Raw genomic sequence first — 144,179 nt, 5'->3', positions numbered from 1 at the left:
CTCTCATGCCCTTGATGGCTGCGAGGATGACATCTGTCCTTTCAGCGGGCTGGAGGTGTTTCCCAAACATCTATGGGAGAAAGGAGGGCAGCCAAGAGAAAGAGGTGACATCCAGTGTCCCAACAGCGGTGCATGGCTGAGCAGCATGTGGCCCTGCAGAGAGACGTGAGGCAGTGCCGGCACAGACAGTGACCCCCAGAGAGCCAGCAGCAGGGGCTTTGCTGGCCTCGGTGACAGTACTGGGCTGCAGCTGGAGGCTTGGGGTCAGGGTGCCCACGCACTGCTCCTGCAGGCAATCTGAGCTCGCTGCGGGCAGCACGGAAGCCTTTGGCTAGTCCCAGCCCACACACAGGGCGAGCCCTCTCCCCACGGACCTCAAGGCCCCATCTGTCCCATCCGGTAGCCTTCCCTCTCTTCCTCCAGGTGGCATGCTGACCCCATGGCTGGCAGTGCCCACCACGGACGTGCTGCTTACCCTGCTCACTTCGCTGGCATCCTGGCACCCGGAAAGCCACAAGGTGTTTGCAGCTTCCCAGTCCTCTTGGAGCTCTAGGTGCTCTGGCCTATCCTGCGGCAGCTCCCCGCCTGCACAGGAGGGGAAACGCAGGGCGGTCAGCTGGAAGGCTGTAGAAGTGGAGGCGGCCCACTGAAGGCATCAGGGAGAAATCTCCCCTGGCAGACAAAGAGGGCATGCCAGAAAAGTCCGGGCAGCAGGATGCCCACGCAGGGTCTGGGCCTCTTGCAAAGGCAGCAAGAGGAAATTCCTTGCAAGGCTACAGCAAGGCAGAGGGACTTGAGTCTGACTTTTGCGTCGGAGGTAAGACAGGAGGCCTGGGAGCAGCAGGTGCTGCTGAAGGTTTCCACTGCTAAGCAGGATAGGGATGAGTGCCTGCTGCCTGGCTGCCCGCGTCTGCAAGGAGCCAGCACTGTGCAGCATCTTACTCTCTTTCCGCAGGAGGCATTGGTACAGGTGCCAAAGAGCATCCGCTGCCGTGTGACTGCTCCCCGGGTCCTTGTAGGCGCAGCACAGGATGAGATGCCCCACCAGCTGCCCCAGGATTGGGACATGCTTCTGGTTGAGGCTGGCAGAGCTGGCACTGCTTCCTTGAAAGCAGCCACGGGCCTTGGAGAGGAAGGCAGCGCTGACACCAGGGCTGAGGGGCACCGCTCGGCCTCCAAGCCCTGAAGCCACGCTCCAGCCAGGGCTGGAGACCCATGGGAGCCAGAGCTTTGCTGGCCCCTCCCAAAGCACCTCCCAAAGCACCCAAAGGGCTCATGAGGTGCCTGCAGCTTGCCTGCGCCACAGCCTCCTTACCGGCACCAAGGAAGAGCTCGTCAGGAGATTGCTCAGTCTCGCAATGCGTCCCACGGCCCTCTCACGCACAGCTGCTCGCTGGCACTCGGTGAAGGGCAGCAGCACCTGGGAGGAGAAAAGCTGCTGCTCTGCCCTGTGCCCTGATGGCTGTTCCAAGGCCCGCAGCTCTGCTAAATGCCTGGTCACGTTTACGCTTTGGCACCTCGGAGCGCAAGCAAAGCCTGGAAGGGGGATCTTGCCTCTAGCGTCCCTTGCAGCCAGAGCACGACTGCCCCAGATTGGCGTGCCATGGCCACCCTGCCAACTAGAGCCTGTTCTCACTGCAGCCCCTGCTGCTTTCCAAACCTGGCCCTCTGGGCCCTCCTCGTGACCAGGAGGCTTTGGGGCAAGCGCCACTCGGGGCTCTGGCCCAGGAGGAAGCCTGGGGAGCCAAGCTTCCGGGCTGGCATGGGCAGGTGCTGGGGGCTGCTGCCCTGCCCTGCCCCAGGGAGGAAAGCAAAAGGGACATGGGGCCAAGGGGTGGCAGTGGCAGCTGCCAGCTGTGTGGGGCCTTGGAAGGAGGCTGCAACTCCTGCCCCTGCCTGGTGCCAGTGTTGGCCTGGAGCAGCATGGGCAGTGCTTTCTGTGACACCGCAGGAGCATGGGCTGGGGGGATGGGACGCTGACTGCAGCGCAGGAGGCGCTGGGCACTGTGGGGAACGCTGCTCCCACGAGGGAGCCGGTCCCCTCCCTGCAGCGTGCTCTCTGCAGCTGCTGCTGGGCACAGGGGGATTCCCCTGAGGGGGGAACTTCCCTCATAAAGCGGGAGAGACTGGCCCTGGGAACCCTGCTCCTGGCAAATGCCAGACCTGCAAAATCTTCTGCATCTCCAGGAGGCCGGAAGCAGGAGAGTCGAGCGCCAACACCTGCAGCATGCTGTCCATAGCACGCAGGGTCTGCAAGAGGGACAGAGGGTTGAGCTGCTTCTTCTTCATGGCCCCTTTCCCCCTGCAGAGGGCCTCGAATTCCTCCCACCCGTGGGGGACACCCATGCTCCTGCGGCGCCCAGGGCAGGGGAGCTGCAGCTGCACAGGGCATGCCTTGGAGCTCCCTCTCGACTTTCAGCACAGGGGAGCCAGGGACCAGCCCAGACAGCCTGGCAGCCCTCCGTAACCCAGCCAGCACATACCTCAGAGTAGAGGGTAGCATCCAAGCTCTGCAGGTCCTCCCTTGGAGGCAGGGAGAAGACGCTGAAGAAGCAGGCATGCAGCAGGCTCTTCCCCTCCAGAACCAGCCCGACTTTGCTGCAAGCACACAGAGAGAGGGGCCTTTCAGTCCCTGGCACTGGCAGCAGGACCTTTATGGCCTGGGAAGGGGGATGCAGATCGCGGGGTGGGAGATCCGCGGCTGATAGCCGCACCGGGGAGGGGGAGCCCTAGGGCGAGTCACCTCTTCCCCTCAGGAAGCTGGCCAGCAACGGAGCACAGGCCCGGCAGGCAGAGCGGATCAGGCCCCATATCTCCTGCCTCAGCCTTACGGGGAATGCCCAAGAGACACAGGGTAGCCCCAGGCCCCCCTCTGCCCTCCCATCTCCACCACTCTCAGGCCCAGCACAGGCTCAGCACATGGCCCTGGGAGGCTCCTCCAGCACAGGCAAAGCCTCCCAGCTAGCCCAGGGGCCACCGGGTCATCTGGTGTGGAGGCCCTGGCCAAGCCAGGGGCTGGGGCAGCTACCTCATTGCACTGATGGTGAGCATGATTTGCTGCCGCACTGCAGTGCCCAGGCGGTCGGTGGGCTCCTCTTGCAGCAGCACCTGAAGAGCACAACCACAATGGGCCACGGGAGCTGCCACGGGCCAGCGAGCAGCTGTGCCCACCAGCGCGGGGCCCACACCACCCCGTGCTCAGGCACTCCCAGCCGGCCCTCATCGCTGGGCCACGCCCCCTCCTCCCGGCCTGCTGGGGGTCGCCTCTCCTCTCACCTCCAGCGCCTCTGCCAGCTCCAATTTGCACAGCAAAAGCTCCTCCCATAACAAGGCATCAGAGCTGGCTGCTGTGCAGAGGCTGCAGACGCAGGCCAGAAACCACAGCTTCTCGGCCTCGTCGTGGTCCTACGAGCAGAAGGACAGAGAGTGGAACAGGGGCAGGGGCACGGCCAGCAGCACCACAGCATTGCTGGGACTGCAGCGACGGCTGGGGTGCCTGCAAGGGAGCAGCCCTCCGCAGCCAGCAGCCCTCGCGGGCTTCTGCCGGCGCAGCCCAAGGGACCCACCGGGAGACACGGGCATAGCCCAGGGCAGAAGGGCGATGCTTACCTTCCCTCGACGTCTGCAAAAGGCGTGCACGTACCCCAGGGCTTCTGCCTCCTCTCTGGGCAGAGCCAGGCCGGGAGCTGATTGAGAAAGAGAGCAGGCAGAGGTGCAGAGCTGGCCGAGAGCGCAGAGCAGGCAGCCGAGCCTCTGCCCCAGTGCCCGCCTGCTGCCATGCACACCATGCATGCCAGCCCTGGGACAGGCATCTACGTGGTGGGCACGGACACCCCGGCTCGTTGGGGCTCAGCAGGCCGGCACGGTGCCCAGCTGACGGGGCGCAGCGCTGCAGTGCAGCCCTTTCAGGCCCTGCAGCCCAAGTGCCCTCACGGCAGCTGCAAAGACAGGGCAGAGCAGGGGGCTCACAAGCCACGGCCCTGCCCAGCCCAGCCCAGCGGCACCCCCTCGCTCACTCACCCGTTGGCTGCACCTGGGGCACCAACTGATGGGGCTGCAGCTCGCCTCTGCTCCCTGCAAGGTCCCCATCAGCCTCTGCCTCCTCCTCCCAGGCCACCCTGGGGCGGCTGGGGGGTCTCTCCGCCATCCTGGGCGACAAAGCAGAGGCTCCACAGCACTGCCCGGGGATGGCAGGGAAAAGCTCGGGTGCACTCAGGGCCTCCTTTGCCAGCCCCACACGCTCCCGTCCTCTCCTGCCACCGTCCTCCCGGACACTGCGGGGCCGAGGCCGCGCCGGCGCCTGGCAACGCTGCTGCTGGTGTCACAGGAGCCCAGTCACAAGGGGCCCCACTGTCACCCTAGCGCCACCTGTCACCGCCCGAGAGGGGCAGGGTGTGTCCCCTCAGGGGGACGCAGGGTCCCCCTGCCGCCCCCCCCCGAACTCCCTCTCCCCATCCTCACCCATCCAAAGAGCGCCCCACAGGGACACACAGGAGAGCAGCGGTGAAGGGGTGGAGTCCCAAAGGACGCCTCTCCTCCACGCGGCACCCTGGGAGCTGCTTCCTCACTGCTGCCACCCACCCCTGCGAGCACAGCTAAACTCAAGGGTGCCCACCGCTGGCCTGCGCTCCCTGGGGCCCTCACACACCTCTGCAGCCTTCGAGCCCTCCGAAACCCGGACATCACTCAGGGCTCCAGCAGGGCCCCCCAATCTTCCCCACAACGTGGGACTGTGGGGCATTTGCCCTCTGGGTCCGTTGCCCCAACCCCTGACCTAATCTGTGACAGGGTCCAGGCATCTGGGCCCTCCTACCATGCGCGCCTCCCCCCACACACACCCCGAGTGAGCAGTCGGGCTGCTCTCTGCCTGCCTCCCCTTTCTTAGGGAACAGGGGCAGAGTCAGAGGCATCATGAGCAGCTCCCCTCCTTAGACCAGGAAAACACACCGCAAAACAGGGAAGGAAAGAAAGAGATTTAGAAAATAACAGAGGGAAGGAAGGGCATTCATCCTAGTGCTCCTTCAAGCAAAATATTCGCCTGGTTTCTATCCAGCAGTGCAGGGAACACCCTGGGCCACCGTCCTCCACCACAGGTACCCAGAGAGGCTATCTGGTCAAAAGGCGACAAATCAATTCACTGGAACCATGGCAGAGGGGCACACTCATGCAGGGCGCCAAACTTCCCACCCGGGACCATGGGTGGCTGCCGGCTGGCAACAGGAATCTCTGTGACAGGCTCATGGCAGTGGTGCCCACAGCTGAGCCGGGAGAGACTGCACACACCACAGCTCTGCTCCAGCCTTACAACCCACCTCCACCTTTAGAGCCTCTCTGTAAGTTTGGGTGGCCAACCCAGTGTTGCCATAAAATCAGGCTCAAAATAAAACCCTCTAAAACTTAATTTGACGTTTTAGAAAGCAGGCATTCTTTATTACAGCTCTGGATGCTCGGGGGATCGTTCCTCCTAACGTGCATGCCACACATCGCACCAAACAAAGCTTTTATAACTCTGTCTTATACATATCCATTAGATTTCCCGGAACCGCTTTACTTATTCTTAACATTTCCTGGAACTAGTTACAATAGTCATGTTGTGATTACGCATGTGCTTTGGGATCTCGGGGTCTTCCCTGGGGGTCTCTGGTGGTCTTTGGTGTCGCCAGAGGGTCGCGCAAAGGTGTCCTTTACTTGAACTTTTCGGTGAGCATGCATAGTTGCTGCAGTTTTGCTGTCTCGACACCGCCTGCGCGCCTCCAGACCAGAATGTTCCAGCACCTTCCAGACCAGAATGACTCCCGCCGCCACCTGCCCCACAGCCATCAGCTTTGTACTGTCTGCTAACTGCTCAGTTTCACAAAACACACTGTCACGTACAGTACACAAACATGATCCTAGAAGGGCAAAAAATGGAACTTTCAACAAAGATGGAACTTTCTCCAAGGCCTAGTGGATCACCATAGGTCTGCTCCATTCTTACAACTCACCTCCATCTTCATAACCTCCCCGTAAGTTTGGCTGGCAAACCCGGCACATGCATGACCCACTGCTACTGATACACTTTACCTACATACAAAACCTGTCTCAAGTGACCACTTCTGTGAGAACAATTTCTACGGACTCTTTACAAATGTCTGAATTGTGTCCAGTCGGGTCACTTCTGCAGCAAGACCTACCCACGGGAGTCTTCGGAACACTCCAGCCAGGATGGTAATGAACACACTTAAGCGCACCAGTGTCCCCTGAGGAACACTGTCAAGCATCACCCTGCTGCTGCAGGTAGCTCTTCAGCGCCTAGGGCTGGGAGACTTGGTGATGGCGGATCAGCGCCTTGGTCTGTGACAGGGTTGCAGTAAGGGCTCTGCTGCAAAGGGCTCACGCTGGTGCCTCCAGCTGTCCCTGCTTCTTTGCTTTCTGTAGCTCAGGCTCCTGGCTGCAGACTTTCCGCAAAGACCCCATCAAGCTCCTCTCCGTGCTCCTTGATGGCTCCGTCAGTGCTGCGCTCTTCCCTCAGCTCCTTCCTCTGGCAACTCAGTGCCTCAACCAGAGCGCGCTTCTCCCAGGAAAGGCTGCCTCAGCCCTGGCCCCCTCTGCCAAAAAGGCAACAAACACCCTTTGGCGGTGCCCGTGTGCGCTGTGCCCCGCGACCCCTCCCCGCCGCAGCCTCCCTCAGCCTTCCTCGGGAGCAGCCCCGCTCCAGCAGCAGCTCCTGACGCGGAGCTGCCATCAGCCGCACAACCTGCCGGCACCGACGGCCGACGCGCGACGCCCGCGTCAGCCCTGCGCCCCCTCAACGGCCGGGGTGCAACAGCGCTGCGTGCGCGGCCCCTCAAGGCCGGGGCATGGCCGCGCAGCCCCCGCCACGCTGGTGGGGCTGCCCCCGGGTCCTGCTTCTCGTGGGCACCCTTGCCGTCTCGTGTGCTCTTGCCAGGCTTTCCCTTGCAGGGCACATTTAAAAGTGGCTTTTAAATGTGAGCGTTTTTACTCCGTTTAAGCGCTTGGAGAAACGAATTCACCTCTGTGGTTTGCTTTTAATCTGTGTGTGGCGGCAGAAGTTGGGGGCGGGGTACAAGATGTTGAGCTTTTTTTCCTTACTGGAGGTGCTAATAAGTTTATTGTAGATGATTCGGCTTAGGTTATTTCCGGGTTTCTTGGGAGGGTGAAACACATCTTGAGATGTTCCATGTTCCAGCACAGGTGTGATTTGAATCTAAACACTTGGAAGAATTAGTGTGTTACCTCTCTTTGGTAAATAAGAGATGCACATTCTGAGAAGCTCTGCCGGTTTCCATAAACTCTACGAACAGGTCATTCCTATGTCAGGTCTTGGTGGATGTCACAGAGCTATTTCTCAGCTGCTCCCGAGCTGCTCCTTCTCAGCAGGGCTGTCCAGTGACATCCTCCTGTCGATGAGGAAAAACTAATTTCAATTACAAGATATCTAGGCCAACTGACAATGATTAATTCACTCCTGTGACTTTAACTAACCAGATCCAGACCTTCTCTTCCGCCTCTGCCCCCGACCCAGGTCTGTGCATCATATTTGATGGACACGAGCTTTTTCGCTAGGGGAGAAATATGAATTTCATACCAACAGGAAGGTGCTGAATGATTTCCTAGGCATTTTCCAACAATTCATTTAAGCTAGTGTTTGCCCAGGACATGTTCGCCTGCACCTGCAATAAGGTAACTCCGGACAATGTCTCTGGTAATATTTTTTATTCTTAGTGGCAGAGAGAGATTTCATACATGTGTAGCTTTTGCTATATTAATGTTCCTGGAGAGAACACCACAGTTTTCACAGACATCTCCAAATTAGTTTAAAAATAGCCTTAATATGTTATGAGAGAACTGTAATTTAAGCAGAAAAAAAAATGGAGGAGAAGGGGAGTGGCGTTGACTGTCTGCAGTAAAGCTGCAATCAGTGTGTTAGTTTCTGTGGAATGGATCCTTGTCTTGCTGGGACTCGAGTCAGAAAAATGGCTATATTGCCCAGTCTGCTCTGGGTTCCTAAAAGGAAACTGGAAAACCATTGCCAAAGCTGTCACTGAGCAGCAGTATCCTGTTGCTAGAGGGACATCACAGAGAAGACGAGGTGCTTTGGTTGTGCTTGAACACAATACTTAACTGGTTCCTCAAATAACATGGATATTTAAAGCTAAGCACGTGCATGGTGTTCATTCATGAATTGGGTCCAGGGTTCTAGCTGTACCCCACGGATCTGTGGTCATCACACTTCCAAACTCTGAGCTAACATGCAAGTCTACCTTGGAGCTTGAGGAGGCAAAGGATGCGGTCAGAGCCTGGGAGCTGCAGGAGCCAACACCTGATGAAATAAAAGTCTGTGTTTAAAGCAATGGTGCTTGCTACTTCTCAGTATGAGCAGTTCAATCATAAGTGCAGTCTAAAAGCATCTTAAACAAGCTCTTTGCTGAGCCTGTTTGTTGAGAATTAGATGGCAGAAATGAGTCGGGGCTTAGAATCAATGAGTACTGGTGATGTGGTGGCTTCCCCAGCAGTCACTGTCTCACCTCCTGTCTGCAACAGGACATGTCTACAGTGGAGGACAGATACTGGCATTTATAACTGCTGTCTAGATCAGAAACTTTCTTACTAAATTACTTTCCTTTGGTGTGCTAATGGGATCATTATGTGGTGTACGAACAATTAAAACTGCAGTCAAGAGGTTCCAGTTAGTGAAATAATTTAAGGAGTGGACTCTAATCTCAGAGAAGCAAAGGTAAGATCTGCCAGGGTTGCTGTTTATCTGGTTAAATCTTAAAGGTGTTGCTGCTGAGCGCTAAGATCTGAAATGTACCATGCTTGCCGAGCAGATGTAAAGCATGCAGAATTTGACTCCTGGCCTCCTTTGATAATAGTTCAAGGAGCCTTGCAGCTGCCATTAATTGCAGCAGACATAGGAGTAGGTTCAGAAATGCCTGCTTAGGTGAGCCTTGATGGCTGTTTGCAACTAATTGCTGTTCGAGATAGGTGTGTTTAAAATAATGAGCACAGTTGAACCATTTATTGTGAGTGTCACATGCAGTATGCAGTATTCACCCATATTCCTCTTGTGCTACTGAAGAAACCTCATTAGATGGGAGAGGTGTGAGATGAGAAGAGGGTAAGTTTGTTTTCCGCTCCGTGAGTTTGCCAAGACAGAGAGTTTAAGATCTCTCTGCTTTTTAAAAAGGATGGAGGAGCACAAATGTCTTGTTGAAATCCCTGGGAGCAAAGCTGTGTCTTGTGTCTTACAGAATACTTGGTGGGTTACATTTTGGTATCTGTTCCAACTGAGCTGTAGACCTGATTTGTAAGGTTTGCTGGAGCAATATTTGCTTTTAAATATACTGTTGCTCTTATGGTACTGGATGGCAAGAAGTTTAAGTAACTTGGAGATGGGCAAGGTGCTTGTGATGGAAGTAAATGCTGTTACATAGTTCCAGGAGGTGCAACTCCACTGAAGTCTGTGAGTAGATAGTGCTTAGCAGTCACATAGGGTGGATTCCCAGCTTTCTCATCTGGCTTTTCTTGTTCTCATTACTCTTGCAGACCAAAGAGCTGAGGCATACGTTAGCAGGAGGGTTCTTCATTTTACTGTCTACACATCATTTGTGCGTTAAGACCTGCCAGCTGGTTTCAGTATCTAATTCTGGAAGAAGCTTTGCTTGTAAGATCTCTGATGCAGGGTATTTTAGGATACCTTGGGTACCTGAAAAGGAGCTGTCTAAACAATGATAGTGGTGGTGCTTTTTGGCAACTCTGTTACTCATCCTTTCCAATGGGAGACTCCCTCAGATGATTTATCTTCTGGTCCCCGGAAGCTATTTGAGTTTTAAAATTGCAGCACTCATGCTGTTCTCTCTGGGAAAAATATTTTGTCTTTGACTCCCGTAACCAGGAGTCTCGGCATCTCAAGGTGCTCCTGGAGGAGAAAACCGTATAAACTGAGAGCCTATTACAGACGTGTATTCAGCATTTCAACTCCTTAATATGGCCCCAATGGTCAGTCATTTGGTGATATGCTTTGAATTGCAGAGGCTGTATACATGATCTTACCTTGTTGTTTTGAAAATGCTGATGCAAAAGCTGCTTAAGGGCCTGGCAGAAAGTCCATTCGAGTCAGTTGAGTTAATGGAGCTTGCTGTAGTGTTTTGCATTTTAAGTTTGCACTGAGCCCTAATCTTAATTTCAAAACTATTTTTCTCTCTGAGTAGGGAGTGCAGCACTATCTTTCCAGAGCTAGTCTTATCTTCCAGGTCTTTGACTAGTGTGACCTCTGAACTCAATCATGTCAAGAAGTGTAAGGGAAGCTACACCCAGTCATATCAAAATGACAAAATTAGGCATAAAACTGTCTCATATGTGTCCCCTGTGGTCAGAAGCAGCCCTCTTACAAGAAATATTTTAAAACCTCCTCTGTCTTCCTCCTCCTCAGATCTTTTGAAAAGATTAGAAGAGGCTGGCATCTTCTGGAGACTGGATACAAGTTATTAAGAAGTGCAGGGTCTCTGTTTCAAGGGTTGATCTGCTAAATGACCCTCAAAAAACTGATTGTGTGTGTGGTGTCAGGACGACTGAGTACAGGAGAAGTTTTTCAAGGAAGTGTAGAGCAGTTGTAATCACTGTGGAGAAGAGATGTCTTTGCTTTTGGTTTATTTTGTGCCTTTTTGAATAGCAAAGCTATTCAAAAACTTGATTCAAAGCATCTTCGATATGTGGTGTGTTTTGGATAGACTTTCCCAGCTTGATTGGGTCCATGTCCTTGGCATTAGCCAGGCTGTGGCTCTATTTAGTTCCTGATAATTAATTTTTTATGAGGCAAACTTCAACAAAGGACAGTGTTCCCACAGGGGAAGTATTTTCATTATAATGCTTCCCTGCTGGAACTGTATTATGTTTAAAATTTGCATAATGAATGTTTCTCATGTTCTTGCATTCACTGAAATTTGAAGAAGCTTTTATAGTTCTGAGTATAAAGCCAGTTGACTGAAAAAAAAATTACAGTTAGTTTACTGTTCAGCCATTCTGATGTTCCCTTAGAACAGTTCCCTAAACCTACTACTATACATATGTATGTATATATACACACACCCGCATGCATACACATAGACATGCACCACATTCAATGTGGATAAAGTGCATTTGTTTTACTGTCTGTGTTTTTAAGGGGTACTGCTCATGGGAGTGTTCCAGAGTTTGACAGATTTGGGAAGATCAGTCAACTGTCTTTAAAAGCAGGTAGGTTTGTGAGGATTTCCAAAACAAGACTTTCACAACACATGTTCAGTATATACATTGTTACTGCAATGCCTGAACCACTAAGGATTCAAGTAATGTTAAACAGAGCAGCATGTTTTCCTGCATGGTTGTTATTGGTATAGAAATCATTTGCTGAGTATCTATGCTCACAGCACGCTCTGTATAGGTTCAGTTCTTGTGGGACATCTGGCGGCAGAAAGGAGATTGCTATCTGGGAAATCAAAGTAGGATTTAGAAATTTGACTCCTCTCAAGAAAAGAAGGCTGAAACGTGTTCTTTTCTCTACATATTGGCTTATAAATTACAGAGAATTTTGTGGGTTTTGGTTGTTGGTATTTAAAAGCAGTTTTGTCTCTCAGTCCCTGAAGCAGTGTGTTTGTAAGCACCAAGGACAAATTGTAACTTGCTGTTTTTAATGCAGCTCTGTTAAAGAATATCCATCTCATTTCTTAGTTGGATAAACTGAACCCAGAAAAGACACTCATTTTTGGTTTGGAGTGCTCTTTCTGGGCAGCAATATGGAGTTTTCCCCTAGTGACTCTTGTACATTCAACTCATGACCGATTTATGTTCATTTGTCTTTAAAAGCAGATGAACTCCTATTTGATACCATGTTGCATCTCTTCACAGGAAGCTGCCTAGGCCTTGGATGGCAATAGAGGATTATTTTTGACTACCTGCCTCCAAAAGCTGCTTGAAAATAATTCAGCAAAGAGTTTATTATCTATATCAGTAAAATGGCCACTTGTATGTTTTCAGTTCAGAGGAATGGCCTGACTGTGAGACTCCATCATGACCACAGAATGAAATAAGCATAATGCACAGTTTAATGATTCCTTCCTTAGGTTCAATATTTTCCAATTGGTTATCAGCCTACCAGTTTCAGGGTGCTGAGGGCACTAATAAGTCTTGGTTGCTGTGTGCAGCCATACCTGGGACTCCCCAATCACATACCCTCTTCTCATGGGCCAGGAGCTCCATTTAAGCTCAGCCCAGGACACTGAGTTATGGTGAAAGTATGCCTGTTCCTAGCCTTTTCTGCTGGCTGTTCCTGACTGGACATCCCAAATAGACCCTGGACCTTACTGCTGAGCTCACCCTGTCTGGGGCTTTTGATGGACCCTGTCACTGGCACCAAGGCTGCCATGCTCAGGTGCTATACACTCCATTGAGGAGGGCTTCCCCTTTTGGGGTATGAGGTAGCTCTGCTCTTGCTGCTCCCTGCACCCTGTTGCTCGTTCCTGAAGCCATTTTATAGCCATGAGGCTATAAAAGTCTAGGAACTGATATGGGGCTTTTCAATGACTGACATACACTGACTTGTGGAATGTAGTGTAGCTATAAGTATTGGAGGAATGCAGGCAAGTAGCAAGGTGGGGTTCAGAAGAAGCTTTTTTTGTTCAACAAGTCTTACTGTACGTGCACGACCATTTGATATATGGCTGGGTAAGCTGTGCTGGAAAAAAGATGCTTTGTGGAGAGAAACTCAGTCTTTTAACACGCATGGCATGGGATGAACGAATTTGGGCTTACCATCATGCCTTCCTCTTTGCAGGCTTGAAACCCTGCGTCAAGATGTGAGTCAGTCCAAATAATGGATAGAAGAGTGCCTTCTAAAAGGTGGTAGCCCTGTATTCTACATGTCAACAGTCTTGCACAGCAACAAATTTCCTAGTTGTTATTCCAGCTCCACTTTGTTCCTGTAGCTCTGCAAGAAGAGGGTGAAAACAGTGGAATGTTCTCTGTCATTATTGTGATGTTCTTTTCCTTTTCTGTTCTTTTTTCCCCCCTCCCCTCACCAAAGCCAATACAAACCATCTCCTTTGATGGAGTTGGAAGGACCAATTTGAATTTCCAGTGCCATAGCAGCCTCAGGGATTTCAAAAACAGAATGAGATCTGTAAAATAGTGTGGCTATCTTTAAATCTCTGCTTTGGTGTTGTGGTTTCTGTCTCCTTTCTGGTATACAAACTGTTTGACCTTTTCTTTTCTTTTTTCCATTATGTTCTGTAGCCTTACGGTTGCAGAATCCATTTAGAAAGCAAGGTGATATTCCTGTGACCTTAAGGTTTAGGGGCTTATGTAACAGGGCTCTGTAATGGAGAGATCAGCTGCAAAATGTCTGAGCATTTCTGAGCTCTATTAGCAAGTTTCTTTGCTGGAAATTCTGAACAAAGTTATGGTTCTTCCCTTTGCAACCAGAGCATGCCACATGCTAACACTACCGAGCTTGGACTGATGTGCGCTTAGATGTTAGGCATAATCTTCAAAAGGGATGGAGGCCCTGGGAGCCCAGCGAAACGCTGAGGCTGTGGAGTAACGGCTCTTGCTGTAGTGAACAGAGCTACTATCCCTGGTTATTAACCTGTGCAGGAACAAGGTGGCAGGTGCTAGAGCCATGTAAGGCAGCATGACCATGTGTTAAGCTGTCTGTCTACAGGTTGCTATTCAAGGGTATTTGCTACCAAAGAGAAATTAGAACAATAAATATTTTTTTGATTCATTCTTTTTGCTCTTTCTCACAGTCCTAAGAGAGGGTACTTGGAGAAAGCAATTGCAGGATATTAGCAGAGGTTGTTTGAGGGGAAAAGGCTGGGGACTGCACATTACGTGGAAGTTTACCTGGAAGAGAGCAGGCTTGTAGGAGCAGGAGGCAGATGAGGTTATGAGGGAGCCATGCAAGGCAGTACTACATGACTAGAGTGTCTTCCTGGTACTCACACTGTGCAGTGGTCTGTACTCAGGGATGTTTATGGGTAATAGCAGCTATTTTTCATCCAGTGACAAAATATTGACTTACAGTTTTGTAATTGGTTGTGGTTGTGGGTAGGTCCTTTTTCTAGGTGACTTGGACCTGATGCAGCACAGCTGTTCTGCTCCATGGCTGGCTGGCATGCCTATCTTTGTCTTGTGAAAAGCAAGCTTCAAACTGTGTGGTTCTGGCATACCCTATGAATCACCTGCTGTTACTTCAGGATGATGTGAAGCCCTGCAGACCATGCTTGGGGGTCCAAGGAGTTCTTGTGTATGTTGTTCTGAACCTTTATGCTCCCATAACAAGACTCTCAGACCCGAATTCAGGTTTGTTACACAAAAATGGAGCCAAGATATCTTCCATGTCTACAGTGAATATCTGATTTAGCAGCTTTAGGTTTTCATGGTTCAGGAGGCAGTACTGAGAGAGGTGGGCTGTGCACTCCTACTTGATGCAATCCCAGCATAGAGCTCACAAGTGCATCTGGAGCTGGTGTACATATGCGCACATTTCCTGCTGTACATATGTGTGGCCCCTGAGGTGTTTTCTCACCTCTTGCTCTGTGCAATGGAGACAACAAGTCAGTTTCCATGTTTTATATATATGTTGTATCACTTACTACTTGTGTTTGGGCATCAGGGAGGAAGGCTGTCCTGGCTAAGGCTTCTGGAGAAATGACATTGCTCTCCGTGATGGAGCCTCAGGGCGTATGTGAGACTGCAGCTTCCAGAGCATGGAGGGGAGCAAATGCAGTACCTGCACATGAGAGTACGTCTGAAGGAGCAGAGACTGAGAGGCTTCAGAGAGGAGCCATGGTGGATGTAGAGCCAGGCTTTAAGGCCATGAGAAAGCAGACATTTTGTTATAACCCAGAAAACTGGAGTTGCTGGACAGGTTGCTAGACCCACTTTGCCAGTCAGGAAAAAGGTTGCTTTACAAACCCTGTTTCTATCCAACCCTGTTTCCTCTAGTTGATCAGGTAACAGTTCTAGCTTATACTTTAATAAAACCTATTTTTTCCCAATTTAAAAATTCTTTAGATTTTTTTGATGAAAGCAATATTAAAAACAAAGAATAATATAGGCAGTCCCACCACAGATCTCTGACTTCATCCTTTTGCATCCAAAGTTATGACGTATCTGACCAGTCCTAGATTCATCTACACTATCCTAGCTTTTACACAGCTAAGGTTTCTTGTACCTTCAGTCACCAGGGTTCCTTTAATATTACCAGCAAAGGGGGAAAGGAAGCATATGGGAGAAACTCCTGATCCTTCAAATTGGCCAGATCTCTGCTCTTATGGGAATAATGGCAGTACCGCTGTTTCCAGCAAGATGGTCAGCAGGCACCTTTCTCTGAACTAAGGGAGTACGAGACACTCAGAGTATAAGATTCTGTAGTTAGCACTGTAAATACATGTCCTTTCTCACTCTAGGAAATATAAGACTTTTTAAGTCATGAACAGCAAATTACAGTAATATAGTTTTAGGCATTTTTCAAACATTTCATTTTCTCTTGTTCACAGACATCCTCAGCTTTGGATACACTAGACAGTCTTTCCTGTAGCCAGTCTAGCTACTTCTCCATATTTTCCACATTGTATTCCCCCCACCCTGCACACCAGGCTTTGCACATACAATCTGAGAGGTTACTCTATGGTACTGCAGTGCCTTCTGATACTGTAAGGCATGAATGCTTTTCATAAAGACTCCTTTGGAGTAGGTATTTTGCCCCTTATAAGCCTATAGTAGACTTTTGCCCCTGTGTTACCAGTAGTAGAAGTAGTATAAAAGCTTTCTGCTTAGCCGAAGGGACTGTCTTATTCCTCAGTTGTCTTCTGCTTTGATGTTTCAGAGGCAATCTTGTCATGCAATTGCCTAAATAAAGCAACATCCCTCCTCTACCGCCCTCCATGGACTCCTCTGCAAAAGTATCTGCTAGAAGCTTCCTGTGGAGGTCCTTAATCATCAGCTCGCTCATATTTTAATGGTCTTCTACAGAGAAAATTCCCCCTCAATCTAATGGCAAATTGCTTTTTTTTCTTTTTTTCTTTCTCCTCCTCTCTCTGCTCTTTAAGCTTGCAGACCTGCTCCTTTCACTTTTCTTTGGCTGCTCCTTGTCTTTGAAAAGTCCCTTGAAAGCTTTCCTCAGGCTGCTGCTTTGCGCCTTTCAGATCGTTCTTGTAGCTGTCTCGCTGTTTGCTTATGAGACCTTGACCATTCTAGGTGGCTGAGTGTGAAAACATGTCATGGGGAAACTGTTTATCTTCAGTTGTCTGTTTCTCGCATTTTGATATGCCCTTCAACCAGTAGTTTATCAAATTTGAATGGATGCTCATGACTGCAGCTCTCAGTTATGACAGTGCACAAGAGTGGCAGAGGATGGCAGGTTCAGGATCTGCAGGTAGCACTAGTGTGGCACATCCCTGGAAGTTAAAAGGCCAAAACCTAAGACTTGAAGGAGTTTTAAGGTGTGTTACGCCTTTCTGAATATATTCCCAATTGTCTAGTGTGCGAGACTGGAACATCTGTGAGTTGATGAGCTGTATTCCCCAGACCGTGTACTGTTCTGTATTTTAAGATCATCCAAATTATAGTTATGAAGACTTGTTTGAAAATGAGCTCTAGTTGCATCAGTATTGCAGAAAGACTGTATAGGTGGTGTTTTAATAACTTGAACGCTACTTTTTAAGAGGGGATTTTCTGAAATCTCAAAATGCCAGTAGCTTACCACTACTAGTCATGCCTATTTCTGTTGGCAGCATCTGCTCCTTACCACTAGACAATGTTCAGACAGAATTTGCCTTTTAAAGTGTAGCAACTCTGGTCTACTGAATCTTTTTTAAAAGTGAAGTCTAGTCTCCTGAAACTTAAAAGCATCCTGCTAATGTTGCTGGTCTATCAATGTCATTTATTCAGCTGCCTCACTTGCACTTCAAGGTAGCTCAAGAATGTAAAGGTACGATTGGGGGGGAAAAGCACTGATGTCAAGGCTGGGATGGACTCACTAGGTGTTTTGCTACTTGACTAGAAAGGAGTAATTAACAACTGAAGTGACTTCCTAATGCAAGAGTGGGAATGAGCTGACTTGAATGTTGTTTTTTTTTCTTGATATGTCTGATCTTGTTTGTTTTTTTGCAAAACTTAGACAAATGTTTCTGAATTAAAAACTCAAAGATTGAGTTCTTCAGTTTTGTCTTATTACCTGGACTGATTTTGCCATCTGTCCATGTGATAGGTCAAACTTATGCAAAAAGGTCTGAAATCCAGGGTAAATACATGTAACTTGATACACAGCTCTGGCAACTGGTGGAGACAAGCGTGTACCTCTACAGGAAGGCTAACATACAAGCAGGCTCAGGGCTAGCTCAAGGAATTTCTGGGCCTGCAAAAAGCAGGATTTAACACAATAGTATAAATTTATCTTCGTCTGTTGGCAATCTGGCCAGTCCTACGGTCTTAATGACTGGAATGAGCCTGCAGAGCAGCTTATGGGCTCTGTGATAGGAGGAATCAATCTTTCTAGCCCTGGAAATCCAAAATCCTGTGAAAAGCAAACACCTGTCTTTCCCATTTATCTTCTGCCAGGGTGTCTCTTCTCTTGCGTTAGTGCTGATTTAGCCTTATGTATATGTACACTTGCTGCTCGCTTTCCTTTGTGGTCCCTGAAATTGTGACTGTAGGAGCCTGGTTAGAACCGGAAGAACTAAAAAGGAAATTTCCATGACTGACAGCTGGGTAGGCAGCCCAGTCAGGATATGGAAAAATAAGGTAGGTGTTAGAGGTGCTGGGAAGAGAGCAAACTAGCATGCATGGAATGGATGTGGAGACCAGAAAAGGTCAGCATAGCTGCTGCAGTGCTGAAAACTTGCTTTAGAGATAGATTTGATTTTAGGATAGCAAGTGTTAAGCCATTCCTTTCACCATTTAACCTCACCTTCTGTGATGGAAAATTACTGCCCTCATGTTCTTGCTTTGCCCTGTTGTAATACTAAATACGTGCTGAGAGGTGTTTATCTGTGCTCTTAATGTGTAGTAATGGGATTGCTATCTTAAAAATCAATACAAATATCACGCTAAAAGAGGAGGGCTTACAGATTATTCTGTCAAGAGTTGTTTTAATAGATCCATCTGACATTTGAGACACTTTCCCAAAACTACCCTTTCAGTTTTAAATTAATTTTTAAATGTCACTAGTTGTAGATTCCAGGCCAGCTGGTACAAGTTCCTGTAGTGAAAACCTTTCTCAGCAGTTTTAGAAAAACTGGAAATTGTAAATGTTTTCATTACTTTTTCAATTGATCGAGAAAGTGCTCTCACAAATGAGGGAGTGGCAGCTCCAAAAACATGCTTTATTTTTGTGGTTTTGCTCATCTGGTATATCAGAGAAGCTGGAAAGTTGAAGGTGATGCAAAAGTTCAGAACGGATCTTTCTAGTACTGCCATTTGCAATGTGAAAGGCTGAATGGTGCTAGCTTGATTCAGAGTGATGTTTTTTAAGAGATGCAGAAAATTGGTAGTAGATGCCATATGTTTTTATAATTCAAATATTTTAAGTTATCTTTAATATACTTCCAGGTTTTAAAAATATTTCCCCCTTCCTCCCCCCACCCCTTGCTCTTATTTGCACAGTTCTGTTCAGGATGTCCTAACAAGGTAGCAATCCTTGTCTGTCAGTGCACCTACAATCTTTCTCTTTCTCTGCTTCCTTGGGATGCATTAATTACCAATAATTGCAGTTACTCATCAAATTTAGACATATTTCCAGGGCCCATCTCTCTGGAATCTCTTCTGGTTTTGATGTTGTCTTCTTCCAGTTAAGAGTAGTCCTGTCTGGGTTGAAGTACAAAAACAAAAGAACGAGTGCAGTTTAGTCCAAGTAAAGTTTGTTGTTTGAGGACACATACTAAATTTACAGGGATGTAAATTTGCATGACTGGAAACATGCTTAACCTTGTAAGGGAGGTAAAATTCTGTTAGGACACACTTATTTGCAGTTTCTGGTTTCTTCTTGTTTTTTATATGATTTCAAGATTAGTGAATGATTAAAGCCTTGGGGCTCTGTGAGGAAGTGGCTTACTGTTTTATTTAAGCCTGTACATGAGGTTTATGGGGATGGGCAATGTGGAGAAGATTTCTTTGGCTAGCTGCTTACTTCCAGATGCTACCTTTATCTGAATTGTATATGCTAGGAAAACCTGCATGAGGGCGGACACTTACCTTTCAGTCTTCTAATGTGTTCTTGGTCAGATACTGTAAATGTTGAAACATAATGTATTGACTTCGTATGGTTTTGTCACAGGAGGGGTGCTAATCAGCACGACTGAAAGCCCATGAAAAATGGGTATATGCTCAGGGTAGCAGATTCATATAGGGGGCAATCATATTACATAGTGTTCTAATCTGTAGAATTGAAGCATGTATGTTCTGGCAGGAATCTGAGACCAAAAATGCTAGCAGTGCAAACAGCTGAAGGCTTTCAAGTTCTTCGAAGAACTATTGCTCACTCCAAGGCTTACCACTGCTTAGAGAAGTATTTTTTCCCAAGAGTTCGATTCACAGGTCTATGTGACTCACCAGCTTCTTAGTCTGCTGAAATTTGCACTTTGCAAACAAGGAGGAACAAAGAACTAGCAGAGTTAATACCTTCCGCTTACAGCCCAAAATGTCAGTGGCAAATAGACAAATGGATGGAAGAAGAGAAAAAAGCTAATAGGCATTTGCTGTTGAAGCTGGGTGGTTCTTTGCTCCTTTGGAGATGCCATTTTAAGACTGGAAAGAGTGGTCACCCTTGTCCTGTAATGGCTATAGTTTCATTAGGGACTGCTAGGCTTTGTGGTGCCTTTCCTGACTGAGACGCTCAAAATAAAGACTTGGGGTTTGCTACCTTTTGATACAACTGGCAGATTTTGTGAAGTGCGTGGTCACCTTCTAGAGCTTGAATAAATGAGCCATCCTGTTGTTTTGTATGTGCAGATGATTTTAAACATCCTGATGTGTTGAACAGTTTTCTCCTTAATCCAGCATTTTATGGAGGTTTACTATAAAACTGTTTCTTATAGGTTCTGTGTGAAATAGTCATCTGACTTGGCCTTCTACATTCATCTATAATGCCAAACTATATGCTTCACCTTAAAAGGTGTTTGTAGCTCTCAGTTCTCTGCACGAGCCAGGCAAGGACTGCACACCCACTTTGAGGCCCATAAACTTCAACCAGTGTAGAGCAGAAGTTCACACTTTGTATATTGGTGGTGAGAATCAGGGAGCTAGGGTATTTGCTGGTGACTGGGTGAAATAAGCTAAGAATAAATTTGGGCCATAGTCTCAGCTGGGAACTGAGAAGAGTGAGATGCCTTGGTATAATGGCAAGAGTCCACTGAGCTTTGGAGAATCTGGCAGTCTGTAAAGGAGAATCTATTGTAACATGCATATTGTTGTTCAGAAATAGCTATTTAAAATTAGTCCAGACCTTGCACTGCATAATCTTGAAGTTCTTGATATTTGCTATGCATTAGGAAATACAGCAATTTCTGCGGGGGGGGGGGGGGGAATCCATTTAAAACAACATTAAATCATTTAAAACAACATTTAAAATGTTGTTTAAGACATTTAAAAATCCATTTAAAACAACATTAAAATCATTTAAAAAAACATTTAAAATGCAGGAAAGATGTTTCCTGGAATTAATATCCCTGCTTGCAACCCCAGGAACAATTGCTAATTATATTAACAGTCCTAACCTGTAGCTAAATAAGTCATTTTTATTTAAAATGACTGCCAGAATAACTTTAAGTCATTAAACAATGCTGCCATTCAGAAGGACAGCACAGGCTTTGCAGCGCAGGCTGCAAAGATGCGCAGAGAGGAACCTGCTGAAATTCAACAAGGGCAAGTGCAGAGTCCTGCACCTAGGGAGGAATAACCCCATGCACCAGTACAGGCTGGAGGATGACCTGCTGGAAAGCAGCTCTGCAGAGAAGGACCTGGTTGTCCTGGTGAACAAGTTAACCATGAGCCACTGGTGTGCCCTTGTGGCCAGGAAGGCCAATGGTATCCTGGGGTGCATTAAGAAGAATGTTGCCAGCAGGTCGAGGGAGGTGATCCTGCCCCTCTACTCAGCCCTGGGGAGACCACATCTGGAGTACTGTCTCCAGTTCTGGGCTACCCAGTACAAGAGAGATGTGGAGCTACTGGAGAGAGTCCAGCATAGGGCTACAAAGATGATCAGAGGGCTGGAGCACCTGCCCTGTGAGGAATGGCTGTGAGAGCTGGGCCTCATTAGCCGGGGGAAGAGAAGACTGAGGGGGGATCTTATCAATGTGTATAAGTACCTGAAGGGAGGGTGTCAAGGGGATGAGGCCAGATTCTTTTCAGTCGTGCCCAGTGATAGGATGGTAGGCAACGGGCACATTGAGCTCTGCTTAGGGGTGAGGAGGAGGAGGCAGTCGAGAGCTTATGGGTAAAGATCAAAGGACAGGCTAACATGGAGGACACTGTTGTGGGTGTCTACTACAGGCCACCTGACCTGGAAGAGAAAGGTGATGAGGCCTTCTACAGACAGCTGGAAGTAGCCTCAAGATCACAGGCCCTGGTTCTCATGGGAGACTTCAACCACCCTGAAATCGGCTGGAAGGACAACAGAGCAAGGCACAAACAGGCCAGGAGGCTCCTGAAATGCATTGATGATGACTTCTTGTCACAAATGGTGGAGGAGCCTATGAGGAAGGGTTTCCTGCTGGATCTTGTCCTTACCAACAGAGAGGGACTGGTTGGAGATGTGAAGGTCAGGGGCAGCCTTGGCTGCAGTGACCATGAGATGGTGGAGTTCAGGATCCTGCAGGAAAGAAGTAAGGCAACAAGCAAGATTGCAACCCTGGACTTCAGGAGAGCGGACTTTGGGCTCTTCAAAGACCTACTTGGAGGAATCTCATGGGTTAAGGCCCTAGAAAGAAGGGGGGTCCAGGAGAGCTGGCTAGTATTCAAACATCACTTCCTCCAAGGTCAAGAGTGGTGCATCCCTATGAGTAAGAAGTGCAGCAGAGGGAGCAGGAGACCTGCATAGGTGAGCAAGGAGCTCTTGGCCAAATTTAGAGAGAAGAAAATAATACACAGAATGTGGAAGAGGGGACAGGCTACTTGGGAGGATTACAGGAATGCAGACAGAGTATGTAGAGATGCAGCAAGGAAGGCTAAGGCCCAGCTGGAACTGAGTCTGGCAAGGGATGTTAAGGACAATAGGAAGGGCTTTTTCAAATACATCAGCAGCAAGAGGAGGACTAGGGAAAATGTGGGCCCACTACTGAATGGGACAGGAGCCCTGGTGACAAGGGACACAGAGAAGGCAGAATTACTGAATACCTTCTTTGCTTCAGTCTTCACTGCTAAGGGCAGCCCTCAAAAATTCCATAGCCTGGATGTAAGGGAGAAAGTCTGGAGAAGGGAAGACTTTCCTTTGGTTTAGGAGGATAGGATTAGAGATCTTCTGGGCAAGCCTGACATCCACAAATCCATCGGCCCTGATGGGATCCACCCACAGGTACTGAGGGAGCTGGTGGACATTGTTGCCAGGCCGCTCTCCATCATCTTCGACAGGTCATGGAGAGCTGGAGAGGTGCCTGAGGAGTGGAAGAAAGCCAGTGTCACTCCAGTCTTCAAAAAGAGCCAGAAGGAGGACCCAGGCAACTCTAGGCTGCTCAGCCTTACCTCCATCCCTGGAAAGGTGATGGAACAGCTCCTTCTGGATGTCATCTCCAGATATATGGAGGAAAAGAAGGTGATCAGGAGTAGTCAGCCTGGAATCACCAGGCTGCTTAACCAATCTGATAGCCTTCTATGATGGAATTACTGGTTGGGTAGATGAGGGGAGAGCAGTGGACATTGTGTACCTTGACTTCAGCAAGGCTTCTGATACTGTCTCCCAGAACATCCTCATAGATAAGCTCAGGAAGTGTGGTTAGATGAGTGGACAGCGAGGTAGATTGAGAACTGGCTGAAAGGCCGAGCTCAGAGGGTTGTCATCAGTGGTGTGAAGTCCAGTTGGAGGCCTGTGGCTAGTGGTGTCCCCCAGGGCTCAGTACTGGGTCCCATCTTGTTCCACTTCTTCATCAATGACCTGGATGAGGGGACAGAGTGCCTCCTCAGCAAGTTTGCTGATGACACCGAGCTGGGAGGAATGGCTGATACAGCTGAGGGCTGTGCTGCCATTCAGAGAGACCTGGACAGGCTGGAGACCTGGGCAGAGAGGGACCTCCTGAGGTTCAACAAGGACAAGTGCAGAGTCCTGCACCTAGGGAGAAATAACCCTAGGCACCAGTACAAGCTGGGGGCTGACCTTCTGGAAAGCAGCTCTGCAGAGAAGGACCTGAGAGTGCTGGTGGATGACAAGTTGACTATGAGGCAGCAATGTGCCCTTGTGGCCAGGAAGGCCAATGGTCTCCTGGGGTGCATTAGGAAGACTGTTGCCAGCAGGTCGAGGGAGGTGATCCTGCACCTCTACTCAGCCCTGGTGAGGCCTCATCTTGAGTACTGCATCCATTTCTGGGCTCCCCAGTGCAAAAGAGACATGGAGCTACTGGAGAGAGTCCAACACAGGGCTATGAAGATGATCAGAGGGCTGGAGCATCTGCCCTGTGAGGAACACCTGTGAGAGCTGGGCCTCATTAGCCAGGGGAAGAGAAGACTGAGGGGGGATCTTATCAATGCGTATAAGTACCTGAAAGGAGGGTGTCAAGGGGTTGGGGATAAACTCTTTTCAGTTGTCCCATGTGACAGGACAAGAGGCAATGGGCAGAAATTGAACCGCAGGAAGTTCCATCTGGACGTGAGGGGGAATTTCTTTCCTGTGAGAGTGGCAGAGCCCTGGAACAGGATTCGCAGAGAGGCTGTGCAGTCTCCTTCTCTGGAGATCTTCAAGGCCAACCTGGATGCAACCCTGTCTAACATGGTTTAGGTGACCCTGCTTGAGCAGGGAGGTTGGACTAGATGATCTCCAGAGTTCCCTTCCAACCTTACTGATTCTATGATTCTATGATTTGGAAGAGAAGAGAAATAGAGGTATTTCTTGTCAGATGTGAGATGCAGAGGTGTGCTTAGAAACTTTCCATCCCCCTTTTTGCTGCTTTTTGTGACTATAGCTAGAGGCTCTGATTTTGGTGAAAGAGATGGCTCTTTGTCTTCTGCTTTGCTACCATGTGTGAAGTCTAGTAGATCTGTGAGAAGCAGCAGTGTCTGTGTAAGTGGAAGCTCCTCAGAAGTGTGACTAGAGAGAGGTCATGTGCTTCACCTTTGTGCCTGACCTCAAACTTGTGCTCCATTTTTTTTCTCTTTGAGTCTGTCAAAGCCAATCAACTCCCTAGACCCTAAACTGCTCATGGTCTTAAGAAATCAGTTAAACATTTAAACAAGGGGATCAAATTCATGGTTTAGTTTAGGTCATTTATCTGTCATTATTATGCTGTATGATGGACATACAGTTAAATCTATAAACTACCCCTGTAAAATACAGGCTGAATTGTTGCTTAGTATTTTTAAGCCCATAGGCTTGACAGTGGCTGCTGATCAATAATTAATACAAATAAATGGTCAATGAAATGTTAATCTGTAATTACTGGAGGCTTCCTCATACATTTTCCATGAGTGTCTTTTCCTTGTAGGAGTCTGAAAAAGTGTATTTAGTGTTTGCTTTCAGGTATGGTTTTTGGCGGATATTGACTACAGCATTCCATTGATCAGTCTGACCTCTATCTCCAGGAGATTTTGTTCTTTTGACTGTATCTCTTCCTGCTCACCTTTCCCTTTGTGCTGAAGTTCTTGGCAGAGCTGATAACTCTGTCTACTAATGTTGCCTTTAATGCTTCTCACTTTAAGACTCTTTTTAGCTAAAAACTTTTATGAACACCTCCAACTTGGTGAGGAGTTCTTGCTGAACTAAATTAAACTAAACTTGAAGTAAATATTCTTGGCAACAGTTTTCTCATGTCAGTGGAGGGGGAAAATTGTCCCAACTTTTCTCCAAATGACATTTTAGTAGCAGCTGTACTGACAACAAGATGCTGTGTAATGCAAAGTACTTCAGAGGGCTGGAGTAGTTGGGTCCTCAGCATGGCCACCCGAGCTGGATCATTCATTCGGTCATGTCTGTGCTCTTCTTCCTACCTCAAAGCTGGAGGGAGCTTTTAGCTTTTTCATGGACTTGGCGAGAGTTCTTTCTATTTCAGAAAATTTGGGTGAATCCAGAGCCTCTCTTATAAGAGGGAGAGGTGTCTCTGGTGTCTTGTTCCTGCCTTATTTTTGGAGGCAAGTCATTCAGAGTGGCCTGGGGTGAGTGGCAGAGCTTGAGCTGAGAAATTTGTATTTCCAGGATCCAACTCTTTGAGGAAAAGGCCATGGTAGGAACAAGGTAAGGTGCTAGCTGAAACAGGACCTCACTAACTCAGTGAGAAGGGCAGTTTGTGAAGTTGTCTCTTTCCTGTTTTTTTTTCTGGTGAAATGCACAGGGCTTGGCAGGCTGATTACCAAGGAGTTCATCTGAGTTTATTGTTCATGAGATGTACTCGAAAGTGATCATATTTTAAATGGAGCCACTGGCAAGTGAGGTGCCAAAATGTAATGCAGGAGTACTCACACAGGAGTACTACAAAAATCAAGCTATTACCGTTTGCACTTTGATTGCCCACTGGGTAATCCAAGGATTTATAGGGAGTCTGTGTGGAAATAGGGCAGGGCAGAGGGTGTGATGCTGTGGTCAGACTGTCTTGCAATGCAGATGTTCGGGAGGAGGCTACCTGTGGTTATATCGGCAGCCTTAATTGGTGCTTGCCAATACATAGAGTGAGAGCGCTGGAACAGGATACCCAGAGAGGTTGGGGAGTCTCATTCTCTGGAGATATTCAAACCCTGTCTGGATGACATCCTGTCTAACATGCTCTAGGTGATGGTGTTTGAGCAGGGGGGTTGGACTAGATGATCTCCAGAGGTCCCTTCCAACCTCAATCATTCTATGATTCTGTGTAATACTTAGGAATTTGGGTTGTCAGCTTCAGACTGCCTCAAGTTATTCTTTCTCTTTCTCCAGTGCATATCAGGCTAGAATTAAAAATAAATCTAGCTTCTTTTTCATGTTGTCTCTCCAACTGCATGAGTCCTAGAGCTCCCCATGGCAGGTAGCTAGCTTTCCCACAAGAGATATTGCAGAATTACATTGTTACTGAGACAGATTTGGGAATGATGTCGGTTGGAGTTTCTACAAGCAGTGGCTCGATTGAGGAAAAATGAGTAACAAATACCATGCCATCTCTGATACTCTTTTATGATTTCACATCTGTGCTGTTTCTCTTGTTGCTTATTATTATTACTTAAATATGACTATGGTAATCTCTCTGTGAGAGAACAACTTGTTCATTCTTTTTTTTTCTGATGGTAGCACCTTTTGAGCAAAACAAAATCATCAGAGGATACTGGTAAACCATTCTTGTCTCACATGAGAATATGACCTACAAGCAAAGCCCTGCAGTGCTTCATTCTCTCTTCTGCAGATTCTGAGGAACCAACATCTCAAGGTAGTATATGAAAACAATGTTGTCTCCATTTGATGATGAGCATATATTTAGACAGTGTGTGTTCTTATCTGTTATTAAAAAAAGGAAAAAAAAAAAAAAAAAAAAAAAGAAAACCCCATCCAAAAAGAATGCAAGGGAATTCCAAGAGCCAAAATAGTAATGGGGTTAATTGCAGTAAGGAAGAAAGATTTGGAATGGAAAGCACTCAAGATTGCTTAAGAGGATATGGAATCTCAATTGTTAGAGGTTTTTAAGGCTGATTTCATGAACCATTTATCAGGAATGAAGTAAACCTATTTGATTTGTCTTTAGGGAAGGAGAAAAAAGCAACTTACCTTTGTAGAGAATTGCAATTAGATAGTAGGAAAAGATTTCTACCCTTAGGGGGACCACCTTAGGGTGATCAAAAACTGCAAAAGGGTCCCAGCTGAGAATCTCTATTTTTTGAGATACTCAAAATTCAACCAGACATGGCCCAAAGTGAAGTAATCTACCTGAACCTTCTTTGAGTAGTGGATTGAACCAGAGACCTCCAGAGATGCTTCCCCACCTACATGACTCTGATTCTGTAATTTCCATGGATTAAAGACATTTTATCCAGGCAATTTCATTGGATTTGTGATTAAAGGTGACTTTAATAGGGAGGAATAAGCAAGTGCCTAATTCCGAAACACATCATTATGTTAGTAGTGTTGTGAAATTTGAATAGTTGTACAGGATATGCATGCTACATTCAGTTTGCAAAGGATGGATGCTGAAATAATCACAAACATATGTTCATTTTGATTGAATATGCATAGATCAATTTGTCAACATTTTAGTAAAAACAGATGTATTTTTTAACAGGAGCAATTTCTTTTGATTAAAATTTGTGAAAGCTTTTTTTATAATTATTTTTCTTCAATATTACCATTTGTCTTTGTGTCATATAGCTTTGATTTATGATACAACCCCAGCGCATGCAAAGTATGTGTATGAATCTTCTGCACTGAAAGAACTCAAGCTATAAAACAATACTGTTTAGCATGTCTAAGTAACAGCCTTTACAATAATGAATGTAATCAGTTATTAATAAAGAACAGTTTATGAATCTTGTAATGATGTTACTTTAAGCCTCAAAAAGAGAACTTAATATTTTTGGTAAATATCCTGAGTACCTTTATATGTGCTCTAATATTGAAGTATGAGGGGTTCCTTTTAAGCAAGGTGGGTTTGAGTAGGTTTAGTTTTGATGCAAATGTGAATGTAACTTAATACTACTATTAATTTTTTTGGTCTTTAAAGCTGTCATTGCTGAATCTGTGTCTTAAAGAACTTAAATCTGTAGGTTTCTCTGTGCTAGTCATAAATGGGATTGTTCTGGATTAATGCTCATTTTGGTTTTGATCCTGGTTAAATTTAGAGAAATTCATATAGTTGTACCAAAGCTAAGATTGTGAGCCTACTGCATTGAAATTGGTGGAAACAAGTCTCAGTTTTTTCCTAATTGAATCATATATTTGGGGGTTTTTCTTGAGGTGATCTAAAATGTCTTATGCTTTTTTCTGAAGCTTGAGCAACACTTTCTCAGAATCTTTCCATCAAATAAAGTGCACAAATGCCTGAGGCATAAAATCTACAATCATCACTGAAAATCCCTCTGAATGTTCGTAAGCTGAAAATTGCATAATTATTTTGGTGGATTTTTTTTTTTTTTAAGGCTTTTACTGAAAGAATCTGACACAGTGTTCTATCTATACCTATTAATATTTCACACCAAAATGCGCTTTTAAAGCTTTCTGAGCTAACATGCAAATAAGAATAATTTCACCCATTGTTCTCCAAATGCAAAGCACTCTCACACTAAAACTAAATACAAGTGTTTGTGTTCAGGAATTTAAATTGTTAAAGAGGATTTTAAATGCTTGTGAAATAGAGGACAGGGTAGAAAGTAAGACAAGGTAAGGCCATAGCTTTCTGTTTTGTCACAGTTTGTCTATCAAAGATCCTGTAACTAAGGCCTTGTAACCTTGCAAGGTAATGCTTGTCCAGGATACTGTCTCCTTTAAGTGAGATGAGCAGGAGATTCAGACCGATGAAAGGCAGTTCTAATAGATTTGGACGCTGATAATAATTCCTTTATGAACAGTTGAAATCTCTATAATTACTAGAATATAAACGTTTTTGCACTGGCAAAACTTCAGTTACTACTCATTGTAGATTTTATATAATGTTATGTATCATGGAAAGACAAATGGCTAAAAATAACAAATTGTTTTCAGTGATAAATGTCAAATCCTTGTGATTCAAGCAGCTGGCCAATCAGAAATAGGATATTTTATACGGTTTTCCACCCAGAAGGAATAAGATTATCTTTGCAGCTGGGTATCTTCTGTAAAACTTTAATTATCTACAGCAGTGCACCTGCTTTACTGAATAGGGGAAGAAAGGAATAACCGTAAAGTGTTGTCTTTTCACAGAACTATATCTTCTGAGTATTTTTCTCCACTGAAAAGTGCCATTTACACTTTTCTAGGATCTGTAAAGACTAAATACACCCAAAAGCTCTGCTATGTTTTTCTTGGCCAAGTTATACTGGAAGAGGCTATCACACCTGCAATTTAGGTAAGACTGTGGTATATAGTATAGTTTGAGTAATTCCACTGGCATTTCTTGGAATGAAGAACATATGCAATTACTGATTTTACTGAGTTTTAATGGAAGTCAAGCCAGCAGATTTTGTACTGTACAAGAAGAAAGAAATTGATTGTACTGGTAGGTGCATGGAACATCCCAGTGCTTCAGGTACACTCTCCTTTCTCCCTAAATATATGAGTAACCAACAACATGTGGAAAGAAACCAATAGTTGTAGCACATATTTCCTCACAGGCTCTTTGTGCTCTTAAGTCATGTGCCTTGTACCATCCTTTAAGATTTATGTTCACAAAGTGGTTACCTAAATCTTCCCCTACTGTTGCAGCTACTAAGTTGAACAGTCACCTACTTTCATACCTTGCAAGATTTGACTAAGCTGTTTTTACTTTTCAGACATGTTCACTAGGAGCTCACATGCCTCCTCTGGGTCTCTGATACATATTGTATGGCTCTGATATCAGTGCCTCTGAACTACTACATGACTACTGCCTGTCACATGGTTTCATATTCTGTATAAGGCCTTTATGTAGCATGTGTGTCCCATTAAAGCATTTTTCTGACAGACTTTCCTATGTATACTTTAACAGGATAGGAAAAAAAGGCTGTACCATGCCGAAATCAAGTTTCACATTGGTTTCCAAAGGGGTCAACAGCTCACAGCCAGAGAAGAATGTAAGAACAGAAGGGCATAGGAAGGCTTCCCTGAAACATTTCTCATAGAATTCATGATTCCTGGGTTAGAGTTAATAGCTTTGTAGCTGGTCATGTGGACAACTTGCTCCCAGAATTGCCTTGTTGCTGGACAGCTCTGAAACATGACACTGAGTAAGAGGAAGGCTGTATCTGGCACATGCCCCTTCCTTCAAGGTCTGCTTGGAGGGTCAAAATGTATCCCTGTTTATATTTAGGGAATTTTCTGTGAACTCCAAGGTATTTTAAAGTAGCACAGGAGTCTTTCAAGGAAGCTGATTTTATTTTTCCTCTTGTACAGGACAAACTACGTTGCTGAGCTAGTGTGGCAGCATGGATTTGTGCATTGTGTGGTCTGGAGCACTTTGTGGAGTGCAGAGCTCTATAAAAGAGGAGGACATTGCCAAGAGGTCATACTGTTAGCATAGAGAGGGACAGTTCTTCCAAAATTGCAAAATAGTAGAGAATAACTGCAGTAGCTATGCCATGTTCTGAGTATGAGCTGAAGTGACCCTTCTTTCCTGCTTCAGCCTTGCTGTCATTCTTTTTCCTTCATATTGGGCTCAGAAATGACAGTGTAGTGGCCAAGTGAAGGATGTTGCTATCTGCTTTTGCTCTCCTTCAGGTAGGTTCATGTCAGAAGATGCAGCTGGTGCTTTTCAGCCATGCTGTGTTCTCTTGCACAGTCCTGTGAAGCTGACTGAACAGAAGCCTAACTTGGTGCTCAGCCTTTGATTACTGTTTTCTTGCTGAGACCTTGAACATGCAGCCAGTTTCTTTTGTCCTCATCTAGGCACGATTGGAGTATGACTTGAGCTGAAAGAGGAGGGTGAAGGGACAGTACTGAAGAGAAAGTGCTGCTCCTTTTCTCCTCCTCCTTCTTCCTACCTTTGGCAGAAATATCCATGAAAACAATGGAAACATGCAGATCAGTGTGTGATGATGGTCCCAGAGCAGTTGCATGCACTCAGGATAGATGGCACTGGATCTACAGCTGTTGTGTTGAGCTGAGGAGGTGTGAAGGGGGATGCCCAAGAGTCTGGGTAAGATGTTACATCTCTCATGGCATTTAGCCAGCGATCCAGGATTGAGCTGAGTGCTGTCCCTTCAGTTGTTTCACTCTTCCTTTTTAGTTTTTTTTCTGTTTTTTTGTTTTGTTTTTGTGGGTTTTTAAGTGTCTGCCCAGTACTCAGATCTTTGCGCTTTGTTGCCAGACCTTCTTCATACTCTTCTTGTAAGTGCTTCAAAAAGTCCTTCTCCCCAGCCTGCAATCCTGAAACCCAGCTGCTTGAAACCCTTCATGTTTTGGGGGTTTCTACCTCAGTAGCCATGGGCCAATCTTTGTCCTTTTGCTTGATCTGAAGAATTTTGTCTGTTTGGTCTCAGGGCTTTTGTGGTATGCCAGTAGCTAGAAGATCGACTTGCCATCTGTGTAGCATCTTCAGATGTTCTTCTTAGTCACAGCTAGGAAATAGTAAAAGACACACAGGAAACTTCTGATCATTGCTAAGAACAGTTGGACATTTAAGGAGGGAGATGAGGTAAATAGACAAAGGGACTGGAGTTGAAATGGCAGATACTTATCCTTATTTCTCCCTAGGTCTGTTGTGTAGTTCATGCCAATTGTGTTTGGGGTACTTTTGAGGATGATAAGTGCTAAAGTGTTACCTGCTAGTTCACATTTAGTCATTTTCATTGCTTTCTCCCACTTTCTTCTAATGCTGATGAAAAATGTAGTGCCTGAACGGGAGACATGATAAAACAGATTTGTTCTCCCTGGTGGTTGTGAAAGGACTGCTTTCTCCTTCAAAATTGCAACATAAAAAGGATGAGGAGTCACACAGGCTGTCATCTCTGCTCAAGGTGAATTTCTGCAGTGTGGATGAAATGGGTGGAAGTGGTCATTATAGCTGCAAGCAATAAGAGGGGCTACAAAAGCATGTCTTACATAGTAAATGAGCTTCTCTGTGAAACTTCATCAGCAGATGTCTGTTTCCTGCACACAAGCAGGAAGCATATGAGCAGATTGGAGCCAAAGTCAAATAAATCCAAAGGTTTTTCTGTGATAGATTTTTTTTTTTTTTTTGTGCATCTTCATATAAACATCTCATTTTTGCTGCTTTTGGAGTAAACCGTTTTGTCTAGGGGACTGCTTTGGTCATGGAGGTGAAAGTCTATATTCATGATTAATTGTGGTAATTGCTGAAGAGCAATATTGGTAATATTGGCAATAATTTGAAAGGTACACATGCTTGTTGAGTCTGTAATCTGAAAGAAACTGGTATGAGTGGCTGTCCCATTGTTGTCCTGACTTTAATCTAGCTTGAATACTGATAGATCTGTGTTCCAGTCTTGTTACTGGTGATGCCAACATAGTCATGGAACTGGAAATTATCAGCTATGTTATGTGTTGATGCATATGTAGATGTGTATATGCCAAGGTACAGTACAGTACTGTTTCTAAACTTGTACAGTTTAGAAACATCTCTGGTTACCAGAAAGTAGCATTTTTTTTTTTTTTTTTTTTTTTTTTTTAACAATTAGATCTTAAAACACCTCTGTTTGTTTGTTTGTTTATGGTTTGTGTTTTCAATGGCAGATCGTTAGTTAGGAAACACACCTGTTTTGTCTTGGTCTTCTGAGCAGTATGGCTTTTATTTTTCCCTTCTGCTGCTCTGGGATTACTGGTGTGTTGAACGCTTCTGCCCTCCCTAGCTGGATGCAGTTTCTCATTGCTTGCTCTAATCCACTGCAATGTGAAGTTTAGTATTGTGGGGGAGTCCTTCAGCTGGTGAAGTGGTGACATTCATCCAAAGTTGTTGATTAAAGAGTTGTAGCAGACTTTTCTGGCAGCACACTGGCTGGCTCAGCTTTCTACAAGGAGAGTGGACTGGGAACAACCCAAGTAGTAGTTGTGAATTTCATGACAGTACAAATGACTCTCTCCAAAGTTAAATGTTTTAAATCAAAAGCACAAGAAAACCAGATTACTTGACACTGGTGAGTGAGACTAGCAATTTGAAAAATAAAGAAGCTCAGAGTAAGTTTTTGTTGGGTTAAAATATCAGTTGTAAAATTCTGTGTAGTCACTGATGTGTCAACAACCTCTTAATAAGTTAGTTTCATAGGTGATGATTTTAAAACTATGTTTTGTTATCTTTTGATAACAAAAGGAAGAGAAGGGTGCTGGTGGATGACAAGTTCACTGCAAACCAGCAATGTGCCCTTGTGGCCAGGAAGGCCAATGGTCTCCTGGGGTGCATTAGGAAGACTGTTGCCAGCAGGTCGAGGGAGGTGATCCTGCACCTCTGCTCAGCCCTGGTGAGGCCTCATCTTGAGTACTGCATCCATTTCTGGGCTCCCCAGTGCAAAAGAGACATGGAGCTACTGGAGAAAGTCCAGCGTAGGGCTACAAAGATGATCAGAGATCTGGAGCATCTGCCTGTGAGGAACGGCTGTGAGAGCTGGGCCTCATTAGCCTGGAGAACAGAAGACTGAGGGGGGATCTTATCAATGTGTGTAAGTACCCGAAGGGAGGGTGTCAAGGGGTTGGGGCTAAACTCTTTTCTGTAGTCCCATGCCAAAGGACAAGAGGCAATGGGCACAACAGGAAGTTCTGCCTGAATATGAGGAGGACTTTCGTTCCTGTGAGAGTGGCAGAGCACTGGAACAGGTTTCCCAGAGAGGTTGTGGAGTCTCCTTCTCTGGAGATCTTCAAGGCCCACCTGAATGCAACCCCGTCTAACATGGTTTAGGTGACCCTGCTTGAGCAGGGAGGTTGGACTAGATGATCTCCGGAGATTCCTTCCAACCTTACCGATTCTATGATATTAAAATCTGATTATTGTTTCTCATAAATGTTTTCTTGTTATACGTAAGGTTTGTTAGTAGTGCTGCTGATTGCATATATTAAACTGGAGTATTGTTATCATTTTCCTACAATACACTGTCAGCGAATGGAGTGGAAATATTGCTGTTTTCAGCCCCTTCTAAGTAACCCACTACAGTTAATTATTTTTTTTCCTGCATCCTGCCGCAATTATGCCTTTCTTCATTATCAGTTGCTGAATAATCTGCCATTGCTTTCTCCTGTGCATTATCTCCTCTTTTGTATCCTCCCTTAAAAGGAAAGTATGACTCAGATCAAAATAGGTGGGGCTTTGCAAGCTGAAGTATATCAAAACCCTCCTCTTTAAGTAATGAGTTCAGCTGAATTGCTGGGGCATATTCTGAAGATTTCAGTGAGTACACTGGTATGTGAATAGGTTCTGTATTTTCTGTAATTAAAGTATATACTTTCAATAGCCTGAAACTCTGGTATCTATACTACTAAGTTGGCATCTTTTTTTTTTAGGAAGCTCTTGCTTTAAACCAGTGACTAAAATTACATTGATGGAAATAATGGTTAGAGGCATAGATTCATTTGAAATCTTTCTGAGCATGGAAGTTGCTTTTGCTTTATTCACTGCAGGCAAATTGGCTCCAGCTGGGAAAGCTTTTTAAAACCTGTTATAAGAACTGAAGTCTTTTTAAAACCAGTTATTTTTTGTTACTTTTTTCTTCAGTCACTTTCAGACTGAAGATTTTTCTTTGAATATACTCCTCCAAGTGTAATAGCTTACTAGTGGAAGTTGTAATAGTCTTAAGTGTAAGAGGATTGTTCTGGTGTTTATCCAGTGATTAATACTCTCAAAATGTGTCTATTTAAGAGGGTTATACTTTAATGCAATAGTTTGTGCTTTATATATGTCTTTCTATATATTTAATGGGTTGGAAATATGATGGGAAATGAATAGCACTTGCCTGTAATGTTAAATGCAGATAAGTCACTCAATTCATTATTTAAAGTATGAACATTTTTTGTGTTATTCCTGACACTCGTGAGGTTCTTGGTTTCCTTTCATAAATATCAGCTAAACACTGTGGTAGCAATGTACCTCTTCAAAACTTAAATTTAAAATATTGCTTAAGTTTTTTTTAAGAGCTCTTCTGCCCTCTTGCTGACTTTTTAAAGTTTGTTTGCAGCACATTCATTCTTACCAATTACATACAGATGCAGTGAGACAGACTTGAAATTTAATGTTTTGAAGGAATAATTTAATGCACTTGTTTCCAGTTAATCTTTTCTTTGTGTACTTATGTTTACGGTCACTTCTCTTCTGTTAAACTTACTAAGCACATCAGAAAATAAAACTTTGCCAATAAATAGATTGCATAGATCCAGACCAAAATGCATTTCTCCCCTTGGAGTTCTTACCATGAATTCTAGCCTTTAAACCATCTTTACATCAATCATCAGTCATAACAAATGGAAAGTTTTTGCTTACTGGCCTTTTAGGAAACAGGTCTGCCAACACACAACTGCCAGTCTTATTCAGTTAAAACTTTAGTTTAATGGTAGCTGAAAACCTCCTTGGTTTTTGCTGTGGAGTATGTGTGTGTGTGGTTGGATGTTTTAGACAGGAAGAAGGAGTTTTATGGGGAGGGGGACAGAATACCCTCTCAATTATCTTTTGTCTTTGTTACTAATGTTAACACTTTGCAAAGGCTGAATACTTGGTGTGTGGCTCTATCCATTCAGATTCCTCCCAGGTAAAACTCTGGAGGCATGTCTTTGTAGAAGAGGAACTGCTAGAGCTTTGGTAGCCACTTCTCTGCTTTGACCTCAGAGGAACTGGTTTTGTACTGTTTTGTGGTGGATTCAGAGCCCAGCCTGTTTCCAATGATACCTGTGTGAAAAACAAAAGGTCTTGCTATAGTTCAGTTGCTGTGAGTTGGCAATATTGTAAATGGCAGTGGGATTTGATCTATGTAGCTCATGGCTGCAAAGCAGTCATTTTCTCTTCCATCCTCTCATTGTGTGAAGTTTGCAACGTGCCAAGCTCATGTCTTGCCTGAAGAGGGAAGAAGAAATTGTGAAACCTTCGGGCTGCTGAATGAAACCTGCCATCATGCCAGCACTAAGGTCAGCTTTGTTACTGCAGCTTGTCCCCTATTTGGAAATGCAGCATGAGACCTATCAGTCTTTTATCAGGGATCTGTTTGATCACCAGGCTTTTATGGATCCGTTCTCCAGTGAGGGCCTCTGTCAGTGAAAGACCAATGCTAGCCAAGTGCTTAAATGATTCTCATGTGATTCTTTGGGCATCCCTTCATGGGTGCCCAGCACTGAGGCTCTGCTGGCCTTAAAATGATAGCTGCAATGGTCTTGGAATGGCAATTAACAGAAATGATAATTTAAATGTACTTAGCAAGCTTCTATCATTTTATGCTCATAATGGGGCTCTGGGTCATGAAAATCATATATTTCTTTAATAACAGACTACTTTGGCATTGTCAACTTTCATCTGTTAGCCTCAGTTTCTCACCTGTAAATGGTAGTCGCATTGGAATGTTTCCTTTTGGTATTCCAGAATGAATCTGTCAGGCAGTGTATTTTAAAGGAAGATGAGTACTTCAGAAATGCCAGTATCAGCCAGAAACATTTGCATTCTCCCAAAGCTGTTGATAATGTCGTGTAGGTGGGAAGGGACTCCTGGAGGTCAAAGCTGGTCCAGGTAGATCAAGTTGCACAGGGCACTTCCATTCAGCTCAGAGTATTTCCAAGGAAGGAGATATTCCCCAGCCTCTAGGCCCTTTTCCCATCTTTGACAGCCATCATGATAAAAATTGGTAAAATTGTATCAAATTAGAATTTGCCACATTGCAGATAGTATGCATCCCCTCTCCTCCTTTCCCTGGGCACCTCTGAGAAGAGTCTGGCTTTGTCCCGTTTGCACTTTCGCATCAAGTAGCTACAGAGAGCAGTAAGATCTACCCTTTCCTTTTTTTTTTTCTTTTTTTTTTTTTTTTTTTTCTTTTCTAGGCTGAAAATAACAGCTCACTCAGTCTCTCTACATATATCATGCTGCCTGCTGTTGTACGCAGGGTAAAAGGGAGTTTCAAGCAGCAGCCCTGCCTTTGAGAACTATCAATCCTATGCACTGAAGGGAGAAGCCTTTTCAAAAAGGTTAAGGGTGGAAGAGTGGGTTAGTAAAGACTGGAGGGAATATTCACAATGATAACTTGAAGTTCTGGCCTTCTTTCATCTTTGGAGAGATTGAGTCTGGAATTTAAATGGTGATTTTGCCTGTTTTTTTTTTTTTGGACCTGATTGTTTAGCTCACCCTTGCTCCCAACATGTTAATCACATATGTAGTTATCAGTATGACTTAGATCCTTTAGCAACTGAAATGAGACCAGTTGTGAGTAATAACTCTGTTCCTATATTTAGATTATGAAGGGAAATGACCAAAGTTATCTGTTTTCCTCTTGGTTCCTGAAAAATAAAACCATACTTCTCTTCTGGAGATTTGAAGCAGAACATGACCAGACCCAGTGGCATCTTCAGAGATCAGTTTCTGTCTCAGTGTTTCTTAAGAAGTATGAGCCATTTTAATGAGCTCAGTGTGAAGTTCTTTTCTGATCTGGAGCAAAACTTGCCAGATTTCTATCTTTGCTTTGAAGTTTGGGATTGCTAGAGTTAGCAATGAAAAGGAAATGGGGAAATTTAAAGCAGGAACATGCTCTTTCTTCCTTCCATAGCTTTAATTTGAGAAACAGTGTAACACATTTCTGCAGTGTTGAAAGAGAAAATAAATTGATCTGAGGCAGATTTGTTGTATGAAACCCTAATCAAGTGTGGTTAGTCTGACATTTATTTGCTGCAGAGAAGAGTTCTGTGGAAGGCTTAGACAAGCTCAATTCTCTGTCTTCATGTTCAATTCAATTCAGTGTCTCAAGAGTGTATATTTTCTTTTCAATTCAATGTCTCCAAAGTACATATTTTGAAAAGTCAACTTTGGCTTACCATTTTAAAGCAGGGAACCCTTGCCTTTTCTAGGATGTTTGTAAACTTTCATAATGAGACAAATTTACCTGCATAGAATAATTCTTTTCTAATGAACTTAGAGATGTGAAGAGCTTATACACCATTGGGTTTTAAGGGAAATTTTGTTCTTGTTGTTCCCATGAGGTGAGAATCCTGAATCTGCGGAGGGGAGGGGGGGAATACATTTGTGGTCGTGCTCTATGGGTTTTCTCAAATGCATAATTTTGTGAAAGATAGTATGATGTTCAAAACCTTAGATGCACGTGGAGTCTGAATGAAAGGTAACCAAGTTGTCAGAGTATGTGGTTTGTGGAAACCATCTTCTCATGGTGTTACATGACTATCAAAGGGTGAGCAAGAGTTGCTCAGTGTCATCCTAGGTGGCCTGAAATGAGATTTTTAACCATACTTATTCCATTTTTATGTTTTGGGCAGGATGCGTGATTCACTTTCTATTTTTTTCTATAGAGAGCCATACATTTGAAATAGGGTCTGTCTTATTTCTGTAAAACAAAATTCTAAGCTCAATTTGAAATGCTGTGTTCTTGCTTGTTCTTTTAGAGAATGGCATTACTGTTCCTGTATAGCACACACCTGTTCTTCCAAGCTTTTGATGAAAATTGGCATTACATGAGTGTTGGTTCTAAATGATTCAATTAAAAGTTTTGTCTGAATTACGTAGAAGTACCTTTTCAATTGTCTGTCTTTCACACAGCATCAAATCAATGCAGGATAAATGACACTTCAACTTTTAAAGTTGAGAACATCTGCAGTTTGTCAATTATTCAGGTTGCAATATAATGAAATGCATTTTTTCTGGCTTTTTTTCCTTTCTCGTGTACAAATGATTCCTCTTATAGGCAAAAGGAGAAAGGAGCGGAGGGCTTTTTCTGATTGGCAGGACTTTTATCATCATCTCTAATCATCTTTAACTGGGATGTTTCTGTTGTTGGTCAATACTCTTGTAGCAAAGATCCAGTTATGTCAGCTACTGATGTGACAGAAGTTTGGAGGAAGAGGGGACATAATGACTTGGGTATAGAAGAAAGGAGGCTTGTTCTGAGACTACCGTAGAAATGTAACTCTAATGTTGGATTTTAGTGCAACACCTATGGAACATGTGGGGACAAATAGCTAAGTAATTATACAGAGTTCATTTCATGTAATCCATGAGCCTGTGAAACTCATGTAGAAAATTTGTAGTTATGGGACAGAGAGGAGTCATTATCGCTGAGCTGAGTGGTCATGCAGAAAATACTGGGAACTGGAGCTATTTTAAAAAAATTTAATGACAGGAGATGCCCTTCTTTGGAGACTGCAGCAAGAAATATGAGATAAAGGGAGAGCTTGAGATCCCAATATGCAAAAGAAATAGGGGGAAGTCACTGTGGGCTTGTACCACTGTGCAGTACAGTAAACAACGCTGAATGAGTCAGTTGTTTTTTCTCCTTACAACATGAAATGTTTTGAAAAATATTTTTTTAAATAATTACGCAGTATAAATGCGTAATTCATTCACTTGTAAATTTGCCTTTTTTTCCTCTTTTGGGAGTGGCTCACATTATGCTCTGGAGTCGTCTTTTCAACTACTATTTCCAACTGCTTTTGCCATTCCTACTTTATGTTGACCCCCCCCCCCCCCCCCCAAGTAAACTTTGTTTCAAACTTACTAGATGAGTGTTCCTGTGTCTGGGAGGGATGCTTTTTTCAACTCAACAGCAATATTGTATGAGCCAAGCTCAGGTTACAGGACGAGGGGGAAAAGGAGGAGTGGAATTTGAGCTTGTTGCCTTAGTTAGCTGCCAACCTTCCTTTTAGGAAAAGATCTTTTCCTAAGGGTTTTATTACATAAAAGGTATTGAGATATTTGCTGTTAACATAAATATATCTTTGTTCTGTGCTTTAGGATGTGGCTTGAATGAAGTGGTCTTCCTTCATAGGCAGCTAGACCAGTATAGGTGTCTGGTCTAGAAGGTAACTAAAATGTGTTTAATTCCAAACTTAATGGATTCTGACTTAATGAGCGACTCCTTTAAGTCTCAGTTCCAATAGATTTTAAATCCACTTACCCTTGAGATTGCAGGTGTTGACTGTTGTTGTTAGAGGAGAGGGACATGAGGGAACTGTGTTCATGTCCTGCAACTGCTCTAAGGTTCTGGGCTACTGCTGGTCAAACTCCTTTTTGTTTTGTTGTTCTTTTTTCGCAATTTAAATGTTTCTTCTCAAAATCCTATTTAATGGGTAAATACACAGGGTTAGGGACTGTTCTTATGTATGTAAATGTTGCATAGTACGAGTACTCTGCTTGCTCATCAGAGATGCGGAAGGAAAGTGAGCAATTTGATTCAATGGCAGGCACGCATAGGATGGCATATACTGTACATTACTGTCTCAAAGCATGTTGACTGGAGTTTCTTTTTGGAATAGGGTGGAAGGAAAGGAGGAATATTTGTGGAGTATGAAATAGGAGAAAAAATTTTCTTTGAACATTAATGTCACATTTTAGGAGCCAAGTAACTCTATAATTCTTTACATTGGATTTGAATAACTTTTCTTTGTCCTCCCATAGCGCTAACTGTACTTGTTTTTTGTATAGTGGATGAAATTACCACTGTAGTGAGCCTTCTTAATTTTCCCCTTTCTTGTGCTCTTCCAGGTTTCTATGGGCACCATGAGACACCGAAGAAATGGCAATTTTGAGAGTTCCAGACTCCTTTATTCCAGCATGTCTCGCAGCATAGATGTGTCATGCAGTGACAGTGTGAGTATCTGGTACATCCTTGATAATCTTGGGGATTCTCTTGAAAGTGGATGACAGTGGTAATGAATTAGATCATGTACAAACAGGAGTAGACTAATAGATTGGTGGCAATTTTCCCTTTATGGAAAAGTTTATCTAGCCAGCAACCCTTCAAGCTGTAATAGCTCTTCACTGAAGTAGTAAAGGTCTAAGGACATCGACTGGATAAGGCTTGTAGATTGAGGTAATTGTGTTTTATTAACAGAACTGGTATAGTTGGAAAACATTGACAAGCTTTATGCCAGAAAAGTCTGTCTTCAGAAAGCTTGATCTGTTTAAGATCTGAAGAAGGGTTTAATGTTTTCAAAAGCTTACATGAGCTTTTCTAACTGTACCAGCTGGACTCATGAGATTTTACGCTACTATACAAACTTGGTCTTCTTTTCAAGGTAAGAAAGCTGGTGAGTAATAACCTATTTACAGTGTGAAGGAGCAACTCTAAAGACTCTTAACACAATTCTAGACCAAAAAGCAGTACTTGGCATTGTGGTTACTCACTAGAGTGGTAGACTTTCGTTTGGATCAAAAAGTTGGATGAGTGCCATAAGATCATGTGACAATACTGTTATATACTAAAAAGTCTGTTTAGCCCTGTGCCTGTCTTGCAACAGACAGTGGTGGATGTTCATGTGGAAGATGGGACTGTAGGTTTCTTTGGTTTGTGTTTTTGAGCCAGCTGTCTGCTCCACTGCCATGTTCAAAGTAGTAAGTCTATGATTGGGTTATCTTTTATGTGGAGAAAACTTTCAGTTTTCAAAACTCTGAACTATGGGAACTAAAGATTGTTCTCTCTTCATCATGTAACAATCATTAATGAATGTATGATTAGTTAAGACTGAAGGAAGACATGACAAAAGCAGAGTCCAAGTCTGTAATCTATTCTTGTGTGAAACTTTCTCATGTCTGTTTTCTTTTTTATTACCCTTTTGTCTCTTTCAAAGTGGTAGTATGTCTGTTCTCACTGGGTCACTAAGTATTGAGGTTTATTGCTGTAGAGAGCTGACATTGTGGCAAAATACAGTCTCTACTGTTTTCTGGTAAGGCCTAGTCTTTATTTTAGCTTGTTAGCTGTTGAATACTGAGCCAACATTCCCAGCATTTATAAAATACACTGAAAGACACAGATCTACATAGGAGCCACTGGTGTTTTTCCTTTGTTGTGCAGTCTGATTATTTACTCCTACCAATTACATCCTGTGGTAAAACACAACAAGACTTTGTCTCCAACTTTATGGCAACTAAGTTTTCTTTAATAACCTTTTGGTCCCTACCAATAGGATGGCTTATAAGGTCCTTCAAAAAAGTTTGAATCAAGATATGGTGGTGCTATATAGAAGCTGGTGACTTTTACTGGTTTGCTTGATACAGTTGGATGTGATGATTTGTAAGCCCCTGTCTGGCTTTTTTTCTGAAATGCTGTGTTTAGTACCTTTGTATATTAAACACCAATATAGGGGCTAATTTAGTCAATAGAGCTACCCAACAGTGGGTAATTCAACTATTTTCCTTAGAGCACTTGAATTAATCCCTTTTGGTCTTTTAAACTACTGATCATTCTTAGTCACTTCTGTTTTAAAATTGTTTTCCTATTTCAGGTTGGGACAAATCCCCCAGCTCTTTCTCAGTAAAGAGTAACTCCAACCTCTTTACATAACTTGATGGCAAAGCCAGACAATTATGTTAAAAAACCCTTTCAGTCCTCAATCATTTTCTGATCACAATAATTCTCTGACAATTTTCTTGCTTCTGATGTACTTTAAAGAGGTCTAATAACTAGTTCTTATGTCTTTAGCAGGTGACTTCTCACCTCACCCCCTGCCTTTTTGATCCTGCATCACTGTGGTTTTTACTGGCTAATTATGTTCTCTTCCATATTCTTTGTTTTGGGTATTATGCTCCTTTCTGAATGATGTTTTTCTCTTGAAATAACTTCATTTAAGTGCTGTTTAACTATAACAATTTTCTGTCAAAATGGTAAGCTGTAACTGTATGTCTTCCCTTTTCATCCCAAGTGTTTGCTGTAGATCTTGGATTGTGAATCCAAGCAGTATTTAAAAACAAACAAACCCAAGTATTAACAGCAAGTGAGGAAAAGCTTTGCTTTCATAGCTTACTGAGGCAGATTAGAAGTAAATTTGTATCTCCTGATGGAGATACTGGCAGGAGTAACTATGACTCCTATGACTCTCTTAGTAACTAACTGGGCTTGAATCGGCTGTGCCACCTCCCCGTGGTCCCGCCGGATACCCCTGCTGGGGGAACCGAGTGCACAGCCGTCCCAGGTTCGTGATGGTGGCGACTCGTAGTTGCCTCCGCCCTGCCGCAGAATTGGTTGATCCTCGGCAGTAAAGGGGGGGGCCTAATTGGCCTTATTGGGTTTCACGGTCCCCCCTCCAAGCCATTGGCCCAGTGGCGATTCTTCAAAATTTGGGCACGGTGGCGGTCCCGACGACCGTCACCGACCTGGCTCTGACCCGCTTGGGGAACGGGTCATCCAGACCTTACCGGACGTGACACGGCATGCCCCTACTTGGAGCAGGATCGGCTTTGCTTGCCTGCCCCGTCGGCTAGTTGAGTGAGTGATGGCTGCGGGAGACCTATACAGTGGTCCCCCCCCGAGCCAGTGTCTGTGCTCTGTGAGGTCTCCTGGCCTCGTGTGAGACAGCAGGGACCAAGTGGTAGTGCAGCCTACTGCCTGACCTAGCTCAGTAGTTCAGGCATGCCGCTTACCCCTTTAGCTTCAAAGGCAGAGAAAAATTCTTCACACGGACAGTGAGTCTGCTCTTTTTCTGGAATCGCTGATACCCCGTCTATGCCTGCTTGACTGTGTGCTGGAGGGACCCTGTTGGGATGAGGCATGTCTGTGGGGCTTAAGATCGGGCAGCCCAAATACCACCAGCTGCACCACGCCCCGGTTCCAAATTCCATCCGAGCACAGACGTTGTTCTTGTCACCAAATGATGCTTCACCGGACTTGACTCAGGTGGACGGGCCGCCTTTATAACCAACCCGGAAAAGGAACCGAAAGGTTTGTAAATATCCAAAGCATCCCCTGAACTCTAAAGGCAGTTCTAGTGTAGTGTTCAATTTCAGGAATTTAAAAATTAGTATGACAATGGTTAAACAAGCTGGAGACACTTTGCATTTCACTAAGCTCACATGAAGCATGAGTTAACAAGCTGGAGACACTTTGCATTTCACTAAGCTCACATGAAGCATGAGTTCAGTTGCTCAGGCTTCTTCTTTTTTTTTTTTTTTTTTTTTTTTTTTTTTCTGTGTGTGTGTGTATCCTCTTCTGCCTAAGAGGATATTTATTCCCTTCTTCCAGGGAAGAAATGGTGTTTGCAATACTGTTCTAAGCACTGCCTAGACCAGGTTTAACAACTATTTTGAGAAGAATTGCCAGTTTTAATTGCTGCATGTTGTTTGGAAACATGATAACACATGCAACTGGCAATGCTCTATAGTTTAAGCCTGCTGTATCGTGCCACTGAACTCAAGTAGGGTGTTTTCTGTGCAGCTCTTCTGGATTATATCTGCGGAAATCCAAATAGGCTCTCCACAGATTCTTAGGGAATCAAGCAATAGTAATTTGTTTTGCTGTTCAAGACTTCGGGGGTGAGGAAACCCAACCAAAAAACTGATATCACATGTGGGTTTTTTTTGAATTCCTATCTGTAATTTTCAGCAGTGTTTTGTGACCTGTAGACTCTAGCCAGTGCTTTCTAGCTGCCCTTCACCATCGTCTTTGAGAAAAGAGACTTGAGGAATTGCACTAGTTGTACTTGGTGTTTAAGTTCTTTCTGCTGTTACTGAGACCTGTGCTGTATTATAAGTTACTAGAAGTAAGTGTCTTTTCCTTTTTTTTTTTTCCTTCCAAGGATTTAGTCAACTTCATTCAAGAAAACTTTAAGAAGAGAGAATGTGTTTTCTTTACAAAAGACACCAAGTCAATGTAAGCAAATACTATTCTTCTGCTTTGCAGGATTTGAGACTGGGAAATGAGAGTATTTCTACCTGTTAGGCCATTTCAGAGGGGAGGGAGGCATATTTCTCTCAGGCTTTTGGGTTAGGATTCTGAATCAGGAAGTGCAACCTCACCTCAGTCCTGATTGTACAACTGCTTTCATTGTTGTTGCTTGTTTGGATGTGGCTGAGATTTTCTACATCCATTGTTGAAGAGCTGGAGGTTTGATGGTGGGACAGGCACCACAGAGTGCTTATCCAAGCTCTAGGCTCTGTCTGTAAGTAATGTAAAAACTGGAAATGTATCAATTTTCAAGATATTCTGCAAGTAACTTCATGCAAAATCAGAAGTCAAAATCAGAAAACTTTCATGTCAATTTTATGTAGGTGCCTTCCAGTAATTCTGCTAAAGAGAGGTTTTATATGAAATTTCATATTTGCATTATAGTTGTGGTGATATATAGATGCTTTTAGGGATGCATTACCAGCACTAGTATTGAGGTATTACAATTTTGTATATATCAGAAGTTTGTATAGTTTAAAATTTCTTTTGAAGCCCAAATACAGAAATTCCATGCACAAGCCTTTATGAGAGAGAGATGCAGTCACTAGGTTCTGTTCAGACTGATCTTCCTTAAGATAAGACATTATCTTTGCTCCATATTCAGGCACAAGTGCTAATATGACATAGAATTAAGGACCAGAACATTACTGGGACTTTAATTTCTTTTTATCTAAGAATACAGTGATCAAATTACTGCAGCTCGCAAGTTCTGATAGGGAACAATCTATGTCCTCAGTATTCTCATTCTCCTCTGAAGCTGTGAGGAAAAAGGCCTCAGAGAGATAGAGGAAGGGGAATTTGTCTCGTCTCAAAGTTTTGCTTGGAGCCTTCTTCTGCTATTAAGAATGAGATTTCTGGAAAAGGGCCAGTGGAGGACAGAGCTGGTTCTTATCTCTAAGTATGCAAGTTCGTACTTACTATGTAAAACCTCCAATTTCCCTTCATACAGCAATTAGATAGCAGCAGCTGCAGGACAGAATCTTCTCTATGAGCAAAAAACACAGGGACTGTTGCAAGTTGGTCACTTGAAGGTCCTTGATATTCTTAAAATCTGTATACCTAGATCATTTATGAAGCATTCTAATATGTGCCAAAGATTGATCTTTCATTGTTGTCTGCTGCGCCACATTTCTCTGCTAGTTCTTTCATAACCTTAAGAGACTGTTCTCTGTCTGCTTTTACTTGTGTTTGGATCCTGCAGCATCTTATAAATGCTATCACAAAGGCTCTTCTGGCAAAAATCTGTTTAAAAGTGCAAAAGGAAAAGAAAACATACACACCGATCAAGTTAGCAGCTGATGAGGTCACTGCTGGTGTTTTATGATGCAAAGTTCTAGACCTTTACTTCATTTCTGTGTTCGATTGTGGAGTTTCACACTAACATGCTAGTGATCTAACTTGAATTGTGATAATGAAAGAGCTCATATAGGAAAAGCTTATTCAGAAATGTCAGCTTGTCTCCTAGCACAAAATGTTGTCCATGATACACTCAACTGTTTCTCAATGTGAGTTATCACAGAATCAGATGTTAGGAGAAGGAGTCCTATGGTTGTTTACTGGTCTCAGCTGAGAGAGTTGGTTCCTCTTAGCTGTTGCTCTGTCACATAGCAAATTAGTATCATGTAGAATGTGTAATTACTACTGTAATTCCACCTGCTGCTTAGCTGGCTGTAATGTGTTTGTGTAACCCTGCTCCCAGATTTCTGCTTGCTGTGACTGCTATCATAGGTATACTATTCCATAAGCTCCAGATTTTGTTCCAGAATAAAACTTCTTGGAAATGTATTGTTTGACAGAAAGACACTGCACTTGTTTTGAAGATGATACCAATTGTGAATATTTTCTGTCTCTTGTTAATAAAATATCTGTTACTGACAGAAACAAGAACTTACTTTATGTGGTGAAGAGGTTCACTGTTGGATTTTGTGTCCATTCACTCTTCTTCCAGGGACAACTTATGTAAATGTGGATACCCTGAAAATCAACATATAGAGGGCACTCAAATTAATAACAGTGAGAAATGGAATTACAAGAAGCACACCAAGGAATTTCCTACTGATGCCTTTGGGGACATTCAGTTTGAAAACTTAGAGAAAAGAGGAAAGGTAGGTGGTTGTGTTGAGGGTATGTGTAAGGCCCCTATCAGGTATACTATACTCAGAGTCCTGAATCCAATTCCAGTTGAAGCCTCTGGAAAACCAGGGTGAGACTAACGAAGATTTTGTTCTAATGGGAATGGAAGGAGTTTGGCTACAAGGAAGGCAAGCTGGTTTCTCAAGCCCTGATATTAGGTAGGGAAGAGTAGTTTCTTTTGTTATTTGCTTCATAGACTGATGATGGGATTGGAAAGAGGTTATCTGTTTCTGGATGTGGCAAAAGAATGGGTGAAAGAGGGTGATGCTCGATTTTAGATTTTTTTTTTTTTGGGGGGGGGGGGAGGGCATAGCTAGTTTTATTGCAATTGCCCTATAATGCAATTTTGAATGTTTGAGGTTAGGAGGGAATAATTTAAACTAAACTTGTGACTTCTCTCATTGAGACTGTGCTCCCCAAGTATATCAGTGTACCTTGCAGTAGCCATTTCGTGCTCCTCTTTTATACTGAAATCTGGTATCATTGGGGAATGACATGTTTTTAGCTGTCTTTATTGGTGCCTGCCCTTGAACCCAGCATAATAAACCTAAATGATCAGACTTCTGATAAAGAGGCTTTGTTCTTGACTTTGATTTCAACATCAAGTCAAGATTGTTCCTTGGAATGTTGTTTCTTTCCTTTCCAATGTGGACTAACTTGTGCTTGGGAAAGAAAATGGTGCTAGGGTGCACACCAGTGCAACTCTGCAAGCTGGTGCATGTTACATGCCCTTTCCTTCTGAAAGTGCAGTAGAATACATAAGGCGATAGATAACCACAGGGATTTCACATCTGTGGGGACATAAAACCTGTCTTCTGAGAATCTATGTTCTTAATTACATGTACCTGCTTGATATTCCAGAAGATCCTCACTCTCATGCTTCATAGTGGCTGTAACCTTGTATGTGGGATGTCATTCAGTGCCCTCCTCAGAGTGGCCTTCTAGACCACCGACCTATCATACATTCCTCCCTTCCTCACTGTTCTATGTGCAGATCATCACTATCTGCAGATGTACAGTGTTCCTTTTCATACATTCATATCTATGTCTTTGTCTGGGCACTTTGAAGGATGAAGGGGGGTGTTAGAATGGGACTTATGTGCCCCCCAGATTCAGACTCGTACAAAATGGGGATAACTTCAAGCCCATGTTAATCTGAGAATCGCAGATGATTAGCAGTAGATGACAGGAAGTTTTATACCCAGCACCGTACTACTTAGCACAGATGAATGATGAGTGCTGTAGCATAAATGTTATGTTATGTTAGAAATGGCTTATTTATGCTCTCTTATTTCTGCAATGTTGCTCAGTATCTTTAACATCCAAGAACACTTTAGTTGCTGCTTTTCATGTTTTGGTAGCCTTCAATCTGAAATAGGCTTCTCCTGATATCCTTCTGACTTCAGTTACCAAAAGAACACTTGGCATCATCTGTTTTGAGGATTGGATTACTGTCAGGTGGTGCTTGTGTGAATTTTTTAATGCAAATTTTGGATGAATTGTGAAAAGTGCACCACTTGGGTATACCAGGAGATGGCACCATTGTATCTCAAAGAAATAAATTCAGAGTTTAGAAAGCACCTGAACAGTGGGTTTCACCTAACTTCAGTAAAGCCTCACCAAGGACATAGAGCTGATAAATTCCAGATTTGTACTTGCTGGTGCATTGAATGAGGCTGAGGTGCAACTGAAGTGTATTTTGCAGTTATGAACCATGATGATGTATAAGAGAATGAGAGAAGTTGTACAGTCAAGTCTAGTATCTCTTATTTGCTTTATAACAGTAAAAGCAAACTATTCCATTGGAAACTTTAACTGTTGAGGGAGCAAAGGTGATCTTTCAGACACAAGGTAATTTGTCTGTGTCATCAGTGGGGTTTAAAGCCCTCTGCAGGGGAACTGCCTTCAAATTACAGAAGTAACAAGATTTGGTAGTAACAGCAGGAAGCTCTCAATCCTGAAAGACTATGTGATGACAGTTATGGGGAGATTTGGGTCCTGAGCTTGAAAGCTTTGTATGCTAAGCTACAGCACTTGCAATGTTGTACAGGAGCCAGCTGATCCTGAGTGCTCTGGCCTGCAGTTACCTCCCTCTTCCACGCTTGCCTTCCCAGTACCATCAGACCATGCTGGGCATAGACATTGCAAAACAGTTTTTGCTGACAGGTAGTGAACTCCAAATCTAAAGCCCTCTCATCTGGGGAATACAATACTTGCCTTGGGCCCAGTGGCCTGCAGCCGGGGTAGCGCACGGCTTTGTGGCCCCCTTCCCCTCCCCTTCCCCCCACTTTGCAGTACTGTGAGTTCTCTTGGCCTATATCTTATGCCAACATGCCAAGCGTTAACAGGTGAGGACGGAAGTAGAAGATTCCCCTGACACTGTCCTGTTACTGGCATTCCTATGGCAATGCTTGTTGCTGTTGGGATGGCTCACCAGCTCTGTACAGCAGTTAATGTTTCTGGCAGGCTCCCCTCTCCCGTGGGGGATGGTCACCTGCAAAATACCCAAGGCTTCATGAAGTTGATGCTGCTTAGACTAGAAGTTGTGTGAGTCCGTTAGTTCTGTGTAGCTGCCTGACTCTTCTAGCCTTCCTCTGTGATATTAGTTGTGCTGTTTTGGGCCAAGTGCAATAGCTGCTCCTAGGAACCTTTCCTGGAATAGATGAGAATTTTCTTTAGTCCAAGTTAAATGCCTCTCAGGATATAGGCATTTGTTCCTCAGATCGATCGCTTGGTTTTGTTCCCCTGTGAACACTGGGCAATGTATACGAAATGCACCTGTGATTCAGGTCCACATTACAGCTTTTCATCCCTGGTGTGGGTTATATAGCTGTGAGTCTCTTCCAAAAGGCTGTCACACTAAACTACTAATAGTGATGAAAATGGGATAGGGATTTTGAATAATATAGCAAAAAAAGCTAGAGCGTCTTTTACATAAACGGAGAGAGAATAGATCCACATGAGGCCCCTCCCCCCCCCTTTTTTTTAATATACTGTGCTTTGTGGCACCTCATGCAATGTTCAAGCTTCACTACAAATTTTAACAAGTTATTGTAATGTATTATGCTTAAAATGCTGTTATATGGTATAAGGGTACATGTTATGTTAGGGACATCATCCACAATAAAATCTAGGCTTTGTGTTTATTAATAGTCTAATCAAAATACAACTGTAACTATTATTACTTCACTTAAAACAGTATCAGCACTAATAAACAATCCAAGCTAAGACAGAAAAGCTTTTTTAATAATAAAGTTAAAATTGTTATACTCCAAACTTCCCAGCAGTTTCCCCTTTCCTTTGGTGTTATGAGCACTCTTCTAGTGTTCTTCTGGATCATAAAGTCAACATTTTTGCCTTCCTGTGGTGGAAGGAGGGTTGAGAGGCTTTATGATGGCTCCTAAGGCCTTTTGAAGGAAGGCTGTCGATACTGGCTGTGGGGATCATGGAGATCCCATCCTCCTTATCCTGGGTTGTTTTTATAGATTATCACAGCAGTCTGTTACGCTCTTTCTTTACATTGGTTCCCAATTAATAGTTTTCTGCTTTATTTGTTATTTCTAAAACTATTTTTATGTGGCTTACAAGTTTGTACTAGAAGTGTATTCTTTATTGACTGTTGCCATTTGTTTTTACAGACTGGTCCCTCTTTCATCTGGTATCTGCATTCTTCCATGCCAGTCTTAAACTGTTCAATCACCACAGAATAACTGCTTGTTATCACTAAAAATAAAAGCCAAAAGCAAATGTAAATGATAGTTACCGTACTGCTAGACAATTGCTATTACAGCTAAAATCAGCTCTGGCCAAGACAAACCCAAACAAATCCTGAGAACTCAGTACACAGCCTGTAGACTTTTACTGGTAATGGCAAAAATCATATTTCCTGGGTTATACAGGTTAGCTTTCTGCCAAGTTCAACATGTACATGGCAGAACATGGTAGTGCAGTCTCAGCATTGCAACTCAAATACTTACTGACCAGGGATCAGGAGAGGCAAGCTGCAGTTTTGGGCCTGAACCTGGAAACTCTGGCATTGGGAGACTGTAAGGCTGGCAGTTATGGTCTTTGTTACAGTGCTAGTCTGACCCTTCCACTTAGTTCTGCTCACAGTAAGATTGTGCCTTGTCTCAAGACCTGAGCACTGACCTCTCAAGTGAGAAGAGAGCTTTGCAAGCCCTAGTAATGGGTGCCTTCTAGTAGAGGCAGGATAAAGATGCTTTAGAGGAAGAGACGCATACTCTGGTTTTTCATACTTTCACCTTTGTGTAGCAACTATTAGGACGATAGTCTGTACATTACAGAAGCAAATGTAATTCCTGATTTTTCCCAGCTGTCACTATCTCTTATATTTATTTTCTTGTTTTCTCTCAAACAAGTACATCCGTCTGTCATGTGACACAGACTCTGAAACACTCTATGATCTCATGACTCAGCACTGGCACCTGAAAACCCCCAACTTAGTCATTTCTGTCACTGGGGGAGCAAAGAATTTTGCACTCAAGCCCCGGATGCGCAAGATATTCAGCAGGCTGATCTACATTGCCCAGTCCAAAGGTAAAGACCTGCAAATGCATCTGTGTTATTTTATAAAACAGATAGCTGAAGAATGTTCATCAACACATAAGCTGGGGCAGTTGACACCTGGACCCTGTCTATTGACTTGGTTACCTAAATGACTGGGTTTGTTCTTACCACCTGGCAGGTGAAGTGCCTTGATGGAAGTCTGTTTTGATGTTTATTTGGAAGATACCTTCTGCTTCTCCAAGCCGCTGAATAAAAGAGTACCCATGAACTTAATTATAGTCACTGGAGTATAGGATAGGGTAACAGGATTCCCTGGACCTCATGATGTCCCATGCTAAACTTGCAGATGAACTTTGGCCTGGTGCCACTGCCTTTCTGCGTAATGGAGGGAGAGAAGGGCATGATCTATTGAGTATCACTCTGACTTGCATTTTGTGTAAGAGATGAACAGCTGGTTTTAGCAGCTTTGGCTGCATAAAGCCTGCTGAGGAAGAAGCTCAAAGCATCAGCAGGGAAGCAGAGCATTCAGTTTGTTTCTACCTGTCTGGTGCACTTCAGGTAAACATGATCTGCAGTTTGGAAGTAACAGGGTTTAGAGCTAGTCCTCAGCAGCTAGTCCTCAGGAGCGCCCATGGTAATGTAAAGCAAGTTGTGCAGCACATATTTTGTATTTAACTGAAGAGTAAATGCCTCTCCTGAGGCCTCAAGAGGGAATTGACTTGTGGTACCTTGGATATTGTGGATATTTTACTGCATCCTCCCATGTTACTTCATGTTATCTCCAGGGGCCTGGATTTTCACAGGAGGCACGCATTATGGACTGATGAAGTACATCGGGGAAGTGGTGAGAGACAACACCATCAGTCGGAGCTCAGAGGAAAATGTGGTGGCTATTGGCATAGCAGCCTGGGGCATGATTTCCAACCGAGAAAGTCTGATTCGCAGTAGTGATAATAACGTAAGAAATATATACAGTTCTCTGATGGGGAAACCAAGAGAAGGTTCCTCTTTAAATTGTAACAATCATGTTCCTGACTGACTGCTACTGTTAGCATCAACAGTGTATGTGCTTGGCTGGTGCTATTGGCATGTGATGACTGATGTGAATGGTCAGTGGAGATCTCTGCTTGTGCCTTCTGGTAAAGCAGAGCTAGACAGAATTTTTTCCAGTGCAGTGTTTCTGTAGAAGCATGTGTATTTAATCTGGCCTGCTACGTCCTAAACAATTCAACTTGAGGCCAGCTTTTCCTCAAAGTATGTAGCAGTGAAATGAAACAGCAGGTGCCTTTCTCAGAACTGGAGAGACCTAGAGTGTTCTTATGATCAAGATCACTACACACATCAGGCCTAGCAGGCCCACTAGCTTGTGGGTCTGCGTGGAAGTTAGCTGCTCTAATTTCATGTCTGGCAGAGAGTTAGGGAATCACCTCTTCCAAGGTTATTCTAGCCATTGTGAAATCCTTGCAAAGTAGCCCTCAGTGGGGTTTCCTATCAGCTAAGAAGTATTAGATTTGCTACTACTGTTAAGGATCGTGCTCATCCAATAATATTAGTGCCATCTGTCAGATACACTGGCACAGTCACCCGTATGTTTAGTCTACTAGATGTTACAGAACTTATCTGAAAAAAGAATACCCATTCTATTAGTCAAAAAAAAAAAAAAAAAAAAAAAAAAAAAAAAAAAAAAACAGTTGAATTTACTGAGGAGCATTGAAAGTAAGTTTGCCACAGATATAATGCTTGTCATGGCTGAAGGAATTATGCTGGACCTGGGACTGCCAGTGAGCAGTGTCTTGAGGCAGGAAATGCATAAAGTCCTAAATAATGGGGAATAATTGGCAGCCAGGAATTCAGCTGTTATTGGCTTGTCCTGCCTATGGATCTCTGTTAAACACTCTGCTTTTGATTCTAGGGGTACTACTTGGCCCACTATATAATGGATGATCTCAAGAAAGACCCTCTCTATTGCCTAGATAATAATCATACCCATCTCTTACTGGTTGATAATGGCACCCATGGGCACCCAGCAACAGAGGCAAAAGTGCGAACTCAGTTAGAAAAGTACATTTCAGAGCGAGTTATCCCAGGTAAGTGTGGATGTCAGACTGCTTACTTCCTTCTCCCTAATGCTTGCAAGATTTGGGGCTGACTTTTCAGAGTTTCTTGAGAAATGAAAGAATAATGTCATAGCCTCTGGATGCTGAGCTGGAAGGGACGTTATCTGCATCACTTCTTGAGCACCTTCAGAAAGTACCAGACTTCTTGATAGCAATACCTCTCCCCTCATCTTCCTTTTGTGTATGTGGCAGTAGCCTGCCACAGTCCTTTCTGGGACACAGCGAATTAACTGTTCGAGCATTGCAGTCCTTTCCTCTTCTTACCTGGCTGTCTGTTGGAAGCTGATCCTTGTCTTCTGCGTATTCCTCACCTGGCACTGAATTGCAAATAGCTCAAGCACAACTGTGAAGGAGCTGAAGTTAAACTTTTCTCAGATATTCATTTGCAAGTGCAATTGATACATCTGCGGCCTGATCCTAAATAATCTCTCTTTGCCCCTTCCTTGCTGGGAAGGAAAATTCAAAGGCCTTGAATGAAAGTTCTTAAGTTCTTTTTGACTGCCTGCTTCAGCTGAAACATACTTATTGCTAGCCATGATGAAATACTCAGACTCATGAAATTTGGTGTCTCCTAAAACCACCAGCTTCTAAAGTCATGGGATTCCTGGCTTTTATTTACAATTGAAAATATAAAGAATCAGAGATTCTGAATCTTCCACTTGCAATAAGAACTTTACACCCAAATTCAAAGTGGTCAAACCAGTAGGTAAACAGAATAAAATTGCATGTTTGGGGAACTTTGGTGCTTGTAACAGTTATGACTGTTAGGAGGAAAAAACGTGTTGAGAGAAGGGTGTCTGATGCCACTTTAGACAAAACATTAAGCAAAAAAGGAGTTTCCATTTAAAAATGGAAAAGCTGTTAATAAAATCATAGAATGGTAAGGTTGGAAGGGACCTCTGGAGATCATCTAGTCCAACCCTCAGCATAGCCCTGTACAGGCATTGAACCCACAACCTTGTCATTAGCAGCACCACGCTCTAACGAACTGAGATAGGTTTGACAATCAACAGTAAACTAGCATCAGAGTGTCTGCTTGGAAATTATTTAATTGTACTAAGGAAAATGAGTTGTTCAAATACATTGATTGGTTGAATCTTTTACCCTTTTGGTTTTGGCATGTTCCACAGAATCTAATTATGGTGGGAAGATTCCAATTGTATGTTTTGCCCAAGGTGGAGGAAAAGAAACTTTGAAAGTAAGTTTATTTCTTCATTTATTTCCAGAAGAGTAGGGACATTGTGGAATAATTTATCTTAAATGTTAAAACAAGCAACATGATAAAATGGACAGTCCTGCTATTCACTGAAGCTTGCCTGGTCCTTGCTATAGATAGTTACTGTTTGCAATTGTGTTTAAACTTACAAGGTTTATTTCAGTTCAAATTTTCTGTGCAAAATTTCTGCCTCAGGCTGACACTTCTGGAAAACTTTTGTCTGGGACAGTTAATTTCTTTCATAACAAATCTAGCATAAAAATGGTTGTTTCTGGGTTTTATATAAGCAGTAGTCAGGAGAGTCTTTGTCAACCATGTAGCTCTTGAAGCTTTTGTGTAAGTTTTGGCTTGGAAAAACTGACTTGAACATGCTCAGAGATTAGTGTTTCCTTATAGTATTCTGGGAAAATAAGCTGATCCTGGAAATATTCTGGTTTAAAGCTCACTTGAACCTATTATTGCTAGCTCTGAGAGCTGTGGACTGCACTAGCTAAACAAGGCAAGAAAGCTCTGCTTGTGCCAAGCCTCCTGAGCCTAGAAGGGAAGGAAGCAGGCATCAAATTTGAGTAGATGACAGTCAAGAAGAATGTGAACAGAATGAAGGAGGCAGATATCAAAGTTTCTTGAAGCAGGATGTCTAAGTGATGCTGGAAGGGGAAAAGGGACAACTTCTAGGTCTGGACTAGGGTTAAATAACAGCGTTGTTACTTCCTTCTCCATCCTGGCAAGAGTGAAAAAGAGTGGCCTGAGCAAGGAAGGTGGGACTGGTGGAGCAAAGGAGGCCTGGGGCGAGGGGATTTGAAGTGAGGAGATCTGAAATCTGGTTCTCTTGGGAGGGAACAGCAACACTGGGTGAGGAGGAGACAGATCTGACCAGTAGTGAGAAGAGAAACTGATGTAGTCTGGACTGAAGGAATTTGAGGAGGCACTGGGAAAAGAGCCTGGCTTTTGCAAGAGGATACAATGAAGAGTGTGTCAGCATTTATGAGTTAGTGAAACTGAAGCAGAAAGATTTTTAAAATTACCTCTTTTTAAGAGGTGATCTTGGTACTATTCGTTCTGACCAGAATTATGCTTTTAATATTGATGCTAATGTAACTGATTTGCCTGTCAGGATGACAAACAATGTGAATTGTAAGCACAGTCCCTGTTATTGCTTCATTGCTAACATTAATCAATTAGTCTAAACCACTCTGTAAAGTATCGCATCGTGACCTCAGGCTCTCTGTGGGCTTTCCAGGTTTTCCAGTTCCATTCATATGCTCAGTTTTAGCTTTACCCACAGGTAGATCATGGATGAATACAGATCCTGAGTTAAATATGCTAATCAGAGGTTAATGGAAAGCAGCCATTCAGTGTTTAGTGATGCTTTGCTACAAGTGATGTGTTAAATATATCAGCTTCCTTTTGGTTCCAATTGAAAGCATTTGAAAGAGGATTTGACCATCGCTGAAGGATGTTGTTTCTATATGCCATGCAGCGTAGCTAGTCAGGCAGCCTTATGAATTGCATGTGTATTATGGAGAGTCCTCAAAGCCACTATTAGCAAGTGATACATAACACAGATTTATTAGTTATATAATCAGAATGAATAAAACTGTATCAAATCAAACACACAAATTCCTGTCAATAAGTTACTCTGAAAAATAACCAGATGATAGTTTGAATAAGGCTTCATGCCAGCTTGGTTACTTATCAACGCTACTGGTACATACAGATATCAGTCTAGCTTCCTGATTGCTTACAGGTGAAGCCATCCTCTCAAGAACTGGACTGAATCTCTGATCAGTCCAAAGTAATGCAGTAAATGCCACACTGCAGATATTTTTGTGTCATGCCTTAGTCCTAGTAGTGTCAGCCAGGAAAGACTCCCTCATTCTAGGCTTTTGTGACTTTTGTTTGACAATAGGAATCGACTTTAGCGGAGAAGTGAAATTGTTTCAGATTTTTGTTTTAAAACCCCTGCAATATACGATATGCACTGTAGCTGGTCCCTCTTATGAAAACCACTTTAATCCAGTTGTCAAGAAAAAATATATTTCTTGTTTCATGTATCTGTTCTCTAACTGAAAAGTGTAATATGTGTTTGTAATTTGACAGCTCCAAGTTCTTTTTCATGAAAGTACCTCTAAGTGTTTCTAGACAGCTGATAGATGTTCTGTCTTCCCTGTGGTTGATTATCACTTGCATTCATTCCTTTGGTCCAATTTGCTGGCAGGCAGCTTATATTTCGGTGACTGTGTTCTTAATAGTGATGAGGCAAAGGAAATAAATGTCTCCTCTTGTGGTCTTTGCAGCATGAGTTAATGTTTCTTCTGTCATTATTTCAGCACTTTTTTTCTTTCTTTCTTTTCTGATGGTTATGTAAGCAGTGTATGATGTTATATGAGAAACCATCTGAGAAGCCACTTGGAGATTTTCAACAATATTAGAGTCCAATTTTCTCATGATGTTAAGGAAATTATCTGTATTTAAGAGTCTGCTGCTTGTATCTCCAACAAATAAAGCAGGAGCCTTGTATTCAGCTGTGGTGTTTCTTAAGCATTGCTGTGCCATAGAAGTGGCTGTAGGTAGGAACTGTTGCAATGTGTCCTGAATGCCTCTTCTGCTTGGCAGTTCTTCTGCCTTTCATGTTCTTCTGATCAGCTCTAACACTTGGCAGATAATGATTTCTGTCCCTCGGCATCTTTGAGCCTCTTTACAGTCCTGTGTCACTTGATGGATGGAGTTATATGCTTATACTTGGTAAGGTATCAATTGGTATTAATGAAACTGCTATTCTGGGCCATGGTATTAATGAAATTACTGTTATGGACCATGGATTTCTGTTTTACTCAACCTCAGTCAAATCTGAAATTTCTGAACTAGTAGCCTCAAAAAATGTAGTCATTGTTCAAGTGATCATCTGTCCCTCTTTGTTTCCCTAGTCTATCAATGTGGCCATCAAGAGCAAAATTCCCTGTGTTGTAGTAGAAGGCTCTGGCCGGATTGCTGATGTCATAGCTAGCTTGATGGAGACAGAAGGTACTGTTACTTCTTCATGTGTCAAGGAGAGCTTGCTCAGGTTTCTGCCTCGCACCATTTCAAGACTCTCAGAAGAAGAAACTGAAAGTTGGATCAGATGGGTAAGTGTGTGCTACTGCAGAGAACTGAGAAGGCTGAAAGTTGGTGTGAGGTAGTGGGGGAAACAAGGGGTCAAGAGCAACCTGTGATTTCAAATTCATGAGCATTATCATCTGCTAACACCCCCATTAGCAGAACTCCTCCTTGCAAGATACCCTTGAGGTATCTTGAGGTGTGGTTTGACAGGATTGAAGAAGGAAAATCCCAAACACTTTTGTTTTACAGGCAGGAAAACAGAAGATGGGTGGTTGTGCCCTTTGGGAAGGGAAAAACATATGTCTGGTTTTTGGTTTTGGGTACAGGGAGCAAAAGCTAGATGTTTCATAACTGCCTGCTCCCTAGATTCTTCTGGAGCACTGGCTGCCGGCTGTGTCTCTTGGTTGATGTGCTGGCTAGTATTGCAGTTCATTTGTGTGCTTTGTGAAGATGATGAAACTGGATGCTTACTGATTCAGGCTTAGCACTGCTGTGTCTTGTGGGGTTGTCCAGAGACAAAGGGTCATCTCTGTTACCCCTCAGATTTTCTAATTGTAACAGTTCTACTTCAAGATCCTCTTATATCTGCCAGAAAATTTTGACCTTTCTTCCATTATGTGTCCCTTAAGATCAGACAAGAGAGATTTGTTTTATAGACTAGCAGATGAGCCTTTAGGACTAGTGGCTTATTTGGTCACCATTTCACCATATTGCTACCATAGCACTATCCTCACACTGTCTCCTGTGGGACATTGTTGCTAAATAAATCATGGCCTTATTAGTACTGTGTACATGAACTGCAGTTGAAGGAAGAACATTGTACCTACACTAAGTCAACCCTAGCCACTGTATATGCACCAGTGAACTTGTGTTAACAAGGTTAGATTGACCAGAGGTAGAGCAGCACCCAGGATTTAGTCACTGTTTTGATCCCATGTGTACCTGTGTATTACAAGAGGATTTTTCAGAGAGTGGGGAAACTGGAGAGCTAAGGAGAGCGTTTGCTGTTTTGAGTTGCATGGGCCAGCCTCAGGAAACTATTCTGACTCTGATTACCTGACCTTCAGATAGACCTGTTTTCAGGTATATTTCTGCCCTCCCTAATAGGAGCAGAAAAGACTGAGCTCAGGAAAATCTTAATGATCTGTTACTCTCAGAAGTTTTGTTCTTAGCAGCACTTCAGCTCAGTGAACAATCTATTGACTTGAGCTAATTGACTTTCTCAATTAACTGCCCAATGCTTTCTTGGGATTTGGCTTTATTTTCTTTCCTTGGTCAATTATCTCCTACCCACGGTCACTGTGGTGGGGAGTGATTGCACATTAGAACCTCTGCAGAAGTCCCTAATGGGGGATGGAAAATGTTATGTTGCTTCCTGTATGCCTAAGGTCCTGTCTCTTAGCTTTTCTTCCCCCTTCAACTATTTTTAATGAATGTACCGTTGCAGATTGTTTTACTGGGCTCAGAAAGGGATTCAAGCCCCCAAACTTCATCTATTTCCTTTAATATGAACCAAGCAAATTCCTTGCTGTTGAATTTTAAGGGATTGTTTTTAATAAGGCCTGAGCGAAAATCTTTCATCAGAGCTTGGCATGGGGAGTCCATGAGGCATCACGCAAGTGTCTCCTCTGCAATCTGCTCTAGCTGACCCTGCTTTGAGTAGAGAGTTTTGACTAGATGATTTCCAGAGGTCCCTTCCAACCTCAGTGATTCTGTGACTCTTACAACAAGTTTAGAGGAAGCAGGACAGTAGACATGGTTTTATGCAGAGAGAGGCCTGCAGAAATTGAGTCTTAAGCTACCTTTAGAACTTGGAGGCTGTGGCATTCAAAAATGAAGAGGAAGAATTGCCCTCTGAGCAAACCATGAGCCTATGATTTCCAGAATGAGGTCAACACTGGGAAGTGTGGAGTTGCTGGAGGCAGCTTTTCCTGTTTGGTTTGGTCAGCTGACCACACTCTTCACTGCTTCTGCTGACCTGCTTTGTAGTATACCTCATTCTTCACTTAAGAGTAGCTAAGATATTTTATGTTTGCAAGAGTAAAAGTAAGAAATCTTTAGAGAGAAATCATTTCTGTTTCTGATGGAGCATGAGGAGCCAGAAATAGTCCTCCAATAAACTGCTAGACATTTGTTGGAACTCACACTATCATTTAATTTCAAAATAAATTTCATGATTTACTTCTGTTTGAACTTAAGTTCTAACTGCATGTGGAAATGGACCTGATGAGAATCAGCTTTGCTACAATATGATGGGAAATTTCGTCTAAAGATACTGATGAACTGATAATTGTCCTAGTTACTTTAAAATCTAACTCTTCCTTTTTGTAGATCAAAGAAGTCCTTGAGAACCCTCATTTGCTGACAGTTATCAAAATAGAAGAAGCTGGTGATGAAATTGTGAGCAATGCCATTTCTTTTGCTCTGTACAAAGGCAAGTAATTGTCTTTTTGTTCAGTTTTCTTTTAATTAGGTAGATAAAATAGATTAGCCTGGGTTTTTGAATAGTGGGGTTCAGCTTTAGACAAATGCATCCTAGCTTCTCAATCCACAAGGTGAGCTGTGTTGTGAACCTAGAACACATTAATACTTTTGCAGGAACTAGCAGCCTTTTCAGAAAGTGAGCAGCGAAGGGAACATATACGTAGGCTGTTAGCTGCTGCATATAGATGCAACAAGCTTAATCCTGACTGGCCTAGAAAACACTAGCTTTTTGTAGCTCTGTAACACTTAGTTTGACTTGTGCTTTTTTCCTTTTCTCCTGCAAAATTCCCTGTTAAACTATTATTGATGATATGAAAGTATGTGCATGGGGAGAGAAATCAAAGGAAACAGTTTATATCCACTGTGGGAACCTTAACTTTATAGGTCTTTCCCAAAGCAGTGCTATCTCTCTAGAGGTAAGCTGCTGCCAAAGAGTGGAGCTCGGCTTCATCTGCAGTCAGATGGGCAGCCTACAGTCTGCACTCATGTGGGCAGCCTACAGCAGTGTTAAGGGATCTGTTAGAGTATAGGAGATGGAAGTTCAGTCTAAATAATTAGCAAGGCATTCAGTAATGCTTTGGGAATCCTATAACGGTATATGTTTTCTTTGAGTAGCCCTTAGCCAGTTAATTAACAGTGAATGTGCAGGACTACTTCCTAACTTTTACAGACTCCAGTGACTTGCTGCAGCACGTCACTTGAGAGCCTGGGCTCTCCACTGTTCCAGCAGAGCAGAGCTGATTCTCTACAAAGGTTGCAGGACTGATTTTGCTTTCCTATCTGTGCAGGAGGAAAGCTCCTGAACATTACCGTTCCCTGTGACATTTCCTTTGTCAGACCTCATTGAGGATCCTGTAGAACTTCGTCTGTGTAGTGGATGTAGGACCCTGAGGAGTCTAGAGGAAAGACTATGCAGTTTTTGTTTGTAGGGTGTTCAGAGCAGCTTGATTATGCCAATTTAAGGGCAAATGGCCTGAGATCCCAAGATTTGATCTTTTACCTAGAGAATTCTTTCACCTGCAGCTTTCAGCACCAATGAACATGACAGAGATAACTGGAATGGACAGCTAAAGCTGCTGCTAGAGTGGAACCAGTTGGACCTGGCTAGTGATGAGATCTTCACCAATGACCGAAACTGGGAGGTACAGACCGCTTCTGTCAGAGCACAGCGTGAAGGGTCAGGGAAGAGGTCAGAAGAGAAATACATTGTAATAGCAGCCGCTACCTCAGCATCTCAGTCCTCATGAGGATAAATAACATCCTTTCCTCCTTGAACAGATTTAACCAATTGCAAGGATTACCTGCCCATACCAGAATCTAGGCCATGCAGTGAAGGCAGTTGCATGTGAGAAAGAACAATTCTGATGACTGTAGCAGCATAAAGGAAAATGTGGCAAGTAGCCACATGTGTCAGTCCCTTAGTTAAGTGATCAGTAGTCAATCTCATTTAATGCTGCTGAGTGCTATCTGAGCACAGCTCAAAACTGGAAAGGGTGTGGAGTGCCTACTGACCTGGATCAGTCCCTCCAGACTTCCCTTGGGCACTTTTCAGGAGTGATGAGCCATAAGTAATTATGAATTCAGTCCTGCCTATTTAGTCCAGCATCTGTTTGCTAGACAAATAGCAAATGTCTTATTCAAAGGGTGCCAATCCAGATCTTTTCAGTGATATAAAAATAGTCAAGAAAAAATACCCCCACAAACAATATTAGAGTAGCAAGCCTTGTTTATAAGTCTCATTAGCAATAGCAAGGGTAAAATTTATGGAATATGGGCAAAAGATAGTATTGTGAAAGTCAATCTCTTCAGTACAGAAATTCTCAGCAAAATCTGGTAAATGAGCATAGAGAGGTGATCATACAGTGTGTGAAAATTTCTGCTGTACGTTCCCTCTATTCCAAAACTTTGAACCTGCTCAATGCATTGTAAGGAGCAGGTCTGTCATCCTTGGAGACTGTGTGTATAGATTTGAAGAGCAGCGTCTGATGTTGCAGACAGTGTGGGCAAGGAAGAAAGCAGCTAACCTGTTGCTTCAGCCAACATTTTTTTTTTTTTTTTTTTTTTTTTTTTTTAATTTGAGAAGCCTGAAGCTGTAGGGTTGAATTAGGCTGAGACAGGGAAACCATTCTTTTGTACTCTGAGAGGGTGCTATCTGCTATTTGTATCTCACATGCTCCCTAATATTCGTCTTTCCATTTCTTTCCAGTCAGCGGACCTTCAGGATGTCATGTTCACAGCTCTGGTAAAAGATAGGCCCAAATTTGTTCGTCTCTTCTTGGAAAATGGCTTGAACTTAAGGAAGTTCCTTACAACAGAGGTCCTTACAGAGCTGTACACAAACAACTTCAGCAGCCTGGTGTTTAAGAACCTGCAAATTGCAAAGAATTCCTATAATGATGCACTCCTCACATTTGTGTGGAAGATGGTTGAAGACTTCCGAAGAGGTCTCAAAAGAGATAAGAACAGCAAGGATGAGACGAGGATACAGTTCTCAGTAAGTGACAAAAAAGTTGATTTCACTGCAAGTCCCCTGGAAGGAAGAGACAAAAAATTTGTTTTGTTTCTGATGTAGCAGGATTTGCTTTGACAATCTAAGTCTTGTTTTAAATTTAACATAGTGCCCTATTTTCCGAATGCCTGTTAGGACAGAGTTGTTTAATTACAAGAGAGGAATGGGTGAGTTTATTTGGGTATTCAGTTAAAAGATTTATTTATTTATTTATTTGATCAGAGCTATCAAAAAGCATGCTCTAGTTATGTTTGCAGTTTACACCAATGTGAATTCAGAGTCCACTACAGAGGTGCCAGCTGGACATGAGGAATTTGGATTCTCATCTCTTGGTCCATATTTAAAACTTTTAAATGGCAGGACTAAGTAAACCTTGCTAGCTGCAAGGATGCCAAGCACCTTCTGGGCTTTATTTCATTTTCAGACAGAATCAGACTCCCTAATTGTTTCACCATGGTAGATCCAAGCATCAGATCCATATCTGAGTTACGAAGCTGGAGTTCCAGATATGAATGTTCTGAGGTCAGCTGTGGACTTAGGGAGATGCAACACACATGAAATTCAGGGAAATTTGGTTTGAAACTGCTATTTCACTTTAAGAGTTTCCACTGAAGCTTATGCTCCTTGAAATTTTCCTTTACTGCTCAGGAATCATTTCATGAGAGCTTTACCACCCCAGAATCAAATTGCTCGAATGGAAGGTGATGATATAAAACTTCCTCTCTGTTTTTAAGTTTTCGTGAAGTTCTGGGTCTTGCTTAAACACAAAGGTCTATTGGCATAAAGTTAGGATTCCTGTTAGAGATTATTCATCCATGGTGTCTAAACAAAGTCAAGCTGTGAACCAGAGTGACTAAGCTATGTGGATAAAGCAGAACGTGACTTTGTCCTGAATTATCTGTGATGCCCATTTTAGGAATAACTGAGGGCTGAGTCTCTTACATAAAATAAGTTATGGTAGCCTTGTATTTTCCTAAGTTGGTGGGAGACAAGTACCAGATAGTCAAGAGAGAAGATTGGAAGATCAGTGGGCTGTCTGTAAATGCAATAAAATATGAAAAAGAGGGTGTCAGGCTAAGGATTTGTTCCAGCTAGAATCAGTTTATTGAGCTCTGAGGTGTTGTTACTTTTTCTTTCAGGATGAATGTCCTATCACAAGGCATCCATTGCAAGCTCTGTTTATTTGGTCAATTCTTCAGAACAAGAAAGAATTGTCCAAAGTCATCTGGGAGCAAGTAAGTTTTTTTGTTTGTTTTTTGTCTCCTTTGCAAACAGCATAGCAGTGTTCCTTGTCTCTGGTTTATAGGCCTTTGAAGGCTGTGGATCCAATCTGCAAACGCAAAGCCACAAAAGGTAACTTCTAGGTGGCTTTCTAAGTAGATTTAATATTACCATATTGTGTTTGGATGTGGATTTCATACTTGCCTTTTCCTACTGTCAAGTGTGAGTCAGCAGGCCAAGTTAGCATTTAATTACATACAGTTTTACATTTCTTATCTGTGTTCAATCTTGGATGCTTAGTTCCCTTCCATTCCCCAGTCCCGATGTGTTCTGATCCCAGATATTTGGTTTAAATTCATTTCTAATTCTGATTAGACAGTACATTTCATGATAACTGTATAAAATAATGTCAATGAAAGTCTTTCTATTCCAGTCTAGAGTGTTTCAGAAAGCTGAGGGTGATGCATAGGTCACAAATGTTAGGGTAATGCAAGCAAAGCTATTGGATACTCCTGTTCATGTGGTTCTGTATGTCTGAAACGGAGTGCCTCCTCCCTGCATATGTGGATGTTTTGCACTAAAACAGTCTGGGCACCTCATGGTAGATCTAACTGGTTCCAGGCTGGTGCATAGTGAAAAATGTGGTGGAGCTCACAGGGGAGAAGATCTCATTTTGTGAATCTCCAGGCAGAAATGCAAAACTGATACCTAACTATTAAATATGTGAACTTTTCAGATTGGTAACAAAGTTGTTATTAAAATAATACAGTGATGATTACTGGTTTTTTGAGACTGGATCTTCTTGTGCTGATCTTGACTGGAAACACACATAATGAACAGCAAAAGGGACATCTCTCCCTCCCTCCCTCCCTCCATCTCTCTCTCTCTTTTTTTTAATGTTACAAATTCCTTTGCAGAGGGCTTTGCATGACTTTACTCTTTCCACAGACCAGAGGTTGCACTTTGGCAGCCCTTGGGGCCAGTAAACTCCTGAAAAGCCTGGCTAAGGTGAAGAATGATATAAATGCTGCTGGTGAGTCTGAAGAACTTGCTAATGAGTATGAGACGAGAGCAGTAGGTAAGTGCCTTTTTCAAGTCCTTATGGAAGTTGAATAGAGGGGATGAGAGGTCAGGAATTTGTTTCATTTCTTGGGATGTTGTATCTTTTAATGATCTTCAGATATGATATGTAGCAATGATGGCATAGTGATGTTTTTGTTCTGTGCCAATAAACAAACTGATAACCCTGCTGGTTTTGTTCAGCTGAATGCAAGGCAAGGCAATTCATTGAATTTGCCTGAAATGCTCCATAGAAATTCAGACATTTCAAAAGGAAGTAGAAGGAAAGCTTTATTTATAAAAATGTAGATATCCAACATTAAATGCTTCCCTTTAATGCCAAAACTTGATTTACTACTTGGAAGTCCCTTCCATACCACCTGTTCCCGGTTGAGGCTGTTTGGTTCTGCCTGAAGAGTGTTCCCTTTCTTGAGGGAAAAAAAACCACATAGTTCTAATGGTAAGGCTAAGAAAGAGGAGTTCCTAGAAATGGAGAGGAGAGTACAGAATCAGGGAAGCTTTCTTAGCATATGAGTACTAGCCATAGTCAGGTTGGGAAGAGCCACCCTTCAGATTTGTATGAGTACCTTTAAGGGAGGGAGAAAAAATTTGAGATAAAAGCGGATTAGACTCCTAAGTTTTGAACTACAAAATAATATCTACCTAATTCCAAGAAGACAAGCAGTTCAGTGTCATTTATTGAGAAAGCAGATCTTGCTCGACTATTTTTCTTCCTTTGTATGACCTCCAGTTTCTCCTATTGCAAGCACTGTCAGCAATTCAGAATCTTGAACCCAGCATCTCGAGGGGCTGGAGTGACCACCAGTTTCTTATTTAATGAAGTAATTGCTGTCAGAGGAGACAGATGTATTTTTTCTTTTTTTAAGGACTTCAATTTTTGGAACACTGCTAATGTTTCATCAGTACCTAATAAACCATCAGAAACATGCAAATGAAAACCAGCATGGTCAGTAGACACTAGAACAGGGATTTATTTTGTAGCACCCACCTTTTAAGAAGTTCAAGCTCATCTGTGGTACAGCTCAATGCAGGACCTTTATTCCTGACCTAAGAGGGAAATACAATACAGTGCTGCCTCTGCCGCTTTATTGCAGGTTATAGCCTTGTACTCTTGCCTGATCTGCAAGTGGAAAACAGTGAATCCAGAAATGCATTTGCTTCCCAAATATTTTTTTGTCATCACCGTAGGTCAGACTAGGTGACTGTGAAGTTATAGTCCTGCAGGCTGAACAGGGAAACTTCATGGAAATGTTGGTTGAAAGCACCTGGGAGGCCAACCTTCTACTTGAAGTGGGACTATCACCAGGGCTAAATCTGTTCAGCCATGGCTTTATTTAGCTGAATCTTGAAAATCTCTAGGTGTGGATATTGTTTTATTGCTGATGAAAGCAGAGCATGTTTGCTCCTGTTCTGGAGCTAATGGAGTCTAAATTGACCTGTTGAACTTCTAGCCTTAGTTTTGTTTGTGTGTATGTCCGAATGATTACAAAGCTCTAACGCTATCTGCTAAATAATGGAGCTGGTTGTGGGAGTTGGCCCTCTAAAGGGCTATGCTGAAAATCTGTTGCTTGTTACCAGAAAGTATCTTATATTTCACAGGGAAAAAACTGTTTTGTATATGTATATATGTGTGTGTTTGTGTTTTTTTTTTTTTTTTTCCTTAAAGGTATGTGCATTCTTTAGGCCTAATTATTTAGCAAGACCTTATGAAGTGAACAGGTACCACTGAATTCTGTGGGGAAATTCATCAAAACTTATCTGCATATTGTAGCATATCTGGCAATGCTAGCTGAAGGTATTGCTGCACATGTACTTCCTTGCCGTTATGGTAGCACAGCTGTTTGTGAAGTACCTAAGGAAATAAGCTCTTTGAGAGGAGAATTTCTAGTGAAGGTGGATTTGTTTTCTAAAAACTGATCACTTTTCAGGGCAGCGGTATATTGCACTCTGCCATGGATATGCCAACAGAGATATCTACCAGGGGGGAATGTGCAGAGATGGAGACAGAAATAACTTTCTTTATCAAGTATTGCAGCTGAAAGCCTGTGTAAAACTGTGGTCTGAGATTTTGCCTTAGCTTTGTATTGGTAACACTCAAAGCAATGCATCATAGGTCTAAAACTTGTTTCCTGTTTAAATAGCTGCCTTCTATGCAGATATGCCCTGCAAGTCAGACTTGTTTCTTCACTCCACATGTATGACTAGTATAAAAATTCCAGAGATAGAATAAGAACATCATGGCTTTTCTGAAACAGACATGTTAGGAATGCATTTCCCAGCCTGAAAGCATCAGATTCTTGTTTTCTCATTTAATTCTGCTGGTAATATGGGACTATTGAGACTGACTGTAATCATCATATCAGTGACGAATGAAAATAAAATGAACCAAGCAGATGTATGGAGTCATATGAATTGCAGAATTTCGTATTTTCCTCAGTTTTTAGTGCAGAACTGAACTCAGTGGTGTAGTTCTTTGTAAACTTATTGAGTACTACAGTTTTCCATTCAGACATGAATTCTGTATGAAAACTTAGTATGTGCAGTTGGAGTGGTAAAGCAACATGCATGATGCTTTACAGTGCTGAAAGTGTGGAAAGAGCTTTTGTGTGTATGTATATGTGTATTATAGTTTTTGAAGTCATGGAAGACAAATGCATCTGAGTTAGTGGAAAATTAAGTCTGAACTTGGAACTAATGTGTGAGTGATTGTGATAGAAAATGTAGTAGAAATATGCAGCAAGTACCAGACGAATGTTAGACTGGGGAATTCCTGCCTTTTGGGCTATGCAACTGTGGCTAAATGGGGACAAGGGCAGATTTGATAGAGTTACTTTCTCCCCTTGTGGGGCTGCTTCTGTCCTCCAGAGCTGTTTACTGAATGCTACAGCAGTGATGAAGATCTAGCTGAGCAGCTGCTGACCTATTCCTGTGAAGCCTGGGGAGGGAGCAACTGCCTGAAATTAGCAGTGGAAGCTAAAGACCAGCAATTCATTGCACAGCCAGGAGTGCAGGTAATATTAGTGAAAAGAAGGCACACAGGTTTCTGTGACTTCTATGATCTAGGTCATTCTAAAGAAAATAAAGCAAATATTCTTGTGAAAATGCTACCTTCACATGAATAGTTTGTGAAAGGCCACGACTCAGACACTGTTCTCCCAGAGTGTGAGCACTGAGCTTTGCAAGAGGGTGAAGAAGCTGTGTCTTGCAGTATCTTTAAAGAATAAATGATTGCAGTGGTAGGAAATGTATACCAGAGAGCACTGATTGTGGCTGGCTGAGGACAAGGTACCTGGCTCCTCTTGCTGAAATAGGAAGTGGCTGATTTGTCCACACATGTTAATTCAAGAGGGGAAGGTTTGATTTAGAGCTCTAAATCATAGCTAGCAAGATGATAGAGCCTGCCAGAACTGACTTCTCTCTTGGCACAGTTTCTGTGTGCACATAGTGTGAATGTACTACGTGGTATAAAAGTACCATACAAATCTTGTCAAGTCCTGCTCAACTTTGCTTTGAACTAATCCTGTAGAGAGAATAGCTGGATTAAGCAACTAGGGTATTGTAACTGATGTAGAAAGCTTTTCGTATTATTGAACTGGTAATCCTGGTTACTCCTCTGTTTTAAATCTCAAAGCTTTTCTCTAAATCAAATATCATCTGATAGTATTCCTGGGTTATTTTGTTGCTGTTAGAAACTAGGATGTTTTCTTCTTCCCTGCAGAATTTCCTTTCCAAGCAGTGGTATGGAGAAATTTCAAGAGATACCAAGAATTGGAAGATTATATTGTGTCTGTTCTTTTTCCCTTTAATTGGCTGTGGTTTCATCTCATTCAGGTAATGAACTGGGTTCTCATTAGCAGAAGTAAAGCAAGTCAATGTAGTCCTAGAATCATAGAATAATTGAAGTTGGAAGAGGTGTGTGGAGGTCTTCTAATCCAAGCCCTGCTCTAAGCAGGGTCAGCAGTTTGCCTAAAGCCATGTCTTGTTGGCTTTCGAATGTCTTAGGGATGGAGACTCAGGCTTTTGAATATCTCCAAGAATGGAGACTTCACAACAACACTATTCCAATATTCTATCATCCACAAATCTCTCCATTTTAAGTGTTAACATGTGTTTTGCTTTATGGTAGTAGCTGAGTTGTGCAATGAGCTTATTCTAATCAGCTCACCTAAGCAGGAGATGATCGTGCCTGCTGTATGGATGGAAAAATGATAGAGTTGCAGGTTAATTGACTTATCCACAGAGAACAGATAGGGAGGTTTACATCAGAGCTGATGATTGGCATGGCCTGATTTGAAATCAGATTCACCTTTTGCTACTCGTAGATTCTCTTGTTACAGCATGGTCACATGAGAAAGGCTACTGATAGGCTGCTGTAGCTCAAGAGTGGGCGTAAGTGGACCACAGACAGCTTTCTTTTGGCTTATCTTTAGTGTCTGTGCCATTTCTACTAACAAATGCTTTCTGAATGCTGCTAATAATTAGACAAGGGCTCAAATAAACATATTTAGTGGCTAAATGAGATTTTTGATAGATTACTTTCTCGTTTTGATCTGGAGTTAAGATGTGCCATTTTACTTGTTTGCTTGAAGCCAGTGGATGCAGAACGACTGGCCTGCCTGAATATGTGTTGACAGCCTTTAGTATTCTGTGCTAGATTTTGCATCCTTCTAATTTTCACTTTGACAAAGAGCATGAATGTTTCCAGACATAAAAGCTATGTTTTGAGATCTTCTCCTACCTTTAATTCTCCAGGAAAAAGCCTGTGGAGAAGAGTAAGAAACTCTTGTTGTATTATGTGTCTTTCTTCACCTCTCCGTTTGTGGTCTTCTCCTGGAATGTTATCTTCTACATTGCTTTCCTGCTGCTCTTCGCCTACATCTTGCTCATGGATTTCCAGAAGGAGCCTACCATCCTGGAGATTACCCTTTACGTGCTGGTCTTCATCCTGCTTTGTGATGAAGTGAGACAAGTAGGCAGCGCTAGAAAAGCCTTGACTTCCCCCCCTCCCTGCTGTAGTTGCATAGTGCAGTGCAGGCTGCTTCTAAATTACAGGGGAACTGCCTCCTGTGAGATATATTTGGGGAACTCGAGGAGCAATGATTTTTTATGATGTTTAATTCCTACTTATGCTACAATAGTTGCAGTGTTTGTGGGCCAAGAGGAATGTGAATGGGTTTTTGAGGCTGTGTGAATAAACTGATGCCACTAGGGATATTTCTCAGGACTGCTTGGCTCAGATTGCCAAAGCGGTTGAGAATGTAGAGGTTAAATTTAAAGGAGGCTGCATCTAAATGCATACTTCTCGATTAAATGTTTCCTGCTCCTTCCTCACATTCCTGCTTTGTGGACCAATGGGCCAGTGTCAACATTATTTTTTCACCACATATTATTAAGTATTTCTAATGTTCTTTTAATCAAACGTAAGAGTTGCTACTACTTCCATGTATTCCCAAGGACCAGCTTTGGACTGCTTGCTCCACTTATACTGGTGATATGTGGGAACAGTGTGCTGGACTGCCTTTGTAGCCAGTCTGCATCCCCCTAACTGATATGCTTCTCACTTCGTGTATAAGCGGATCACTTTATCGAAGGAGGCCTGATATCTGATAAAAAGGAAATATTTTCTAGACTAGACTAGACTATTTCTAGAGTAGAAATGCCAGATAAGTTCTTATTCTTTCTCAGCATTGCTCTGTGCTGTCTGTGAAGATACTGACTTTCAAGCAAGCCTATTTCCACTATTCAGCATTCAGAATGGTGGGGCTTGAGTGTAGAAGAGAGATCAGGGAAACTGGAAAAGAAACAGATGTGCAAATTCAGTGCAGTGCTGTTTTCCAATCATCCTGTAAAGCATAATCTCCAAAATGAGTTTTTCTGGGTGATCTGCTGGATCAAGACACCCTGCTACAAAATTCTGTACATGAACTCAGATGTCAGGACACCCTACCACAGATTCTTATGTGAGCTCAAAAGGCATTGCTGAATCTTAATGCTACTATGCTTAACTTACTACATTGACTATTAAAATTTTAAAAAGACCATGTGGTACCCTGTTTAAGGCAACTTTACTTCCTAAGAAAAATGGGGGAAAACTAAAAGACTCTGTTGCAATAAAAACACTAATGAAGTGTTTGTTTCTGCTGATTTAGGTTCTGGTGTCTCTGGACCTGTCCTTGCACTTCGTGTGTGTACCCAGCAAAGATCCTGGGAAAAGCCTTAGAGATAAAACCTTTTTTTTTTTTTTTTTTTCCAGCCTATGCCATTATTTCTTACTACCTTGAGCAAGTAGAACAGCTTCAGGTACCAATAATCCCACTAGTAGCTAGTGACCAGACTTTACCAATCTGATCGTGGGAATGGAGTCAGCTAAAATAGAGAATATATTGAAGAAATCAAGTTATGGCATATCTTTTAGCCAGTGCCCTAGCTTCAGAAATAATTTGCTAAGAAGCCAAAGACAGAAGAGCCCCGCTCCTCCAAGCTTCTCAGAAAACTTCCTCCCTGGCTTTGTCTCAGATGGATTTGAGAGTGCCTCAGTCTAACTCTACAGTCAAAATAGTACCTGTGCCCTTAATATTTAGAGAAAGAGGAATGTTTCACATTTTGATTTTTCATCAAATGGAAATAAGAGTAAGGTTGCCTGGGGTCCTATTGTAGTTGCTGCAGTCACATAATTTGTTTGGGGGAGAAGTCAGAACTCTGGTTAGGAAGTGATGTATGTTCTGTGGAGGTGAAGCTGCTAAAAGTCACTCCAGATTTAAAGCAGGTTGTTTCACCAAGCAGGAGAGGAAAGAAAAAAAAATCCCAATTTTTGACATGTTGGCTCAATCTGTACCTGAACCACAAGTCCCTGCCACCTGTTTTTGCTTCTATCATAGCAATATTGAAATTGGAGGTGCCTTTTTTCCTGCTATCTTAGCTACATGGATGTAGCCTCCAGCCAGGTGAGTGGGTAGACTGGTGGGATATGCAGGAAAAAAGGAAAAAAGAGGGGGGGAAAAAAAGTTTTCTTAAATGGAGAAAGAATGTGGACAGCACCTACGTGCAGGCTAACTCTTAACAGTAGGAACTGCTTGATTTTGAAAGGACTGATTTGCAGTGCAAATCTCTCTCTCTTTTTTTTTTTTTTTTTTTTACAGATATCTGCCTCCATTCTCTCTCTGCTCCTGTACTAGACCAAAACCCATTTCTTTTCCATTGATGCCCTGATAAAAGGCATAAGTTGTAAACCTGCTGCGTTTAGTACAATTGTAGTTCAATGTTAAACTTACTGCTTTGTGGAAGCCATGTGGACTCTGTGTATCCAGCTGTTTGCATAAAACACCCATTCAATGTCATTTCTAGCTGCTTCACCTTACTGAAAGCAAGAAAATTTGTTTGACATTAGGTTGTTGCCCTCTAGCAACTTCCTAAATTAATGTTGTGGGTGTTGAGACATGCTGTCTCCGCTCAGTGCTCAACCTTTGGCAGGTTAAATAGTAAGAAAGATGTGCGTTGGTCCCAAGATACTGGAGTATAGTACTAAAGTGCTGGGTAGTGTCTTGGTAGCTGCCAAATTCTGATCTGTTGATCTTCGGTAATACATCCCATTATGTGAAGAAACTGCAGTCACTGTGCAACTGAAACAGGAAACTGAGCTTTCATTTCTTTGCATTCAGAAGGACTTCCTTCCCATTGTGTCTGTATGTTTCCCTTAAGTATTGAGTACAGAATTACATTCCTTGGAGATCTCACTTATTAGGGTGATTAACTGATCTTCACTCTACTGATTCAGAATTATTATTAGCGCTTTGGTTATTTTACTGAAAGTTTGAAAAAGAAAACAGAGCTACTTCCCTCACATACCTGTGCATAGCAAGTTAAAGCCCCTAGGATACACAGAGAAAACCCGAAATTAATGTCTTCGGCCACTAGGTGCCAGCATTCTGCTACATAAGCAGTTTATACTCTTTCAGAAATTGGGAAGTTGCAGACAAGGTAGCCTGTAGCATTTTCAAGGCTTGTTGCACCTCCAATTATCTGTCAATGCATGAAATTATTTTCAGCAGCTGAATGTGAAGTAATGGTTTTGGGCTGATCTTGCTATTTACTGGAGACAAGTTAAACATGGATAAAATTGTGGGTTAATGTAAAGGGGTGACATTCAGCAGAGGCTTTACAGTGGGATTTCCTTGTGATCAAGGACTATGTTTGTTCCTCTGGGGTTGGTGGAGACTTTTTTTTTTTTTTTTTTTTTTTTTTTCTTCCTGGTTAAGCTGCTTTTTCATAGTGAGTCAGTACTGACCTGGATCCAGAAGTTGATTCCTGTACATGCTTTGCATCTAGGGTGCACTAGCTATAGTTCAGTTTGGGGAATGGCAGATGTTCTCACCAGCTTTGCAATTCAGAAATGGAAAGGCATGTAATTAAAGCATAAATTAAGTCTGCATGTTTGACCAAAGTCATTACTGAATGAGCTCTGCAAGAAAACACAGATTAGAGTACTTCAACTGCCCTGAAACAAGTGACCCCATACTGTCATTCTTTCTCAGTAGGTCAAGCAAGACACTCTTAACCTATTTGGCAGTGATTCTGCTGGAGCATACTATGATCTACCCGAAAGTCCCGTGGCAGCATGTGTTCTCTATGTGTAGTAATCTCAGTTTGTTAGGTGTGTTCTTCAACTCCATCAGAGCACAAGCCTCCATATCATTGAGTTGTGTCCTTTCGGCACAATAAATCCCATTGTGTTTGCGTATTGGTGTCACCAATTTGCTTATTGGTGCCAGTGCAAAAACATTAGTCTAGGACATCTGGACGGAGGAGTAAAATTGTTAACAAACCCTAAACAGAAAATCTTCACCCATAGTTTTATCAGAAGTTAGCAGTAGAAAATACATTGACAGTAATTTCTGGTATTGCTGTGTATATTAAAAAATTTTGGGGGGAATTACAAGCAATCTGAACTCTGATATATCCATTCTGTGTGTTGAAACCGTATTTTGACAAATAAGCAATCCTAGCTATTGCAGTGGATAGAATATTTACCCATGAGGAGCTCCAGCGGGAGACATGGGAGGGAGGAAGTACTGATGGATGAGTTCCCCAAGTCAGTGGCCAGTGCTACATGGTGGTTACTTTCTGCTCTTTTTACTTTCCAGTGGTACACAAATGGCAGTAAGTATTTCTCAGATCTGTGGAATGTCATGGATACGCTAGCAATCTTTTACTTCATAGCAGGGATTGTATTCAGGTGAGTAGTATCTTTTCTTGTGGCCATGGTATGGCTTTTTTTTTCCTTTCCAGGTTTTGACTATAACCTCTAGATTTTGGGAAATAATGTCTTTGTTACTTGTGGGGAGAAAACTCACTGTTATTTATGAAGGCCACAAAGACGACGAAACCTTGACTCTAAATCTTAACAAAAAATGTTTTGTCCTGTTCAGTTAATGGAATTTGAGTCCATTTCTGGACTCAGAGGAAGCTTCCCTAAATTCAGATCTTCTTGGGCCAGCAGAACAGCCCTTCTTAATACTTGGCTTTCCATGACCATTTTAACAAAGAGATTACTGAAATGGTATTAAATTTTATGACATTCCCTTCAAGAATGGCTGTAGAGAGCACATTATCCATCTTGCCATTCCCTGCAACTTTGTATGATGTCTCAGAGAGCTAAAAGTTTTCTTTGGGATTTCCCGTGTCTTCTGTTATTGACTGTTTAGTATGGATGGTATAGACTGCTTCAGCTTTAGCGTGTTGTATTTAAGAGGACTGTAATTCCACCTCTACTGTTCTAACAGAATCTCATTAACTTATATAGGCTGGTTTATACGAATGGTGAGTTAATAATGACAAAGAAATCATGGAAATACATTTTACGGTATAATCGTTCAGTCAGTTGTAACTTAGTTCTTGTTGCCTTGGTTCACGAGAGTGATCATTGCACTGTGATGTTTCGGGAGGGCTAAAGGAGCAGCTAAAGGTACAAGATTCCCTTGCTGTTAATATTTAAGAAGGGGAGGGGAGACAAAGCAATGATTTAGCTAAAATAGGACGTGTGTAAACAAACTGCAGGTTAACCAGTTTTACCACATGTCATCAGATGGGAGTGGGAGGGTAAGGGGATGGGGCCCTGAGTGTCTGTGCCCTTTTTCATAATTACTCACTTTCTACTTCCCATAAACTGTTTCAGTTTCAGGATTTTTTTTTCTATCTTCTTGCTTTGCACAGCACTTCCCTTCATTTTCTTTTTTTCCTCTCCACTAGGCTTCATTCATCCAATGAAAGTTCTTGGTATTCTGGGAGAGTCATTTTCTGTTTGGACTACATAGTTTTTACTCTGAGGCTGATCCATATTTTCACAGTTAGCAGGAACCTAGGACCAAAAATTATTATGCTACAGAGAATGGTAAGACTGACAACCATTCAAGAGAGTCTAAATAAATGATGTGATGCCTTATTTTTCCTCCAGAGTGAAATTCACCACTGTTCTGATGATGGCAGCAAGTTCTCTCCTTTTCTTAAATCTGCTAAACAAGATTAATTAAGATTTAAATAGGACCTAATTAAGAGCCCAGCCTTTTCTTTTCCCTACACACAAGGTTGCATTTCACTCTGAAGATCAGGCTGAAGAACAGGGAAAATACTTGCTTCCCAGTAGCTTCTGTCATAGGTGTCTCAAATGTTTCAGTGGTATATTCAGTAGCTTATTTGTTAGCCACATATCCTGAACTTGACAACAACAATAAATGGTATAGGAATAGGACTTTTGTCTTTTAACACATCTACCACACAAAGAACTGGAGAAGCTGGTGGTGAGGAACCTCTCTGTGGAGTGATCTGGTTAATTCTGTCCTTCGTGGTGTGGGTGAATGTTTCTTAGCAGACTTTGAAAGGATTGGGAAGAATCTGGAATTACAGATAATACAAGATAAGGTATGAGTAAGATGCACCTTGCCCTAGGTATGGGAGTGGGGGTCTGTTCAGGGAGCTGAAGCTGATCTTCAGTCCAGTAATACCTCTGCGTGCGCACACACATATACTCCAAAGAAAAGAGATTTGAAGTGTATTGAACAGAGGGAGCATTTGGGGAGTGACACTGAGAGAGCAGGTAAAGTGAATATTGTCAGATGTCTTTGAGAAAAGTTCTCCTTTTTTGCTTTTTCCTCCCCCCTTTCTACAGTGGCTGGGTTGTCTTGGGCACACTGTGCCATAACAAGGACTGACACACATGGAATTTAAACAGGTGTGTGGTGACAGTGGAAGTATTAGCATGGACTGCAACTTACTCAGAAAGCTTTTGTTTTACCTTGTACACTGCTGCAAAGTAAAAATCTAGAGATTATCTGGTCCTAGAGTGCCTTATGATGAGGAATTGGCATTGCTGTACCTCTCTCTTATTTGGCCCACTTCAAAGGAGACATGGGGCTGGGTAGGTCTAATAATAAAGCTGATTGTGGTTGGTGGGAGGACAGATCTCAGTGGAGGTGGATGTGCAACTGAAAAGGCCTAGCTTGGAAATTACCAGTCTTTGGTTACCCTTACATTGTTAAGAGCTGGAAATTCATGAAGCCCTTTCCCCGGAGTATCTGGAATATTGATGCTGGTTTTAAGCCATTCAGGATGATATTTTCAGAAGTGGCAGCTGCTTTCACCTGACACTCAATTGCCAGGTCTGCAGCCATAGTTGTGATATTAGTCTATAGATATAGACTAGTCTGTATATAATCTATATCTATAATCTTTCATGTGAATCTAGCTTATGTGAGTAGAGTCTGCCTGTCTGCCAGTGGGATATCCTGTATTCTGAAATGTGCCCTATTCTTACGATAGCTTGAAAGTTTTTGAAATTCCATGAGGGCAAATGGTCAGTGGTGTGTGTGTGTGTGTGTGTGTGTTGGTGACCATAAATCAATAGAGCAGTGATCTGAAAACTTGCATTAAAATGTTGCTGCATGTTTTGCAGTTTTGTTTTCCTACCCTTATATCAAATTAGGGAGGCCTGTTGCAGGGTTCGCAACAGGCACACAGTGCACTGATGTGTGTGTTTATTGACCTTTTCCAGATGATAGATGTCTTCTTCTTCCTCTTCCTCTTTGCTGTGTGGATGGTGGCCTTTGGTGTGGCCAGGCAAGGCATCTTGAGGAAAAATGAGCACCGCTGGGAGTGGATATTCCGATCAGTTATCTACGAGCCATACCTGGCTATGTTTGGCCAGTACCCTGATGATGTTGATGGTACCTATCTTATCTGGGAAACTGTCCTGAGCAAGTGGAAGGCTCCGTCCTTTCAATGGTTGTCCATTATGTGTTATGGGTGTGTTTGGATGGAACAGGAATTTCTTCAGCTGTGATGTTCAAGGGGTTAGCAGCTGAATGGTGGCCCAGGCTAAGGCCTTTGAAAAGGGGCCTGTGGTGAGAAATTGGTTCCCCTGTACATCTGATATAGTTCCTTACTATTCAGCCCTCCTCTGTTGCAGCTTGTCTATATAGATGCTCCTTACAGCCAGCCTTCCTCTCCCTTCTCACAGCTGAAATAGCAGTCTCTGAGGTGCAGCATCTGTCCCAATCTGATCTGTCTGCTCCAACGTCTTAGATCCCTTCCCTCCAAGTAGCAACAAGGCAAAGTTTTAGTCTGGGGAGGGGTGGAAGAAGGAGAAAACATGTTTTGCGTTTGGTTGTCATACCTGAGGCAGAAAAACAGTTTGCTATCCTCACCTCTCTCTCTCTCTCTCTCTTCCTCTCTCTGAGGTACTACATACAACTTTAACCGCTGCACCTTTTCTGGGAATGAGTCCAAGCCTTTGTGCGTGGAACTGGATGCCAACAATCAACCCCGCTTCCCAGAATGGATTACCATTCCCCTTGTGTGCATTTACATGCTCTCAACTAACATCCTCCTCGTGAACCTGCTGGTGGCTATGTTTGGGTATGTAATAAAGGAGCGATCATACACTTGTGGTCTCTTTATAAATAGCTGAGGAAGGGAACTGAGTCCTGAAAATCTGCAGGAAGCTAGGCCTTGGACTCTACCTGTGTACTTTGCAGAGGATTTGCTGCAAGTAGCCTAGACAGGGTTCCCAGCTCAAAAGAGATCTCTGAAGTTAAGGCTGATGTGGAAAGATGAACAAAGACAAAAGATTATTCAGTATTTCTTTAGCAATCTGATCAAAAGTAGTAGTGTGTCCTGGGAATGGATTGCTGCCTGTCCTTTTACTGCTTCTATAAGCATCCTTTGCACACAGTTGTCAGAGGACATTGAAATGAATGAGGTTTGCCTCACAAGATTTGGTCACCCTTGCATGGTAATCCTGGAGCCTTTGGGTTGGAAAAGAAAAACAGATTTCTAAGATTTTGGTTTTATGACAGGAAAAATTGAATTTCTGATGAGCTGTGAGTTTAGAGTCCTGTTCTCTCCCAGTTTACCTGCTAAGATATATATATATATATATTATATATTATAATATATAATACTATATATTTGTTTTATACAACCCTTGCCACAAGTCCAAGTAATACACTTAGCTTTAAAAGTGCACAACTGTCTAATAGCTGTCTCTCTGTGGACATTTTTTAGGCATATGGTTTTTGACTTAGGCTGGCTTCATGGTCATACAATTTGAGGATAGTAATGAACCTGTTCAGACCTTTCTAGGACAGAAAACTGACTCACATGAGAAGGAATCTTCTAGAGTGATAGGAATGAAATATATGAACTTTTAATGCTTGCAATTTCCTGCTTCCCTTTTCTAACCGGTGCAGCAAATAGCCCTCAAGGTGCCTTACAGGTCAGATGAAGGTTTAGTAGTACACCCTCTCAGGCTCAGATGTGAGCAGTCGTTTAGTTAGCTCTCCTAGGCTATCTGTCTTCACTGTGCTCCACCCCAGTGTTACATCCTTTCATTGCCAGATTTTCTCCCTGCTTTCTGCTTTTTTGGCATTCTCTCATCAACAGATTTCATTTTTTCGTAGCCAAATTGACTTTCCTGTTGTTTATTTATTCCTATGTATTTTTTATAGTTCTTTTCTGGTTTTGTATTACTGACAGAGTTATGGAGTGGAATACTTCCTATGCAGTACAGTGACCGCTGGAATATGTATATGCAGTGAGCGTGAGACTTGAAAGGTTTGTTCACTCTGCAGCATCAGGTTCGTTGGCAGACCTGATCCAAGGGCTATAACAGGGAGGATTTTCCTCCTACTACTTTGAAGAAAATGCTTGGATCAGCTATGCGCCAATATGCAGTTCAACACACTCTCTGGCTGCAAAAGAAATGAAAAGTAGACATGTGCAAACCATCTGCTTATAAACACAGCCATGGATGATGAATGTTTAGCTGTATGATACTATCTGCTAATTCCAAGCCCAGGAGCAGTAATCCTGGAAGGTCATCGACCATGTGCTTGCAAAGCAAAGTAAGACAAATTTGCTTTACACATCAAGTCAGAGGACATACATGACTCATTTACTTTGCATTGTATCAATCTAAGAACACATCTATGTGCAAGCACTTGGGAGTACTTCTACTCTGCTGTCATGTAAATGCCTACAAAACACTTTTAGAGATGCTAATTACTTTTGGAAGAATGCACACAGCAAGAAAGAAGCCTCCATCCTCTTGGCAAAGTTCTGTATGACTGTGGCTCAGTTTCAGTGCTTTGAGGTGTTCTCCATGTCCCTGCTGGGCTTTGTCCAAACCCCTGTGGTACAAACAGAGGGTGATGTTTGGGTCAGTGCTTTATTAAGCATGAGTTTCTGCACAACTGACCTTGCTGTTGGACTGAATGGAGTTATTACCACAGTCCTTTTATGACATTATGGTTTTATTAACCAGAACTGCTGCTTGGCCATGATGGGTACTGAGGCTTTGGTGTTTTACTGCTCTGTTGAACCAGCTATTTATTGTTCTGACTTACACTGCAGGCAGCGGGTTGCATCTTCTCAGGACATATGAAAGGACTTAATTTTGAAAAATGCCATCAGCTCTGTTTTCATATGGTAATTTATCTTTCTGTGGATCTACCAGTCAAGAGACCTATTATGGCATCTTGTGAAGTGTTAGCCCGTGAAGATGAGTCAGACATCTGAAATGTGGTGCTAATAGCTGTTGACCTTTTCACATACCCTTTGAGTATTGGTTTGTGAAATAAAAATGGTGACGATTGTGTACATCGCCTAATATTTTGACTATATAGGGACTAGCAACACCAAAACAGAGTTGGTCCTCAGGGAAGTGTTTCCTAAAGTTTTTTCATAAATCTTTGGTGTTTATACTACAAGCTTCTAGACAGAGGTGAGTTAAATAAGGGAAGTCGCTTGCTCTGACTTGGGAGCAACTGGTTCAGCAGAGTAAGGCTGTGGTCCATGCTACGCCATGATGTGTCTAGATTAGTATGTGCTTGGCAGGAGTGGCATTCTGGGATGGAATGGGATATGGGAAGTTGCAGGGAGGAGGCATGAGGAAGGCAACTTGCTGGAGGAACATCTGTTGCTGCTTTCCTGGCATGTTTTGCAGCAGGGAATTCTGAGACTTTCTGTGTTTCTCAGTCAGGAAAACAGATTTCTTGAGATCTACTACAATTCTCTTTGTGTTTTGATGGTACTCTGGCTCTGACAGGCTTGGTAGAAATTTGCTTTAGGAACCTTGTTATTTATAGGATAAACTGAGGAGTTTTGGTTTGCCTGAGGGAGATCTCCCTTCTGAATGCTAGTGTAGTTTTTCCTGGCTAGTCTGAGATCAGATTCATTAGCATGATGATTTGAGAACCCCTCAGCTCTGGGATCAGCTCTCCCCTTTGTTATGAGCATTTCCTTCCAAGGTGACCTGGACTCCATAGCCACTCAGAAAAGTGAGTTTTGGCAAGGCAGTTAGAATGGGTGCCAGGAAAGACTGTTGGAACATATCTAGCTATTATACCTGTGTTTTCTTAGTCTGCATAGGACCTTGGAACAGAAGATAATGGTTATGATCCCTAGAAAGGGTGAAAGCAGTTTGCATTAATAAAGGAAAATGTAGCAGCAAGCCAGGTCTACCCTAGAATCTTTTGATATTTGTTAGAACATGAACTTATTTTAAAAGCACCTAGTGGTAAAAGCTATGGTTCATATAGTTATGCCAGTAAAAACCTACTTTTTTTTTTTTAATCAATTCAGCTTATTTTGTGGAAGGACCTGGCATGAATTCTCTAATGACCCTCTTAGAGCTTTGCTTAGTGCATTTTGACGATAGACTGAATAGCTTAATGGAGCAGCAATGTTGAATTGTACTGAACTCAAGAAGGCCTGTAGGCAAAGAGCAACCTGAGATGTTTTTTCTTGATGCTTTTAGAAATGTGCACATCTGTGATGGCTTCTTCTAAGACCAGTGTGTGCATAGTATTTGCTAGCCTTTTACAATACTAGTGACTATTAGACGTAAGTCCAATCAGTCTCTCTGTGTTGTTAAAATTAATACGTTGTAGTTACAACAGTGAATCTTGCCTCTTTGCATCCAGCAAGTGTCAACTGAAAAAGGTGAATATTAGTTTACATTTTACATACTTCAAATATTTCTGAAATTAAAGATTGCGTTTATATTCTAAAACTATAGTTAATTTCCAACAGAATACTTGTATGTGAAGGTCTTGGTTTATCTCCTGAAAAGATCTCATGAGGATCTCAACATGGACATTTTGAAAATATCCATCTGCCCTTTAATGACATGGGTGAAAGGTCAGGCAATACGTGAGCTGTTTGCTCTTGCGGCTGTTGCTTTGCTGAGTTCATACAGTGTTTACTACAGTAGGTTTGAGGCATGACTGGCGCTCTCCTAATACCTCTACTAAAAATCTCAGGAGCTTTTCATTCTTTGTAAATGGTCTATTTTTAGTAAGTTATCTGGTGAATTAAAGAGATGTGGTATTTTGCAAAGAAGCATCTTGTTCTCATGTGTCTATACAGGAAGAAAAATTGCCTAGAGCTAAGGTAGTGAAAGTATGTGGAGTATTTTCTCCCTATTCCTATTTTTCAGTTTATTTGTAACCAAGGGTTTTTTCCTTCTGTCTTAATTCCTACCATCTGCAGGTTTCTCTCTAGAAAGGAAGATAAACTCAGTAACCTCCTAGTCAGTAAAAATCACCAGCTCCAGGACAACTTTACAAAAACATTCTCTGCTATAACAGAATAAAGCCACATTACTTGGCTCTGATGGAGTTCTTTGGTGAGTAACTAATGAGTTGTATTTTATTTTTTTTGTCTGTTAGCTACACTGTTGGATCAGTACAAGAGAACAATGACCAAGTGTGGAAGTTCCAGCGTTATTTCTTGGTCCAAGAATACTGCAGTCGCTTGACTATCCCCTTTCCTTTTGTCATCTTTGCCTACATCTTCATGGTGATAAAGAAATTTTTTAAATGTTGGTGTAAGAACGAAAGTAAAGAGCCATCTACTTGTTGTGAGTAGCATTATTTCTTATTGCCTAAGAGTCAGCTTTGTGACAAGTGCATTGCAACTCTTCCATGGCATGCCGTACTCAAACCAGGCAATTAGTGTTTGTTGGGGAGGGGAATTTTCAAGGGCAATGTAACTCCTGGAGGAAGTGGTTGTTGTAGAAATGAGTCGCAGCTCATTCATTTTTTCTATCCAATGTAAAACCACAATGTTGGTGGAAGTCTTTCTCATGCTATTCAAATCAAAGCCCCTGGCTGCTTTTCATACATAATCTTCCTTGAGTACTCAAAGTTGCACTCTTTCTGGGATATGGGGAGTTACACTGCTAGCTTCTTTTGTTAAGCTTCCGATTGAGCTTTCAAAAAAAAATGTTGCTTTGTTGTAATTTTTTAATAACTTTTCTTTGCTAAATAGCTTTTGTTGTGCTATGGTTAGGCAGATTTTTGTGTGCTACCATGAGACCTACTGCACTTCAGTATTATGCAGAATCATACAGTGCTTTCTTTTGTCCAAGCAATTTCAAAGCATAGTTAGCTTATGTATGTAAATGACTTGTCTTAAAATTAATCCTATCTGTTTAAAGGTGCCTGTGCTACTTTCTGTCTTTGAAAGCTTTTTGCATTAGACCACCTCTGCTACAAGTTACTTTTAAACATACAGAGCATGCAAGATCAAAGATTTCATGAGGCTTGGGAACAGTGCAGGAGGAATGCACTATCCATTCAGATGCTGATGAGAACTGAAATGAGAGGTTTTACGCTTTTCGTGCAGACCATGAAGATGACTTTCAGCTTCTGTGGTTTTTGGATGAATTTATTCACTGCTCTAATTCTCTGCTTGCCACTGTACCTTCTGGAATTGTGTTTCTTTTTCTTCTCCTTTTACAGTCTTTCAGCTAATGAAGCTCATTCCTGCTAGGGCAGCCTGATAGGGTGCAAACTTCTTTAGAGGCTCTTTTGACAGAAAGAGTCTTCTGGCCCTCTGGGCATAGCCAAATAAGAAAACTGTGTCAGAAAACCATCTTCAAAAATGCAAGAGTGGACAAGTCAGTGCTGTAGCTTTTTTCCCCTTTATTTACTCAGAAGGCACAGATATGAATTGTTTTAACCCCCCCTTTTTTTTATTGTCCTTCCCCCCACCCCCTCTCCAAGTGTTTTCTCTGCTGTTGTTGTTGAAGTGACATTCGCAGCAGATGACGGAGGCTAAGTTAATTGACAGACTTATTCCCATCTATCAGTGACTTTACTATTGCCCTGCAGCACAGACTAGATGCGTTATTAGTTTAGGAGAAAGATACTTGCTTTGGGGTATAACATTTCTTAGCGCTGACAAAATTATCTTGCCTTTCTGAAGCAGTGTTTGATTTCCTTCTTGGGGAGGTAGTCTAATTGCAAATATTTCTTCCCAAGTGGTGCATGGTGAAAGAATTAAAGCCAGAGTATCATTGCTGTGCTGATGAAGAGAACAGAGAACTACATGGAGGAAACAGCTCTAATATTGACTATTGCAAAATCTTAGCTTTTCCATCAACTCTTACAGAAATATTCTGATTGGGATTTGAGTGCTTAAATGTCTGTGGATATATTGGCTTAAAAGTAAGGCAGTATGAGGTCAAAGGAACTCTGGGTGGTTGAATCACAGTTTAAATCATTTGTCAGCCATGGACCTGTCTCAGGATGCTTGATGTTTGCAGAGTGACAACAAAATTCAGACTTCAAAGCCACCTCTCACACACATCATTCCCAGCCCCTCTACCTTTAGCAAAAAAAAAAAAAAAAAAAAAAAAAAAAAAAAAAAAAAAAAAACAAACAAAAAAAAATCCACTTTTGTGGTAGGTTTCCTCAGGTGAAATATGTATATATGTAGCGAAGCACAATTCAGAGCCTCTGTTCCCATACAGCCTTTGATTATTGTTATGCTCTGTGACCATGCAATGTTGAGGAGTGATGTATATGTCCTGTGGCAATCAGAGCCATGTGCTATTTGAAATGTCAAGTTACCGAACCTGAAGGAAGTGCTGGAGAACTTTTCCATCTTTTTGGTGTTATTCCTCATCAGGATGCCTCAGTTTCCTTCCTGCTTTTACAGCTTTTGAGGTAAAGCTTGTTCTGACTATGTTGTGACGGATATGGACATGCACACATCTGTGACTGAATCAGGTGCTTCTGGAGCCAGATCTTTTTAGTGGGGTTTGTGCTATTCTGTTAGAACAGGATAAAATGCAGAAGTGTTTTCCTGAAGGACTTTGACACCTTAAAGTGTGTCTTGCTATGGGTCACTCTTTAATTTCCAGCATCAACAGGAGATAATTTCTAGAGAAGAAAATGCTTCGAAATGTTTTATTTCAATGATAAGTCATAGAGTACGGTTCTTAATAGATATTATTTCTAATGACCTGATATGAGATAAAGTCAAAATGATTAGTGTATATGCAAATTTTAAAATCCACTTTGGAATTTTCAGGAATGTTTTGTTTCTGTCAAAATGACTGCCATTTTACAAAGCAGTTAATCAAAACTCAAAAAGTTCTAGAGAGAGTCTTTTGGGTTTGGGAGTTGTGTGCGTGTTGTGTGTGTGAGGGGGGGTTTTGTTTGTTTGTTTTTTGGTTTTTGTTACATACCAATTCTGGAAGTCAGGAGTATACAGCAAAATGTGTTAATTTCATATTTGTAACAGCTGGGAAGTAGAGCTGCAAATGGTTTGTATGCAGAGAACAGAATCATTAGTTTCTGTGAATGCAAGCACTAACCTAGCCTTTTCACATCTCAGCACTGGAGAGAAATTAAGTTAATCTAGTGTGTTTTTTTTTTTTTTTAATACGTTTCGTAGGCTTAAGAAATGAGGACAATGAAACTCTGTCATGGGAAGCTGTCATGAAAGAAAATTACCTTGTCAAAGTCAATACCAAAACAAATGATTCATCAGAAGAGTATGTCTGCCCTTTTTTGTCTTCACTCTTAACCTTCTGTCAAGTATTTTTAATAAAATCAAGTTTTCAGAAGCTCTGAATGTTTATAAACTGATGAGCATTTAAATAAATCTCAACCTAAATGTGCCCATTTCATCTTGAATTGAACAATTGTTTGGTTTTTATTATCTACTGTAGCATGGCTTCAGAAATAGTTCATTGGGCTGCTAACATATTAATGACAATGTTGCAGGTTTATAATTGCATATTATACACACAGTATCTGAGTAGATGTGTTAAGCACACTTGTTTCAAAATGTCTATCATAATATTTCTCAGATAATTTCATCTTTCTGTATTTGAGTATTTCCACTTAAAATTTGATCAGAAAATGCTCTATTCCAGTAGTAGATTGAGGTCTCATGGTGGAAAGCAGTTCTGTGTGAGAGCTAAGTAGTTTTATAAAGTTATACAATTAGCATAGAATATTTAAAATGTGGTCTGAAATATCAAGGATTACAACAGTATCAATGTGTATGGAGATATCTACCTTGCATGACCAGGAGAGACTCTAGGGGATGGGGAAAATGCTGTTTGGAATTATGGGATTTGAAAATTTAGTGACTGGAACTACTTTTCTTTGCCTGTCAGATCACAACACTCTGGTTAATTTCGGGGTCTGTCCTAGTATTTTCAGAATAATAATTTAAAAGAAAAATATTAGAGAAAGCTAGAAAACAGCAATAACAAACTGCCTAGTGTTTGATGTGTATGATAGTGTAATTTTGTAGCTAACTTCCAACAGCTTAGAAATTTCCTTAAAATATAATGGAATAACCGATAAGGCTGAGTGGGAAGGACCAGACTTTTCTAGGGTGCTCGTCTGTCCCTGCTGTGGCAATTGATGTCTTTAAATGTTCCTGTTAAGACCACGCAGAGGCACTCAACATTGGATAATAAGCTGAACAAATAAAAATGAAAGAAAAAGAGCTTTTATATTGGAAGTAGAAGGATCGTGACAAGAAAAATGGAAAAGTGCAGCACTAACAGTAGTTTGTATATTAGCTTATCATATTTGTAATAAAAACAAAACTAAACCACTCACAGACATGCCTTCTTGGAAAGAAGAAATGGTGGTGTTTGGAGCAGGGACATATGCAGTCAACCTATTTTGTAATGGACCTCTGACTATGTGCAAACAGGACAAGCTTCTGAGAACTTCAAACTCTGGAGGTGCCTTAGCTCCAGTCTTTGATAAAAGCTGAGGACTAGATGTGCTAATTTTAGGTAGACTTCTGAAAAGCAGTTCTGCATAGTTTTGTAAAGGGAAGGAAGGAAAGAAGCCGTAGATGGCTCTAATGTGTGGACTCAATCCTTTCTTCTGTGTTGTCTTTCTATTTTCAGGATGGTGCATCGATTTAGACAACTGGATGCAAAGGTATTTGTGTTTTGGACCACTCTAGGGGATGTGCCTCTGGGAAAGCGGGTAGTGGTGCACACAAACTTAGCATCAGTGGGAGCTGTTTGCAGTTGTTACCATCATCAAGACCTCGTTTTCATAGGGCTTTATTAACATGCTCCTTTGCACTTTTGATTCTCTGTGTAGCTTCATATTATGCTGGAAAATGAAGTAGATGATGCTTGCTAAGCATCATCTTGTAGAAGTGTTTCTTGGTATTATTTGGGTGGCATAGAAATAAAAGCAACTTCTATTGTATAAAATTTCAGTATTCTGCTGCGTAATGGGCCCATGAAACACTGATAGGGAGGGGGGCATTGCACAGTCAGAGTAACCGTTCTCAAATCCATCTTGTGTCAAGTTTAGCCTCTAGTGCTGAAGACATATGATCATTAATTCTACATTTTCTTGTTTAAGCTCAGCTTATTAAATGTAGCAACAGTTCAGATGTATTGTGGCAACCCTGATTGTGCTTCTGATAGCACAGAAAACACAGAGAATGCTCCTGTCATATTGCAGGGTGGGAAGACTTTCAATTACAAGAATTCTGTGGCCAATTCACTTACCTGTATTACAGAGATTAGAGATGTCCTGTGTTATATGTGTATAATGATGTGTCTCCATGAGGTCATAGCTTTATCAGAACTGTCATAAAAGTCATACTTTCCATGACTGTAATACTAAAAAGACCTAAATATTTTTGAGAATTTGGCTGAATTATGTGTTTGGACTCTAAGGGGGATTTACAGTAGTGTGAATGGATGGCTACACACTCTTTAGGAAGGACAGGCCAGAAAGGCGATGAAGGGAGTCACCTTTTATGTGAGAGAGCAAATGGAATGCATTGAGCTCTGCCTAGGGGTGAATGATTAGCAGCCTGAGAGCTTATGGCAAGGATTAAGGGGAAGACTAACATGGATGACACTGTTGTGAGTGTTTGCTACAGGCCACCTGATCAGAAAGAGGAAGTAGATGAGACCTTCTGCAGATAGCTGGAAGTAGCCTCAGGATCACAGGCCCTGGCTCTCATGGACCACCCTGATATCTGCTGGAGGAACAACACAGCAAAGCACAAGCAATCCAGGAGGTTCCTGGAGAGCATTGATGATAACTTTCTGATACAGGTGATGGAGGAGCCAACGAGGAGAGGTGTGCTGCTGGACCTTATCCTAACAAACAAGGAAGGGCTAGTTGGAGATATGAGGGTTGGGAGTAGCCTTGACTGCAATGATTATGAGATGGTGGAGTTCAGCATCCCGGAAGGAGGAGGCAAGGCAAAAAGTAAGATCACAACCCTGGACTTCAGGAGAACAAACTTTGGCCTCTTCAGGGGATAGGGCCCTAGAAAGAAGAGGGGGTCTGAGAGAGCTGGTTAATATTCAAGATCACCTCCTCCAAGCTCAAGAATGGTGCATTCCAATGAGCAAGAAGTCCATCAAATGGAGCAGGAAACCTGCATGGCTGAACAAAGAAGCTCCTGGCAAAATTCGAACAGAAGAAAGAGGTGTTCAGAATGTGGAAGAGGGGACAGGCCACTTGGGAGGAATATAGGGAGGTTGTCTGAGTATGCAGGGATGTGACTAGGAAGACCAAAGACAATTTGGAGTTTAAGGTGGCAAGGGCTCAAGGACAGCAAGGCAGGCTTCTTTAAATACATCAACAACAAAAGGAAGGCTAGGGAGAATGTGGGCCCACTGCTGAATGGGTTGAGTGCCCTGGTGGCAAAGGGTACAGAGAAGGTTGAGTTACTGAATACCTTCTTTGCTTCAATCTTTACTGCTAAGGCCAGCCCTCAGGAATCGTAGGCCCTAGAGACCAGGGAGAAAGTCTGAAGAAAGGAAGACTTTTTCCTTAATGGAGAAGGATTGAGTTAGAGATCACTTAAGCAATGTTGACATCCACAGGTCCAAGGGCCCTGATGGAATACACCCACAAGCACTGGAAGAGCTGCTTGATGTCATTGCTAGGCCAGTCTCGATCATCTTTGAATAGATATGGAAAGCAGGAGAAGTGCCTGAGGACTGGAAGAAATCAACAGGCGAAAACTGAAACACAGGAAGTTCCACCTGAACATGAGGAAAAACTTTTTTACTGTGAGGGTGACAGAGCACTGGAACAGGTAACCCGGAGATGTTGTGAAGTCTCCATCCTTCGAGATATTCAGAAGCTGTCTGGACACAATCCTGGGAAAAATACTATAGGTGACCCTGCTTGAGCAGGAGAGTTGGACTAGACTATCTCCAGACGTCCCTTTCAACTTCAACTCTTGTGTGATTCTGTGAAGAACAGTATCCTTAGAGGCGCAAGTGTGAAAAGGCCCAAATACATTTCAAAATATTTATTTGGATTGCTGTCAAATAGCTTATATTGCAAACTAATAACTTTTCTTTCAAGACTGAAATGGAAATGGTGAGGGACTGAGTGTGTCTGGTGATTCGCCTTTTGAAACTGAGCGAAAACATGATAACTTTAATTCTATACTGAAAAAACAATACACACATTGCACCTTCGTACCTTCAGCTTTAATGACTGACATACACTAAGACCTGTGCATAGGAGTAGTGCTTTTGATAGCAAGGTATCCTGGGGTGGTCTCCCTGGCTCTGGCTTGAGATGGTGACCTGAAAAAGAAGTCTATAGATATAACTGAGTCACAGGCATGAGTCCCGATTGTGGGGTAAACTATTTTCTAAGCTGTGTGTGAGTGTCTCAAGGAATAATGAGCTTTGGTTACAGTAAGAGAGGGTTAAGTTAAATTTTAAAAGTTTTGTAGATTTGAAAGTAGCGCAACATGGATTTCCACCAGCTGCATTTTCTGAAGAGACTGTGTAGGCCTTGGTCAGGATTGTCTAGTTCATACCACTTCTGGGGGCTGCAGTAGATGGCCTTTTGAAGTCACATCCAGCCTTATGTGCTGCTGTTTTTGTGACAGAACCTCTACACTGCTCTGTGTGGACTTTGAAGGCAGCAGCTCTGTGCATCAGCATTAAAAACAGCTTGGCCAGTTAATTCCATCTAATCCTAATTTCATAAACAAGCATGTGATTTCTCTGAAGCATCTTATTCTGAAGAGTGGCTTCCCAAAGGAATAAAATCTTGTTCTTCCTGCATTTTAGAATTAAAATTTCTCCTTGGTTCAGCACTGTGGTACATGCATATAATAGGTGTTAAAGGAAACTAATGTTAAAACCCACTTCTTTATGGTAGATTGGCTCCACATTACTTCACTGAACTGTAATCTTTGTTACTTTGAAGGAACAAAAGGAGATGGAATATAGTTTGGAACCTGTAGCTGTCATGATGTCTGCTTGTTAAATATGTGAAATACATATGCATTAAGACTCTATGCATTAATTGCATTGCTGAAAGCTGTAATTGGGGATGTCCTTTCAAATATTGTCATACTTGGGATTGTATTTGGTGAGGCAGTTACTTATTAGCTTTATTACTTACTCAAATTGCTTTCCTGTGAAAAGCAGTATTAACACTGCTTCATTTGCCACCACAATGTGATTACTTAAGAAGAGCAATTAGTTATTGGTTCCTGACTGATGACTGGTATTCACAGCCAAGAAAGCAAGTTCAGTATTGTATGACAGTTGTTGCTGATGTTGTATAGATGCTTTAGGGTATCTTAAGGTGCTTACTACTGCTTGCTTGTTCTGTTCTCTTCCTTTTCCCCACATTCCATGCTGCAGTCATCTATTGGAAAGAGTTAGATTGACTTTATGTATATATAAAGTCATCTCTCTTTATACTTTCCAGCTCTGTGATTTGAAAGGACTCTTGAAAGAGATTGCTGGCAAAATCAAATGAATGAAGCTGAAATCCAAGAGCAGCTACCTGAGCAGGGTAAGCCCTTTTTAAATCCATTCCCTGACCTGAATGAGTTATCAGTATCTGCAATGTTAAACTGGTATATCACTGGAGGAAGAGTTAGTGTTAATTATTGATGCTTGTATTGACATTGTGTAATATTAGAAGAGAAATATAAGAACTAAATTCTCTCCTTTGCTTGTTTTTTGTTTTTTTTTTTTTCCTCTGAAAAATGCAGTTTTCCAGATGGTGTTTTCCATAATTTTTGGCAGTGTTTAAAATGTCTTATTTTGCTTCTTTGCCTTTGAAAAAAATGTGAATGACCCAAAGTTATTTTAACTGTCTTTGTGCTGGAGACCCTCTGGAATATTAGGAGCTGCTGTGCTGAATTCATTATAGTTGGTTCATTTTTAACTCTGAGCACCATAAAAACTAAATAGGAAAGACAGACTTGAGGGTGAGCAAGTTTTATTTTCTCACTGTCAAGATGGAGTGTTATGGTAGATCATGATAGCCATCCTGTATCATCTAGGATAAACTGTAGAGTGAAGAGTGGATCCCAAATCTCCTGAGCTGCAGTCCAGTGTCTGGTCATAAGGCACGTGTCCTTTTTCATCACAGTCTATGGAGCAAATGACCTGGGAAATGAATTCCAAGCCTAATGTTGCTGTATGCAGTGAACTCTTGTTGTCTTTAAAAACATCAGGATAATAAGGGTGGCTGTAGTAGGATTTAATCAGCCTGAACTTTTGAGCCTAACTGCTTTTCCCTTAACAGTTTTTTTTTTCTGTCTGCAAGACAGCTTCCACCTGTGCCAAACGGTTCCCAATTCAATTGTTTCACCCTCTTTCAGGAGATGATTTCATGTTCACTGAGGTCCAGTTAAGCTTGACTGACTTCCAACCCTCTAATAAAATCTGAAGGGATTACTAGTTACTGGGCATTTTCTTGGATGCAATAAATTCAAAGTCACCTAGAGGGCAGGCCACAGAACTGCAGAATAATTGAGGTTGGAAGGGACCTCTTGTTGAACCCCAGTTCAACCCCTGCTCTAAACAGAGCCAGTTTAGGTAAGAGGTAGCTTGCAATTTGCCTGAAGAATAGGCTGCAATGTAAAATTTACATTTGTTCTTATTTGAAGTTACCATGGAATCACTACCTATGCAAGAACAAAATGGGGGAAATCTTACGAGGCAGCAGTTCTGCAGAAAAGTGTCTGGGGATTGTAGCCCTTCTGAAATAGAATATCTGATGTTCTGTTGTCTGTGAGATGTATGAAGAAATCCTCCTTACAGCATGGTGAATTGTCAGTTGAATACAGCATTCAGTGTTAACACTAAGCTTCAGGGAAGATGTGGAGTGGTTGAAAAGTGTTCAGAACGGTGAACAGGAAGACAACGGTGAACAGAAGAGCAACAGGAAGTCTTGGAAATAATTTGTAGGAAGAAGGGAATGAATTACGGTTAGACTGGGAAAGAAAAATTTAGAGGAAAGCAGTGGTCTTCAGACAGACTGTAGAATGGTAGAATAATTGAGGTTGGAAAGGACCTCTTGAGCTCTTCTAGTGCAGCCCCTGTTCAGAACAGTGCCAGCATAGAACAAAAGTAGCTGTACCTGGGAGGAAATTGTCCATTTTTTGTACACATAGGAGGCCTAATTCACAGCAAGGTAGTTTTGAGTTAAGTAACAGGAAATGTTTTTTGACCAGTAATGGTAGCTAAGCACTGAAACTTGTGTGAGGAGTCTTTGAAACCCTGTTTGAGTAACTTGTCTTCAGTGTTACAGATATATTTGATCCTATCTTGGGGTAGGCAGATGGAGGGACTGAAATGGTCTCTGGAGGCCTTCTCCATTTCTCTGTTTATGGTAGAGCTTGCAGAAATGATCTCTTGTTTTACTCTACATTATAGATCAATCAGTGGCTTGAAAGGATGGAGTCCCTTTCCAGTTCATGCCTGGTAAACTGTCTGTGTTGGGTCATGTGACCAAACTGTCTTGCAAGTGAGCTGTCCAGGCTTTGAAGCTGATCTCTGACAGTCCAGCAGTGCTAGTATAGTAGTATAAACAGAATGGTTGGTGTCTCACAGGAAGTTGATGTGCATTATGCTATCTAATTTGAAAGGGTGTACTTACAGCTGTACTGTCTTCAGTACGAGATGCTGGATTGGCCAATACAGGCACATTGATTTTGGCTCTTATTTTTGCTTGCATGTTCTGGCAACTGGTATTACTGCTACCCTGCTAACACAGAAGGTGTTGGATGGCTGCAGTGTATAGCTACTTGACCCCAGGTATTGCATGGGACATCTAAGGTTCAAAGTGGATGTCAAGAGGAGAAAAACAAAATGTGAAGCTGGGTTGGGAGCTGAACGCTAATGTTTTTTTTTTTTTTTTTTTTTTCCCTTTGCTCACACAGGTGATTCATCAATAATTTCTCAGAGATGATGGTAGCCACCATGCTAGATGTAATCAATTCAGCAGACAGTGTCAGTGTCCAATCGTGAGTTACTAGTTTCTTTATATTTTTTAGTCTTAAGAGAAAACCCTTTCTGCTTGTTGCATGAAGATGGTAAAACATCAAGGGGACGATATTTCTTCTGGGAGAACTCCAAGTTACCAAGCCTCCTTTTTCCCTCCTCTCCCCTGATGATTGCTGTCAGTAGGTAGTCCTTGTCAGCTGCTGTTAAAATGCATTCTTAATTCCAAGAAAACTGGAAGAAAGCCTGCTTCTGTGCACACAGCATATTCTCATCCATGTGTGGTGGGAAAACATGTTGCTCCAAGTGGGTGAAGACATTTCCATATGCTTTAATGTTTTGGTAACTGCTTAAATTCAGGGATGTAAAGCACTGGTGTAAGTGGAAAATGCTTTCTACTGAGGAATGCAGCTGACTGAGCTGAATAATTTTTCTATTGGAGAGGAGGCCAGCATATGGGTAGAGTTTGTAGGGTGACCTTTTAAATTCACCTCCTTTGCTTACACATCTGTAATGCCAGATTTGACTTCTGTGTTTACTCAAGCTGCTGCTGTGTTCACATTTTTAGCTAAAAATTGAATAATTTTCTGGGAGGGGGAGGGCAGGGCTTGTCTGCTTCACATTACCCAATTTTACTGTATGCAGTATGTTGCATGATCCCAGGGTGTATAGTGCTACCAATAACAGTGTCACTTGTTGATATATGAAAAGATCTTAGTATTTCCCTGTTGAAAAGATTATGAAGGACTCCCATTCATTGATTTCTCTGGTAGTTGGCTTGCATCATAAATGATAAGTTTTCTTTCAAGAAGTGAATTTTCCCATGTTACTTGTCTGCCTTTAATGTGGAAATTGTGCTTTTAGTCCATTTCTTTTATGTATGAAACCTGTAATACACTTACCAGCGGCTGTAGTGATCTGTTCCCTTGTACTATTGTAGATGTAGCTTTGAGCCATGTTGTAAAAAGTCAAAAGCATCCTTGTGGTCATATTCACAAATTAAACAATAAAATTACTTTGGCTTCTTGCTTGCTTTCTTTATGATGGGAGAAGAGGAAAAAGAACAAAAACTCATTTCTACTTTCTCTTTCTGCTACATCTGTGACATTTCTGACATTTTTATTAAAAAAAAAAAAGTTGTTATTGTGGCTGAGCTTTCTGTGTCGTTCCTGGTGTTTGCTGCCTGTGCACTGAACAGAATCAGTGTAGAGGCCAACTGCCCTACAGAACTGCAGTGCAACTGAACAGGCTTTGAGTTATATCCAGTGACAGTTGTGTTAATGAGCCATCAGCTACTTAAAGAATTCTTGAATAATTGGAAAGTCATTTGGCAGGAGTCACTTTAATATCAAGAAAAATTTCTATAGGGATATAACTAAACTTTAAGAGTATTACTTTGTGATGAAGCTTTCCAAAAAATAAAATTGTAGGCCAGATTTATCTGCTTGATAGAAAATTTCTGATCTGTAAGATGTGCCAAGTGCTGTCAAAGTGGAAAGCAGCTTATACTGCCAGCCCTTTAGAGCTGTAGCTAAATCCTAAAGTAAAATAAGAAAGGAAGTAGACTTTTTCAGCTTACTCAGGGATCTGCGTTTCATTAGGAGTTGAAAATTAGCTGGTGCTTCCCTGGTAAGGACAGAAGAAATAAATGTGATGCCTTTTGTGTGGTTACACTTGTGCTGCATTAAATAGCTGGTGTTTTTGAAAGAACCAACAAATCTTCAAATAGTGCAGAAAAAGTGGTGTCCTGATAAAGTAGAAATGGGAATTCAAATCATGAATGGTTGAAAGGCAACTTCTATTTAATGGTTGGTTGGGGATTTATAGTAATGAGACATAGTATTGAATTTTGACCTTTCTTCCTGAGCTACCTAGAATGTTGTTGTCTTCTATCACAGGTTGCAGGCCTTGCACCATCCTCGTGCCCCATTACCACTAGTGATAATTCAGCATAAGGCCCAGGGTTACAATCTGACTCCTCCTGTGCTGGGAGGAGGGATGATTGATTCTTGACAATACACTTCTGTTTATCCAGCCCAAGGATCCTTTACTGCAGTGTTGTTACTTCTGGAAAATATGTTTGTATCATGTGTTTCAATGTTACTTGCTTCCTGAGAAGCTTCAAATCTGTGCATTTTCCTGACTCGTAAATGTTTAAAAACAAAACAAAAATTCGGGAATCTATAGTCATCAATTGAAAGTGAGAGCCCAAGGACAGGGAAGATGGAATGACAGTATTATGTAGCTTGCAAGTCACAGGGGGCTTATCTGGGTGATGGGACTCTTGGTCCTCTGAGTCCAGAGATAGGGGACATTACTATAGCAGCTGAAGATGGTAATACTGCGTCTTGCTCTACCAGCACTTGGAGTTTGCTGCCACTGGATTTGAGTCTGGTTGTGTTTGGTTGCCCAGAAGCCTCCCCTTTTTGCTCACTGTTCAGAACAGGCATGGAAAATGCTACATGCAGAGAGGGTGTCCTGGCTATTGCTTAAAAGAATATCATTTTGGAACAGGGATCTGGTCTGTCCTTCAATGAGAATAGATGATTCTTGCTGTCATGACTGGAGGCAGGAGTTCAGAGATGTGAAGAAGACATCAGCCAGCTTGTGTTTGCAGAGTCCTGGGGCTTCAAATCTGAAGCAGTGTGTGGAAATAAACACTTGGCAAAGAGCTAAAATGCCTCTTCTGAAAGGACTCTAAAATAATTCAGTCTCACTGAGATTTCTTAAGTGTATTTTCCCTCAAGAAAACTACTAATCTGGGTAATGCCCTTTGCAGGGAAGTTTGGGGGAGGGGAGTTGGAAAAGTTTCTTTAAAGATGCATAGCAGTATGTAGATGATTTGGGGAGGTAGTAGGCACAGGGTAGGAGCATCTTCTCTATTATAACTCCAGGACTTAATCATGGTTGCTGTGTTATGAAAGAATATCCCTCACTGCAGGCTCACAGCACTGAGGTGGGTGGGTTTGTCTTGGGTCCCTGCCTGTGGCAAGCCTCAGAGTACAAGCTTTACAGAAAAGGGGATTTTATTTTATTTTATTTTATTTTATTACTTTTTTTTGAACCCAGCACGTCCTGTGCTTCAGGAGCTTCAGTCACTTGCACTGGTTTCAAACACTGGCATCAGCCCTCTGTGACCCTGGACTGTGACAGCTAAAGAGCATACTAGTAAATACTTCAAAAAATTTCCTGATGAATTAAGTGAAACATCTCTTCCCATTCTCTCTGACCTGTTGCATTTCAGGGAGGGGCAGGGGTGCAGGAAAAGGGGTGAACAGTACACACAGAACTGGTTCCCTCAGTCCATTCCTATGAAAGGCAGGCTCAGATTCTCCCTTATAGCTGTACATGCCAGCAGGGTCTGTTACCAGCTTCCCAGCTGAGGCCTGATTGTAAGCATCTCTGTCCAGCTGAGAGCCCCAAAGCAATGGGGGCAGATCTGTTTCACTACCTCAGGCACAAGAAAAGTCCTGGCAGGTGAAATGAGTGCTTTTCTCTAAGAGATTTGGTACAGGAGGAGGGGTTGGGCTCACTGATGTAGTGCTCTGCCAGTATAAAGTATGCTTGGGGTTGGGGGTGTTAAAGCTGAGATTTTATTTAACAATTTCAGCTGGATGCCTGTGTGAAGTCTTTCTCGCCGTTGTGTCCCATCCTGTGCTGTATCTTCTTCCCCCAACTCTGTTCCCACCATTCTGTTCCTAATCCCTCCTCCTCTCCCCTCCACTGACTTGTGTTATGGTTGTCTTCACTACTGGCATGGTTCTGCCATAAAGAATTCTACATCAAATGCAGCGTGAGGGTGGCTAGCTAGCTCCTGTGACATGGCCAGCTTAATACAGCACCGAGAACTGTGAATTAAAAGGCCTATACCTAAGCATGCAGGCATATCTTATCTATTTAGACTTTTTAAATTCCTGACAATATGCACTTGCCTGTCTTCTGCTGCTGGGCCCCAAAAGGTGATGAATCTATTTTGCTTTTCACTGCCTTTGCATTAGCAGCTTAGACTACTGTGCATAAATTTAGTGTCATGATATTCTAGTGCCTGATGTGCCTAGTGCCTCCTGCCCTCTGCCGCCTCTTCCATGCAGATGGTTGCAGGCAGATGGAGAGTCAGTCATAGCCTCTTCCTTGGTGTAATCTGCTGTGCGCCAGAGCCAGCATAGACCTAAGACACATGTGCCGTATGGCTAGATGAGTCCTTCTCTGAATGGCACGAGGTAACTCTTGATGGCCTCAGATAAGAGCTGGAAATGTCTGCTTTGGCTCTCAAAGCTTCCTACTATTTGGCCTTCTCTGTGGATCTTAGAGAGAATATAGCATTTTGGGGGAGCTGTTAGTAGAACATTAGTAGATCTTAAAACAGGAAAGTATTCTTGAACAAGTACAGGTTAGGCATCCTCTTAGAGGACTCAATGAAAAGAGTTAGGTGCTGTTTGTTCTTTTGTGTTAGTATATGAGTGTTTGGGTTCAGGATGACCCTGGACCGTTGTGAATATGTGAGGGGATGATAGTGCCACATGTACATGAGTTAGCCTTTGGATAGCCAGTCCTGTCGCCCTACATTCCAGCAAAACACCTAGCAGCCCCTCCATCCATGTGTGGATGTCTGGCTAGGACTGAGCTGTCCAGGAAACTGAGGTATTTTGCTTGAGTAACTACACATTGAGCACAGCAGTATTCCTTTGGATATCCTTCAGGATACACCTGCCCTGCAATGTCTCCCCTGACCTGAGGGATGTCTTCCGCATCTCACGGCTGCTTTTCCAGGGGAATGTCCTGCATTAATCTTCTTCTGTTACAGCACTACAGCCAGGTTGCAGTTGTAAAATAGCAGCCTCTTAAGGCAGCAAAGGGATGAAGACAGCAGCATGAATCTGTATGCAGAAGGCAACTTTAGGGCTGGTATTTTCCAGTCCGTCCCTATGGGTTATCTGCAAATTTGTTTGGGTAGAAAGTGCTTTGGTAGTCCATACCTACTAGTGCAGGTGGTTACCTCTAGTGTAACTAGCTGTTCATGTTCTCCCTTATCCTTTCTGGCTCTCTGCTCATGCGGCGGTACTGGGCAGGAGGTTTCTGCCCAGCTGAAGTGCAGGAGTAGGTTCTGCTCTAAGGAGGAAGACCTGCGATGAGATAAAGAACTGCAAGGAAGGAGAGATGCAGCATGGCCCACTGCTGATATTCAGGACTCTTGGAGAAGAAGGAGATGCTTGAGACTGTGTCTTGGTTGAGAGGGATGGGTGCCTGGCTGGAGCCTGCCATAGGAGTATTGACATGACAGTGATAACCGGGTGTTCAAATAAGCCAGTTTGTATTTCCTCACAGAGGAGGTGGTTTACATTTTTTGCCTCCAGCTGTCTCTTGCTTTTTCATTATTAATTTGATTTAAAACATTGATATAATACTGTTTCAACACAACTTTATGTCTAGTTATTTTCCTGTATCTCTAGTACATCTGGGTAGTAGCTGTTGGTTTTTGTCTGAGAAACAAATCTAATAATCTGCTAGCTAATTAATGACATAGATTTTCTGCTGTCAGGAAATCTTTGCTCTAGAAAAGGAATATTACAGAAATTATATAAGATGCTTTTGTTTTTATCTTAGAAGGAATTCTCTTTTGCTTAGAAGATGTAGATTTGCTTTTCACAGTAGATAGCTGAAAAACATTGTTTCGTCTTCATTATGGGTTTGCTCTGGGAGATGCTGAAGTGACAGCTAAAAATATTGGCTCAAGCAAAGATATATGCGTAAGTGAAGGTTGAAAGGGTTCTGTTTGCTTAGGTTGCTATCTGGCGGCTGCTATGTGTTGCGTAGTGTTTTGTACTTGGGTTATATATATGTGCCAATGGGGCTCCTAGTTCTTGTGCTTAGGCGTAAATGTAAAACTTCATCTCTGATAATCCTTGCTGATAGGGTTAGATTGAAAACACTTGATAGCTGATTCCCACAAACATTTTTTTTGATGTAACTTGATCAGATACATGAAATACATTAAATATATATGTGTGTATATGCACACACATATATATGTGTGTGTATATATATATATCATATGTACACATTAAATCTATGAAAATATATGGAACATATATAAAATAGCAGCCTTTTTGGTTTCCCCCTGGTTACAGCTGTGCTTGTATACAGTTTGTTGCTTTGGAAGATTTTTGCTAAAAGACCTGTGATGTAGCATAACTTCCTTAATGCCTTATCTCTTGCAGTGCATCTCTGCTTTGATGAAAAAGAAAAAGAAAGAAAAAAAAAAACTTGCTGCAAGCTCTTAAAATTGTCAGCAAGCCCTTAAACTTGAACTATAAAGCCTCATCAATCAAAAGACAAACAAACAACTTCTTCAGTCTTCTGTCTTTTGTGTCACTTGTGTCACTACTGGAGTTGTTTCTGTCCATGTTAGTGTATGTTTTTGTCCCTTCTGCCAGTGCCACGTGATTATATTCTTGCTAGCATTAATGCCCTTAAGATACTTGTTTGCATGCTCAGTACCTAAGGAAAATGTACCTTAATTTTTTTTTTTCCCTTGGTGGTGGTCATTGCAATCAGGTTTATGTATGTGCCAAATGTAGCCGCTCAGGGAACAGAAACAGTATTACAAAATTAGATAGCCTGGCTTGAATGATAAGATCTGGCTGAAAATGCCTCTTCTGAGAGCAGCAAGTTTGGAAGACACAACTGATTGGCCCTCAGCAGTTCACAGGGAGATGTGTGTCAGCAGATGTGCAAGACAAGTTCTTTTTAAGCTGTTTCGTTTAAGCAGCTGTAATGCCCAGGCACAGCCCTTGAATGAATTCACAAAGCTAATTGCTCCAAGTAATTAAATGAGCCACACTTAAACAAAGACACCGCTCTGCTGTATCTTTTCAATGGAGTAGATACAGGCACTAAAGACATGTCTAGTCTGGGAGAGCAGAGTGTGTCATTCTCCAGCCTGGGGGAAGGGGACAATTAGGACACTTCTTCAATGCAAGCCCTTCAGTAAATGGCAGCAACGTGACAAGAGACAGGATATGACACTGGTGGTTGCATTTCACAGCCAGTGGCTTCTGAAGTGGAAGGTGAATGTTTTACCTGGTGTCATCTATGGTTTCATATTTTACCAGGGCTCGGGTTTGACCAGTGGTCATGAGTAACTTTACAATCTTTAGGACTGAGAGAGAAGACCTTGAAAATTATCAGTATGGTCAGCAAAAGTTAAAATAAAAAAAATTCTTTGGCTTTTCAGGTAACAGTCTTTGGGTCTTAAGGTAATGTTTGCTTTGCATCAGCTACAAAGATGTGCCAGCAACTCCATCAGAGCTGGTTACTGCTGAACTGGCAGAAATAATAAATATAAATATTTAAAGTTTCAAAGGCTCAAAGGAATGGAGTGAGACCTCTCAGATTCACCTGCAGTCTATGATGTTTCAAAACAGTCATACAGTTTGGTATCAAGGTTTTGTTTACTGTAATGTGTGCTTTCTATTGCTTCACTCTCAAAGGTCAGTTCTAGCAACAGCAGTAGGAACAGTGTAGGCTTGGATTGCATTCTTCAGACAAGCCTGTGTGATGCACCCCAATACCTACACCTCAAGAGGGATCAGGCACTGGCCTCTACACAGTTATTGAAATGTTTTCTTTAATCTTTGTAAAATTGATGTTAAGACATCAGTTCCAACAGTTTTAAGTCTTGCCATAGAACAATTCAGTGAATTTACCTGGAGCATGTGTAAACCTTGCAGAGTATGGAACGGCTATGGTATAAACTCCACCTCTGTGAAACACATTTGGTTTCATCCTTAATACTGTAGGTGAAAGGAAACTGAAATGTCAATGTGTTCACTTCTTTTCACTTTACGCTCGTCTTGAGGAGCAAGTCTTTAAGTGCCTTTGCTAATACTTTTTGGTGGAAAGCTCTAAGTAGGGCTATAAGAACCTTCTCTTCTTGCTGAGAAACACAGCCAGTGTGGCATAAGAGACAGTCTTATATTGTGAGAACAATTAGAAAAATTGGAAGAACAAAGATATATTCTGTATTCCAGCTGTAACAGGTAGTCACGTAAGGTTGGAGACCATTCCAGAGCCCATGGGCAGAGTATCTGCACTGGCTGTCCCAGTGCCTGCCAGCTTCTCAAGGGATGTGCAGACAAGATCCAAAGGGAACTAAAGCTGAGTGTCTCTGTTGGTGTCTATGAACTTTGGATCAAGTCTCACAGCCTTGGTTAATCTGAGCAAAATGTAGAAGCTTTTTCCTCTCTCTGTCTGTTAAAGCCAATACAACCGCTAGCCTTCTGAGTGTTTGAAGATATTACTCATGCAGCAGAAACACAAAAGCAGACCATTAGAGAGGCTGTTGGTTTTGCTGTTGCCACATTGCTAGAGCCAGGAAAAAACCCAAAATCTTGTTTTGCAGTTAGTCAGGGTTTTCTTTTTTCTGAAAGGACACCATTATTAACTTTCCTATATGATCTGAATGGCCCGGAAACAAAGGAGCCTGGAAGAGTTCCTCAGTGCCTGGGATGGTGTTTGGACTATTCTCAGAGTACAGATATGTGGCAGTGCTGCATGTTTTACATTTTTAATGAAAATGTATCTTGCAGTTACCAACATTTCACTCATAAAGAGAAATTATTGTTCTCTCAGTTGTCTAGGAACAGAGCTGCCTTGATTGCTGCGAGTGGAAATAGTCTGAAAATAGTCATCTAGAAGAAGCTATTCAACTCCCTAATTTTCTGTATTCTTAAATGGCGCACATCTATTTGCTGTGTAAATTAAATCGGATACCTCCTCCCTCCCAGCTCCTGAGGTGCTTGGCAACTAGAACTTGCTGGTATTGGAGCCAAAGTTTAATCCTTAAATTACTGTGGATTGTCTTTTTCCCTGCTGCCCCATTTCAGAATCTCATTTCATGAGATTTTATTGTATCCTATAATATTTGTTCTTCTCCTTCCCTTTCTTAGAAGATGTGTATGTATGTGCTCATATGCTTTTTGTGACAGCTCTGCAGGTGCTCTCCTGAAAGTCTTCTTTAGTCTGGTTAGTACTCTCTGGTGTCTGGATCTTCTTCCCATGAAAGTTTGTATAGTCCCTGTGAATGTGGAAGGCAGTAGGGAACACTTTTCAAATGCTTGTCTCATTTTCGCACCTGCTTAGCTTTGTTCTGTCTTGTTTTCAGTTGAGGCAAGGGCTTCACTTTCTATCTCTTTTCTTCATGACAGGGCACCTCCCAGCAAAACATCTCATAGCACTTAGTAATTCTTATCAGGTTTGTTGCCTGAAAATGCTAGCAGTTGACCTTTAGAAGAAGGATAGTCACTTTTCTCTTTCAAGAAATGTTGTTCAGTCTTAGTGGCTATACCTGCTTTTTTTCTAATATAGATGAAACCACAACTTTCAATTCTAAATGTGCCAGTAGTCAAAGAGTCTCTTGGGTTCAGGATTTTGTCTTCAAAGTCTGAAGCCTTCTGCAAAGTACTTCTTGAATTTCAGTTTGAATTCCAGCTGCTTCTCCCAAATTTAGTCACGTTTCCTAAACTGAAGTTTCAATTACAGTCTTCAGTCCAAAGAGAGTGCAGTGAAAACCTCAAGCTTACCCAAAAACTTAGAACTCTGGAAACTTTGGGTCTGGAAATGTAGAATTGACTCAACTTCTCCCTGTGAGGGGTTCCTGCTTATTATCCTGCTCCTGTTGACAGGACCTCCACAAGGCTTTCTTTCTCTGCAGAGAGAAAGAGAAGGAAATCATGGCCTCCTTCACCTCATCTCTCTTCCTTCTCTACTGCTTCAGGCTACATGTCTCTGTTTCTTCACCCACATTAAGAATCAATATGTACTGACAAATTCTAATGCTTAAAAAAGTGCCCTATCCAGCTCCTACATAGAAGAGAAGCTGCTGTTGTTGCTCATGTTTGTGGTTCTTTCTCAGTTAATCTTGCTCCTCCATGCTTGCCTGGATATTCCACTGGCTCCTAGTTCCTCCAAAGCAGGCCCTGAAGCTTAGGAAGCAAAACCGAGGTAAAGCCGGTTTTTTACTCGCCAGACTTGATTCTGCAGCAGAGGGAGTCCTGCACTGGAGCCTTTAGTAGCAGGCAGACAGTTTGTAGGAAGAGGAGGAGGAGTGCCATCTTCTTCCCTTCTTGCTCTCCCTCTCAATGACACTGAATGAGGAGGCTGGGGAGGGAGAGCTCTGTCTATCATTTGTATCAGTGGATGCAGAAGGTAGTCTGTGCTCGTTTATCTACTCTGAATCCAAATACTCCTCTGACATGCACAGTGAATGAAGCCAATTTTGTTGTAACAACATGAATCTACTGGAGTGTATAATGTATCTATGGAGACACAGGAGAAATATTTACTGAGTTCATTACAGGCTTAATGAGCCAAGATTTAGAGAGATGGAATACCAAACGTCTTTGTTTTCTGGACACTGCAAAGTGAAGCCAGAGCTCTGTGGAGGAACTTTCATTTCATTAAACATTTTTATGTTTAAGCACCACTCAGCACTTCTACATTCCTGCTGGCAGCATCACCTAGTAGGTACTTTAAGAGAGATCTTAAAAATATTCAATCAAATCCATAGTTAAAATTATTATAGGGCTTCTAATAATACTCTTGTTCAGCAGTTAAGAAGCAGTTTTACATATTTAGGTGCTGGTAGAACGTTAAATGCTTACATCATAGGTAAGACAGATAATCCTATTTTCTAGGGATGAAGACAAAAGCTCAATGTTCTCTAAAGTCCTGCATTAAATTGGTGGAGAGAAACAGTAAGGTCCTTGGAGTTCTGAATGTAGAGTTCTTTTCATTCAAGTGCTATGAGCTGTCTTCTTTCTTGTTTTCTTACTACAGCAGCAGCACATCTGATTGTAGAGAAAGCACTGTCGTAGCAGGTCAGTGTATCTGAAGGTTTCCTCCTTGAGCTGAGCAATCATAGTTGAGGTTGTAGAAAAGTTGGGCATAATGCACCGGACTCTGTTCTTGAGTCTCCAGTTCATTTTAAAACCTCTTCTTTGTGGTCTTCTCTGTCCTGGTTGAAGCAGGGAAGAGTGTTGAACAACCTGCCTGTGGCACAGACAACAGCAGAAAACAGGGGAGCAGGAAGGGCAGCCAGTCTTTTTACCGATGAGGATTTCCAGGAGCAAAGAGAGGCTATCTGCAGATGCTATGAGCAGGGAGAATGGATGTAGAGAAGAGGCTGTATCTTTTGACTGGGAAAAGTTTCAGCTGGCGTTTTGGCCCATATTCTCAATGCTGAAATCCAAATTTCTTCTCCTAAATAGTTGTAGTTTCATTTCGACCAGTTTTGGGTTGGTTGGCAAAAGATGCCCACCCCTTTTTGGAAGACGCACCTCCATCTGTGGCTCTGAAAGCAATGCTTGGATGAGATGATACACACGTGGTGTGTTGCTAGCCAGTAACGTGGCCCCCACCAAGTTTCCTGTTTGATGTCATGTCTGTTTGTCTTCCTGGATATGCCTTGTTCCAACTGGAGTCACAGTTTGTGTTTATGTGGAGTGCTACCAACTGGCACACAAGCTCTCTCAGTGGTACACACCATGCTCAACAGATTCCCTTTCTAGGATCTCACAGCAGCAACATGGAATGAATCCAGTGAGGATCAAAGGCCCATGCTGTGGCAGTTGTTTGTACTGTATCTTAAAAGTGATGGTGTGTAAGTACTTTCAGTGTGGGTGATACTTATCAGACTCCACTTCCTGTCCAAGGAATCAGATTCCCCTGGTATGGCGTTCTTGTGATAGGTTGCAGTCTTGCAGTCTGCCCCTTCTGTGCAGAAAAGAGCTGGTAACAACTGTGTGTGTTTTGTCTAAAAAAGATGACTTAGCTGCTGCAACACCGTGAAACAACAGCTAGTATGGGTTCATAAACGCTACAGAACTGTCACAGCTGTGAATTGTGTTTGGCTCATCTGCAAGCAGTTCCTATAAGAACCATGAACAGGGAGACTATTCTGATGACTTGGATTGCCTCAGCTTTGCAACATCATTCTTTACCACTTCTGGAGTGCAAAGTATAGGATGAAGAGGAGCTAAGTCACTTTTCTTTCAGTGTTGCTCAGGATGTGACTGTTGCTTTTAATAGAGATGAAAGTGTCCAATTTTCTTGCAGATTCTTGCCATGGATAAGCATCTTCAGTCATCCCTCTAGCACAAGTTACAAATATAGCAATGAGAAATGGGCAAGGAGGCATGACATTGATATTGCTGAATACTGATAGGATGCCCATGGCTTTCTTTATCCTAAGAGCTAACAACCAGAAGTAACTTTGTCCTCTTACTAAGTTTCATCCCTGATACTTTGCATGCTCCATAACTTCCCTTGAGTGCTTATCATGTGGGAAGCTCTGACAACAACCTGATTCCACATGCTGCAAGCAGAGCTGCAATTTGAAGGTCAAGGGAGCAATTTTATACCTGGGATCTTCCCAGTGAATGTGGAGCTAGACATATCTATGCCTTGTGAGCAGTCAGGAATGGATGAACTTGTTGGAAAGCAGCTACTGAATCTCTTGAGCAGTTTCTCCTCCTCTACCTCACATGGACAGCCTTTAGCACTGAAACCCAGGTGCTTCTCTGAATCTTGCTGGAAACCGTTTCAATGGCTCTGCTGTTGGGTATAATCAAAAGACATGTTGACTGCATCTGGAAAGCAAGACCAATAAGTGCTGAGTGACTTTGTGTTGGAGAGGATAGTCACAGAATCCCTCACCCCATTGCTGTTTGACTCTAGCCAGCTAAGAACTGCAGTACTGAAGTGAGGCCATCATTTTTTCGAAACTCCCATTAGCTTCTGTGCTGACACTGAGGCTTGAACATCAAAGGGGGATCTGATGGAGGATATCAGATGGCCACAGCTAGTGACTTCTTTGGTTAGCTTGGCTCAGACTTTGTAAATCAGAGTGATGTGAGCGCTCCTCTGGCACATGATGAATAGCAAAGGTCCCAGGAACCTTCAAAACAAAAGGATCTGAGCTGTCCCAAGGGTTTGCACTGTGCCCTGTGTCTAATAGTCTTCTGTTTGATGCTGCAGCTCAACAGAGTCATGGTGACAGACAGGTCTGTCCAGGTGAATTCCCATTCAGCGCTAGGGAATTGTGTCCTGCTCAAGGAGCACAGGCATGTTACTACTTTTAGCTGCTGCAGGGACACAGAGGTGTTTGGCCAGATATTAAGTGAGGAATTGACTTGCCAGCTTTAGATTGAAAAATGATGGCTATAAGTAAACAAAAAGAATGGGGTTCTGCCTTTGGCTACGGAGATATCAGAAATTCAGTGCTTTCTTTTAGTCGCAGTCCTGGGGGGGGAAAGTACTGCAGTACATCTCTTAATGGAGAACTACCGCTAAATGGAGAAAACCTGACAGCAAATATTTACTCCCAAATCAATTCTGTTTGAAGTGCAATGTTTGTAGCAAAGCTTGGACACAGGAAGGTCAGGTGTAGTATCAAGGCTGTATTTATATAAAGACAGAGGAACATGCTCTGGAAACTACTGCTTAGAAAGGAAAAAGACCAGAGGATTTTGATAGGCACACTATGAGGACCTTAATTTTTGCACTTGCACTAAGCATTTTCTCATGCTCAGGTAAGTTGCTAAAAATGGATCCATGTCCTATTTCTTATGATATAGGGGGAAAAGGTACAAGACTAGATTAACTTTTAATGGAATTTTGTGTCTGTCTCAGGGCTTCCAGTGTATGACTATGAACTGCCTGTCACAGAAGAGGCTCTCAATGCTTCCATTGCAAGAATCAATTCTCAGTCACGGGGCCCAAACTTGTATGGTATTGTCAGGAGCCATGTTAGAAGTGTAAGTTTGCAGACAATTCAGATACTTTACCAGAAATATGCTTTTCTTTGGTGGAAAACTGTTTTCCACCCAACTTGGGAAACTCCAATTTAATTGGAGTTTTCAACGCTTCCTGGATGAGGGTGGATTTGGGGCTTTATTCAGACCTATGGCTTTAGAAACCTGCATGTTCTTTGTGTGTTGTCTTTTAATTAATAATATGTTAGCAGTTCAAATTTTGCACTCCCAAGGAGTTCAGTCTAAACTTTTTTCAGAAAAGAACTGATACTTTCAAATACCTCCAGCTAATTGCTTTATATTTTGGGCATACAGTCACCCAGTCCATCTGAAAGTCTCAGCTGAATGTCTGCAATGCTAATTAGATGCCACCACAAAAACAAGATTCTTTCTTCAATCTATACTTACTTCAATTGTCTCTACACATCAGTTCTGGATTAAATCTACTAGTGTCTAAATACAACCAGGAAAGCATTGGTTGTTTTAGCCTGTGTTGCTAAAAATGATATTGGATTCCCAGAATTAGGGAGTTAAAACTTCATAATTTGAAGTTGGCATGTCTGTATTCCTGAACATCCTAAGAATCGCTCTATTTCTATAGGTGGCATGTATCAAGTCCTCTGCAAGGATGAATGGCAAGACGATATTTGAATAGATCTGATCTGGAAAAACTTATATTTGAAAGCAACTACTGAAAACAGTGTTTTGGTTTGATTCTCCCTTACCAAACTAAAATATTGATTAAACTGTGAAGATAAGAAAAGAAGGTCTTAATGTGTCAACAAAAGCTGCCAATCTCTCTAAAGTGTGCAGTGTGGCATGCATACTTCCTACTGAGGCACCGGAGCTGACAAGGAGTATCTCTTTAAACTGTGTTAATTCGGTTATTTGCAATCTTCTGATTTACTTCCACAGTCATGTGTTTGCAATATACTTCCCAGCAGTCTAGATATCCAAAGCAGAGCTGTTAGCAGCCTGATTTTCACAGAAAGGGTGGAAGCAGCAGGAGTGCTGGCTTGCTGTTACCTCGGTGGGCAGCAGCAGCCGGGGGTGTTGCTATGTGCACTTGCTGCTGAGGGCTGCAGTCTTGGAAACCAACTTGAGCAGCAGGAGGCCCTGCAACGGGCTGTGGTGTTTCATCTGAAACACCTGTGGAAAGCTGCTCTATGTTGCTGTTACCAAATCTGCTTAAGAGAACAAAATCTGATGTTTTGTTTTTCTTACAAATGTGCATAAGAAAACCCCCTTTCTCGCACTACAGTAATCTACTCTAAATTTGACACTGACTCATAATGCCACAATGTCTTGGCTCCACTTGACAAAGAAGCAAGACTGCCTTGCAGTGAATGTAGAAGACTAACAGGCAGTAATTATATATTTTGTTGATCTTTTTACCAGGTTGACATGTGGAACAGCAATGATTATAAGCTAGTGCTGCAGTTCAGTATCCGTGAAACAGTATGCACAAAAATTTCAGGGAGAGACCCATTCACATGCGACTTCAAAATAGGGCCTTTTGTGGTAAGTGCATTTGTGTCCTTGGATGAGGAAAGAGGAAGAGTACAAAAAATCCCCCTTGGTACAGGCTGTTCTCACAACATGTTGAAACATGGTGCTGATGAATGACTGGCCTCCTGAAGACCAAGACAAACATAATCTGCAGTATGGACCAAGTGTTACATGGGGAATGGGAGTGCTTGAAAACTCTTCAGGCTGACTTGTGAGGAGTATGGGACGTATTCTTACTGCTGAAAAGAAACTACGTGTGTCTTGAAGCAGCATGTAGTGAAAGTGTCTGTGTCTTTGGGACCAACTCTTGGAAGGAAGATAGGGCTTCTTTCCAAGATGAAAGAGGGGAAACACTGAAGTTTGATCTGCTTTTGTCTATCATCCATCCAGGTAAGGAGTAAGAAGCCAGGAAAGCAGAATACAAGTGCAGAATTGGCAATTAATATAGGATAATGTGGGACACCCTCAGAGACACAGCTTTGTGTGCTACATTATGTAGTAAGGCCAGAAGCCCTATGTAAGCTAGAGATACTATGATGACTGGGTAGTAAGAATGACAAAGGTGTTTATCAGTGTTACCTCTCTGCTCTTTGAGCCAGGGTTCCCAGGCAGCCTAAGGGGAAAGTGACAGTCAGTATTTTCTTAGCAGAAGTAATATCATATCCAAGAAGGAAAAATCTCTAACGCTCCTGAGTCGCTTCCCAGAGAAGAGCAAAGTCACAGATTAGAGGCCAGGAGAGAGAGACGGCTGTGATCGTGTGACCTGAGCTCCTGTCAGCAATGTAGGCTAGTCATCAAGACACCTGCTGCAAGTAGCAGCAGGACCTTGTAGCTTTGTGCCTGGCTCGCTGAGCATGCTGAGCTAACTCACACTGTTTCTGGATAGTCCCACTTCATACATGTGTGCAGTATGTTCCTCAGTCTCCCTCTTGCATTACAAAGCCAAAACCTCCTAACTGCTCGTTCAAAAACTCTTTGACCAGAGGCACTGGTCTTATCCACAGTGACCTCTTTCTACTCCCAACTGGTTATTGAGTAAATGAGCTGGATGTGAAGAGATGCCAGGGTAGCTTAAAGCTCCCTTTGTACACAACCTCTCTGTGCCTCCTGAAGCACTCAGTTACAGCCTTCATCAAAAGCAGAATAACCACTCTTAAACACTGCGCTTCTGAGCATCCACCTGCTTGCAACATGGAAATGGCATAATAGAAATCAAACAAGATTTGCAGAGCACAGGTTTTGTTGTATGGGGAAGGGACCAAGCGGGGCATTTCTGCCCAAGTTTCCAGCGATAACGCTGTCTTGTCCTTCTGGATCAGCCTGGAGAACCAGAGGATATGATTTGACTGACACCCAGTTTGACTTCCCTCTCTCTTTCCCACATTCTTTTTTTTCTGAAATTATTACAAAACCCTTGAGAAGATAGTATGGACATTATATAATGAGACATATGAGAAGATACTTAGAGTTATATAATTTAATGTGTAACCCTGAAAGCTGCATGAGGAGACCCGGACAGAATTCTGCTGGTTATGAATTCCAGCTGAGTGCCAAAGGCTGGCTGAAGCCTAAATCCAGTCCAAATGCATTTTCCCTGGTAGGCTTGAACAGTGAGTGCATTCATTTATGGACTTGGTGAGAATTCCTTTAACTTTGAAAAGAGCAGAACTCACTTGGCAGTGCATGGTCTCCCTATCTAGGTGTCCCTAAAGTCAACAGTTGCTTTACTGTTGGCTTTGACTGCTCTTGGATGAGATTGCGAAGATACCATGTAAAGCTTATCCTCTTACCGAGTGCAGATCCCCCTTCACTGTTAGCTGACAGTGCTAATCTTTTCTATCAAGATTTCAACTCTGTTTTCAGCTTGAAATAAACACAGATTGGGCTTTTGATGTAGCTCTTGCTAGAACTCTGACTCTTAGATGACTAGCTTCAGTGTCAATACATCAGCTTTGAATCTGATCTTCTCTGTGCTTGATTATTTTTGACAAAACATAGCTCCTATTGCAAGGAGTGCTTCTGAGTGGTCACATCCAAACTTGTTGTATAAAACCTACAAAGCATACAGAGTAGCTCTTGAGTCTCCGTGTCCAATAATGCCATACTGTGCTATATACTGTATTATGGCATTCAAACTTCTTGAAAGATTATCTGTGGGTCTTTGTGCTGCTGCAAGCTGAGTTCTTTTCACATTTTTTCCTTCTGTGAATAGCAGCCAAACATATTTTTCCTTCTAGGGCACACAGCTAGGGTTCTGGGAAGACACTTAAGGATGGGATCTTAGAACAGATGGCACAGAAGCTTTTCTAATAGCTAACAAATCACGCTATTATCTCAGGAGAATGAAAGCCAACTGAGTCTCATTGAGTACCACTGCCTTTGAGCTAAGCAGCTTGTGTATGTGGATGGGACAATGCTGAACTGATGGCTCTTTTTTTTTTTTTTTTTTTTTTTTTTTTCAAAACACAAAGGTTGGCTGCAGTAAAGTTATCACTGTATCCTAAAGAGACACCATCCCATAGGTCCTTCCAAACCCTGGGCAACTGATCAGATTTACCCGATTTATAGTAAAGACCTGCAGTGTATGCTGCCCATATTAATAGAGATGGAGCATATAGAGAGATGTCTCTAGTTTAGGCACCATAGTTTAGTGGTTGGGAAAATCCATCCCTTGTCCCTTCTTGTTGGTGCACTGAGGTATGAATGACAATATGAGGATATCCATTTTCTAAATTTGGGTGTAAGTTTCGCTCTAGCTTTCATCCAATCATGTAGGCAATTTCTTTAAAGGTAGTTTCACTTCTAAAGCTGGAGCTGCCATCAGCATAGCCCTTCACAGCTCTTTTGGTCATGGTTGGTAATGCCAGAGGCATGGAAAGGATTTGGAAATTTTCTTCTCTCTCTAGCAGGCTCCAGACTTCATACAGTAAATAGGCAACTGTGGAGCAATAACTTGTGGCTATGGTAGTGTGGTGTTGTATGCCACCAGAATATACTGTTCTGGCCTCAGGCTGCTCCAGGAATTAATTTAGTGGTATAGCCTTGAGGTTTTTTTCCTTTTGGAAGCTGATTAATAATTCCCTTACAGATGTTTTCACCTCAGTGGAACTCCAGAAGGGAGATTGCATTATAGGCTTGCTCCATTAGATTTGTCTTATTTTGATCTGTTTCAGCCAAGTGCTTTCTGCAGAAGTGTTGTGGTAGTCTCTGAAGAGCAGATTGTGAACATGGTTGTCCAGTGTCATCAGGACATGTCCAGCTCGGAATCAATAAGCAGTGAGGAGGTAAGGAAGAGGGCAACCTGTTTTTGCTGCCTAGGAGAAAAAAAATTGCTCATCCTCTTTTGAAGAGAGGTTGGGTAAGTATGTGTGAAGACAGGATTTGTAACTGGCTGTGACAATGCATATTGAAACTCTGAATACCAATACAAGGTTTTTTTTTTCACCTCACTTGATACTGTTCCCGTTTTATTGGTGGAGAAACTATGGCATGGTGGGGCATGGAATTTGCCCATGATTAATCACTAGGCCACAGTTCCTCCTCTCCAAATTTCATGGTCACTTCAAATTTGGAACATCTTTTCTGCACACTGCCACATTGACAGAGGATTCTTCATCCCAGCAATAATGATGATCTTGTCCTTTTTCTCTCCTTACTGAAATGACTAGTAATCTTGTCCTGTGCTGTCTGTGCTGCAGAAACTCCTGCCCTCTCTTTTAGTTGAAGTTAGAGGTTTCAAACAGAAAACTGTATGTCATTTGGAATCCAGCTGTCTCTTGTCATGCTGTACTTTTTTTTCCATCAGTTGTGAGGTTTGACCTTGCTTAATGGCTGCCTTGGAAGAGAGTGAATCTCTGATAGTCTGGCAGATCTACCAACTTTGCCATTCTTTCTTCATTGAAATATGTAGTGTGCCTGCACCTGGAGAAGAGTGATTGGCACATCTTATAGAAACATCTGATGACTGCAACTCTGTTATTAAATCCAGCCCTCAGCTAAGCATTTAGTCACAGTCTTACTGAAGAAGGCTTGCTATACTGGGATTTGTATTCCACGTGGCTTTGTTTTTGAGCTGTCTCATTTGGTTTCTAAGATGTGAGTAAACACTGATCCCAATCTGTGAGTTCCTGCTAGTTGTTTCCAAATCATGTTAGTGTGCATTTTTCCATGAACTGACAGAGCAAAGGAGTTCATCTGAAATTGGGCACCTGCACTTACAACACAAATCAGTGGTGGATGTTGGGCTAGAGGATTATATTTGGGGAATGAAGCTAATTCGAAAGGCAAGGTGCCAGAGAATAAGGACAGCTTTTATTTTTGGGAACTGCAAGCAGCCGAATGAATAACTTGAAGCAAATAGGATTCAGCGTCATCTCTTGGTTTGAATTGCCACATTAGCTTGTGATCTTCTTGTTCAGAGTCTCTATTCAGAGCTAGCTAGTGAATACACCACAAGAATTCTTGATTTGCAGAGCAGAAAGACTGTGTGCAAAGTACTGAAATATGTAAGGTAGTCTTGGATGTTCAGTCTGTCCTCTGTGGGTTAAGCATAACTCTTTTTTTAATTGGACACTCAGTATAAACACTTGCTTTTACAAGCAGAGTTCTTTCTGCAAGTCTTCTTTAACCATCACTTAAAATTCAGTGCTGCTGCCAATATTCCTGTTAGGGAATATATTTGCTAGAATGTTAATGGGGAATAAATGCCAAAGGGAATTACTGCACATGAAAGGGAAAGTATTTCTTTTTGCAAAGTGCTGCAGCAGGTGCACAGCAGCTCTTGCTCCAGAGGTTTTAACTTGGTTCAAAGGATCTCTGCCTGGCCCACTGTGAATGATGTTCATATAAATCCAGTAGTGCTTGTGGTGTTTGGATATGACAGGAACTATGATTGGCTGAAGCTGGTATTATATTACTGGGATAGAGACCTTCAGAAGAAGATTATAGAGAGAGTTTTAAAAGAGTCATTTGGGGCCAGAAAGGTGCTCTATGGTCACACAATAGACTAACTCTGCTCTTCAGGCTGCCTGGCTGCATCTGCGCTACAGTCAGGTCAGATAAGATATTGAGTATCCAAGATGTTGATCTGAGGGGCTACCTGGAACTACAGACTTGTTTAGAAACATAGCTTCTTTGTAGTAGTCTCAGCACTGATCCTTTTTCCAGAGAAATTAATAACGAAGTCCCGAATTACTTCACTGACCACCCAGTATCTGAGGAAATGCAGGAGAGGCTGGCTTCTTCATAGATGAGCTTCTTAAAGAAGTGTCTTTAATTTACAGATGATGCGTATGCATATAATGAACCCCAACATACAAGGAAGCAGTTACAGTGAAGGTAAGTGATTTCTACCATGCTGGACTTCCCTGGCACATGCTGGTTTGCTTTTTGGGCAGGAGCAGGTCATCAGTTTGAGGGAGCAGGAAATATGGGAGACCAGCAGTTTGCACAGATCACACCCAGCTTCCTCTCCATGTACATGAAGACATCTTGTTAAGAAAGTAGTGAGGGTATTAGTCTGCAATGTGGGGCAATGCTGGAGTTGATATGCTCTATGTAGCCATTTTCTGGATTACCAGACTTGTGCTCTCCTAATTAGTACTTGTGTGCATCCCTGTGGTTGTCCTGATTCATTCACAGAATGGTGAATGAACACGCATCTGGAAGTATGTAACACCCATGCACATCTCCATGTTCTTCTTAAAAGATCTCTTTGCTCCTGAAACCTTCCCTTCAAGGAGAAGAGGTAACAGTCATGGAGACTGGCGTAAACCCAGCTATATCAGCTCTGACAAGACTGAATAACACAATTTGGTAAGTAAAGTTGAAAGCATAGCTTTCATGCAGGCTAGGTCTGTAGGTTTTTGGGCAGAGCAGGAATGTAACTGCTCAGGATAAATGATCTCTTGGGGGAACATGCTTCTTGGCTGCAAGCATGTTAAAAGCCGTTTTGTCCTAGACATTTGTAGGACTTGCTTATGGGGAAATGCAGTGACACAGGAAGAATACAAATAGCACTATCCATTGGTCACTCACCAAATATTGCTGAATTGTTAGGCAACCCATGCAGTTCCTGTAAATCAAAGAACAAATCCAGGCAGTGCTTTGGTAAGCTGCCTGATTCTATCTGGAATGTAACAGTAACTAAAATATATAGTGAAATCAACTGGTGAAAAAAAACCAAGGGGTTATAATTCTGCTCTCTCAGTTCTCCCATTACGTACAGTACAGAGAATGGTTCAAAAGATGCATTTTTTCTGAGATTAAGTAAATGTGCAGGAGTGGTATATGGGGTTTAAGATCCTCTGAGGTCCAAATAACTAGTAAAGTCACAGCTTATGGAATGAAAGGTACCATTGCTGTAACATACCTGTGGGAATCACTCTATTCCATATTGTCAAAACCACTCACAGATTTGGATGTCATCACTGGTGCATGCAGACAAGGTGTGTGTTTCTGGGTGGCTGTCTCCGGTTCCTAAGAGACAGTTCACAGAACAGGGGCTCCAATGAGTTGTCAATGGTTGAAGATGATTTTGATTGCCTCTTTGTGCTATACCTGTTGTTTCACTTCCAAGAAGACATCCATCTACAGAGCTCATGGCTCTTGCTCATTCTCAAGTAATAGGTCCCGTATGCTGACACAAAGACCAGCTTCCTGGTGTACAGATAGCATGAAAACAGTGGTCAGCAAAATCAACTTGCTGTCCTGAGCTAAGATTAAGGCTCAAGCCTTTTCGTCTGCATCTGTCTTGGTTGACAGAGATGTATTTCTGTGAATGCTAATGTTTCATGGATGCTTTGGAACTTTCCCAAGGTGGTTGCTCTTAGCAGGGGTGTAGCACTTGCCTATGGGATCTAGACCATGCCCTTCTGTACAGTAAAGGCAAGGATACTGAGTTGTTTGTGGCCTTTTCTGCCAGTGCTCGCCACCCACCCACAACTTGCTGGATCTATTTATGCATCGTTTTTTCCTCCAAACTCTTGAAGGAATGGCAGTGTCTTTGTGCAGAATCTAATGCAATGGGGCCCTGAGGCCTTATAGTTCAGCAAACAAGAAAGAAATGCAGTAATAGCGTATCTGAGAGAAGAAAGAAGCAATTTACCCAGGGCAGCTTTGGTAGCAGAGAACCTGTGAAGGTGATGTTTGGAGCCTAGTTAATGGGAATAATAGTGACCTCTAATAGACACTCATGATTCATTGCATCTGGCAAGGCTTATGCTTCATATGCCACCTTTGCTAACCTACTTCTGAGAATCTGTGTGGGAGTAGCTCTAATTGCTACTGATATTTTACCTGATGTATTACGGAGCTAATCTAATGGAAAATGTTCTTACAAAAGTTTTAGCAACACAGAATGGAGATGATTCTTTAGCATGTTAGCCAGTTTTAAAATAGTTGGGAAAGGAAGAGGGAAGTTCTTAGTGCTATGTCCTTGCCATAAAAAGGGCTTGTACACTCACTGGCTGCATACCCACAGCAGGTCTGTGTCCCTGTGGAGAGGGCCAGAACTGAATGCTACATCTATATAGAGATCAAGTCAGTCTCTCCACATCAGAAGCAGGATGGTTTTAGATGCAGATTGCACTGATGACTCACCAAAAACTGACATAGTTGTTACTCATAAGTATATTCTTGATAAACATATATGTGCTGAAGGAGATATATCCCTACTTTCCTAGAAGCTAGATACGAAAGAAAAACCCCAGTGATTCTACTAGGTCAGGTTTCTATTTGATCTTGTAAAAATGCTTTCATTAAATCCATATGCTATTTTAGTTTATCCATAAGCCAGTAAAAGGTGCTGTGCTGTTTTAAGTAGTGTCTTTCCTCTTATAAGAATTTCTGAGTTTTCTAAATGTCTTTGAACTTCCTTAAGCATATTGCAGTGGCATTCTGGTGTTAATTCTGTGTCCTTTTGGGTAGCTTTACTCTGAGGAGCTAGTGTGGAAAGGCCGAGGTTTACTGAACAGTAATGTACTGTTGATTTTCTGTTTCAGAGAAGAGGGAGAGATTTTGTAAATGTATGATCTTTGTTGGTGTCTGTGAACCAAACTTTCCCAATCTGACTCAGTGAATTTGAGTTGAGCCATCTTCAACTGATCTTCAAGAAAAGTTGTAGGGAAGGAAGTCTATGCTCTTTAAATGGGCTGATATTGCATTTGAAAAATGCTACATCTCTTAAATTAGTTCTTTAGTTCTCCAGAGGAGCTGTCCTAATAAAGCAGCAATCACAAATGGTTTGTGTTCCTGGACTTAACGCCTAACAAACCTCTAAACCAGAAGCGAGATGTAAAACCTTCTTGAAAGAGAATAGAAAACAAATGGGGAGAAAAACATGGTTCTTTTGAAACCCTGTGCAGTTCCAGTTTTAATACTTCCTGCTCACTCTTGAAGGTAGGTTGCGAGGACTAGAGTCCTAGGTTTTGGCCCAATTGTAATTCAGAGGTGAATACATCAGGAGATGGAGGGAGATTTTCAAAGTCTGACAAAACTGCTTGTCTCTTATTTTTGTTGTTTTGACCTATTAGTAGCTGCAAAGTCTGGAGCTGTGTTTGCTTCTCAGTTTCACTTGTATCCAGATTTTCATCTGTGGATTCATTTTGGAACAATAAGCATCATTTGATGTGTTCGAGGCCAGGAAAAGTCACGTTTATTTTTCCCGTGTTTTGGCACCTGCATGATTATGGTTGGCATTATTACAATTCATTCTGTGATGACAATGTTCAATGAAGCACAGGAAATGCATGCTATGTTTTGAGATGGCAGTAATTCAGCTGGCTAGCTTAGCTGAGAGAAGATTTAGGGGGGAGGTTAAGGAAACAGCAATTTAATAAAAGACTTTTGTCTCTTTAACAAAGAATCTGTTGTTGACAGGCAAAGCTAGACAAGTTCAGGTGAGAAACAAAGTGTGATTCTTTTTTTATACAACAATATGGGAAACTGACTGCTGCAAAAACTACCAAGACAAGTGGCTGAAAGAGTTTTTGATGCTGGATTTTGCATTTTCTGAACCAGATCTTTCCCTTTAGCCACAGGAATTATTTCAGGAGAATTTTGTGCCTGACTTTAGGCAAGAGGTCAGGTTAAATGATCTCACTGGTCCCTTCTGGCTCTATTTTGAATTTATTTGAATGTGCTAAACATTCTAGAAGAAAAAAAAAATAGTGTAATTCTTATATAAAGAAAAAAATTTTCAAATCTGCAGTCTTCAGACCCAACTGATCTGCAGATACCTGCAGGAGCCAACAAACTGCACGTGAAAGAACCACATCAATGATAAATGAGCTTACTTCAGTGACAGATGCTAATCAGATTTTCTGGATTTATTTCCTAATGCATCTCTGAAACTGGAGAGATTGTGAAAATCACATGTCAGGCTCTGGACCAGCCTTTCCAACAGATACCTCGGCCATATGAGCAAGTGACAGCAGGAGAGCCAGCTGCTGTACAACAGCTGATCACTGGTTAACAATTTCAGCCTGCAACAAGTGTAAGGGCATTAGTTAGTTTGGCCTGTAAGATGTGTGCAGAGCTTGCTGGAGCTGTGTTAGCTACCACAATGTCAGCAAAGGGCGTGTTAGTAATGCAGTTAATCCCTTGTCGAAACCCTTGGGGAGGAGGGATTCCTGCTCAGAAAAAGATGCTGTTTATCACACACAGCAGATTAAAGGCTTTCTGCATATGCTCAGGTATGTGAAATTTTATATGGAATTGTAGGTTCCATTAAGGTGAAATCAACTTAATGGTATTTTGGAACCAGCTTAATGGTATTTGTGGCTGTGAATTGCAAGGAAGAGTTTACAAAAATGGCTCAAATTCATCTAGCATCCTGAACCTCAGAAAGCAGAGGAAAAGGCCCCCAATGCTCTGTTCTTTCAAAATCAACTGCCAAAGGCAATTATCCTTTGCAAGGGGTGGAGTCCAGCCTATGACTTGTTTTTGTCTGGAGTCAAGAGAATTGCTTCATTTCCTTGAAGAGGAAAAATAAGAAGAAAACTCCTGTCTTTACTTGCAATATACATGTAGGTTGCAATTACTAATTTTCTCTTAGTGACATTAATCACATGAAGAAAGTGTTTTCTAACAGAAGATCATGTTCCTTCTGTATAAAGCCAAGGAGCTTTGATTTCCTTGTTGAGTTTTCTACATTTTCTTAAAATGACTCTCTAGCTGAGTTCACCTGGCATAGCTCACTGCTGACTAGAATGGGGATATGGCAGGTGTTATGACCTGATTAGCAACCTTGCAGTATAGTAAATTGCTGAAGCAAAGTAAACAGACTGACATCCTTGAATACTGGAGATTTTCATTCAAAGAATAATGCAATGTTGGGCCTATTCTGCTCATACCTAAGAAATCCAAGATCCAAACTTCAGAGAGGATTGGATATTTGTGTTTGTCTTTATTCCAGAAAAGTAATAATGGAGCAGAGTACATTACCCTCCTGGGGTGTGGAAAGATTAGCTTTTATCCCATGTGACTTCATTAAGAAGCTGCCTGAGCTTAGTCCCACTTTTGTATTCTCATGGCTTTGTGCATTAGACTTCTTTCTCCTCTCCTGCTCCTCCTCTCCCACCCCTCTGTTCGCCCACCCTACAATCTCTGGTTCTCTGAAAGTAGCTTATAGCTTTCTGGGGAAATAAGTGAAGCATCAGAGAGAAGGAAAATCCCTGCAGAATGGATCTGTTGCATAATGCATGAGCTCCACATCCGGATCAGCTTTGAGAGTGAGAGCAGAGCAATTTAGCTATCTTAAGCAAAGGGGAGGAAATGACAGGACACCATTATATTCCTCTTGCCTTCGACTCTGTCTGTTATAGCTCAGTCCTTGGTATCACCTGGCACCTGTGATATGCTGTAGCAGAGAAGACAATGAACTCATCTGTTCAGAAGTGAAGGACTAAAATTTAATCAGACACAGGTAGGACCTTTCCTGATGCTCAGGTCAGATCATGGCATGAGGATGAAGTGGAGGTACTATGGCAGAGAAGACAATTCCTCTGACAATCTGTTGCTCCTATCCTGAATGGCGGTGATTTTTGTCTTGTCCTTTGCCAACCTCCTCTAGATTTATTTTGAAGGGTTCAACCCACTTCTGCATTGAGGGAATTGCTCCTGCTTCTGGAAGATTCAGAGCTTGGATGATTCTTTAGACTTCAGCATGTCCATTGCAAACCCTTTAATTTTATTATTTATATAATTATTTATATTGAGGAAAACCAATAGCACTTTAGTGGAGAGCTAGAAAGGACTCTCATAGCTATCTGTCGGCCGGCTGTTCAGTATTGTATTTTGCAAGCACTAGAAATGAGCTTGTCAGAGAATAGATTGGAAGGGACATCTGAAAGCCTCTGTACCAGCCCTTGCTCAAAGCAAGGCCAAGTAGGTTAGGTTGGCTGGCTGAGGTTCGAATATCCCACATCCTCTCTTGGTTTCTGGTTCAATATTTGAGCACTCTTCCTTATCAAGCTGAAAGTTTATTCCTTATCAAGCTGTAATTTCCCACATTCCAACTCGTACCTCTCACCCTTTCCCAGTGCACCTCAGAGAAGAGTCTGGGTCCATTTCCTCTGTATTCTCCCATCAGGTAGCTGCAGAGAGCACTGAGATCTCACCTTTGCCTTCTCACCTCCAGGCTGAGTAAACCGAGCTCTCTGTGCCTCTTTTCATATTTCCTGTCCCCCAGAGCCCTAATCATCCTTCTGGCTTCTTCTGGACTTGCTCCAGTTTGTTCATGACTGTCTTTTACTGAGGAGCCAAGAAAACAGGACGCAACATTCTAGATGTGGTCTCACAAGAAGAGGGGAAGAATCATGTCCCTCAACCTGCTGGCTGCACTTTTGGACAAATGTAATGGCTACTCTTGTTTCCTCAGGTAGTAGGACACTCTTCCAGTCTGAGTAGGAGGTTTGTAGCAGAAAACATAGGTTGCTCCCCAAAGCTGAATTTAGTGACTGGTCTCAGTTCTTTGACCTGCGTCCCTCATCCTGGCCCCAGGTATTCCCAGGCAAGCTAGATAGAACCTCTCAGAGTGCCAATGATTCTGCCACTGCCCTATGTGTGGACATTTCTTTCTGGCACAAATCTATCCCTGACATTTATTAACAAAATTGTCTTACAAGAAAATTTCAGGTTGCCATGGTGACCAGCTTGATGAAAATACAGCATATGCTTCAGACGGCTGTATGTTCTCCTAGAAAAACACAGCTCAAATTTTCTGTGCATATTGTAGCTCTTAATTGAAATGCATTTCTCAGAAGATCATGCATCAGCTTATAACCTTAGTCATCTCTGATTTTGAGACTTTCCAGCATCTGTTGATTTGTATCTCTGCATTAATTATTTCACTGTTGTTAATGTTATAGCAGTCTGCTTCATATATATATACATACATACTACTAATTAGTTGGGGTCTGGTCTTTTGCAACAGTGATAATTGGGTAACCACGATGGTTTTGTATATGTTAAGTGTTCTGCATATGCAGTCTTCTTACAGAATCCCCAGGATATGATTCTGATGCTGAAGTTTCATATATTTTTCTAAGGCTGTGGATGGTTGGTTAGTTCTGTTAAGTATGAGACAAATGCTGAACTACAATATTTCTTCCCTCCTTGCCTTTTTTTAAAAATAGACTGGAGAATAAGAAGAGTCAAGATTCAAAGACCCAGCACGTGAAGAAGGGACCTGATGCATTTTCCTTTGCCTTTTCAGCAAAACCTACTGTGTAATGAAGCGACAGTCTTCTCACAAACTCACCTCTTGTTTTAATATCAGAAGTCCATTGGATGAACTCATAAGATGCTACATGTGTGCAATCATCAGTTAAGAGCATTGTGATATGTTAGAATTTATTAGGAGGACTGTCTCACACACCTAGCATAAGTGTATCCAGTATCATCTCATAATGATGCTATTAAAGGATGATTATTCCATCTGTGCTGTGGGTTGCTCCCTGGTCGCTTGGTTGTTTTTAATTTTCTGTAATGCTTGTAGCTAATTTTTGATTCATTCAAATTAATAAAGGCACTTCATTCCTTTTTCTCTAGAGTACAATAGCTATGGATAGACAGTTTTGCAACAGATCTAAAGGCAGGAGTTTTAGCTGCAAAACAGCTTTATATGAGCACCTAACCATGAAGATAGGCAACTTAGGGAAGCTAGATCAAAAGCTAGATTAAAATTCCTCTTCCTCATATGCTAGTGGCTCTAGGAACAAGGCCATGTTAGCCCTTCAGACCTGAGGCATGTGAACAAACTTTTGATGCATTTTACTCTTGGGAAACATTATGGAGTGTTCTTGTGTCCATATCAAAATATATAGAAAGGAGCACCTATATTTTCCAATCATGTGTCTTCCATAACTTCGGTAAGCAAATTTGGATGGGTTAGGTATAAGCTATTTGTTGCCTCTCAAACAGTAGGGTGCAATTTGACGTTCTAAATTTTCACAAGACAGAAATGGAATAAAGTTCAAGCATCTATTCAGCATCCTATGGCTTAACCCTTTATGCATCATTTGAGCTGTGACAGCCGTCTATTTTCTTCCTCTGGCCCATAGGAAATGCCGTGTTACAAAACCTCTTGTAAATTGCTAAGCTGCATTGCTTTCCATTTGACAAGAGCATACATAGGGATAGTTAACAAGACATCACTATATGATAGCTGGATAGGTGTATGTCTGCACCTTGATTTAGCAAGTTTTCTCTGCTCTTCTCTTCTACATCATACTATACTCATGCGAGAAGCAGAGGCAGATCAAGGCAATGAGAACTCAGGAAGCATACTGACCTTTTGAGAATGGATGGATGGATGGGTCTTCTTTCCTCTGGAGTCCCAGCAACTTATCTTGGCTTTTTTTGACTTCTCTCTCTCTCTTTTTTTTTTTTTTTTTTTTTTTTTGTCTTCTCTGTGACGGTGGTGAGACAGATATCCACCAAGAAATGAAGCAAAGTGTATGAGTCTTTCTTCCTTGCTGACACCTTGAAAGACAAAAATTCAAGAATGCAAGACAAATGTAATTGAACTTTTGTACTAGAGCAGAAAATGGGCTCATCTGAGCAGTTAGTCAGTCACCTGGAGTGAGGGTACCTGTTGTGTCTGGGCATGGTAACAGCCAGGGGGGCACCTGTTTGGAAGACCTGATTCGCCATGAGAATTGTTACCTAGTACCAAGATCCTAGTGAAGTATTTTTTTCTTAAAAAAAAAAAAAAAAAAAAAAAAAAAAACTCTATTTATAAGTGTCTATGCAGCAGCACTGCACTGATGATGCTCTGGATCCCTTGATAACTCTGTAAGCATCCAGAATTAGCAGTTGAGCTGAGGTTGTGTTTAAAATACTGTTATGGCAGAGTCCTGTGACTTTATTTCTTCTTATAATTATAGGTCCTGCCGGGCACACTTTGAGAATTGCCTGATATAAGCATAGGGTTGATTAGAGCATGTGCTCTGATAGCGTGGAAGATAGAATTAACCAGAGACAGGTTGAAGTATAAATCCCTTCTCATTAAAACAGCTCATGGCACTGGAGATCCAGCTAGGTGTTTTTTGTAACTGCTCATCATGGCTTTGTTCCAAATTGAATCGATTTAATAGGTGAATTTGAGGACATAAGAACAGTCAAATTATTTGGGTATCTGTTAGAACGCAAACGTTGCCATTTAGTGATGAAGTGGTCTTTAAAAGACACAGACATAACAAAACTGTGGCTTTAGAAAAAGTATCACATAGATTTTAAGATCTGTTTCCATCATTGTTTACTTCCATTATGCAGAGCACTGTTTAGTTTGCAGTTTTACCGCTGTACTTCCTAGGCACTCAGCTTTCTTCCTTGTAAGTAGTGGTGATGGTGGCTGCAAAATTCCTTGTTGACTCTTTATCAGTTATGCAAATGTCCCTCCTTTCAAAACCAACTGATTTGCTTTTTAAAGTGACACTCTCATCCAGTCTGACTCGCAGTTAATTTTCTTTTCAGATTGCAGGGAAGTAAATTGATTTGCAGGGATTTCTATCTCATAAGCATGACAACGTGTAATCAGAACCCTCTATGATTAGAAGTAGTAGCAGCAGGGGGTAGGAGGTGGCAGAAGGTGCTGATGAGGTGTAGAGGTGAGGACTATCACAGGAAGGACTGTTTCCTTTTCTCATGGTGATTTTACTCTGTTTGTGTCAACAGGATTGGAAGCATAACCTCTTCCTTCATTACAAATGTATGGCTCTTGACCCCAACTGACTTGCATAGTCTGGTTCTCCGCTGCAGTTGAGTCATTTTTGCTAAGCATCTTCCTGATGTGACTCCACAGTTTTGTGATGATTTTAGGTATAACCATGATTCTTCATTTAAAAGCTGACGAAAAGAAACAGCTTAGCTGCTTTCTGAAACTGCTGAACTCATGCAATTGTGGCCGTTGTCTTCTAACGCAGATACATCTTCCTGTCCTAAGCAAACACATGAGCCTGCAGCAGGATTTCTTTGGCTCCTGTTGTAAAAACTATAGTTTGCGTCCTGGGGTGGATGAGGTAGATCAGCATGTGAGCCAGCTTCAGCTGTTCTTAGGTGTTTTTTTTTTTTTTTTTTTTTTTTTTTTTTTTTTTCCTACTTCATAGTTCGCAACATACAGTTCTCTTGTCCTGAAAACAGTGCTTTCATAATACTGCTTGAGAGGAGCGGCAGGCTTCTGTATTAGCAGAAGAGGAGGAGGGCATGTCTGGGAAAAGAGAAAGAAGAGATCAGTGAATTTGTTAGTGGGCTTTTCAAAACCCAGGGTAGAAAGGTTATCTTTGAGCTTAGAGTTAGCTGATACCAGAATGATGAACAAAGGCTGTCCCTTATTCTCTTACTTGCTTTGTGTTTGGGGAAATAAGTCTCTGCAAGTAACCAGGAAAGGAGCACCACTTTCCTTCAAGGAGCTGCCTTTTGCACCATTAATTTATCCTATCCACCTGCTGAGGACAAAAATTCAGTGATGGAGCCTGTCACTGCAGTGATTTGTGTCACTCATGGGATACACTGCCAGGGTGTTACTATTGGTAGTGTCTGGGTTTAAGATATTTAGATTCTCATATGTACGCAGATATTGTCTGGGCTAAAGAATCGGGCTACAGGTAAAGAGTGAAAGTTGGGGTTGCCTCTGACCTCCAGATGTGACCTTTGTGCTAAATAGGAGGAAAAAGGTCTTCTAATCTCTTAATGCTGGTGATGCAGGTGTCCCATGAGCAAAAATGCTTCAGAAGGTAGGGCTTTGCAGTCATGATCCCTGGGAGTAAGGAGAAGTGCTTTGTCTGCAAGGAAGCATGGTTGTAGCATGTTCAGAGGCTGTAACATTTTCTTTAGATGTACATAAAAGATGTAATAGATGTAATAAAAGCAACAAAAGGCCAGCCCTCTCTAGTTTACACAGGATGCTTTTATGCTAATCACCCGTGTGCAGGTCTCTTCTTTGTGAAAAAGCAAAGCAAGCACCTATTTTTTTCTGTGACAAAATGGATTACAGCTACTCTTGACTCTGCTGCACGTATGTAAATGCCTTCACACCTAGAAGCTGATGTGGCATCTGTTGTGCAGATGTTTCTCTGGGGCTGGGGAGTAATAATCTCTTTGTCCACATAACTCAGGTCTTTAGTGGGCTCAAATCACTGACTCAAGCGCTTGTTACTGCAGCATACCAATGATAGTTGCTATGGATCTTCCCTTCCAACTCCCATGCTTGAGGATTTGGTCTGAAACATTGTAACTGCATCCAAGAGTAAATCCACTCAGTGTAACTGAAGCCTGAAATCATACCAAAATTCCAGTTCTGTTAGCATTCAGCTATGTCTTCACACCTGTTAACTCCTAGCCTCTGTATGCTGACCAACTCCAAAAGCACTTGTCTTGGAGGGACCAAGCTCAAATGGAGAACTTCATCATCAAGCCCTTTGTACATTCCTGCCTCAAGAAATAGTTTGGCATAATGTCTGTTTGTATAGTCTGTTCTCCATGTGCCCACTGACACCTCCAAGTTATTAGTAACAGTATTTTTGCAGCATATAAATGAGAAGAGCCAAGGTGTTATGCTGGGGTTTTAGTTAGCTTTGAAAGAGCCTGAGGTAAGATACTACCTTTCTCCTATGTTGTACACTGGCATTCTGGTTTGGCACAGAAAGGAAGAATATTGTGAATAGCAAAATGTAGAGCAGAACACACTGAGGAGGGAGCAGGCTCTAGATAAGCAAACCGCTGCTTGTGTTATTGTTGGGTTGTGCTTAGAAAGTGAAGGTCTATGGAACAGCGAGGGAGCTTTCCCTGCACCTCTTAGAGATGCTAGTTGCAATGGAAGGAATGTGCAGAGTAGAAATTCTCTTTTTGCAGACTATGAGGTTGTTGAAAAACTCAGAGATGGCAAACAGCAGAGCTATGTCTGAAGGGAAGCAGCATGGCCATGTGACATTAGACTAGGGCTCGCTGCATACGGTGACTTTGCAGCAGTTGCTTTGAGTTTTGTCTCATCAAAAGGTAAACAAGTAGTCACCCTTTGATTTAGATCCTCTGCAGTAGGTGGTGGATGAGGAAAGAAGTGAGGACTTCTGGTGACTTGGACTTTCCTCCCCTCAGAGGTAAATTTGAAGTTGATTTGTTGCTTGGAGTGCGAAACCTGAAGTCATAAGAAAACTTTGACTAAGCTTGTGACCTGAGACTGGTGCAATAATTTGGGGAATGAGGTAGGAGCTTCCACTCCTGCTTGCTGTGGAAGGTATCAGGAGACTTATCCATGCAAACAATGAGTGAATTTGTCCTATGCAGACATTCAGTACCTTAATTTCTCTCTGTGAAAACAGGGAAACTGCTAACTTTTTACTCTCTTGAAAGGATAGTAAAACCCACGTTCATATCTGAATCAGTCCTTTTCTGTGTATTTTTTATTTTCTTGCACACCATAACACTTTTTATGCTGACAGTGTTTGAGGAGGAATCCCCATGTTGTGGTGTTGGTGAAGAACTGCACCATGGCCTAGTGTTGCAGAAAAACTAGGCTCGATTCCCTTCCAACCCTTCCATCAACACTTGCGTAAACACAGGAGTATGTGAGCTCCAGGGTGGCACAGCATTTCACTTCCTGGACAGTCTCATTGCCACCATGCCACTGATGCTCAGTGATAATAGCTTTTAATAGTGTGTTTTGGGCTTGACACTGCTTTGGTTTCTGCCACCACTGTAAGTGTGCTAGCCATCTGGTAGCCTCATAGCAATCCTGTTCACTCAGGCTAGATGGGTATGAGCAGAATTAAAAGAAACTAAGAGGGGTTTAGCACTGTATGAAACTAGCTAGATTTTCTCAAGGATCAAGATCATTTCGAACAAAAGCTGGATAGAGCCAGCTAATGTTAGAAAGAAGGTTATTGCTTACCCTGAAGGAATGCAGAGACTTCCTGGCATACGTTTTCCTGTCAGTATCTTAATCTCAGGTGGGTGACAAACCAGACTGACCCCTGGATGATCTCTCTAAGATGAAGGATATGCCTTACTTGCCAAGCCTTTGTCCTGATACAGAGTAGCAAGATGTTGGGATTTGGACTTGAGCATTTTTCAGTTTTTGACTACATCACCGGACGTGCAGTTGTCAGTGCATTTCCAACACACAGATGTGTGAGGAGTTAAGCAGACACAGCTGTGCTAAGGATAGAGCACATCTCTGGTAGCAGAATGTGCTCAGTCAATAACGAATACTGAATATCGACATTATTGCTAATGCTGTTCTTGAATGTGCCTGGCCACTTCTCCTCCTTCTTCCCAGTAGTGGTGATGCCCACTAGATGTCAGAATTGAATAAATGCAAGGCTGGTACAAGGGGAAAGGGTTTGAGCTGTCAAAGTTTTCTGAGTTTTTTTCCCCCTTTAATTTCTTGCCTGCTGTGTCATAAAATGAAAATTGTTGGGAAGGGGGAATCTGTTTGTTTAAATGATGATGAGATTAGGGTTGGAGAAAGAGAAATGACTGAGACAATAACCCCCAGGCCTAGTTAGAGTGCTTATTTTGCATTTGGGAGCCCAGAGCTTAAATCCTGCTCCAGGCGCAAAAATGTTCTTGCTTATTACTTCTGAGGACAGCAGATTCTTCCCTCCTCTGCATGACAACCTGATGCTTTCTGGTAAAATAGCTTTTAATCAAATTTCCCAGCCAGCCCTCGCCTTGGGCCACAAGCGGCAAGGCATCCTGGGTAAGAAGAAACCTGGAGAGATTCTGTTTGTTAATTTCGGAGTTGTAGTTTCTAGAGGAATGAGTTTATTACAAGTCTGTGGGACTTGGAGCTTTTCTTAGGCTGACTGTTGGAGGTTTCTGCAGCTGGGTGGAGTGCAGTCTGTACTGGGGACAAGAGCATGTATTAGGGCCTACCTTCTGCCTGTATCTGAGGGGAGGCATTCCTGCATATTGACTGCTTACCCCACCAACTCTAGAGCTCTTTGTACTCTCGCTACCCTACCTCAGAACTGCTCGTATGTCTTCTCCTTCAGAGTATCCTGATTTCTACCTGTTCTGCGCACCCCTGCTCCTGCCTCCTGTCTCTGTCATTCAAGAGTTCAGCACATTAACAGCAGCTGACTAACATTAAGAAGGCCGTCATAATGGCTTTTAAAGACTTGGTGCACTAATAAACACTTGCACAACAAGAAATAACTTTGCAGCTGTCTCCTAGCTCCAAGTCTCTGCCACAGTGTTTTCTCCTTTCAGACTTCCCACTGGCTTTAAAATCTTTTTTCTCTCTCTAGTACAAATGCTTTTTTTTTAGTAGCTTCATCAAATTTTTATTTAGTAGCTTCAGTCTCATGCTGCAGTGGGGACACATGCTGTCTGCACTGAACAGAGCAATAATGGATTCCTGGAATGTCAGACCAATTTTCCTCAATCAGCTTCAGTGGATATTGCTGGTGAGTCTTGGTTGTTCAGAAATCAAAGCTACCACATGAAGACCTAAGTTCTTCCCATTGGTATTTGGCCAAGCAGAGATGTTCTTATAGTGTCCTTCCTGTTGAATGAAGGGGGAGAACTTCTTTATGATGTTTCCACGTGCTCCACTGACTGATGATTTCCATCAAGGGTGTCTCAAGACATCTCTTGGCAAAGTGAACATTATTGAATATGCTTGTCCTGGCGTCAGCTGGATTTTCTCTTCTCAGAATATGCTGTTCCTTTCCAACTGACCTTAGGTTTACTTCACACTTTTTCTGGGTGACTTTATTGATGAAGCAAAAACTTAGCACCAGTGATCTTCACAACACATGGAAGTCCAATCCTGGCCTTGTTGCTGCTTGTTAACTGAGCTTTAAATTTGCATCTTTAGCAGCATCAGCCAAATAAAACACTTTTCCCAGTATGACAAAGAAAAAAACCATGAGTCAATCCCTTGCTGTGATGCTAATGGCATTGGGAGAATGCTTTTCTCTCTTATATCTTTTCAGTTTGTTGCTTCAGTTATGCCTGCCTCGTCCAGTACTAAAATGCTTAGGAACCTATCAAATCAATTGATTAGGGGGTACATACCCCTCCACATCTTCTAAATACTGCTTGGACTTCAGACTTTGATCCTGAAGCCAGATCCACCTGCAAGTATTCTCCTTCATTGTGACTGTGTGTGGCACTTGTTGGGAAGCAGGAGGGAATGTCTCTAGCAGCTTCAGTCCAAATTGCTTTCAGGTCCTAGAGTGTGTTTGACAATCCTCCATGTGGCAAAGGCATAGGCTTCCCCAAAGGTGCTGGTGATGAGAAAATGGGAGTTACTTGTTCTCTAGTAAGAAGTCTGTGGCAAACCAGCATTAGAAAGGGAAGCTTAAAACATCTAAAATTTTTCAAGGAAGTCGAATTCCTGAAAGTAGTCTAGATGCTCATTGCAAATTAAGTCAGGGGAAGGTTAAACTGGAACAAATAGAGAGTAGGATGGAAACTGAGATTTCTTGTTGGCCTCCAGAGACCAAACTGATTTAAGGCATTACCTATCAGTGAGAGTTACAGTTGAAGCAGGAGATCACCACGAAAACCGCAGAGTGTGGCAGGATCCTAGAAGTTACAGGCCATAATTAATAATAACTTAAAAGGAATCTTGTGTGTGTTTTTGAGACTGAATCTTTTTCTGGGCAGTAGGGGAAGTGCTGCTATCAGCTGAGCCTCCAAATCTGGAATAAACAATGGATAAAAATTAACATCCTATCAGACTGAAGGTTCTTGACCTAAATAAAAAATTCCATCAAAGGTAGGCATGTTGCAAGTAATTGGAGGTCAGAAGTATTTAAACTGGATACTAAATCAGTAAGCCTTGTGTCCGCACCAGGCATACTGGCTGAAATGATATCTAAAAAGCCATTTGGAGTATAGCAAAGTGGTGGAGCCTTGCCAGTACTGTTTCTGCAGAGAAAAATGTTGAGGTGCCTGGGGTACATCAGGAAAGTTTAGACCTAGTCTAAATTACCTAAAAGCCTCTGCAGGCCCTCCCAGGGAGAATACTAGAGAAGTGTCATAGCTCAAAAATCAGCATGGGCAAAATCACAGGATAGACAGTACTTGGCAAATTCAGCTAGTATTGCTGTAGAGATCTTTTGAAACTTCAGTGGATAGTTTTGTTGATGCTCTTATAAGTGTCATCTTCTAGAAAGTTGCTATGTGACACCTGCAGGTTAGTGAGCTGGGGCAGTGAAGGCCTCAATACTAACCATTGTATTTTCTATGCTTATCTAAAAGATTTTTAATTTTCTTTGGTGTGTGAATGTTGAAGGCAGCCTGGTTCAACAGTGGCAAATCTCTATTAAACAGGTTTACCAGTTATTTTGTGAGATCTAAATGGGAAAAGCTCAGAAGAGTTTGAGACAGTTTCTGATGCACAGGCTGGAAAGGAGTATTTTATACCTTCCCTGCTTAGTGGAGTGGTCTTGCAGAATATTTTGAAAGGAAGAAGCACTGAATATAAGAAACGCTTGGATAGATAGCAAGAGCTGCTGATTTGATTCTCTGAGCTAGTTAAAAGCTGGTGTTTTATTAATGCCAAATCTTTTTATCATCCAGGTAGGAATTGAACTAAACACTTGTCCATTGAACTGGTTTTAGCTTCTTGAGCTCCTAAATACTTTTAAAAGATCCCCCAGTCATGATGGTGAATTTTCTGCTTGGGAATAGGCAGTACCAAAAAATAACCCAAACCTCACACCATCTCTCCTAGCAGAAAGAAAATGTTACAAGAACATGAGAGAGAACCTTACATCTAGAAAGACTGCCACAAGAATAGGAGCAGCATTCAAAGCCTACCTTGTTCAAAAGGTCTGGAGTAGAGGATCTGTATATCTCCAGTGTGTCCAGTAAACCAAAGCAAGAACTTTTTTTCCACAAAAGCTTACATGCTGAAGTCTGCATATATAAATATTGAAGTAGGAGTGTTTGGGAAAATACCAAAAGGATATGGGTGGGCAACTCCAATTCCAGCAACCATGCAGAGCTAAAATGGCTGCTGCTCTTTAGTGCCAATCTTTGGGGAAAGGCAGTGATCATTTTTTAATGCATAAGCATAACTAGAGCATGAGCAAGGCTAGCAGACAGTTTCTCTTGAACCCTATACAATCAATAAGTAGGAGGATGAGAGGATTTCCAACCCCATATGGGGAGAGAGAAACTGAACTGAAACAGGTTTGAATACATTCAAAGGATTCTTGTTGGGCGCTGTTGCTGTTTGCCTGTATTTCAGAGACTGTCACAGATTTAGTTCCTTCACTGAAAGAGATGGAACAAAAGCCTGTAGCTGAAATATTGTGGCTTGGCTTTGTGCTCCAGTTACATTAGTGAATCCTCTCTAAAAATGCTTGACCTTTCATTGAAATCTGCCATTGTGCAACAGGCTATATGTTGCCTTTGTTGCACTGCTGAATTCTGCCTTCCTCTCTGGCTGAAATGACTTTGCTGAAAGTTGCCAATAATCTAGTTCCTTTAAAGTCCTATTTTTAGGAGAACGTACTATTTATTGAAAATGTTGTATGGTCTCACTGTGAACAAAAGCATGTATCCTCAGTGTAGTGCTCCTGCCTGTAAGCTATTGACATGTGCAGTGTTGCTGGAGAACAGCATCTTGGAGAGGAGGATTTGCGTTCTATAAGGATGTTCTGGTAGGCTGGAGTCTGCCACAGTTTCAGTGTGAACCCTGCCTGCGATGCAGGAAGCTCCATCTGTTTTGTATTTGTTCCTGTGCTCTGGGCCTGGCCCTGCAGGCGTTTGAAAGGCTGATGTGCCCAAGAGCCTGTGTCATAAGAGAGCAGAGCATGATCTGTGGCAGTATGCACTTCTGAGCTCCCAGAGGAATTGCAAGACTCAATTCTGGGATTTAAAAATTTCTTTAGGATACTTGATGTCAGGGTGTCAGCCTTGCTGAATTTAAGGATAAGGCTGCTGCAAGATCTGAAGTTACTGTTTTCAATCCAATACTAAGCACTCTCAAACCTGCCATATTTTGCACAGCCTGGGTAATTGCGGTGGTGGAAGGAAACAGATTTGTTCCATCTGAGAGCTGGAAGAGCTAAGGACCTGTTTGGCAAAGGAAGGGATTTCTCATGATTGTACATAATCTTTCTTTTTTGGAAAGAGGGAAAATAGAGGAAAATATCCTTATTTGCACTGAGGAGCTACTTTTCATTTTCCACATAAAAGGAGGCATGGAGGCTTTCTTTACCTATGTATGTGATTCTCCAAGAGTGGGAAATGCACTCTTTAAAAGTCTTTGCCATAACAGCAGAGTTGACGTAACAGCAGCATTCAGCAAAGGATGTTCAACCAGAAGTTTTGTAAGCACTTTCTGATATTCTTCTCTGAATGTCCTCTCCCTTACCTGCAGTCCCTGTGAGCGTAAAGTACAATGGGACTGCTGTGCTGTTGGGCCCTCCAGCCCTGATGCATTGAAAAATATTGCTGCTGCTAGTTAATTGGTAAATGATGTTCTGAATGGCTGAGCCTAGTGTGGGCCAGTATGCTTTGCCAGTTTGCCTTGTGTGAATCCCATATAATGTAACCACAGAACATGCTGTTGCATGAAGATACTGTTTCATACAGTGAACAAATGCTCTGTGATTATTAGAGACCCATAGATACTTGCTGGCGTGGAGTGCTGCCCAGGTTGTGGTTACTTGCTCTTTTGAGGCCATTTCTAGTATAGAATTAAACAAGTCGGCCACCATCTGGCTCCAAGACACTAAGTTTAGCAAAAACAATAATAAAGTCTGGCTCCCCTCTTCCCCCCCCCCATCCTGCTCTTTACTGAGCAGGGACAGCCAGTTCAAATGTGCAAGTAAAACGTGAGCTGAAAATATGAAAGGCAGGCAGACAAGGCAACTCTGAAACTAGGTTAGAGATGAAATGAGCCTGAAATTTGGCAGCTGTAGGCAAGGCTGGGTGGCCCTAGGGAAATGGCTGGAAATGATTGATGAAATAAATGATTAATGAAATTGTGTGATTAGCCTATCATGGGAGTGCATTTACTGTTTGGATCCTGAAGACAAAAACTCAGAAGAGCTGTGTGGGTGTGAAAGAGGCACTGCAGAAGAACATGTGCAGAACAGTGTTTCCCAGAAGGCTAGTGAGTCCCTCAAGGCAACCTCACCTTTGCTTTATTGCACTCTGCAGGATCTAAAATATGCCCCCCACTACTACCCTGTTCAGTGGACTGAGTAATCATTTGGTACTGGAATTTGCCATCTGCCCAGCTATCTTATTTCTGTTTATGTGGCAAAGAAAATAAAGAAGGCATGTCATTTTATGACTGGGTATTTGCTGGTATCTTCATTGTCATCCATCTGAGCAGAGCATTTTTTTTTGGTATGTCACCAATATCTGGTATCCTGGGTAGTTCCTATGGTTTGCTGGATAGGGGCAGTAGTGATTTTGGCATTCTCTCTGTTTCTCAGGGCACTACCTTATGTACCAGGCCATGCCGATGAAATTTTGCATTTCAGAAAAGAAAAGGTGAAGAAGTACAACAGTGTACTAATCCATGGGGAGCTTAACAGCTGCATGTGGGCTGCATTCCCACAATGCAGGTCTTTTTCTGCTTTTGCCTGGACAGATTCTTGTTTCAGCAAAGCAGAATGGTATGAGTTGTCCAAGTAGCAGTGGTAGTTGTATCAAGGTAATCTAAATAAGAGCTCTGTCTAGTTCTCTCCCTCTCCCCCCTCCAACTACTTGGAGAGCGAAGATATCAGAGCTTGGAGAATTTCCATTGTGGTAACTCATTGCATCTGCCATTAGATTAATAGTTCTAGACTTCAGAATGACATAGCTGTGCCCTGAAGCCTTTTTCCCCAGTAAAATGCACCCATACATCACTGTTGCTCAAGTCCAAGTGTTTACAGTGCAAATACTGCCAATCAAACCCTTGTTCATCAGGAGTTAGCTTGAAGAACCAGTCTCCTAGGGCCTATCAAATGATTTCTTTATTCCCACAAGTGCTGATGTATTCACTGGCTTCCCTTGGCTGGCATGTCCTAACAAATGACTACCTCCCGCTATATAAGCTTACAGCAAAAACTACTTGAATTGCACCAGAGAGATGCAGTTTCTCTCAGAAATTGCAATACCTTGTGTCTATTTCACACCAGCTGACAGCTGGATGCTAAATACATACGTGTGTGTACACACTCACATGCACGCACACATATATATGCATATATGCATATAAATATGACTCTTTTTAATATGCAGAATATTTTCTTCTCCCCTTTTCCTCTGCAGTTTTGTTTCATGCAGCTGTCTAGCTCCCCATGGATTAGCACACTGTTGTACTTCTTCACCTTTTCTTTTCTGATGTGAGAAATTTCATTGGCATGGCCAATGGTACATAAGGTAGTGTCCTGAGAAACAGGGACTGGGCTGTGTTCGTGTCTTTGCTGCTAGATAAAGTGGCAACTAGCCTTGCAGTCACTGCCTCAGATTTTTTTCCTCTGTTCTGTCTAGTCATAGCTTAAGCTTTTCAGGGCATGTGCTATTCCTCACAGCTCGCATTATTTTCATAATCCTGAAAATGCATATTGCCTCTAAGAGCTGCAGAGAGGAAAAAACAACTCTGTATGAAGCTCATTTCCAGGGTTCTCTTTTTTTTTTTCCTCTAAGGACAACAAACTTCTGCGAAATGGGTTGTTAAAGGACTAAAAGGTGGGTTTTCTAGCAGTCTGAGTCTACTCCTGCATACCTGTGCTATAGAAATGAGGTATACTCAGTCTTTCATCATTGTGTAGGTGGTGAACTTACAAGCTTAGATGTAAGCTCTATTCGGACTTAGAGAAAGGTTTTTTTGTATTTGTTTTTGTTTTAATCCTATTGCTGAGTCCTTTGCTTGCTCTTCGCCTAGTCTTCACTAATCTATCATAAGATGCAGCTTGTTTTGAGGCTGCATGTGAGATCTTACCTCTCTGTTAGAGGATTTCTCTTACCTTTCTCTGAACCACCCTTAATTGGTAGCTGTCAATGGTAGCAGGCATGATTGTACTGCAGCAGGGACTCTTTTGCTGTGGGAGTTCGGAAGGACTGAATAAATGCCTTCCTCAAAGCAAAGTTGCAGGCTGCAAGGCTGCCTGCAACAAAGCTGCTTCTGCCAGGGATAGCCAAGGTGCCTATTGTCAACTCTATTCTCCAAGTGTTTATTAGGAGTCAGGTCAGTGCCATGGAAAAATGGCACTGCTGGCAATTGTGCCCATTACTGTAATAACTGCAATGTACAGTGTAAAACCAAACCCAGAACGAGGCTGTCTATAACACCACAACAGGATCATGTTTTGGGAAATATGTGCTCTTTCAAAGGCCTACTCAGGACCCTCAGCCAGGGTGACTTCATTGTTTAAATGCTGAGGTTGCTTTCAAGCACTTGTCAGTTTAGTGAACATGAAGTAATGACCCAGTGAATTTGGCTGACTTTCTGCAAAGACATTGACGCCACAAGATGAGAATCTCTTACAAAATTTTTAAGGATAATTTTATACAACATGTCTCCCATTCTCTTGTTCCAGTTGAGAATAAGGCTGTTTGGGTGGCTCATTAACATAATATCATGGGGACTTCTGTGAACAACTACCCATAATGATCGCCTCTGAGAAAACTTGCTCTAGTTCTTGTCATGCACTTGGGCTATGTTCTTGCTAATACCAATGATACACAGTGCCTGTATCTCTTTTTGGCTGAACGTCAAGAGGCATAGATCCAGATGTCAGGACTTTTTTCCATATACGCAATCTCAATCTCCTTTTTTAAATGAAGGGATTAAAACAAGGAAGAAGAAATCAGATTTCTCTGTGATCACCCCATGTAACCCGTGCTAATCTTTGATGTTGCAGAAAGACATCGTGGGACTTTAGTTCTCAGGCAAGCCAGATCTTGTTCTTCCTCTGATGAAAAGGTGTCCTTTGCTAAAATAACCACGTAATTGCCTTCAGTTGAAACCTCCAGTGCATGGAAACCTACCAAGTGTCATGACATCAAGACCTGTCTCATGGTGGATTGCTACCTCACCCTGCTGAGGAGGCTGGAAAGCCCTGTAGGCCAAAGCACTCTCTTAAAATTTGTCCTCACCAAGAGACAAAGAACAAAAAGAGTTGTACAGGAACCAAGTGCACTGCTTTCTTCTTGGATGTTTCCTGTAGAGATTCAATGCTGCAACAAAGCCATCTTTACTTTTCTTATAGAACTGTTCTCCTGTAAAGCTAAGAAGCCTTAACAGAAATATTATAGCCTAGTTTCTCACTCAGACTTATCTGCAACCACTCCCTTGCTCCTGCAAAAGTACATCTATGCAGGTTCACAAGAATGCTAGGAATATAGAGGGTAATGCTGAGCTGCTCTTATTTCCTGTGACATGCCCTTCCCTGCCTATGCTCCTTTCATTCTGCTGGATATGGTATGCACAATTCAGATCACTGGAAATCCTGCCAGTTGCAGGATCTGATTTCAGAAGCAAGACTCTACTTCTAATTTGAGGTTTCTTTGAATAATGTGAAGGATGGAAATCTTTCTTTTTAAAGAATAGGATATAAGAAGGGAACGGTGCAGAGCAAAATAAAATGCCAGACTAAAAGAGAATGATAGAGTGGTACATCTGGCTACTTGCTGTCATAATAATAATATACCTTTGTATCCAAAAAATAGCTTTCAAACATAAGGTGTCTTCAGTGAGGCACACTGTACCTTGTCTTCTCTTGGTTTAAGTGAAAGGTAGTGGTGACTGCTCCTCTGAAGATGACAGTGAACAAGCCAGTTCTGCTGTCTGCGGATTCCCAGATAAAAGGCATTATGCAAATGTCAGAAGAATATCTCACATAACAGCTAACATAGAAAAATGGGCAAGAGGGGATAGAATAGAATAAAAGCTGAACCCCAAATAAAAAGAGTCTGAAAGCAGTTTCCTGAACAAAAAGTCCCCTTGTCTATCTTTTCCCATATCTACAATAATAGCTTTGATGCAAGCTCCCTCATTATATCTGCATCAATGGTGACTTCTCAACTGCACTGAAACATTTTTGGATATCAGTCTCTGTTGCTTTCCTTATCCAGGCAATATGCTTCTATAATTAAGCTCTCTGCATCTAGTGCCTTTTTGGCTACTGGACAGAGGAAGTTAAGAGTAGCTACAAGGGTAGAGGACACGGTCTGAGACATCAGAAATTTGTCCAGACAAGGCACCATGGGCAAATTAATATCTCCTTAGAGCTTTAATACGTATGCCAAATGTAGAAAACAATACTAACCTTCTCTGGTTAAATACCTGGAGATCTGCTGATAATTGTCCTACTTGAGGGTGTTGTGAGATTTCCAAGTTATTTAAAATACCTGCTTCCAAGTCCATTCTCAATGCGCAATTTATTATTTTATAAAATCTTTACAACACTCAAAGACAGCTTAATAGGTTGTCCCTTCAAGTTTATGTTACTTTACTGTTGGCAAAACTACATTCACGATTTTAGCACTTAACCAGAAGCTACTGCAGATATTCTAGCTTCTTGACCTATCCAGTAACAGAAAGCAGGGTTTTGGGGTAGACTGCAGGAGAGATTTGTGTTGGGCTTAGTTTTTCTTTGAGGTAGGCAGGAATGTTCTCTATACTGCTTACAAGTAGGCTTCTTTTAAGTCAGCCGGGATGGTGCATTTGAGGCAAAAAAAAAAAAAAAAATACATACAAGCTGGGGGCTGAGCTGCTGGAGAGCAGCTCTGCAGAGAAGGACCTGGGAGTGCTGGTGGATGACAAGTTGACTATGAGGCAGCAATGTGCCCTTGTGGCCAGGAAGGCCAGTGGTGTCCTGGGGTGAATTAGGAAGAGTGCTGCCAGCAGGGGGAGGGAGGTGATCCTGCCCCTCTACTCAGCCCTGCTGAGGCCTCATCTCGAGTACTGTGTCCAGTTCTGGGCTCCCCTGGACAAGAGAGACATGGAGCTACTGGAGAGAGTCCAAGACAGGCTATGAAGATGATCAGAGGACTGGAGCATCTGCACTATGAGGAATGGCTGCAAGAGCTGGGCCTAGTTAGCTGGGGGAAGAGAAGACTGAGGGGGGATCTTATCACTGTGTATAAGTACTTGAAGGGAGGGTGTCAAGGGGAGGGGAACAAACTCTCTTCAGTTGTCCCATGTGACAGGACAAGAGGCAATGGGCAGAAATTGAACCACAGGAAGTTCCGCCTGAATGTGAGGGGGAATTTCTTCCCTGTGAGAGTGACAGAGCACTGAAAAAGGTTGCCCAGAGAGGCTGTGGAGTCTCCTTCTCTGGAGACATTCAAAGTCCGCCTGGATGCAACCCTGTTTAACATGGTTTGGGTGACCCTGCTTGAGCAGGGGGGTTGGACTAGATGATCTCCAGAGGTCCCTTCCAACCTTACTGCTTCTATGATTCTATGAAACTGGTCTGGAGACTAGGTGGTCCAATTCCCCTGCTCAAGCAGGGTCAGCTACAGCATGTTGCCTAAGACTATGTCCAGTTGAGTTTTGAATATCCCACAGGATGGAGAGTCCACAACCTCTCTGGGCAACCTATTCCAGTGCTCACCCACCTGCACAGTAAAGAAATGTTTTCTTGTGTTCAAATTGTCCTCCCACTTACTTTCTTTTCTGGCAGGTGCTACAAAGGGTAATAGCTGCTTATGGACCTTAGCTATAAAAGCTGCTCCTTCAGCCTAGACAGCTGAAGTCTTGTTTCAGAGTGGAAAAGTCTAGGCCCAATTCCTTGTCTATGTGAAATGCCCTCATGTCACATAATATTGAGTTGAGCTGGATGCTTCATTGAACAAAATCACTAAGTCTTTGGAACCTACTAGCTAGGTACCTAGAGAAAAGCACCTCTCTACTTTTCACCTTGTTTTGTTTTCCCTAATGAGCCTGGTTGTAAAGAAAATGTGTTTTAAGAATACAGTCTGCAATATGTTGGATGTAGACCTAGCTGTTTGTTTGGAGGAATTTTTGGATATAACAGTCAGAACTGGATGAGGTTCCTTTTCCAAAAAGCATCTAGTGTAACTCCAAAGTTCTGATTTAAAACCAGAAAATGAATAGAGCAGCGAACAGTCATGAGCAAGATAAAATGCAAAAAAGAAGCAACTCAAATTGCACAAAGACTTTGAAAGCATATTAAATAGCAGAAGAGTAACTTTTAATTACTTTTTTTAAAGGTGTCTAGATGAAATAGAGTGCTCAGTTTGACACTAGTACCCTAGAAATAAGAGGTGGTAGAATACCAGGGAAGCACTGGAAGCAAATGAACTGAGGTCTGGGTCCGAAAGAAAATGAACTTGAAAGAGTGATATAGATGCATCTCTGTCTTACAGAACTTCAGATGATTTCTGCCTGCCAGAAGATGATAAAAAAGGAACCCTGATCTGGAATGGATGTTGAGCTCCTGTTTATGCAGAGCTTCTCAACTGTTTTTACCTGAGACTGCCTTTGTAGGCTAATTTCTAATTTCCAAATCTTAATGAAGGGCTTCTTCCCCAGGCAGCTAACTACCTGTTCATGAGGTTTACAATCTCTTTCCCCTTATATCTGTTAATCTGTTATGGTACTGCATTGCTGTTGATGTGTCTAGCCTAATGTAGATTGTTCTGTAAATCCACAGTAATCACTTTTATTTGATCTATTGATGTGGAAGTATAGACATTTTCCTTACTATAAGGCAGATTCCTTAAACTCTTTTAGTTCCTAGCTCATTTGGGGGAATTGGCAGGTCTCCAGTCAGATATACACCACTGATTGAGTTCATTTGAAATTTTGTTTTCTAATGAATTTCTCACCTTTGAAAATATTTTAGAAAGCTCTTTAAAAACTAGTCTTGCTATTTTTTGGAGCTACTTCAGTTTTAATCTTGACCTCAAAGTATTTGACCGATCCAGTATCAGATTAGATATTCTTCAAGATTTTTTTTTCTTGGCCCTGTGGAAACCTCACTCTTCTGCTTTTCACCAGCTGTGATAACAGAAATTTCTTAGGATTCCTGCAGGAAAATACTTCCTGTTAATGTGTTAGGAAGATGGTAACAGCTGCTGCAAATTGGCAGTGCCCCTGGAGGCTCTTGGAGTTCAGACAATAAAGGCAGACTGAAACCAGAGAAATTTGAAGCCAGCATTTGGGAGGTATGTGGAGAATGAAAGCAAATGAAGCAAATGAACACTCCTTAGTCAGGCCATGTGTAAATGAATATATCATATCAGTGGCATCTGATTAAAAAGTGGAAATGGATGAGCTAATGAAACATTGCAGGATGCTAGAATGCCACTGATCTAGGACAGCTTGTGAAACAAATGTGGGGATGGGAAGCAGGTGAATGTTGGAGTGAGGTGATAGTTTCAGAAACAGCTCTCACCTTATCTTTTAAACATGGTCTCAAAGCCTTTTCCCCATTGGAGATGCTTGGGGTGTATATCCTGTCTTACATGTGCTGGTTTGCTGCTGTATGTGTTTTATGATTTTAAATTCTTCAGGCATAATGGAATGGCAACTTGTTAAACAAGGAGCCTGTTAGGGAACAAGACCTGTGCTTGCAATGAGGCAGAGGGAGAGAGCTGGTGGAGTTTGTGTTCTTAAAATGCTTCTTAAAATGCTTCTTAAAATGGCTTTGATTTTGTCCTTGATACAAGGATATGGGGTAGAAGTCAGAAGATCCAGGTTGTTTGTCCACATCCTAGAAAGAGTCTTTCCCCAGTTTTATCTTAGAGCAAGCAAAGCCTTTCTCTAGATAGAACAACTGCTACTGGCAGTGTTGCCTGCTCATTCAGAAATAATTGTTGCTTCATTATCCTGAGAATTACATAAGCTGACACTAAATTTTGACTTATGATACAGGAACTTGAAAATTAAATGAATCTATTTTTTTTTAATTTTCTCTGCATTCATCAGAGCTAAAACCTGATTTTTTTTTTTTTTTTGCATGAAAGTGGAAATTTGTCAATTACTTGAATCAGAAGTGGAGAATAAGAACCTCTCTTCCCCTTGTTCTTCCTCAACCCTGAGTGATACTTATATTGTAATGAGCTATTACTGTAATGGTGTGAATGGTGGTGGAAACCTTTCTCCAATATTTATTTCTTATCAGGCTGTACTTGAGCAGGGATTTCCTGGGCTCACAGGAGGAGCTGGGCTATATATGGGGCCTCTTTCCTTTCTGCAGAAGAGGTTGGCCTTCGTTATGCATGGATAATGGGATACGGCCCTGGACATGCTGCGTAAGTCTTACTCAGCATCTCAGTGAGAGTCAGTGGCAGATGGCAGTAAGAAGCTCTGGCTGCACACTAACAGCTTCTGTTCCCATCGAATGGGGAATAAAGTTCTCCCTCTTCCAAGCTATAGCTTTCATTGTAGTCAGGCAATTGCTAAGCCCTTCTGGCTGGTAAGGGAGTATTAACTGCATGCAAGAGAGTATTAACTGCATGCAAGTGCAGTACAGAGGCTTGGCCTTTGAAGTGTCTGATCACCTCTCGTAGGAACCCTTGTCGGCAGTTAGCTCTGTAATCTCTGCAGGCGGCTTCTGAGTTTTTGTACTAAACAAATGGCTTTCTGGAAGCAACAGAGCTCTTCTCCCCCACCCGTCTTCATCATGTTGATATTTCTGAAAAGTTCTTAAGTAAGACCCAAGATGGCCGCGGATGCTACAAATGCAAATCTGCTTGCAAGTCAATAAGTATGACCTAATTAATAAAACACTTCAATTGCTAACACCTCCCTGGGGCAAGCATCCTTCTACTCCTGTGGTGATGAAGAGTAAATTTTCAAGGTCCTGTTCAGGCTGTGGAAAGCTGTCTGCATCATTATTGTCATTTATTTTCAGGCGGTTTTCCCAGAACTTGTTCATCACAGGTGCAGTGCTCCTTTGCTGTTGTGGGAAGGAAAATATAAGCACTGAACACACTATGCAAAGAGAAGCACTGTGGTGGAGACAATAGGACTATAGCATGGGGATGCCTGCAGTGATTCTGTGTGAGATCTGCAGCCCTGATCACAATAATTATTGCAAGTAAATCCTGTTCTGAGAGCTCATCTGGCTGTTGAATCATGGAGGTAGGAAGAAAGCACTCTTATTTCTGACCCTTTTCACACTAAACCCTGTGCAACGATGTATGGTTCTCAGATCTGACCTAGGACAGCCAGCCTCATCAGTGAAGTTAAGTCTTCCACACCAAAAAGGCAGGTGCTTCTGCAGGATTAGAGTAGGGCAAACATGTAGCAATCCTTTCTGGGTACATAAACCTGTCTGCTGGAATATACAGCTCAGGGACTTGCAGAGCCTGAAGTAGCATCATAGATTTTTCTTCCATGAATTTCTCCAGCTTCTTTTTGATCCCTTATAATTCTTTTTAGCAGCAGTATACTTCCATTAGTCACTCCCACGTATGTTTTTTATTGCCCTGATTTCTCTGTGAGTGAGGGTTTATTTACAACAAATATGCACAATGACGGGGCTTCAGATTTCTGCATGGCACAGATAAAACTAAAGCTTCAGAGCACAGTCTTGCTATCCCTGGCTTGCAAAGACAGCCTGTTTACACAGTGACTGTTGGCCACAGTTCCCCAAATAGGAATAATTTTTAGGATATTGAGTATTGGAGCAGACCTTTCCACCTGAATCTGGCCTTTCTCTTTGCTCACCTTTTCCCAAAATGTGGCATAAAGAGCCCCCAGGAAGTTTCTTGCAGTAGCTAATTTTTTCCAAACTCTTGAGCATTAACAGTCAATTTAAATAGTGGTCATGTCTCAGCCTTTTGGGGGTAGATGAGAGAGGCTGCTGTAAATGGTATGACTTTAGTGAATAGCTGATAAATAGTGGGACTTGATCCAAAAATATCGCTAAAGCTATCAAGAATATGGGTTATCTGTCTTCAACACCCTTCCTGACTGAAAACAGATGTTTTCAGTCATCTGTTGGTAAGGCCAATATGAGTGGCTGTTGAGTGTGGCAGGACATCACTTTCTAGGTGCCCCCTTTCTCCTGGCAGGATCCTTTCTGTAAAGTGTCATGAGACTGTAGTGGGAGCCACCACATTTAACTGTTACGTTTCAGGTAATTCCTCTTCTACTTGTTAATTACTCAGTTTCCTGAGGTGTTTTCCCTATTCATTAATGCATCAGTTATAATTGAGCTCTGCAAAACCATACCTGTTTCCCATATAAAAACTAAGAAGTGCTAGGACATTTGCTTTCAAGTCAGTAACGCTGTTGCGGTGATAGAGATGCTGATTCCTATGGGGAAAGAAAAAGTACCTTCCTAAGCTGACATTCTTGTCTCTCTCTGAGGGTGAAGAATGAGTCAGGCCAAGCTCTAACAGGCTGCAATATATAACATTGGAAGCAGTGTTATTTGGAAACACTGTTGAGGGGTGACCTGTCAAATATACTGTTACCCCTACAATGCCAATTCTGCTTCAGCTTTCCTAAAACAAAACACTTTGTGTCACGCTTAAAATCTCTGTTTTGAGTTATGTGACTGAATGCTGATTTCCAAATAGTCACAATAAAGCGCCCAGCTTTACACTTTAAACTTTACTAGTAGTTCTAAATCCAGGGTCAGCTTGCTGCCTGTCACTCTTCAGCTGAGGTCATGAAATCTACTTGGACTGTATTTCAAAAGCTTTCTTTTCAACAGTAATTGGGGTAACTCATTTTTTAATAGATTCTGCAGGAGCTGAATGCAGAGCAGCCTACAAACAATCTTGAAATAATCTCCAACTTGCCTAGGGCTGCTTCCACATGAAAAAAGAGGTTGAAAAGCCTATCTTACTACAGTTCTATTCATTGAAATATGAGCCTTGGGTTTGGGGGTTTGTTTCTTTGTTTTAGGATTAACTTGCTTTGCAAAGCTGCTGCACGTATCTTTATAGTAGTGCAGAATTTTATCGGTGTTAAGAAACATGGCAGGTAGAAAGGAGGCTTTATGTTCTTGTCACCTTGTGTAGATTGTAATAAATGCCAGTAGGAGTTCTGTGCCTAAAGAATCATTCCTAAAGTACTCAAAACAAAGGTTTCATGGTCCACAGTCCTTTCCTGTCTAGGGAAAGCACTCCTTGAGTAGAATCCTCTGAACCCTGGTAACAAAGGCTACAGAGAAGGCAGAATTGCTGAATGCCTTCTTTGCTTCAGTCTTCACTGCTAAGGGCAGCCCTCAAGAATCCCAGAGCCTGGAGGCAAGGGAGAAAGTCTGGAGAAGGGAAGACTTTCCTTTGGTTGAGGAGGATAGGATTAGAGATCTTCTGGGCAAGCCTGACATCCACAAATCCATCGGCCCTGATGGGATCCACCCACAGGTACTGAGGGAGCTGGTGGACGTTGTTGTCAGGCTGCTCTCCATCATCTTTG

General features: G+C 42.2%; 2 protein-coding genes across 2 annotated transcripts; both read left to right on the top strand.

Moving 5' to 3' along the window:
- Window positions 1-32,318: 32,318 nt before the first annotated feature.
- On the top strand, window positions 32,319-93,052 carry TRPM8 (transient receptor potential cation channel subfamily M member 8; the record flags this gene model as incomplete). The annotated part of the gene is given in 27 exon segments (XM_062578486.1): window positions 32,319-32,336; window positions 40,422-40,526; window positions 44,447-44,520; window positions 46,544-46,700; window positions 51,108-51,285; window positions 52,041-52,213; window positions 53,168-53,342; window positions 54,503-54,570; window positions 57,516-57,713; window positions 60,019-60,121; window positions 61,195-61,313; window positions 62,378-62,665; window positions 63,820-63,915; window positions 64,819-64,841; window positions 64,843-64,979; window positions 67,847-67,992; window positions 68,700-68,812; window positions 69,734-69,950; window positions 74,122-74,213; window positions 75,227-75,368; window positions 77,025-77,196; window positions 77,710-77,887; window positions 82,201-82,391; window positions 85,217-85,316; window positions 86,700-86,733; window positions 90,520-90,606; window positions 92,987-93,052. Coding segments are annotated over 26 exon segments (3,348 nt in total), but the record flags the coding sequence as incomplete, so codon positions are not given.
- A 13,535-nt stretch (window positions 93,053-106,587) lies between these two features.
- On the top strand, window positions 106,588-121,086 carry SPP2 (secreted phosphoprotein 2). The gene is made up of 7 exons (XM_062579156.1): window positions 106,588-106,636; window positions 106,737-106,861; window positions 108,257-108,379; window positions 111,541-111,651; window positions 113,650-113,704; window positions 114,075-114,181; window positions 121,003-121,086. Exons 1-6 carry the CDS (start codon window positions 106,588-106,590, stop codon window positions 114,170-114,172), a joined length of 561 nt encoding a protein of 186 aa, XP_062435140.1. The 3' UTR covers window positions 114,173-114,181; window positions 121,003-121,086.
- Window positions 121,087-144,179: the final 23,093 nt, after the last annotated feature.

Source organism: Rhea pennata, chromosome 6 (assembly GCF_028389875.1).
Source record: "Rhea pennata isolate bPtePen1 chromosome 6, bPtePen1.pri, whole genome shotgun sequence".
NCBI lineage: Eukaryota > Metazoa > Chordata > Aves > Rheiformes > Rheidae > Rhea > Rhea pennata.
This window is presented reverse-complemented; position numbering and strand designations above follow the sequence as displayed.

Bases quoted from the DNA above. Each gene is read 5' to 3' on its own strand.
- SPP2 (XM_062579156.1), top strand. From the start codon at position 106,588: ATGAGGACCTTAATTTTTGCACTTGCACTAAGCATTTTCTCATGCTCA. The intron at 111,652-113,649 runs GTAAGGAAGAGG...TTTAATTTACAG, and splicing joins AATCAATAAGCAGTGAGGAG to ATGATGCGTATGCATATAAT. The intron at 113,705-114,074 runs GTAAGTGATTTC...TCTTCTTAAAAG, and splicing joins AGGAAGCAGTTACAGTGAAG to ATCTCTTTGCTCCTGAAACC.